The 144179-nt window shown below is 41.6% G+C and overlaps 3 protein-coding genes across 4 annotated transcripts; 1 reads left to right on the top strand and 2 right to left on the bottom strand.

Moving 5' to 3' along the window:
* Positions 1-28382: 28382 nt before the first annotated feature.
* Positions 28383-35114, top strand: STMP1 (short transmembrane mitochondrial protein 1). Its single transcript, XM_087764680.1, has 3 exons — positions 28383-28602; positions 32210-32263; positions 34635-35114. The coding sequence occupies exons 1-3, from the start codon at positions 28588-28590 to the stop codon at positions 34713-34715; spliced, it is 150 nt and encodes a 49-aa protein (XP_087620806.1). The 5' UTR covers positions 28383-28587; the 3' UTR covers positions 34716-35114.
* On the bottom strand, positions 34936-73334 carry SLC13A4 (solute carrier family 13 member 4). Of its 2 annotated transcripts, XM_009473626.2 has the most exons (16): positions 72562-73334; positions 66401-66529; positions 63666-63802; positions 62926-63107; positions 62121-62175; positions 60430-60469; positions 59705-59782; positions 58014-58204; positions 53864-53983; positions 50861-50962; positions 49612-49713; positions 48433-48530; positions 47136-47266; positions 46151-46312; positions 45274-45411; positions 34936-44622 (listed from the first exon to the last, which is right to left on the bottom strand). In XM_009473626.2, the coding sequence occupies exons 1-16, from the start codon at positions 72658-72660 to the stop codon at positions 44485-44487; spliced, it is 1902 nt and encodes a 633-aa protein (XP_009471901.1). In that variant the 5' UTR covers positions 72661-73334; the 3' UTR covers positions 34936-44484. The 2 variants fall into 2 exon arrangements, with proteins under 2 accessions (XP_009471901.1, XP_087620805.1); XM_087764679.1 differs by lacking the exon at positions 45274-45411.
* Positions 73335-74923: 1589 nt separating this feature from the next.
* Positions 74924-104694, bottom strand: FAM180A (family with sequence similarity 180 member A). Its single transcript, XM_009473627.2, has 3 exons — positions 104452-104694; positions 78717-78817; positions 74924-77692 (listed from the first exon to the last, which is right to left on the bottom strand). The coding sequence occupies exons 1-3, from the start codon at positions 104525-104527 to the stop codon at positions 77351-77353; spliced, it is 519 nt and encodes a 172-aa protein (XP_009471902.1). The 5' UTR covers positions 104528-104694; the 3' UTR covers positions 74924-77350.
* Between the last annotated feature and the right edge of the window lie 39485 nt (positions 104695-144179).

The following is a 144179-nucleotide window of genomic DNA, read 5'->3' as shown; positions in this document are numbered from 1 at the left end:
CATTGCTGAACCTTCCCCTTTTCAGTTTCTTTTACCTTTCTTATTCATACTCATCCACAAGTACCAAGACCAGAGATCAAAGCCAAGTGAGAAACAGATCCTGTATTCCACCTCCAGGTGCTTTGGATTTGTGCTGAAAACAGTGTTGATAATACAGGGATGCTTTCGTTACTGCTAAGCAGTGCTTACACAGAGTCAAGGCCTTTTCTGCTTCTCACACCACCCCACCAGCGAGTGGGCTGGGGGTGCACAAGAAGCTGGGAGGGAACATTCTCTCCCCCATCCCACCAGGGGGGAGTGAGCGAGCGGCTGTGTGGTGCTTAGTTGCTGGCTGGGGTTAAGCCATGACAGAACATAAAGTATTATTCTAATAGAACAGAATCAAATGTACATTGAAACAGGTTTATTTTGCAGAACATAAACTTTAGCATAAAATACTAACAATGATATTCCAAGAAAAAAATATATACACATAAGAGGAAAAAATAGGCTACAGAAGTACAAAGGAAGCCTAAGACATGCAGTAACAGGGACTGGCTTTTTGGTTTCATTCATCTTCCAGTATTTGGCAGCATTACACAAGAGCTCATGCATAGGGTAACTTCCCTGAAAAAGTTAAGGCATTTTTTTTTATTTTTATTACAGGTTTCCAGTGTATAACTTTGTTTTTCTCCCACTGAAGACCTGCACAAATACTCTGCCCTCTCAGTGAGAGCTGTAAGAGTGTGAGTCTCAATGGTGATTCAAATATCATGCTTGCTCCATATATTAATTTCATTTGAAAACCAGTCTTAGACCCTTTGTAGTGGGAACATTTTAAGAGATGGCCTGAATTTTGTAGACAACCTGAATTTGGAGTAAGTACAAATTTTGTACTTTTGAAAAGCAAAGATTTTCATGACAATCCTGCATTTATTCTTCAGTACTTTGAATATATTGGGCCATGCTTCATTTTATCTAGAAGACTTAATTCATCACTAAGTTCCTAAACTGCAAAGGAAAAAACATAAGTATAAATGTTCAGCTTCTTTATTAATCACATAAACATTAGCATAGTCTCTATCCAATGAAAATTTTTTAAAATAAATCTTCCCAGGAAGGGCAAGAAACTCTTGTATCAAGATACAGCTGCAGAGCTTTAAAACTTTGAGATGCAAGTACTGACAGGAGAAGAAACTGGTTAAAACTGCATTTATTACTTGCCTCCCATAACACGCCTTAAGTCAAATTTTCCAGAAAGCAAGAAGGAAAAACTGTCTTTGTTTAGAAAGAAAACTCTGTTTTTGCGAAATAAAATAAGGGTTCTTGGCTTTTTCTCAAAGTGTTGCTAACACTTGATGCTCTCATTTTTGCCACACACAAACATGCACATAACATTCCACAATCCATTTGTACCCCGGTGCTGGTCCTGGCAGCCAGCCCCCCAGGAACCCACTCATCTATAGTGTTCACCTTCTGCTCAGCCTTATGCTTCCCACCACTTCTGGCAGTGACCTCCACCACACCAGCTGAATCACCAAACGCAAATTTACATGGGGCTGGATGAGTCTGGAGTCCCTGGACCCATTAGTGACAGCTGCTCTGGCATGTGCTCTCTTGAGTCATATGGTAGAACTGCTCAGTGCCTCCTGTTAGAGTGAGGCTTCATCTATCCCTGGCTACCAAATGTTTAATTGCTCCTTCAATTTACCCCAAAAGGAGAGTATGTAGTTTATCCATTGGTTTACTTAGGTCAGTAATTAGCAGCAATGATGAATACATTCCAGTATAATACAATTTCAGTTGCATATAACAGAAAACTTTTAAAATATCTTTTTTCACAGCAAGTTAATTCAGATACACATCTGCTTTACATCCAAGACTCCTGATATCAACATCCTGGAACAAATTAAGGAATATCTCAGCAATACAGTCAAGAGGAAGAACAGATTCATCACTTCTAATTTGGATGATATGGCATTTGCTTATGGCACACTACATAGCTTGAAGAACCAAACAAGGGAGTTTGCAGGTTTTGTCTTTATCTATCTTTATCTTATCTTTATATTTATCTTATCTTTATCTTTATCTTTATCTTTATCTTTATCTTTATCTTTATCTTTATCTTTATCTTTATCTTTATCTTTATCTTTATCTTTATCTTTATCTATCTTTATCTTTATCATCTTTATCATCTTTTCTTATCTCCTTATCCTTATCTTTATCCTTATCTTCTTCTCTTTATATCTTTATCTATCTTATGTGCTCAGCAGTGTTTGACAGACTGAAATCTGGGGATTTAGGCACTTTGAAATAGCCTACAGAGTTAATTGCTTAAGTATCACCTAAGCATTAAACCCTCTAGTACTCCTAGGACACTAATTATGCCTTGAAATCCCTGTAGTGATTGGTCCTGTCTTGGCATCTTATAAACAACGAGGCTTAAAAAACCCTTGTGAGGTAGATTTCATTACATCTTGTAAATAGTTATATAAACTGGACTGCAAAGAGATCAAGTTCCTTGTTCAGTGCTGTACTGTGAATCAATGATAGACTCAGCAATGTACCCAAAATGACCGACAGCAGTTTCCTTTCCTTTAACTGACAAGCTGTATTTTCTCAGATAACTAATTATGAGATGCACAGGTCTTTTCTTTTCCCCTATAAAATACAAATTATCAGTACTTGGAGTTAGGCAGACGTTCTTTTTTTATGAAGCTGTATAATGTTTCACAATTAGGCAGTTTCCTGATGGGAAACTTCTGGTTCTTTTTGCAAAGTTTTAGAGCTCCATGGGACATTGGCCTATTCTGCTATTTTAGCTCTTATTTTTGTAAAAAAAAAAAAAAAAAAAAAAAAAAACCAGGACAATTTTTGAGCTTGTGCTCATTTGTTTTGCCTCCCTACTTTAAAGACCTGGCCTGGAAGCCAAAAATTGAAATCTTCAAACATGTTCTTTTTCAAAGGTAGCGATTATGAACAAATTGATTTGGGAGAGGAAGAGAGAATGGTGATTCATTATAAGAACTTCAGAAGGAGAAACTGTTGCCTCAGAAAAAAATGTAGGTAACTGTTTCTTTCTTTCAGTCATTGTTAATAAAATGGAAGTACTGTTTTACAGAACTGCTGGAGAAGTACTGTCAGAAATCTTTCTTTAGTTGAGACATCAATATAATGTATTAAGACAAATTCTTCATTCAGATCCCATTCTTTTCCTCCATTAGGATTAGCACTATTTTTAGATCCAGACTGTCTCAGTAAGCACTTATTGTCAGGGAAATAGCTGTTACAAAACGAGATGCAGAGTCTAGAGTTGTCTCAGCAAAGTATTGCACAGTCTAGTGCTATACTGGTGAAGAATCCCTTTCACCTCATACCGAACAAGCAAAATTGTGGAAAACAGCCTTGGCACTGAAGATACTCATCTTCTTAAGCATTGAATGTTTGTTTCATATCCCTTGATGGTATTTGCCAGCTGATTTCTGTTTTGCAATGTAACAAATGGTAGGAGCCTGGTTTTGCACAGCAGACTCAAGCTGTCTTGCAGGTCCAGTGACTGTGAGCTATAAATTCAGTGGCTCTTCATTTGCCTGCCGTCTGATATCTTCTGCGTGTTTCCTAGCTGATGGCTAGCTTTATCAGGCCACCAACACACTGGTGACTTCCAATCACTATAAGAAGCATGTTCAACACATCTGGAAACAGTATCAGGATGATTCCCAGGTATGTTCTCACTGTGTGATGCCCTTCTTAGACTACAAGTGCTGTCTATTGGTGCTTGCTAGCCCTCCACTGGGCAAGAGGTATGCTGGGTCAATTAATGCATGGTCAGCAGCCTCTCTTAGTATCTTGTTACTCCATCATTCACAGACAAATAGTGAACCTCAGTGAGCAAGTTCGGTCTTGCCCATGGGATGCAAGATACCCTGTTTAGCAACCAGATCAGCATGATGTTGCAACACAGACATCTACATACCTGCAACACTGGGTATTTCCTAAATACAGCGAATAAGGTCAATTCCCACTACCACAACTATTGCTTGAATTGTGTTTCAAAACCAGTGTGTCTTTAAAGTGGTAATCAGACACCTTGTTGGACTACAAAACAGTTTTGTTTGGGGATATATCACCTCCTCATGAAGTCCTTAGTTTAGGCTTTGAAAAGATGATTGATTCCTTAGGCACGTATCCTGCTTCCGTAACCCAACTTTTCCTTGTCTTCTGCTCCAGAAATGAGAATGGATGGAGGAAGGAGAGGGGATTAACTCCCTGCCTCACTCTCCTGGGTTATTTTGAAGGATTTATGTAAGTTCTCAATGGTGCTGGCAAACCTATAGAATAACTCCGTGTTGTAAAAAGGTTTGACTAAACCCCTAAAGACTTAGCTGCACAGCATTGCAGCACGGCACACAGTGCACAAGCTGCTTATATGCATAAGCTTATTTGAAGATAGACAGTCTTGTGCAGTAGTGGAGATATATGCAGAGAGGTTGGTTTTGCTGCATGTGACAGACCTTTTTTAACAGCAAATAACAATCCCATTGTCTTGTTTTTAAAGGTAATCAAACCTCCAATAAATTCAAAGTATTTTTGTATAACATAGAATCCTACATATTTCCCACATACGCTCACTGAGTAGTTTAAAAGACTGACTGGGTGAAGCTTGTATTGGTATTAAGGCAGTGTAATACATTAAAAAAACCCTGGATTTCAACTGAGAGTTTTAGAGGGAAAAATAAGCTCCTAAGAATTTAATTGTTTTTCAAAGGGCCTTAATGACTTAGGAGTCCAAGTCTCACTGACTTGCAATGAAAATTATGCTCTCACAGGCCCTGGAGGTTTTTAAAAATCAAGACAAATGTTCCTAAATTACTGGGACACTTTTGAAATGTTTCCCCTAAATCACTGTTGTGGAATACTGCACACAAATCAGATCAGGATTATGTTTTACGTGCTTGCTTCTCCTTGATAAGAAAAAGATTTTACCTTTCTCTTTTCGCTGCTATAAACATCATGTGTCAGTATAACTTAAAGGCAACTGGCTTTTATTCACACAATCAGCCTGTGGTTTAAGTGAATTATAAAGAAGAAAAATGTTGTCAACAATTCAGTTCACAGAACCCCTAGAGTTACCCTATGTGGCATATTAAACCTAGCATTAAAGCAAATAGTCTAGCCTTAATACAAGAAAGATTATGGATGTTGTAGTACATGAATTATTGAGGAAAAATATTCCAGCCAAGATAAATCAGAGTACTGAAAATCATCTTCTTATTCTACTTGTATCTGTTAAATCAGCTTAGATCAAATAAGGTGATTTTACGCTTTGATCAAAGATTTGTTTCTTTTAAGATATAATTTTGCTGAAATATTAACAAAAGCCTATCTAGCCTTTCAAGCTGGATAACATAGAGAGCATCACAAACAATGAGGATTTCACACATTACTCCTATGTAGCTACTTCTGGGGTAAACACAGCAGCCGTTCTGCTGATCAGCATCTAACACAGGAAAGGCTAGACTTCTCTTCTCAGTCATGCTGGTACCCCAGACTGAAATCTCAACTGACTGTAACAGGAAACATCAGGCTTGTCAGTGGTGTTAAAGCAGGAATGCAAAATCCAACAAAATCAGACCTTTTTGATCTAGAAATTAGGTTACTTATTTGGAGCCAAATCCTATCACTTTTGTGCATGTAGAACAGCATTTTGTTCACGTAATACACAATTTCATGGACTTCCTGGGAGACACACTGCTACCCAATAGAGGTAGGAAAGCCTGTACGTGGGCAGTAACTGCTTGTGCCTCAGTTTACCCATCTGGAAAATTAATATTAGTAACATCTACATTCCAGATCTGATTTTATTTAGAAATTCTGAGATGCAGAGATTCAAATAAACACTAGATATTACTACACTTTCCCATTTCTGCCATTTAGTTAGGTTTTCTGATTGCTGGTTCCCAATAAGGGCATGTAGGCAGAGCAAAACAGAATGGAAAAGATTAGCCACACAAAACAATGCAAAGAAGACAGGCTTGAAATCATAAATCTCTAATATACCTAAGGAAAAGGCTTAGGTGTGGGGATACTTCCTTTAAATCAGAATTTACCAAGCTCTTTTTCCCTGCACTGCAATCCCAAAAGTACACTCCTGCTTGTGCCTCCTGCGTTGTTAGCACAGTCGCAGCTCTGTGTCCCTGTAGCCGCACCACTCTCTGGCTTCCAGTGTCAGCACCTCCCCTACAACATTACGGCACGGGCAACGGAAGCACCTGCCTGAGTGGGTACCTTAGCTCTGCTACTAAAGTTCACGTGAGCTCTGGATTTCCTCCTCACTAGTAAGATGCTTGTGTGATCCCTTGCTGGAAACTGCATAACAAGGAAATGATTCTGCCAGACCGCAAAGGATGGCTTGGTTCTTGTTAGCAATTTTCCATTTATATTTATATATTTTTGCCTTTCATCTGAATGCCACTCTGACATATCTGGATAAACACAGCCAGCGTGTGCCCTGCCTGGTCCATATACCCAGCAAGGCGATGTTCTCGAGTGCAAGGCATAAAGTTCCTACCAGCTTAAGGACCAAGCTCTGTCTGACTGAAATGTCAGATACTATATTAAAAAGGCAGCAGATTGTGATGATAATGAAGTGCTGCAGCCTGTCGCTATGTTACCAACTGCTCTGAACTGACACGTCAGAAGGAACAGCAAGGAAAATGCCCAGAATCCCTGTTTGGATCCCCTTCCCACGCCTACCACCAACAGAAGTATTTAAAATATTTACAGATATAGCCAGCATGTTTCTTTATAAACAAAGCCTAAAATGATAAATAGATAAATATATTACCCCAGCGAGCCTGCTATCTAAAATCATCCTCCTGCCTCTCCAGTTTGTCTCAGATTGCATCCTGCACCCTCTGACAGAGAAAGATTGGTTCAAGAATGGGCACTTCTCTGTCCCTTCTCTGTCCCTTAAAGAGGTCAAACTCCCCCTGACTGATGCAGCGTGTTTAAAAGTAGATTGAAACAGGAGGGGAGATGTTTTCCTGCTGAGGATGAGGTGAGAGCCATGGATGCTCTTTAAAGGGAGGGGGGACATTTTCCATCCCTCAGCCTGCTGATTCTACCTATTATTGCCTTATTTATGCGGTGTTAGCGTCACCATCCTGGGCAATGAGCCTTGCTGGATAATAAACCTGGCTGCAGCTGGCCTGTAGGGGGTGGGGGCAGAAGTGAGGAGGGTGGTGCACAAGGGCACAGCCAAAACCGTTGCTTTCATCCCCAGGCTTAATCCCTTCCCCTCCCTCAGCAAACCTACCTACTGTGCAAAGCAGAAAGCACTCACAACCAGACCACTTCTGTCCTCATGGAAATTTTGCATAAACAAAGAGAACAAAACAGACTCCTTATCACGATGCTAGGGATGTACTGTGACTTGCCTGGTGATTTTGATATGAGATGGGTCTTCATCACGGGGCATGTTTGCTGAGAAGAGATTGCGTTTGGAAGGGCACAGGATCTGGATGTGATTCTGTGCTTATAGACGCCAAGTTCATTTTTAAAACCGTCTACTCAGTCAAGCAAACAAACTGGTTGGAGTTGCTTGTTTCCTGCTGCACACTACACAAAAATGGAATTCTTAATTATTTTACCAGTTGTGGCTGAATTTTTGGTTACATAAAATGGAAGGTTTTCCCAAGATTATGAAAAGAGATCGGTTCTCTGAAGAGCCTACAACATTTAAATTAGAAATAGGTTCATTTTCTACTCAAAATCTACCATATCATTATCCTAATTCAGCAGTAAAATATTTTAAACTGGTTTTAGGTGAAAGTAAATTTGTGCTAAAAATACACAGCAGATACATTTTCAAGAGCCAAGAACACAATTATGGAAGTAATGCCATTTTTTTGTGAAAATCACACTTGAATAGCAGAGGCTGCTAGACATTCAATTTCAATAAAGATTTTTTTCAAGATGATGTGAAGCTAAGCATCAAAAGGAGAGTGTCGGGATTTGTGCAGCACACAACTACAAAGCTCCAGGTACCAGAAGAAACGGAGGAAACAATGTGATATGAAGTACATGCTGCTACTTGACAGGGTACTCCATAGGTAATGAGAAACACAATTAAAAAAATAAAGACAAAAGCAAAACCACCTCAACCCCACAATTCCAGGTATTTCTGATTTTGTTTGAAAACTAATTGCTGAGAGCACAACTGAAGCTGTCCCTGTCCTCCTGGTGGTAAGGGCACATGGTGGCAACTTCTGTACTGAGAATGAGGGGAAAACAGGCATTTAACCAAATTTCTGATTAACAGTGCATGAAAGTTTCATGGCTTATCACACTTGATCAACTATATTTACCCTCATGCCACTTGCCATCACTTCTCATTAGTCCTGTCATGCAACTCAGAGGAAAATTGGCAGAACTTATGCAGCTAATACAAGACCACACTAATATGTTATGGGTGTTGTATTTTCTCCTGTCTCAGCTTCATTTTCTGTTCCCCCTTTTTGCACCCACACTTGTGAATGGGCAGAATGTAGACCTAGCTGAGACAAAAATCTGAGAAAATATCTTATTCTTTAGGCCCTGCTTAGCAACAGCTGTCAGCAGGCATATATGACTAGGCTAATATTACATATAAAGGAAAGAGAGAGACTGACAGGACTAACTCTAGTGGTCTACAGTAGCTTCCAGCTGCACTGTAAAAGGTTGGGTTTTGGTAGACCAGGACAGGGCTTCAGGTAAAAGTGTGTGCTTTCTCTCAAGGGACTAATACTAAGGACAGTGAATAGATAATCCAAAGAAGCTGTGGGATGTCCACTGCTCGAAGTTTTCCAGATGTCTGCCAGGTATATTTTAGGCATGAGGTGCCAACATGATCCTGATGATTAACTGAGGTCCCTCCCAGCCCTATTTTCTACGACTGTATAATTCTGACATATATTTTAATGTATTTTCTGCCTCCTATGGAAGAGGAAGTGTTGCTGTACAATTTCTTTAATAGTATTTGATGGTATATTTTTATTGACAGCGAGGCCCCTGGAGTGCAAGATGTCAGATGCATTGACTCAAATATAAATAATTAAATTGTTTTTTTCTTCTCCATTAATTCTACTCAGCCCTTTGCTCCCATCCTCCAGACAGATTCCTGATTAGCATAATTGGAGCAAAGAGTTTTGTTTTTCACTTTTCATTAGAAAGTTTTGTTGTTTTTTTTCCCCCATGGGAATTCTGTGCGTGAGCTTGACAACATCAGCCCAGTTGATTGAAATGTGCCTTTTAACTTTGTCTTAAGAGAAAACCTAGAGGAAAAACATGAAAGAAAAACAACTCTAAATGAAAAGTGCATGATACCTACTACTCCACAGCTCCTGTTCTGAGTGGATCAACAAAGGTTGATAGAATAAAGTTAAAGTCTGCCTGCATTGGTGAGACTTGTAATGAATGAAATTGTTGGGGGCTTCAGCCAGTTTGTTATAATGAGGAGAAGTCTTCTGCGGTCAAGGCTCTTGGCTCTAGTTGTTTTTATCCATTTACTGACAATGCGTATTTTATAGATGAACCATTATTGGCAGGAGGTAAGCAAGCACGTGTGCACTCAGCTGGACACCCAGGAGCCTCAGTAAATACTGAGATTATCCATAAGAACAAATGTAGCGTTGTCTAGATAAATTCTGGCCATAGCAAAATCTGGTAAAACATCAGTATGTCACATCCAAAGGCTTGATAAACATATATTGCTGTGCACATAGGAGGTGATACCTTTATGTTCTCTGTTTTTCTGAGCCTGAGATGTCCTTTGCATTATTACAGTTCCTGGGAGCATTCTGAGTTACCGGCAAATGAGAAGAAGCTTCATGGGTGTATCCCCATTTCCACATTTCTTCATGCTGAGAGAGTTACAGAACTAATTTTCTAGTTCATAATCAATAACTGCAACACTACAGTGAGAGAGAAAGTATTTAAATAATTTTATAAATATAATTTCATAAATGCCATAACTACCTCTTAGTTATCAACTTATACTGTGTGATTTGATTTCACAAAGCCAGTGTTGTAGGATATAGGCACCTGTGAACCTTTCCTACTATGCCCAGGTTTTGCACAGAGACTTCATTCTTCTCCAGTTCTCAGAAGTGCAGCTCTTACTCTATGCCTGAAAGAGAAGAACATTTGTGTTCCGTGGTGTTTTAGCTGCTCGAGTGCTCTCCTGACCAGCTTGCTGCTCTCCTAGTAAGAGAAGAATTTCACTTATATGGTTAACAAGTTTTCCATCTCTCCCCTCTGCTTTTGAAGCACCCAAAACACATGCCAGGGAGTAACATTACAGTGTGTTACAAAGAGATAAAATGGAGAGGCGATCAATCAAATCCAAAGATGGCATGGATGCGAAAGGAAATTCTGGTCCGTGTAAGTTGCTGGTAATACACTCATCTCTCTCTCTCTCTGGAGCTAGATCTTTTCTCTTGGGTTTTCTGAGTTAAAAATATGACACTTAGGTGCAAACTCTCTCATGTTGGCCACTAGATGGTAATAAGGCCATGGAAATGGATTGCAGCCAGCCAGCCAGCCAGTGAGTGTGCAAAAGTTACTGCTTCAGAACGGAAATGAAGAGGTTGGTTTTGTCTTAGGTACAGACAGGCAAACTGCAACAGAGTTGGGATTTAGCAGATCCTTAAGGAAAACAGGCCGCCAAGGAGGGCAAACTGAGTGGGCTCAGCCTCTTACTGCCAGGCCTGCATCCATATCCTATCCCAGACTCGCTTTGTCATCTGCTGCAGAAGGAAGAGTGCCACATGCAACATCTCCACCGCCAGGAGCCTACAGACTTTACTTGCCTGAAAGTCCTTGATCTGCCTCCGATAGCCCAATGGTGGCTTTAGAAATGAGAGTTTCTGATGATCTGACTTTGTAATAATCCCAGTAGATGTTAGGATCAAATTTATCCTCTGAGCATTTCATTTCGGTGCATTTTTTTGTAACATATCATCTAAAAAAGTCCCTTGAAGATTAACAGTGATCTCCTCAGGAAGAAAGAAATTCCTGATAAGTTACGCTGTGACTGACTCCTACAGTCATATGGAATCATTATACTGGCATTTCTAATGAAATCATAAACAACTATCCAAAGAAAGTGGATAAAAAAGTGATTTTAAGTGGAAGTACTGCTACCAAATTTCTAATGAGTTCTGCCTCTTAAAATAACAGAAGATTGGAACAGCATCACAACAAATTAAGTACCTGACAAGTGTAACAGGAAAAATAAAACAAATCTTATTTGTTACTCTCCAAATTAATAAGCAAGTTTACAGTGCTGGCACAAAACATTTGGTCCCATTGTATCATCCTCACTACCTTCCCACATACCATTTCATATTTAAATGTATTCTTGTATGACTGGAACAGATGTGATCATCTTGAAGGAAAAAAGTAACTCAGTGACTTGCATTCAATACTTACTAAGTTATTATTTCTTTATAATAGCCAATATGACTTTAATTTTCAGGGTCTGTGATAATGGAACTGTACCTTTTAAAGAATAAAAAAATAGATCACATTGTCCTCTTGGGACAATTTTAGGCAGGCTAACTTCAGTTTACTTAAATGTGTTCACTGAAAGGATAAGTTACAGCATTTACAAAAGTAGCCATTGTACCCATGGGCTGGTGTTGTCCTTTACTGTATTAAAGTATTTTGTAAAAACATGATGAGCAGTAATCAAATATTATTATAAAAACTATACAAGTTGCATGTTTGTTTATCAAAAAAGCTTATTTCAGATTCTACCAGAATCCTGTCAGAAACCCGGTTAGAGCCATTTAGGAGCATATAAATCAGCAATTTGGAAGACAAACTCAGATCAATAAATGTCAGATTGGTAGGGTCTCTTGAAAAAAAATTAGATGGAAGGCACAACAGAGATGTGCCTTTAGATGGATTACAAAGGTGAAAGTGATTAGAGATAAGATTATTCTGAACCCGCTTTGATAATGCCTCTCATAATGTTCAATGCCTTCCTGACAAGGTGATTACTAGTATGGCATAGTATGGAATTATACTTCCAAATATTTCTAGAATATCTGCTGGTATATGTGTTTGTGCATATATGTGTGTGCATCTATATGTACAAATACACACACACTTTAAATAAGATAATGTTGCAGAAAATGTTGGATTCAGTCTCCAGATTCTTGGATTGTATTCACCGTGGTACTGTCAGAGAGACGAGTGACCTTGAATCAGACTCTGTTACTTCTTTATGCCTCAGTTTCTCCATTTGCAAAATGATGCCAATCATACTGACTTCGTCATGAAGGGTATTGACATCTGCTGATGAAAAATATTTTACATTAATGGACTGAAAGTCTTTTACAGCTATTTCTTACTAGTATGAGTTAGTTAAAATAATAGCCATGAGCTTGATTTCAGAAGAAAAGCCTGTGTCAGTGGCAGTGTTTTTACCTCCTAGTCAGCCCACTGTTTTTCGCTGCACTTATCTTTTCTTTCCATTGGCATTGTGTTACAATTTAGAAGTCTTATCAGGTCACAGCACTCGCACAGAGAGCACAGATAGGTTTCATTGCTCCGAAGAACTCAGGGATCTATAACAGGAGTTTTCAATGCATTCATGTCAGCTGCATTTATACCCTTCAGCATTGCTTTCTCCACAACATTCCCAATATTGCTAACTTCCATGCTGTTAGTGTTTTTTCCTCTGAGGCTCAGAAATACAAGAGGAAAGAAAAAGAGAGAGGAGAAACTCTCCCTCTGGATCTAAGAGCCTATTCACTGATTCCTTTTCACACTGCCACTCTAGCAGGCCCTGAACAGCTACCTGCCTGTCTGGCCTAATGATTTTCATGCTCATCAAAAGCTTTATTGCAGGATGGTTATTTGGTATCTTTTTAAATGTTGCCATACATCTCTCTCAAAGCAAAAAGGAATCTGAATAATACCTGACAGCCAACAGATGTGCAGTCTGTAGACACAAAACCGTTTTGAAATTCTGCTACTAACAACCTAACAAAAGCACAACTTCTCTTTGTTGCAAGATATGAGAAGCAAACAGAGTGAGATGAGAACACATGCGTGAAATGGACCTTCTTTTCAATACTCAAATTTTCCAAGAAATGAAGAGCCTTTTATATCCAGTAATCAGTTACACCCTGTAATTGTGGGGCTGATTTGGTTTTGCCTGGATTAGTTTTTGAACCAGTTCACTGCAAGACCAAATGGATGGTGACGCTATTGCAAAGGAGAGGGTGCAAACACAAGCCCAAGATAAGGGGTAGCACCCCTTCAGCACCCTTGCTACCTAAACCATTCCTGACTATACAAGGTATTGAATGTCCTTCAGCACCCTGATCCATGACCCTTCCACAGCATGAGAGCCCCACTTCTAAAGCCAAACATTCAAAGCTGGTGGCTACTCTCTCTTTGTAAACTCATAGGCTACTGGGAAGTGGCCCCTAATTACAACAAGCTTTTGAGCTCATGTCTTAGGCTTAAACGTGTGTTGAAGAGCTTTGCTAGACTGCAGAGCTCATGACTGCAACTGTGTGGGTTCCTCAGAATGGGTTTTTCTGCTTCCACTTTAAGTGCAATGATGCATGAGTCTGCTTGAAGAAAGAAATGAAGGACCACAAAAAGAACAAAAAGCATCATAGCCATTACTGTCATCTGTGACAACAGCACCCTGTCTTGTGTGTCTAGTTTACTGTCTTCCTTTGAAGAAACATATTCAAATATTAGGGAAGAATGTGCTTGTTTTGCCTAGTCTGAAGCCTGGGGTTTGCAGCAAAGGCTCTTCTCAGGGTTTCTGAACTTTAGGCTTTAACCTGTGCCAAGAAGTAAAGGAGGTGAAAACACTGAGGTAGAAAAGTCAGGGCAAACTGTCCAGGATCCCTGGGAGAGGGAATAGAGATAATGATGGGAGAAAAAAGCCTAACTGGAATGAAAGTCAAAGATAATTTATGAACAACAGCAACAAAACAGTTTCTCCAAATAGGACTTATTTGCATAATTCACTTCTTTTTCTGCTGTTTCTGTGAGCCTTTTTATTTGAGGTGGAATGGGACTTTGGAAATCATTTAGCTTGTCCTGAGGCATTCACATCATAAATAATATACTGCATGCAAAATAATTATATATCACACTGAAAAATTAGAGAGTACTAGGATTAAAGAGGCCTTTTCAACTATGCTTCTTCCCTTTGTGCAATTCTGCTTCTGCATAGTCATGTAAGTTTTCATTTCATGCTTACATACTGTTTTGCTCAGCAGGCACCCTTCCCCTGTAAAGAAGTCTCAAGGCTCTCTGGAGACTGTGTTTAAGCATTCCTGCCTGGGGTCCAGGCCATCAACTCAATAGACTGTTCAAAATGAACTTGTTTTATATGTTGCTGCACATCAACAGCCTTAACAGGGCCATGTGGCACAACACAGCTGTGCTCTTCTGAGTGTTTTAGACATAAGGAATATGAAACTTTTGAAACACCAAAACAAGATTCTGAAAGGAAAAAAAAGATACGGATCTGGTAAAATCTAAATAAGAGGACGGTGTCTAGTGAGGCTTCACTGATTCTGGGATATACTAATGCAAACTGCTCTGATTGGTAATACAGCTCCAGCAGATGCACTTCATACAGTGCAACCTGTGACACATTTGTGCATCTTTCCTATCTGTAACTTCTTCTTACCAAGGTTTCTCTGCTAGCACTGGTCTGTTGCTCAGGTATCACACCTCCTCACACCCCTGACCAATGCCAGCACAAATTTGTAGTGTAGATTTTACTTCTGTGGAGCTGATCTGATACCAGGTCTTTTAGGGGCTAGTTCAAGAAGACATGAAGGGAGAGCAGTTTAATTCCCTTTCTCCCTTTATATCTTTAAGATATGACTCACTGTGTACTCTGACAAATTCCCTAAGTTCAGAAGCATCTTCAACTGCAGCTTAACACTTTGGTTCTTTCTTTGTTTCTTACTTTAAGCTTTGACTTAATCCTCTTCACGCTTCAGCAGATGTGAACCATAATAATTAGAGCTAGCTTTTGGAATGAGCTGCAAGGATAATTGCCTGGGCACCCTGTGTATGGAGAGAGGACAGAGGGACCATTAAGTTATCTTAGGCTGTCCCTGCACTGAGAGGCTGGTGTGCTCTATGGTGTCTACTGCAGCCTTGATCTCCTGGTCTCCCAGCCTCCCAGATCTGGCATGACCCCTTTTGGCCTGCCGGCTGGGATTTTCTTTCCTTGGAAATCCAGTTGAGGGGAGAATGAGAAGAGAGAGTGTTGCATAAACTGAAAAGTGCTCCTGGTTCCACAGTCACCATATGGAAATGTCAGAATGGAGAAAGAGATCCATGAGTTACTTTCTCACTCTAAAACTAAGACTGTCTTTGCCAGTTGTTACCTGAAGTTTTCTGTTCTTCTACAGATAGCTCGTGTTTGCGGAAGGTTACACTGAAGAAAGGTGCTAAAAAGTTGAAGAAGTATATATCTAGCCATCCTTCTTCATGATGATTAAGTGGATTATATGTGCAAGTAGCTATCTGGTGTAAATAAGGGACAGGAAGGGGAAAAGAATATCACCTTTCTTTTTTGCTAACCACTTTGCTAAACAGGCATCAGTAACCTTAGAACAATATTTGTTTACCTATGAGTTTCCACAGAAACTCATCCTCAGATATAAAGTGATTTTTAATGAGGCCTTTGATCCTTATGTGCAGGGTTCTTAAACAAAAAGGGTAGGGGAAAATGTCCCGTCCTTAGGGTATTTAACAGGTGAAGAGTGAACTGAGCCAAAGATCTGCTACAATGTTCCAAATTAGCCACCATTCCTTCCAGCAATTTTATTCAGGTTCTAGGAAATGTTTCCATTTACTGTAATAGGGAAATAGCTGAATACTAGAGGGTTAAATTTACATTGAATATTGGGTTAAGTTAAATCCTCAGTGGGGAATGAATGGTTACTAAGGCAACAGGAGCCTGCATTCGATACCTGTTATTCAAGCCTGTATCCTCATGCTCATTAACTATCACATTGTTTATTAATATTCACTCTAAAATGGATGTTGCCAGAACCTCTTTGCTTTGACCTAAGTAGCAAGACATGAATTAATGTGAAAAGAACTTGCAACTACTATCAATATATTAAGACGCCTCTCGACAAGCACAGATCTTTGTATCTGAAGAACAACTTTTGCTTCCATGTAATGAAACATCAAACAAGCATTTGTAAACAGAATTCTGAAGGGAGCGCTGCCCGGAAAACAGCAGGATCTATCATGATCTCCTGAAACAAGCAGTACGAAATTAGCAAAAAAAAAGCCAGGCCAAAATACCCACTTAGGTACTAAGCACCGATATGTAAGAATTGCCATGTGGGGTCAGACTAACGGTATCTGACTGTATGTGTTGTTCAAGACCATGACCGAAGTGTTTAGGTGAAGTCTGAGCACTTGTGTCTCCCTATTTTTTTCTCCTGTGATAGATGAGAATAATACGTTCAGAAAATATAAGCTAGTTTTTGTCTACGATAGTTTGCAGAGGTCAGGAGCACTATGATAAGGACTTGCACGAACTAGTACACATTGTACAACACAATAGCACTTCACAAAGCTCTTAAGACACCTTTGCGCAGCCTCCCACAAGAACACAGAATCAAATACACACAGCAATTCATCCCTGAGCTTACTCATTCCTTTCCCATTCAGAAATTAAATATCAACAGCAACAGATGATTCAACCTGAAACAAAAAAAATATATATTTAAAACGCTTCCTTGGGAGTGAAAATTCTTCCCATTCAGAATCATCAGAGCATGTTATTTAATTTAATTTAGATATTTACACCATGTTAAAATATATGCAATGTTATATAAAACTTACATGACACTTATACATGAACATTAATAGTGTACAAATATGACAGTGTGACTAACAATGGCTGTTTGTGAAAAGCATGAGCTTGCCTTGCTGTTTCTTGAAACACTACCAGAGAGAAGTTAGGGTCAGCTGGATCATCTCTGTTCATTACTTCAGTAACCTTTCAGAAGGCAAGGCATAACATTAGTCTCTTTGTGAATTTGGCCCTAAATGCCCAATGCTTTTCATAATTTGGAGTTAGGCCTTTAAGTCTATCACATTTCCTCATCCACAGAGTTTACAAACTATGCAGCCACAATGCTCCCAAGCATAACAGAGACATATCTATCAGTCCATCTTAAATAATTACTCTATTGAAGCGAAGGATCTCATTTTTCACATCTAAATGAGTCTATGAAAGCCGGAGCACTCAAGTTACTGAAACAGAGCTAAATCGCCTGTTCTAGATATACTGCAGACAAGTATAGAGCACAGAGTTGATCTTACATTAATCAATCTCACAAAAAAATATTTTTGCTTAAGCTAGAGTCTCATGTCCTACAATATCTTTGACTTTAGCTGTCTGAAACCACAGTGATTTGTATACTCCCTGGAACATCACATTGGCCTAAACAGAAGAATCATTCAAAGGATTAAAAAAATCATTGTAGGAAAAATTTTGTACATAGTATAAATTTCAGGCTTTTTGTTTCATTTTTATTAAATTCTTGTAAATTTTCCATTCTGTAAGGGCAGCTGTCACATAAGACCTGGCACACACTGGACAGCTATGGAAAATAGGTCAAGATGTCCTCATAGTTAAGATGCTTTTGAAGATCCCATGGGATAAAAATTATGTTTATCCATCAAAACTTAAAATCTATGAGGAAAAAAGCATTTCTTACAGAAATTTAAGAAGTGCCTGAGTTTTTCACTTGAAGTGGTTTTTACTTTCTTTCCTTTTGCTAGCCTCACATGCTGTCTTTCTCAGACACTGTAGTGATGAGAATGAGATTAGACATTATACTAAATACCCAAGCCTGTCTATAGTTAAGTCCAGCACCTCAGAAAGGCATCTGAAGTCTTTTGGATTTTACTAGCAATTGAAACTCTCAATCCTCCTTGGGCTCCTTCAAAATACTTAGCCCAAATCCCAAAGCCAGGAGAAGGCTTGAGCTGCTGTGGGGCTATAATTCCCCAGCAGCAGGACCCTGAGGCTCCCAGGTGTAGCAGGCAATGGCAGGGCTGCCAAAGAGCATTCACAGAAGTTGTGCTTCCCAGATTTAGATGAATGGGTTGTCTTGTTCAGTGATGGAAACTTGGGAAGGGCCAGCACAAAATTTCTTGCTAACTTGGTAACTGGAAGCATTTGAACTCTGATTGCTTGCCAGTGAGTACGATAGTCATCAAAGAAAGACAGGAAGAAAGTGAATATCAAATAACTGTAATCAAATAAGTGGGGTTTCTCAATTCTGTGTGATGTGTGCAGGTTTTTCATTTCCATTGAAGACTAAAAAGAAAGATAAACAGGGCTCAGAAGAAAGCATCACTGTTGATTTTCTTGCATCAGAGATTAATTGAATATTTAGAGCCACAGTCCTGCAAAGGTACGACTTCTGTGACTCGTCCCATGAAGTCACCTGAACTTCTCCCAGTGCAAACCTGGAAGTCTTTCCATGACAAGAGTTTTTGATTTATTTTGAGAGCACTTTTTAACAAAATCTCTTCTTTTTGACATTCCTGCTGTAAGGAGAACAGGTGGCAAAACATTCTGACCCTACAGTTGATCTCTACATTCATCCAGATTACTTTAATAAACTGAAGAAGTGATGTCTAAGAAAATAACACCAGACAGTATGAGGTTTTTTTGTTTGGGGGTTGTTTGTTTGTTGGTTTTTTTTTTTTCTTCATAAAGAGCAGAACAAACAACCTTATGATAGAAAGAGAAGAGCTAATTAAAATCTGGACAGATAATCTCATTATTCTTGAAGAGCTGTTTGGTAAAGTGCAACACCATAATTAGATTATTCCACCAAGTTTAATGAAGTGGGTCAGTTAAACCAGTGTCTGTTATGAAATATAGTGAAAATCTGGAGTGACTTGTGGAAGGAAAAAAGTGTTTGAAACTTAATTTTTAATAAATATTATCTAACTGTGGGATAAAAAGATTGAAAGAGGTTGATAGTATTTTTGGTAATTTGAAAATATTTGTTAAATTCTTACTTGGGAAAAGAGCACCATCTACTGATCATCACTCTGAAATTCCAGTACGATGTTTCATTTACATGGGTTTTACTCATATACAATATCATAAATTCCAGAAGCCCCGGATGACTCTTGAACACATGTGAATGAAGGCTTACGTATCTTCAGCTACCAGCTAATACTACTACAATGTTTTATTGTTATTAGTAGCCAGCAACACCTTAGCAGCATAAAGCATGCTTAAGAACTTCAGAACCTATGGTGATAGCAATAAACCCACATTATCACTAAAAGAATGGTAAATGCTTTCATAGTACAGTTGCTTGTTACAGATGCTTGCTTCTTGCTGGCACAAGTAACTTTTTAGTCACGTGGAGAGCTAACCTAAGCAAGGGACAGGCTGTTTTTTTTTTTAAGTAGGACCTGTTTTTGAGCTGCCCTGAGGAGCAGAGGACAAGAACTGCCCTTTCCAGTCCCAGCACAGATTCATGCTAAATTACAGTATCATTTAACGTTGCCTTAAAAACATGCAGCTCTTCTCCACTAAAGATAATAGTGAGTTCTTGAGTTCACCTCCAAAGCTTTTTTAGAGCTTGCTTTTCTGCCAGAGAACCAGCTGTGACAAAGAATGTCACACAGAGGAGTATTCACCGGAGAGAGCAACACTCATTCAGTGCCATAAACACTCTCCCCACTCACACCCAGAAGATGTAGCTATACTTAAATCTCAGGTCGTTACTCAGGTGTTCTGCCAGACACATTCTGATTATATTCTTTTAATTATATCACATATGTCTTCTTTTTATAGCTGCTCTGAAGGCGCTGACTTTTCTTCCACAAAGGTTGCTCAGGCAAGTTCTTTTCTTTATTTTCTTTTTCTCTTAGGAATTGGTGATTGCTCTCTAGCTAGTTAGAACAAAGTAGTGCTCCAGGAGCAGCAGGGTGGGCTGCCCAGAGGACGCCCGGCACTGAGGGTGGCGGTCCAGCAGGCCCTAGTGGGGCAGAGATCTGGCTCACCAGACAGCCGGGCTGTGACAGCAACCAGGACAGCTGCAGCCTTGTTCTGGACAGGACCAAAGAGCAGCGTGCCTGTGCAGCCCCTGAGCCAAGGCATGGAGGCCCCCAGTGAGGTTACTCCCTCCCAGCTTTCTCTCACAACCCAGGGGTTGCAGTAGAGACTGCAGAGCCTGCTGGTGCACCCAGGGCCCTAAGAGGAGAAAGCAAGCTTAGCTATAACAGTTTTTTCTTTGCTCATTTTCCTGCACATTTGGTGGGACTTGAATTCTTAAAAAGCTCTAGTGCTTTTCTGAAAAGTGATTTCAGAAAATTGGTGTGCTGGTGATTGCTGTCATCCTATGAGTGACAGGGCTATTTCCCCAGTGTCTCACAGCTGATGTGATTGTGACAGTTGTCTCTAAACCAGAACGCGAGGAGCTGAACCAGGAGCTCCCACGGCTGCATGCACAGCTACAGCTTGAAACTGCCAGCTAAATCTCCATGACTGGCACTCATGCCCTCTGCAGGTCTGGCACAGAGAGGAATTCATGGCACGCCTATTATCTGCTCAGGCAATTATGCCTCTCTGTGACCACAGAAGAATTAGGGTCCTTCTCATACTTCTGCCCTTCTCAGGCCATGGCCCAGCAGCTAGAGCTGAAAGGTATCATTGCTCAATAATTTCTTGCTTGACTCAGCCTTCAGTGTTCTTGAATTCCTTGTCCCAGGGGCATGTGATCATGTGAACATCTCTGTTGGCTGGGGAAGGAGTTGTTTAGAGAACAGTTCTAGAAGTTGTAGCTTCAGGGGAAAAACTTAAATCATGACTCATTTGTATTCAAGATACTGCACTACCCTGCGTAAATATAAAATTATCAGTCTTTTTGGTTTGAGGTTTTTCTTTCTTTATACACTGGAACTTTTACTGGACAGGTTTCTACTTTGCCTGGCAGGGTAAATGGTTATTTCATGATTTTTGCATGCAAGGTTTGGTAAAACTGAAAAATCTGGTTCCTTCGTTAAAAGGTAGAAGAAATGAATGACTGGATAGAAACAGAAAGCATAGTAAAATCATAGGTTAGAATAATTCAAGTGAGAAGTGACCTCGAAGGTCTCTAGTCCAACCTCCACTTCCAAGCAGCAGCTCTGAGCTTAGACAAAGTTGCTCAGGGCTTTATGCAGCTGAGTCTTGAAAATGTCTAAGGATGGAGATGGCATAGCCTCTCTGGGCAACCTGGGCCTACCTGACCTCATGGTGAAACACTTGAAAGCTAAGTGAGTCCAAGTTAAAATATAAGTTGCCTATACATATATACGTATTGAAGGAATGGAGAGGAAAGGATAAAGTAGAGCCATTTACATGGGTGGAACCAGAGCCACCAAGGTGTGTAGTCAGATATTAAGCAGGTAAGTTAGAACCATCTGTAGGCTATGTATATCACTGGGTAATGTAATCCCAAGGTATATGATAAATTCATAGATAGAGCTTGCAGATGTCCTTTTGTAGAAATGCAGAATTAAGTTGCAATGCAAAGGTGGAATGAATGGCTGAACTGGCCAGGAAATGCATTTTCATGCATCTGCAAGAAAAAAAAGGTGAGGTTGAATTATCTTTTTTTTTTTTTTAATTCAAAGTATTTCTTTGAAGTTCACGTTGTTGGTTTGTCTTAGGAGCATCTCATTATTATTACTTTGCAGATAAAGAAAATTCAGCTTGTATTTTGGGTTTTCTAGCTATTTCTCAAGTCCCTCTGAGTCCATCCCTTTGTGCCAAGCAACCTGTGGGATTACTCTAAAGAGGAGCAAGTCTTGGATTTTTAGGCTCATAGATTGCATTAGGACATCCAACATCAGACCATGACACGAGAATAAGGGCCAATTTCTCATTTTATTGGAACATGTAGAAACAATCTTCAATGAAGCCAGGCCAGGCTCCTGCATTGTTGTGTCACCCCAGGACTGTGACAGATCTCTCAACTCCAGCTTGTGAGCCATGCTGCCCTTCAGCCCTGCTGCTCAGAGACCTTCTGTAAGTTCTCTCTTCTGTTTCTCCTGGGGCTTACACTCCTCATGCTCTAAAGTTTCCCTTTTTCTGGAAAAGAGAACTTTTAGGACAAGGGAGAGCTCTGGAGTTCACTCTGGAGACTCCTGGGACGAGTGATATCTGACAGAGTCTCCCTGTTCCAGCTGTGGCTCTGGTGATGGCCCATTGCCACCAGGGCAGCAGAGAGGAGCAAGCACTTGCAGGTTGTCTGAGGGCTGATAGGAAGAGCTAAGCTGCTCTCTCTGCCCCTGACGAATCATTCACACAGAGCTGGGCAGACTCAGGTGTACAGCTAACATAAGGAAGACTTTAATACTTTCACATACATTATGAGGAAAATGTAATTTCTTTTTTCTAAAAAAAAAATTTTTTTCTAAATGGTTTGACACTGTTTTTTAACTTTTTTTTTTTTCTGTATTGAACTAGGCCAACTGTCTGTGTTTTGTGGTGTCAGGAATTATCTCTGAATCTCATAGTGCTCTGTGTAAAAATTAGACTTTAGAAGGGTCAATATGAACCACCACAAAACAACTATATCTCCTCTAGTCATTAACTACATTTGAAAACTTGGCCTTAAACAACTTCAGATGCACATGGTGAGTCAGTGATGCCTTCTGTTTTTCTGTGAAAAATATACTAGGCTATTGATCTGCGAACTCCAGAGATCTTTGGGATACAGCATCTAAGAGGACAGAGGGGGGAGTGGAAGTCTTTTTGAAAAATACGTTTTCAACAGCTTTAAATTAAGAATAAACTGCACCTCCACCGGAAAAGATTTGAGGAGATGCGCACTGAAAGGCTATTTAGTTTTTTTCAGGTAGGAAATTATACTTGGTGTATTTAAAGGCGGTAAGTTCTGATAAGTTTTTGGTAAGCTGATTGCCCTGCAATTCTGATTTCTTATTTCATATTGTTCTATCCATATTATGTGTATAATACATTCTGTACCTCTTGTGTACTAAACTGGTGCATGTCTCCATGGCAAGACAAAAAAGTCCTGGATAATTACAGCTCCTCAGAAGCTCTTCAACCACATCACAGATTATATAAAAGATATTTTACTATGTCAAAGAAAAGAAAATGGGCAGAACTGAAAACAAAATCCAAGGATTAAACATAATAAAATGTAAACAGAAATTTTAATATATGTTTTTTTGGCTCCATCTGGTGTTTATTTTACAGACTCTCTAGTTCAAGGAAATCTGATTTCCACTCCTGTTTTCAGCTGTACATTGGAAATGAGGAGCGGTATTAAAAGGACACTTAAATTTATGCATCCTGAAGGCTTACATTCAAAGTTGTGTATGAGCTACTGTGAAGGTACAAGAAGAATACTTCTTTTTTTTAATTCAGTGTTTATGTCCTGTGACTTAAATCATATTCAGATCTGAGAAAGGGCTTCTATTGCCAAAAACTTATCATTTTCCCTCATTATATCAGTTAGACTGCTAAAATACTATTCCTCCCTACTAACCTTGCCTTGCTTACATCCTTATCATGGCTAAAACATCAATACTAGTGCTTTATTCAAATTAACTCTCAAACACTTGCAACACAATTATCACAAGTATTCACATCAAATCTTTTATTGTTGCTGTTTTCGGGTCAGACGATAACATATTTACTGACTGTACAGAAAAAGCAAGTTGGAAGGAAGAGTGAGAAGATTACTCCTTGACCATTCACTGGGTCAAATGTTTGTGGACAAAGTATCTATACAGTCTGGGACATAAATCCCATTTAGTATCATAGAATCATAGAACACCCCAGGTTGGAAGGGACCTCAGAAGTTCATCTGGTCCAATATTTTGTGGGAAAGGGAGCCTAGATGAGATTATCTAGTACCCTGTCCAATCACATCTTGAAAACCTCTGGTGATGGGGACTCTACCATGTCTCTGGGAAGGTTGTTCCAGTGACTGATTTGTTCTCACTGTAAAAAATTTCTTTCTTATATTGTGATGAAACGTCTCCCAGTGCAACTTGTACCCATTGTCCCTTATTTTTTCCATGTGGCTCAATGTGAAAAGAGAATCTCCATCCTCTTTGTAGCTGCCCATTAAGTGCTGGAATACCGTGATGAGGTAGCCCTTGAGCCTTCTCCAGGGAGAAAAGACCTAACGCCTTCAGTCCTTCCTGCAAAAAACATTGATCACCACCCTCTAAGTGAGGCCTGTGAGCCAATCCCCTACCCACCTCAAGACCACCCATCCAGTCTGTATCTGGCCAGTTTGTCCAGGAGATGGCTGTGGGAAACAGTGTCAAATGCTTTGCTGAAGTCCAGGTAAACAACATCCACTGCTCTCTCCATGTTGACAGAAAATGTTATTTTATTGTAGAAGGTGATCAGGTTTGTCAGGCATGATTTGCCTTTGGTAAATCCATGCTGGCCCTCCTCAATCACCTGCTTCATTTGGTTTGTAATAGTTTCTAGGAGGACTTGTTCCATTACTTTCCCAGGGATTGCAGTAAGACTGATGCGGCTGTAGTTTCCTGGACCCTGTTTTGGGCCCTTCTTGTAGATGGGTATGACATTTGCCCTCTTCCAGTCATCAGGGATATGCCCTGATCTCCATAACTTTTCAAACATTATAAACAGTGGCCCTGCAACAATGTCAGCCACTTCCCTTAACACCCTGCGGTGGATTCTGTCCGGGCCCATAGATTTATGTGGGTATAAGAGTATAAGCTCTTCTTTGTTAGCATTTCTCATAATACAATGGCATAACACCCTTCTTTTTCTACTGGGCCTAACATACAAAACTGTCTTGTCCTGGTATGTTCATACACCAGCAAACTTATTGTAAAAAACAGGGTAAATTAAATATTATCCTTTAAGAAAGAGATTCTCACTTTCCATAGAGTGGAGTATATATATAGCTGCAGATGCATGTTAAAAACAACATTAAATCAACATGAATGCATTTTCAAATATGATTTAGCAATTGAAAAGAATGTAGAATAGCCAGTACTTCCTGATAAACAAGCTTTCTGCATACCTCACGGGCTTGACAATACTTGTAGAGCACCTGAGGGAAGTAGATAACACTCAGAAAGTCTTCACCAGCAGCAAATGTACTAAAAATTATACCTTTTTCGTCCCTATCTCAGTCAGATGAGTTTTCCAACCTTACTCATTGTAAGTAGCTTACTCTTCAAGATTCTTGGTTACAAGGGACAATCTGTTTTCAAAGACGTTGTTCATCATATGCATGGGTATTACTGTAGCCTTTACAACTTGTCTGCACATACTTATTGTTCAAAATTATCACACTATCCATATGTCTCATCTGCAGGTGACTGAAGAACTCACTGTACTGGATATCCAGCATTTCAGCTTTGGTTTTGACTGAATGCATGCAGTAGCTCCTGGGATCTCTCGGGGCTCCATGACTTTTACATTCTTCTTTACACTGCAGATATTCATACTTCTGGATTCATATCTGTTGTTTTCCCATGCAAAATACGCTGTTTCCTAAAACATGTGTGTGTGATGGCAAGGTGGAAGGAGCTAAAGCAAAGATGCTGTAAATCAGTTGTCAGTCTCCCTGAGCCCATGTTTTCCTGAGGTAGTCAGCCACGTGCAGCCAGCTCAGTCTCACAGAAGCTCAATGCACTCCCATTTGGGCTGCTGCTCCTCATTCCATCCTTATTCTCCACAAACTGTTACCAATCTGTATGGCAACAGCTGGTAGCTACAAGAGAAGAAGCAGCAAGAGCTACCTTAAAGAAGGCCCAGACAGCCTTGAACCCCTGGTCTGAGAAGGATTATGACTTGTATCATCCTCTGGCAGGATGAGCAGGGAATGAAAAAAGCAAAGCAAATGAAAAGTGGGTCATGTAACTGACCCATCCCCAAGCAGGCAAAACAAAACCGGTGCCATGTAGCACAATGGACTCCTTCCACCCCCTGAATGTTGCCCAGAATAGCATCAGTGGTGTTGGAGACAGGGAGTCTTGTGTGCCTCTTCCTGATTCCTTCTCTTCTTCAAGATCAAATAAATGTACTCCAACCAAGTTACACCCAATGCCCAGGCTGGAGTAAGTGCTGCCTGCTTATGAGCTCTCTGGTCTGAAGTGAAGGCATATTTGGGGGAGCTCAAAAAAAGAAGGGTTGTTTCTTTTTCTTTTTCTTTTTTTTTTCTCCAGCTATAAAATCATGATAGTTGCATTCATAGCTGTCAGACTGAGCTCTTTCTTCCAATAACATATGCCATCCACGATACCCACCCTCTACAGTCTCTAACTCAAAATGATTCAGCGTTGGCTGATGTAAATGGAATGGATTTACTTTAAAGGAAAAAATGATTTTTGGCTGCCCATTAAATGTCACGGAGGAAATTCATGGCATGTAGGAAAACAACTGTGTACAGCACTACTGAGCCAAGTCTGTCTACCAGATGATGTACTCACTATAGTCTAAGCATAAGAACAACATTTTTAATGAGCAGAAAACAGGAAAAGCCTTATGTCCCTGTAGTGATACCGTGAAGGCATTTTTATTACCAAAAGCCTTGTTTCCTCCTAATTTCTAACGTGCTCAGGCTGGAGTCTGTAATATTATCGCAGTGCTCTGAACCTGCACACATGTGGAAGGCCTCAGCATTACAAAAATAGTTATTACCAGGTGATTTGTTCCTGTTTCCAGAACTAAGCTCATTTCCAAGATTCCTAAGAGCTCCATTCCGGAAAGCAAGGAATCCCAATCCTGACTCTTGTGCCACATCCATCCAAACCTCTGTATGCCATTTCCAGATGTCAGCTCTGGCCCAGGGAGGGAAGCACAATACAGCAGCTTTGGGATAGCCTGAAATTCAGTAGGAAGTTGTCTCAAGTCCAGCTCCTCACTACAGTATCACCAGGACCAAAAAGAAGTTACTTAGTATCTTTCTATGCTTCCTCTCCTAAAATGGGTAGAAGATACTTCTTTACCTCACCAAGGTACCTGCCCCAGAAAGGCAGGAAGCTACATGTTTTCTCTTAGATGGAGCATTTGAACTTTCTGGCAAGAGAGGCTGAGTTTGAGTTAACTTGGTTTCAGGGAAGAGTTGCCTAATAATTCCACAATAGCCACGTGCTTTGTTTTGGGTTTTTTTTGTTTTTTTTTTTTGTTTGGTTAGTTGGGTTTTTTTGTTGTTGTTTTTTTTTTTTTTCCTAATCTGAAATGGTATGTGAAAAAGAGATTTGTAATACACTGCAAAGAAGTCTCCAATCTCTTACTGACTTTCAGCATGAGAAATCTCCCTAACTGATATTCACTACCCAAATCTCAATTAATTAAGTGTAGCCATTAAAAGAAACTAAGCCCAGAGTGTTTCACAAAGGACAACTACTCTTCATTTTCTAATTGTGCTAGTAAAAAAATAAAAGAAATAAAAAGGGAATACAGGTTTTTTGAAAACTCTTGTGGAATCATAGGATGATTCAGGTGGGAAGGGGCCACAGGAAGCTCCTAGTCCAACCTCCTACTCAGGGCAGCTCTGAGCTTAAGTGGGTTGCTCAGGGTTTAACCCAGCTGGGTCTTGCAAACCTCCATAGGTGGAGACAGCACAACCTCTCTGGGCTATCTGGGCCAACTGCCTGCCTGCCGCCCATCAAGTGACAAAACAGTCTGTCCTTAAATCCAGCCTGGTCCTCTCATTTCATCTTGTCCCTGCTGCCTCTGATCCTCCCATTGTGCACAGCTATGAAGACCATGGCTCCACCTTACCAATATCCCCCTTGTAGGCCCTGGGGGGTTGCTGTTACGTGCCCCCCACATGGCTGAACACGTCCTGCTCCTTCAGCCTCTCCTTGCAGAGAGGTCTCCAGCCCTGATGAGCTCCAGGGCCCTCTGCTGAGCTTGCTCCAGCTTGTCCAAGTCTTTCCTACACTGGGGCCCCAAGCCTGGCCATAGGCATCCTAGATGCGGTCTGGTGAGTGCTGAGTAGGGAAGGAAAAAAAAGAAAAAGAAAAGCTTTCTTTCAGCCTTCTCCAGCACGGGAGGCTGAGATTTCCCAAGCACTGAGGCAGGGGCCACCCAAATCATAGAGGATGTTGCCTGCACTAGGCACCTAATTCCCATGATATTTCCTTGAAGACGCCAGCTTTAAACTACCCCTCGTGTAAAAACTCGGACTCTTATTTAACTGCTCGACAGCGCCCGCGCAGCCCCTCAGGGAGTGGCAGGCTCGATGGCCGCCACCAGACGCTTCCCCTTGCAGCGGGAGAGAGGCCTTAAAAGACGGCCCGCCGCCATCTTTGCGCGGCTCCTTATCCCAAAAAGCGGCAGGGAGCGGCCGCCTCGGGCGTAGCCCTCTGGGGGGAACCAGGCCCGGGGCCTGGTGGGGCAGAGGCGGCGGAGCCGCCCAAAGGGCGCGGGCGGGCGGTGCTGGGCGCACCCCTCCCCGCGTCGGCGGCGGCGAGGGCGGGCCGGCACCCGGAAGAGGAGCCTCCGCCGCCCGCCTGACTTCCCTGGCAGGCAGGCAGGGAAGGAGGCAGGCGGGCGCCATGCTGCAGTTCTTGGTAAGGCTCTGCGGGGCGGCGGCGCCGCCATTTCGCAGCGGGGCGGGGCGGAGCGAGGCGGGCGGGGGAGGCGGCGGCGGGGCCGCTCCTTGGCGAGGGGAGGAAAGTCGCTGTGTGCGGTCACCGCCCGCACCCGCGCCCCTGCGGGCAGCTCCGCGGAGGCCCGGCGGGCGGGCGGCCTTCCCCTGCCCGAGGGGCTGGCGGCGGCCTCTCCCCTCAGCCCCGCGCTCGCCACTGCGCGCCTTGGGTGCGCCTGCTCCGTGGCGTCACTCGCCCCAGTGGCCGTGAAGCCGCTTACACGGGGCGACTGCGCCCAGTTTTGGCTCTTGAGCAGCTCAGCATCCCTGTGCGTGCGGCTTCAGGCGCTTCCCCTTCTCCGGCTCCTTCAAACCCGCCCTGAGCCTTTGGGCCGCCTGGCCCCGTTTTTCGGTACCCGCCGTGTGCCGCCGGATTTGTCGCGGCTCCCCGCAGAGCGGTGCCTTAATACCGCTCTGAAAATGAGAAGTTCCCGCCTTGTTTTTTTCTCCAAGTCGTGGCCTTAATTTGCCGTAGAGCTTCGGCAGATTTTGCTTGCTCACGGTGATGCCCTCCTGCTGCTCAGATTTCTTTGTAACAGCATATGTACCTCCCTCCTTTTATGAGAGCAGGGGTTTTCAGTCCTTGCCATTTTGCTTGCCTTTAAAAATTTATCGCTGGAGATGGGGATTTTTATATGTAGAAGTTAAGGCAAGGGATCACATTTCATCACTGCCTCTCATTAAATCCCCTTAAGAACAGCAGAATGAATAGACTAAACGTTTTTATACTTTTCTCATTTTAGTTTTCCTTTCTGTCTTTCTGTATGTTCCCCTAAACTCTTCTGGGTGTCTGAAGTTAGATGCCTGGCTGCTCTTCATTAAATACTTAACTAATGCTGGTACTTTTACTGCCAAGCGTGGAAATAAATTACCTGATCAAAAAGATGCTGTTTTCTGCTGTAGCAAAGCATGGAAACAGCCTCCCGTTTTTTGTTCTAGTGATGTGAGGGATACTCCAGGGTTTTAGTTGTGTGCAGGTATGTCCCATTAAGTATGAACAGTAAGTGATATTTTTTCATCTTTTGTTGGCAGAAGAGTAATTTAGCTGGCTAATAAGTTTCATACCAAGTGTTGATATAGAGCAAGAAGAGATGGCCTGTTGTAAGTTGGGGGAGTCTTGCGTGTTTTTATGAAATTAATAAATAAGGCCTATTTCTTATCTCAACTTCATAGTAACAAGTATGAAAGCCTCGGTCATTTCTGTAGCTGTTTCTAGTCTTGCCCCGCTCTGCTGAAAACACTCAGAAAGGGTAAATATGCATAGCCACTCTCGAAGTTTCTGTGTTTATCAACTCTACTGCTTGCTGCTAATGTGTTTTGTTGCTAGATAAAAACCTCTTATTAATTATGACTTATTCATTAGCACCTGAAAGTTAGAAAAGAGATACAGTAATTCTGAGTTTCTTCCCTCTTTGGGTGTAGATTGGGTGTTTGACTCTTGCTCTCCCTTGTTTGGGCTGTAGCAGGGAGATAAAGGGATAATCTCACAAACCTTATATTTTTGCTCTCCAGAGTTCAGCATTAAATAAACATTTCTTTAAAATGCAACTTGAAATGCTGGGTAGAAATTCAAAGACCCTGAACTCTCATCAGCCCTGTCATCCTTAGTTAACATGCACACTTTAATCGGCTATATGTTTTGCTTTCCACATAGTTGAACTCTAAATAGCGATTTTTTCCCCTCTGCTTGAATTGTCAACTATAAAAGTAAATGTAACTGGGTTGATTGCTCTTGAATGCAGTGCTAGACTTTTCAATAAAGTAGTACACTTAGAGGGAATACTGATCTGAGTACTATCTGTACCGAATAAGGTTTATCACACAGCAGAATATGATAGTTGTCCCATCTTTGGAAATGTTCTAAGGTGAGAAACTATAAAACTGCTAATAAACAAGGACCCGGTTTGTGTTTTCAAGTGAGTTCTCAGACAGTGCTAAAGATACAGGAAATTATCCTCTGCTAGAATGATGCTTTGCATTAAGAGGAATCACAAGTCTGGTTTACACCAGTGCAATATTTGTTAATATCTCCCAGAGTACTTCTTTAACTGGCAATTAAAGCCACAAGAGCAAATGATAACCAGTGCAGTACACACAAAAAGAACTCTACTTTTTCTTAAATTGTTAAAGCTAAGCTCCTTAAAAAGTGATGATAAACAAAGAATAAGACCAAAAATGTGTTTAAGAAAATGCTGAAGTTACTTGCAGTCATGGTTCATTTGGCACTTTTCAACCATTTTTAGTTTTCTATAGCTGGCTTTTCACCAGTGATGCTTATGGAGTCTGAGTCACTGAAAAGATGAGCTGCACTGCATCCTGCTTTGGGCATGGAAAAGATGTCTAGTCAGTATGTGATGGCAAAGTTGTTATTGTGGACAGTAGTTTTGTTTTTGTTAAAATATTCTTATTTGGACAGCAGTGACCATGAGCAATAACAGTTTTCTTAAATAGAACTGGCTTCAGCTGCCATATGGAGTGATTTCTCTGCTGACAATGAATGAAGGTGCAGTATTAGAAGTCTCCTCTTCTAAAATAGTCAAATGAGTTTCATAGTATAGGATGTACTTATTATCAAGCGTAACAATGAAATAAAATCTAGGACCTTGGGGAGCTGCTGAATGAAAATCTCATCGCCTTTCTTTGAAGAGAGGAATTTCTTTCCCTCTCAAAGTGTTGTTACACTTGAGGATCTTCCTCAGCTGGCAGGTAGGGACCAGGCCAGGAACTGTGCTTCTGTTTTGCTCATGTTCTCCTTCCATGGTGCAGTTTCACAGACACTCTTTAGGAACTATGAGTTTGCACAGCTGTCAAAAGAGGTTGTGTCCAGTTTCCAGCCAACAGTGCTTTCCTGCCTTAGAGGAGCCCCTAGATCAGAGTGGATTTGGTTGAAAACCAAATAGTCTTGGGGGGAGGGGGTCTGGAAGGTACATGATTGTTAGTCGTTGCAGAAGATACGTAGCATTTTTACGTCAGTTTAAGTTGATGAGGGAGCTCTATTCTTAAATCTTGTAAGGTGAGACTGGGATCTTTTTGCAGTCAGAGCCTCTGTTCTGACTTTCAAGCTTGTGACCACTTTTGTCACTGTGTATTACTGCGTTATGTCTTTGCCTGTGCATGTCCCCCCCCAGCACTGAGCATTGTTTTAGTGGTGTGTTGCTTTAGGCTCTCCAGGCATGGACCAAAAGCTCAGTGATATGTAGGTCCCTGCTGCAATCTCCCCCTTTTTTTTAGGAGTTACTGCCTTTGTGGGCATGCAAAGAATTTTGCAGACAAATATGATCATAGCCTGATCCAAATAGACTTGGACATGTATATTGAAAACACAACTTTGCTGTATTTTGGAAATGATAGTAAGGTTTTCCTGGTGAGGAAGTTGGGTAAAATTGCATCTCTCTCCGGAAGAAAGGTGAGAAATTAAGTAGGAGTGGAATTGAAACTCTTTAGTCTTCACATGACTTGCAATATTCCTTTTTATTTTAACCAACGTGCTTTTGATGGAGGGATGTTAACTATTCTTTCTTGCTTTTTAGCTTGGTTTTACTCTTGGCAATGTGGTTGGGATGTATCTGGCTCAGAACTATGATGTGAGTATCCTTGTATTCTCAGTTGAACCTATTCTGAACTGAAAATATAAGTCTCTTTTCCCGCCATCGGAATTGAATCATTCTTTATTTTGATGGTGTATTGTATTTGAACAGACTGCAGATTGTATTGACTTTAGTTATACATGAACTCAAATGTAAATGGAACCAAAACATCTACCTTGTTGACATATTGTCTGTGACAAAGTAATACTGAGAGCCTTAACTGATGTTGGGGCCCTAGAGCATAGATTTTGTAATCAGGTATCTGCATAGATAGGGAGAGGAGAAATAGAAAAGCTCTAGCCGCTGCTCATGGATTGTACCAGCATTAAAATATTGGTTTCCTGACTCTGATATCCTGTCACAGTGTTCTCCACTCAGTACAGCTGTTTGTTACTTAAGAATCCTTCACAGCATCTGAAATTACTGTCTTCTGTACCAGTAATGAAAATAGGTTTTGCCAGCTGTTTGGAAAAATTCAGCACCTGCTCCTACTTCAAACAGTATATCCAACCTGCAGTCTTTCTTTCCTGCTTATCTCACAGTAAAAAAAAGAGAGAAAGTGGACTTTCTTTCCTCAACTCTCACAGTGAACTGAGAATTTTCACTGTAAGAGTTAGAGTAGAAGAAGATTTAGAGCTGAGTCTTCAATACAAGCTTTTAATTTTTGCAAAGTCAGCAGTATCCCTTATAAGACCAATGCCACTTAGCTGTTTACAGGCTAGAGGAGTTGATAAAATTTAAGATACATTGTTTTTTTTTCTCCTTTCTTATGCAAGCTATGTTAGCCTAGTTTATAAAAAAAAGTTGTTGAGGCTCAAGTCTCTGATGACATTTATGTTTTGCTTTCCTCTCATCTTCAGTATTGAAATCATCTTGCTAGTAGAATTCTTATTTTTTTTGCTCCTTGCTCACAGGCAAACTTTTGTGATGCTTCCTGCCCAGTCACCTCCAATAAGAGTACTAATAAAAAGCTGGTGTTTCTTTCCAATATATGTCTTACAAAGTTATGAAAATGTAGTCGTAAGAACATATTTGAGTGTATCAGTATGTATTGTAAGCATGGTATAGTGCTTTTCTGGCAGCACTAGTAAAGTATTGCCACAAGAGGGGGACTTATGCTTTTGATTTGCAGGAAATGGTTCACTTGGAATGTAACACTGACTTGCAGGATGAACATGGTAATTTTATTGCTGGTATTGAAGATGATTTGTTTTAGGTGACATCTAAGATAAACTTGTCATAATAAGGTCCTAATTCTGCAGCTGTATGCACATGTGCTTAGTTGTAAGATCATGGAGGGTTCTGCTGACAGCAGTGGATTTCTCTTTGTTTAGTTTATAAGGCAGTCATGTTACAGGCTGGGCTCTTAACATCACTTTCTCAAACAGGGACTAACTTTGAAAGGGAAGGGAAGAGGGAAACTTATGATATTACCTGTACTATCAGCTTCAAACCATCCAATGAGAGAACTGCAGTCTGGTTTAACTTCTGCTCTGTAGTCAGGTTACACATGAGGTAAAAGCCTGTGATTTTTTTCACAACTACCAATGGGAGCTTTGCTTTACTTTCATTTTCATCAGTTAGCTTGTAAAATCCTATGGTGTCAATTCCCAGTTTTAGCTAGAGTCATGAGATAATCTATTCCTTGCCCTTAAAAGTTGCCTTTTTTAAAAAAAAAAAAAGTTGTCAAAATTTACTGTTGGATTACTTTATCAAAATGCTTTTATTTGCAATAGAAAGCTGAAGTTTTGAAGTTCACAAGCGGTAAATTGAATTTTCATTCAAGTATGAAACTGCAAAAGGTTGCTAATTTGCAATGCAGTAGAATTCCCCAGTGGGGAATGGACCAGAAGAAGCATTTCTTCATAAATTTCTTGAGAACATATTTGCTGCTCTTGAACATCTCTTTTTCTCTTGGTTTGTGACCAGTATAGTGCAATCTAATTTCCCCTCCAAAAGTCATTATTAAAGTCTGTGCATCAGTGTTTAAATCGGCTTATGCTTGGCAGTTTGTCCTCTTTCAGTGAGGAATACAGACTGATCTTACTAAATTTGCTGTAAAATTATCTTTTTTCCTCCCTTCTGTTCCCATCACTGCTGTCTGACTTTTAGTCTTAACAATCTAAAATATTTCCTGAAGGTTCATATATAAAGTGCTTTCATCTACTGTTTGCTTGATGTTGTTTTGTTTTTAATCTCTGTGCAACATAACAGATCCTGAAAGCAAGTACTTTTTAGAAACCAGTTTAAACTTCATAGAATTTCTTGCTGTGTTTATGGTATTGTCTTTCCTGCTGAGGCTCATGTAGCTCAGGATTTTTTGTTAATTTGTGTGGTTTTTATTTGGTTTTTGGTTTTGTCTTTAAAGATTCCTAACATTGCAAAGAAGCTTGAAGATTTTAAGAAGGATGTGGAAGCTAAGAAGAAACCTCCCAGCGACAAGTCCTAAGAGAGCAATGTTACCCAGGTCACCTCTGTGCATGCATCAAAGATGCTGTTTACCTTTCAGGCAACAAAGATCAAGCAGAGGGTTGGCACAGGAGGTTCCTCCACTTTTAGTCTCCTAGAACTGGAATGTCCTTTTGAAAGAGCAGCCGTGAACTTTTCCTGGGACTGATTTTCAAGGGTTTCAGAATTTGGATTTGCAGCTGATATGTGACTGGATAAGATTGTTTGTATTTTTCGTTATTGCTTTTCCTAATATTTTGTAACCCATTTTTACCTGATCCAACTGGAGTCCTGTTAGTCCTGTTACTATGCGTACCTCACATTTTGTAATACCCTAGTTCTTAGAACGTCGCAAAAGAAATTAAATGCATCAAGAAGTAACTTTCAGGGTTTCTTCTCATTTGTTGTGAGCAGTGGTACTTCCATGCCCTTAAGATCCGTATTGGATTATTGGAGATGGGAAAGTTCATTTGTTAAACTATGAACCTGGGGGGAATGGGGGAGCTCCTGCTTTTTCCATTATGTTAAATGATCACTTCCAGCAGTGCAGACTTTGCACAAACATGGCTGATTTCAAAAAGTGTAAAAGGCCATCAACTTTAACCTATGTTTCAAATGCATTGTTTCTTCTAGTATTGCCTCTTCCTCTTCTTTCCCTTCTGCTTGGTTGGTTGAGGATGTCTCTAGAGTGATGGGGAGGATGGAAGAGAGAAGCGTTATATTCCATAAGTGGTAACTGGGACACGTGGAGGTCAGCAGTTATGTTGTGAATCCAGACCATTCACTCTATGTACTTAATGGTCCAGTTTGTGTAATTGTTCTAAGTATGCTTTTTTTACTGCCTCTTGGTGTGGAACGACTAGAGCTCAGTATTTGTATCAAATATGTCTGGTATTCCCATTACTTCCTTATTCCCATGCCTTTGCATTTGGTTCAGTCGTCTACCATGTATTTTCTTAAGATTAGAACTATTTATCTGCTGTCCTCCTTATTGTTGGTCTGATATGCTCCTCTTCACCCAGTGCTGCCACTAAAAACCCTGGTATGTGAGAAGATATACATTGTATTGTAACACTGTCCCCTTCTGTTTGAATGGAAAGCAAAGTCTGCATTTGGAAACCACAGTTTTTCACAAATTCTATTGTAAATTCTGAAGAAATTATTGCAGTAATTTGAATAGATGCAAGTTCTGTTAATTCAACAACCTGTCAAAGAAAATTTATTTAATTTTTTTTCTGTAATATAGAAGAGTCCTATCAACTCTGTAAGGTGGCTTAAATCACTGAGTCCCTTTAACACCCTTTTGCAGGACATGAAGAACAAAGAAAAGTAGCAGAAAGATATTCTTGCTTTTGTTAACAATGCCTGGTTATGGACCGCTACAGACAAGTAGGAGGAACAAGGACAAAGAATGACCTCGTCCACTCCTTCAGGCTCTTAATTAAAGCATACCTAGAGTGCTTCTCCATCAGTGTTTTAGTTAGGATAAGGATTGTGCCTTCAAAGTGAATTGTCCTTTTACCATGTTTTCATTCTCATCATGGGAAAACTGTAGAGCACATGGACTGGATTCCTTTCATAAGAAACTAACCCAGAAGCTGTGCTTTGATCCCTAATGGGTGTTTAGTCCATGAGACAGACCTAGAGACAATCAGGGGAAAATATCCTAAGCTTTGGCCACTAACTATTTTGCTCTGTAGATCCAGTGGACTGCACTGTTTGAGGTAAACATTGAATGAAAACTTTTAAGTACAGGACTCCCCATGTAGCAGCTGTAATTTTCACCCTCTACCCCAGAGCCTTTAACTTTAACATATCTGGGTGGATTCCAAGCTCAGGAGTTTTCACTGAATCAGCGAAGACACATTTACAAATTACCTTACGCCAAACTTTTGCTTCCTTTTCCAAAGTTTGGTGATGGCAGAGTTCTTCCACAATGCAGTCCTGCGATTGAGGAAGTATTTATTATCTAAATATTCTCCTTCTTAAAGAATATATATATATATATATACACACACACGAGAAATATTTCACATGTATTTTTCCATCCTTCCTTTCTGCCCAGAAACACGTAGCTGACATAAAAGCTTTCAGTCTTTGCTAATAAATATTTGGTGAGTTTAAAAGCCACCTCAAGTCAGACAATCTTAGTAGCTATACTACCAGCTCTTTCTATAGTAAACACTCAAACACAAAGAGGGAGAAATAATTTTGACCACCTAACATTAGTTATCAGAAACCTTATGGTAGCAGTATGCGTTGAAGATGCCAAGAATGTGCTTGGTGAAGGGAGTTCACAAAGTACAGCCATGTTTAGGTATTACTGAAGTAGTAGTACACACTCTGGTCTTCGAAAGGGGTTTCCATTGGCTTTCACAGACTTCAGACCAGACTGAAGAAACTGTCGTCCACACACAAAAACTTTTCCATAGTGTGAGACAGCATGGCACAGCTGTTTTAATGCTTTCATGAATGTGATGAACTTAGTTTCTCTCAGCTTCCCTTTGGTTCCAGCCCCCCTGGCTCGCTCTTTCCTATTTTTGAGCAGAGTATTGAAAAATACTGGCTCTAACCCACTCATGTTTCTTTGCTTGTCATATAAAATTATGTTAGTATTTAAAATTGGGTTATTTCTTTCCTCAAACATGCTTTATGTTCTTCCCTTTCTTTACATGGAGAAATAATATTCAAAATCTCTGTATTTTTTGCCAAACAGGCCTGTGTTGCTCTAAAAGTGTAATTTGGAGCTGAAACTTTCAGCTGAGCATTCCAAGTAGATGTTAGGATATTTTTTTTTCCTATCAGATTATGAAGTGAACCAGCCACAGCTGTAGTGCTATAGAAACAATATATGCTCCTTAAGAAGAAAGACAGGACTTCTTAAGCGTTTCACACTGTTTGCAACACTTTCCATTTTAGCTCAAGCTGTCTTTTTTGTCCTACACAATAAGCTGGAGAGCTGGATAACGTTATAACACAGTTCTTGTCAACTTTGCAACTACCGCGTAACACATTTTGCCAAACTAAATCAGCCTGAGGCTATCCTAGGTGATACTAAAGGTTAACCTTATATTTCAGAGGGCAGAAAGTCCACAAGGATAATGATTGCTTGATGCAGATCTTGTATCTGATGGCTCAGAGGGACTTTGGATGCAGTGGTGCCGTAGCCGGTCACATAGGATGAATGCACCTTCAAATACCTGGGAGTAAGTTTCCCACTTAACATGGGTACTGTGAATTTCTGCACATTCAGAATGCCTATGTGGATAGCTGGAATTGCCAGCTAAAATATGCAGTCTTCCTTCCTTTGGTAAAAGCTCTTAGGATAAACGCAGTTGTATCCATTTTTATGTATTGATTCTTTTCAGACATGTCCTAAGAGCTGAAGGTTTGAGGCAAAGGGGGAGGAAAGGAATATATGAGCTACTAACAGACTTCTAAAATACTTACTGTGGATTGAGACTGTTATCTTGTGATGGAAAATGCTCCCCTAACGCTCTTGTAGACCATCTTCCATTGAATACAGTAAAGAGCTAATACTGAAAATATATGAAATGCCCAATAGCAAAGCTAATTATTAGCTTACTGGGCACCAGAGCTCAAATAAAGACGGTGGATTTAGTCACAGAACTTCACTGACATGAATGCTCAGTGGTGCCATTTTATGTCACAGAACCACAGCCCCTTGTCTCATGATGTGTGCTCCATCCCTTGATCTTTGTGGCCCTTGGGTAGGACTTGCTCCATTATACTTTTGTGCCTCTTGTACTGGGAAGCCCAGAACTGGACATAGCAGTTCAGATGTGTTTTACCAGGGCTAAGAAGAGGGGCAGGATCACCTCCTCCCTCAACCTGTGGAGGATGCTCTGCCTAATGCAGCTCAGGGTGCTATTGGCCTTCTTTGCCTCAAGGGCACATTGCTGACTCATGTTCAATTTGTCTACCAGGACCCCCAGGTCCTTTTCTACAAAGCTGCTTTCCAGCTGGTCAGCTCCAGCTTGTACTGGTGTGGGGGATAAATATGGGACTTTGCATCTCCCTACGTTGAACTTCATGAGATTCACGTTGGTCCATTTCTCTGGCCTGTGAAGGTCCTTCTGAATGACAGCACAGACATCTTGTGCATCAACCACTCCTCCCAATTTCGTATTGTCTACAAACTTGCCAATGGTGCACTCTGTTCTGTTGTCCAGGCCATTAATAAGTATGCCAGTGTTCAATAATTCAATATTGGCCCTGGTATTTTCTTCTGAGGTATACCACTAGAGACTGGCCTCCAGCTGTACTTTGTGGTGCTGACCACAACCCTTTAAGCCCAGCACTTAAGCGAGTTTTCGATCCACCTTACCGTTCACTTATCTGGTCCATGCTTCCTCAGTTTGTCTGACATTGTTGTGGAAAGCCATGTCAAAAGCCTTGCCAACACACATTGCGCTCTCCTCATCCACCGAGCTAGTCATTTTGTTGTGCAAGTGCCAGGCTGATCAGGCATCATTTCTCCTTCATTAATTTATGCTGATTACTCCCAATCACTTTCTTGTCCTTCATATGTTTGGAAACAGCTTCCAGGAGGATTTGCTCCATGACCTTCCCAAGGATTGATGTGTGAGTGACCAGCCTGTAGTTCCCCAAATCTTCCTTCTTGAAGACAGGAGTGACATTTGCTTTCTTCCAGTGCTCAGGGGCCTCCCTAGATCACCATAACCTTTCAGAGACAATAGACAATGGCCTCACAATGACATCAGCCAGCTCCCTCAGCATGTCTTTAGATTTCCTTTTGCAGTTGATGTGCCTATAAAGGACCTTGGCTCCTGTTTTTATAACAAGAAGGGCCTCTATAGGCCTGCCAGGTGAGGCTGGCCAGGGTCATTAAGGCACTCAGGGCCCTGGCATTGGCTTTCCTAACACCATCTGAGTTCATTAAATCACTAGTACCTCCAGCTGCCTTCTGTAAAAATGGGTTATACTGCAGAGGAATTACTCAAGGATAGGGAAAGTTTAATGAAGCCAACTCTTTTTCTTTATGTTTTTACATTAGGGAGCGTCATCTACATCAGAAACTTTTATTATGAATTCAGGTAAAAATATGTGACTGCTGGTACTGTAGAGTATCACTCTTCACAGTGATTTCTGATGAGTAAAGTAATGTAGTGGTGATCTGGTAGCACAGGACATTTCTTAGTGGTGATGCTGCGGGGAGCTGTGATACCACTCAAAAAAATTATTGCTTTTGTGAAGGCAGGATTTTTCCACTGTGGTTCTGGCAGCTGTGTGTGCCACCAGCTGTTACGACGCCTCTATGCATGCTTTCTTGGAGAGATTTGCTATGCATGCTTTCTTGGAGAGATTTGTTACACTGAGCATCTGGAAATGTACTTTGAAGGGCCCAGATTACTGTTGGCCCAGATTACAGATGGCCCTTAGATTACTGGTGAAATTGAAATGTTGAAATTGGAATTTTCAAAATTAATAAGCAGTTGGTTTCATAAGCCTAGATTACATCTGTGTTTGTAGAAACATGATTGTGAATTGGTATTCAAATGTAAAAATCAATATCCGCTGTATGTGATGCAGAATTATTTTGAATATTAGGAAGTGATGGTGGATGTTGGAGTGCATATGTTACTGGTAAACTCCATAGAAAAATTTCCTGTACAGATCTTTTTATTTTTGCCTCAGAGAGACAAGAAAGAGATACTTAGTTCTATTTCTTACACTTCTCAGTGGTATATGCTAACCTTTACTTTACAAAGTCCCAAGCCAAGGTCATTTTTGTTGAATTTGTACTGCGACAAAATAGCTGTGGAGGTTATTTGCTTTTTCATCTGAAACATACATTAATCACAGACAGTCAAATTTATTTTCTTCCTGCCAAAGTCGATTCTGGCTTTGGTCTTTAATACATCTGGAAAATACCTAAATACCCCATCCCTGTAAATCACCAACTCAAACCATAACTGCACTAGTAACTTTCCTACCCTGTGAGCCCAGATGCTGGAGTGGAACATACTGTTGGTTTTCTGTGTGAAGACAGGGATTCTGCAACCTTTCATCACACTAATTAAAGCCCTCCTCTGACAGCTGCATCTTTGGGCTCAAAGATGCAACCCAAATAGTAAGATACTAACCAATGTATGAAAAAAAATGTAAGGGCTTGTTTTGAATTCTATTATTCATATTTTCTGCAAACCAGAGAGAATTGAACAACCTGTGTACAAGTATTAAGTACAGCTGTCATGCTCTGCTTTTTTCCCTGAGAAATAAAACATTACTCTATCAGCTGCAGAATGAAGAATAGCTTACTATAAATGACCTCAGTTTACTTCAGTGAAATTGTTCAGGTTTTACATCACTGTGAAAAAAAAATATATATGTAGCCGTAATGGGATTCTAGTAAAAGGTAATGTAAAACTGTAAGATAAAATAGTATACTGCTACTAGTTAATGTGATTATACTTTTTGGATACGAATCTTAAATTCTGGGCTGAAAGCAGAACTTCCGTTTTTAGGACTTGATGTATGTATTGAATGTTGAAAGCATCTGGAAATCACTTCATTTGAAATCAGGTTTATCTCCCCTCTGAAGAAAAGACTTCAGCTTTGGTTATTGGTAGAGAAAAATCTGAAGCTGAGTGACAGTAGGCTATGAATTACCAGTGAAAGTTTCCCACGTCTTTGTCCACTTGCCATTTATTTTAACTTAAAAAAAAAAAAAAAAGGCAGCAATCAGCACCCATTGCTGTTACACTATGCACCGTGCAGCTTGCCCTACCCTAAGCTTGTTGTTCATCTGCTGCTATTTTCATTTGTGATATTCAGATTCTGCAACTAAATACTTTCTCATGTACTTTCTTATGTCTTCAGTGAAATGAAAGCAATCATACATGTATGTCTAAGGGCAGAATCTGGCTGTGGTGCATGCACTGACTGATCTGATATGGAAAAAGGACCAGTACAGCACACTGCCTTCCTGCAAATGCCTGGTGGGACATGGCAGTGACAAGTGCCAGCAGCTGTGGACATGGAAGTGTGCTGAGAGCACTGATACAGCAGGGAAGATTGCTGGGGAAACTCCTTGCCTGAGTCCACCCCAAATTTCTCTGCACCAGTCTCGTGAGACACAAACTGTACCAGACTCATAGAAATGTTTCTGAAAAAATATTGCTAGAGAAGTGCAACACAGCACCAAGCAATTTCCATTTACCTAGTGCTATTGGTGGCCACCCTATTTGATTTGTGAGTAATCTTAGCTCTCCCTAAAGCTGATTGGCATGCCAGCTGCTCGTTTCTCTTGCAAATGAGAATATCCTGTGTTCATATCTCCTGGGAAAGGTGTGGGATAACGAGGCCTGATGGGAGCTGAGCTGAGCCAAGAAATAAGTATTAGGAGGGTGGAGAGTGATTTGTTGCTGAGCAGCTAGGCAATTTGAAGATGGTGGTGGATGAAGTGTGAAGTGAAAAGGATTAGAAGATGAGTGCACAGTAAAGGGCACAGAGGGACTAAAGCCTTGGGAAGAGAGCAAGCCAGAAAGAGTTTCTTGGCAGGGGAAGAATGATTGAAAGTAACTTTGGGGACTGTGAACAAAGAGATGTCCTGCTTGTTGGGTACTGCAGGCACCCCCACCCACTGAAGTGCTTGTTGCTGGAGAAAGTCGCCCATGTTGGCGGACAGGCATTGCAGACTCTCTCTCCTGCTTCAGTGGTTTTGGTGCTGGGTGCAGATTGCTGGGGGACTGCAGCTTGTGCCGGGAGGGAGGCCAGGGCACCTCTGCTTTGAGCACCACGTCAGGGTCTGTGCCCAGCAGCAGCCGCTTGCTGGGGAGCAGGAAGACACCCAGGGAGGGGAGCCAGAGTGGTGTGGAAGATCTGGATTCCAGAGGCAGGCATGAGTTTTGTGTGCTAGGGTGCAGCAGAACAGCAAGCTCAGGATAGGGAGAACACAGGAAGATGAGAAGGGTTGAAAAAGTGAGGCTGAGATCTTTTTTCATGGATTAGGACGGCATGGGGATGCACTGAGCCATTGATTCACAGAAGCACTTTGTTTTTCAAAACCAAATTTACAGGCAGTACTATGAATAGAAATTGCTTTGCTAAAGGATGCTGCCTCCTGCTTTTGGTACAAGGGCTAAGACATGCTTTTGTGATTTGCCCATTTTGCTTCCCCTCTGCCAACCTATGACCTCTTACTGTATCCATTTATTTCCGAGACAAGTCTGTGGGATCCCTCTGTTTTGACAGAAGCAGTAAATCAACATCTCTTGCTGTCTCAGGACTACTTCCCTAAGGGCTTGGTGGGTTATGAGGTGAAATATATCCTATTTATATTCTCACAGAGCACCAGAATATGCAGTAGTGAATAATTTATTTTATTGACATTTTATTTATGCAGAATAGGCATTCACACTAACATCTAGAGACCCTAGGTTATAAGTGGAAAGCATAAAAATTCATTAAAGTATATGTATAAAGAGTGTGGTTACATGAGATCCAATCATCCTAATATACAGCTTAAATGCATTGACGTTAAAGAAATTATTAAAATCAGGACAAAATACAAGAGAAGGTTTACTGAGTATCACAGGGATCCAGTCAGAAAAGCAGGGCATTCACTTTGCAGATGATAAAGAGATTGGCCTTTTGGTTTGGTAGTTAGCTGCTCTAGGTCCAGTTTCCTACATTTGAAGTTCCTGTTCTCTGGGCTGCTAGAGAGCAGGTGAGTGTGATGTTCAAGTGAATGCGCACAATGAGATACACCAGCACCGCTCCACTTCAGCCCTCTCCCTTCTTTACTCATGGAGCGGTACTAAGTGCCATATTGGATGAGACTGTACTTTCTCTGTCAGGGGAATTGTAACTGCGTAACTATCTAAACAGCAGCCAAAGAGAGAGGACAGCAATGGGTCTGTTGGCCTGGTAAAGTTTTGCTGGTCACAGCTTCCCTGCTGAAAACGCTCCCGCTGCAGTACAATGATAATGAAAGAAGGTATTGACCAAAACTTTCTATCTGTTTCTGAAACTGTTCCTTCCAAAGCAGAGATTGTAAGTAAGTACTGCAGTATTGGAAACTTTATACTAGTGCTGTGGAAAAAAAAAAAAACATTGTCCTTCCCAGGAGACTTCTGCTTCCTGTCTGTTTGGTGGTTTCTGTTATCCCTTTGAAGTGCTGTAGCTGGTAGTTGGTCGCTGTATTTCTTTCCAGGCGATATTCATTAGCTGGGAAAGTATTTTTTTCCAACACAGTGATGACTCACCTCAAAAGAATAATAATGATTTGCCTTTAAAAGAAGTAGGCTTATAAAACTCTGGGTTTGGGAATAAGACTCACTCTTCATTCACAGTAGGAGTCAATGGTAGGATTGAATATCCTACTACTGAGTACACCAGTGTATGTATACTTGTCTTCTGTCACTGGAGTCCCATATCCCCTGTCTTATAAGTACTATATAATTGTTCTAGCGCATGAAAAAGACATAATCAAAGAATTTGGAGGAGAGGGTTTTTTTCAGAATTACAGTATCACAGGGAAAGCAACAATAGAGCAAAGCTAATCTCTTCTTTTAACTCACACTGATTTTCAGAACTGAAAAGCTTTTGCAGAAGACCTCCCTGTGGATTTTCTTCATGGTTTGCTATGGATCCTGGTTCTATGCATACACAGTTTTCTCCTTTCTTTCATATGTGCAGTGTAGGTTTAGTATTTTGTCCCAACTTGCTTTGGTCTTGCACTTTTTTTCTTTTTGTTTTTCTTTTTTTTTTTTTTTCATTGGAGATTAAGTTTGGCTAGTGACGTTGCTGACCGCTGCCCATTCTGGAAAAGCATTCAGCTGGAACAGTCTAATTCCCCAAGTGTTGATTGCCACCATGACAACAGCCAGGCCAATCAGATTTACACCCAGGCCAGCTTTCACCTACAAAAGCAAAATGCATCAGAGAATGATCAATGACAACTTGATCAAAAACAGTTAACATGGAAAAAAGAAGGCAGTAGGGTGTATGTATGTATGTATACTGACTTATATACAGTGTGATAAATTATGTATACTGATTTCTAGAGCCAAAAAAAGCACAGTGAGTACTATGTATCAGAGTGCACATTGTGGGACTATTTAGGAGTGGTAGAGGCTGATGCAGCTCATTGGAAAACTGCTCAGTTTATCACTTAAACTTCTCAATCAGATAATCATAATGGGGTCTTATACTACACATAGCAGGCTGATAACTACATGACTTACTGTGGAGCTATGCGATAAATCTAATTTCTCATGCCCTCCTGTGCTTGTTTTAACAGGTCAATGCCAAGGATTGTGTACTCCTGTTCTTTGATACCTCTTTAGATTGTTACATTCATGAAAAAATAAAGATGAGAATTGTCTGTATCCTACAGCAGATGTGTAGATGTTCTTAACCTGACCGCTCAGTCACGTAACAGCAGTGCAGATCAATATGACTTTATATTAGCACCGATATCATCATTGTTATTATTGGCTGACGGATGTGATCAGGACAAGGTGTTGAGGTTGCATGAAGTATGGGAGGATATACTCAACCTCAAGACTCACCATATCTTTAATCTGGCAGTGGCCATAACTGAAGACAATGGCATTTGGAGGATTACCCACTGGCAGCATCACCGCAAATGAGATACACATGGTGACAGGAATCAGGGTGTACAAAGGGTTGATAAGCAGGGTTTCTGACTGGAAGGAGAGAGAGAGAAATTTCACGTAACCAATAAAAGCCACTGCTCATAATTAAGATGAAAGGACCCTCTCTGCTTTGCATGAAGAAAAGATTCTGTGAATCTCACCTCCCTGGTACCTAAACCTAAGCATGGAAGTCTTTTTTGTTTGTTTTTTAGAGTAGGGTAGTGCTGTAATTTGGAGCTGGTCATGCTCCAGGGATTTCTCTTGAGCCATTTCACACTGGGTGAGAGTGGCGATTGCTACTACTAGGCCGCCTTTGCTCTTTCCTCCCACTTTTTCTGTGTCGTTCTGTGTTGTGTCTTCTGGACCTTAACACTGACTGCTACTTCAGTCTTCATCCAAGAGAAGTCACAACAGGTTGGCATGAAGAACTTACTTCCTTCAGTTGCTGAAGGTACTGAGACCATTATGTAAAGTCCTCCCGACTTCAAATGTGGACTTCACCTATGTTGTTGATTGCATCGTCACCTTTTCTTGTACTTAGACTATGCATCTCTCAACACAGGCGCTACGTTTTCACTTTGTCTGAGAGGTATTAAATACATTTCTTGGTGCTAAAATATGCTTTTGGCTGCCTGAGTTTATTATTTTTCCTAAGCCCAAGACTGCAGAACATTAGCTTGGGAACCGAGGCTGGCTTTCATGTGAAGAGTGCCAATACCCTGATGTCCTGAAATATTCTGACGAGCCTGTCAGGAAACAACTGACTAAAAATGTCATTGTTTTTACTCACCATGCTGCATAAAATAGGCAGAAAGATGGTTATGGTTGCTGGATTACTAACAAACTCTGTTACCAGGGACACCAAAATGCAGGCCAGGAGAGTTACAGCCCAGTAGGGAAGGCTGCTCAGGGAGAGCATTTGGCGTCCAATCCATGTAGAGAGGCCAGAGGTCTGGGGAAAGTACAGAAGCACAAGAATTACTAAGTGCTTAGTATGTTTGTAAAACAGATTCTTCTCTTTGGGGCAGTTTGCATCAGAGAATCCCACGAGCAATTAAACAAAGTTTAGGTTAATGCTTTCTGCGTTCTCTGTTTGTTCAGTAAACTGGATTTCACCGCAGTGCCTAATAAATAGTTGTCCATAGTAACAAAGTAATACATTTGGCAGTTAATAACATTAAAAAGGCACCAAGGCTGACCTTCCCTCTTTCTTCAGCGTATGAACCAGAGTATTGCAGATTGGTGAAGGATTGCACAGTCTGGGTAGAATTAATTTTGAGATTAAAATACACAAGTTTATTTGTCTACATGTAGCAGTCTATAGGAGAGCTAGATGTGTATTCATGAATTATACTGAATGTGGATAGAGTCAGTAGAGCCTAGAGTATGATTTGTCCAGTCAGCTCTAGGAGCTTGACTCAGTTGCCTAAAGAGGAGCACCCAGTGGCAGCTGAGATGTTCCCCCTCTGTCTGGTTAGCTGCTAGTTGAGAAAGTGTGAGGTCTCTCTCAGATCCTGTGTCATGTCTGCCAGATTTGCAGGAATATCTAGGTATTCTAAGGCATCTGAAATGGCAGATGCTTACACAATTGGCTTGAGCCCTAATCATCTTTTTGTTAGCTAGATAGCTGTCCATTGAGTGCAGGGAGTAGGGACTAGGTTATGTACAAACTTGAAAGTATTCACGTTGTAAATCCAAACTGGGGAGCATACAAAGGGATAAAAGTCCAGGTTTATAATTTTTTTAGGAAGGAGGATAAAAATCTAAATAAGTACCTTGCATCCAGCTGCTAAGGCATAACCTCCTCCAACCAACACTACAATCTCCCAGGGCATAGTCTTCTGGAAGTCCTTCCAGGTAATGATGGGATCCAGTGTGTTAATGTCTCTTGACTTTTCTCCATCTCCTATATCAAAATAAAGCAAGTGTGTGACCAGTATTACATTGGTCTTTTTGCAAAAATTTTCACATTTTTCACACTAGTAGGAATAATGTAATATCCATGGGAGTTATCTTGAGAACTATCTGTGAGAGAGGTGAAGAAGCAGCATGTAGCCTATTTCTTTGGTTAGCTCGTCCTCAGAAAATGCAACGTATAATTCCAAATATCCTGACTTCCCCTTGGCTGCTCTGTTGATGTGAATAGTTATAAACCCCTGTGTTTCATTCTATAGCTTTTTGAGGTACTGTGTGCTCTATTTTGTATACACGTGTGCAAATTATCTGTAGACTACAATGATGGAGTTACAATGGGATTATTTTCTCAAAGAAGGGCATTTTCTCTCTACAGCAGGCCATGAAGCTTGATAAAGTGTATTTATGCCCCTAGGTTTTATCTGAGGACATTATTTTTTTAGATGCCTGAGTATTTTCTTGACGTAGGAGTTAAAGAGTGTCATTTTTCCTAAATGCTGCATAATATACGTCAGTATAAAAAATAAACATATCATCTATATACATTTGTAATCTCTACATAAGATTGTATGCAGGCAATTCTATTTTCATACAGAACTGCTGAAAGCCTGGCACAGCAACCCAATCAATATGACTGAGTGCTACCCAAATGTGAACGTGAAATAACAATCATTATTGTTATCAAGACGACTGTGAGAGAAGCATTGCTCAAAATTGGAGCTTTGTCTGACATCTACTGATCTCTTTTATGTTTATTTTATGACATTATCAATGATTTCTGCTATATAAGTGATGACCAAATTATTTACTAGAGCTTATCTTCAGCCGATTTTGCAAACATCTGCATTAAAGTTCTATATATGGAACTCCATCCAAACCTTTCCTAAAACTCAGTCCTAAATTTTGATAACTCTGTTAACACAGCAGAGATTGTGGCCCCAGATACAAGATCTGTTTATAGTCTCCTGGATGAGACAATATGAATTAAAGCAACAATAAAAAAAGGGGACTGATGTAGGAAGGGATGGTATCAGAGGAGAAACTGAACCCTGACCTTCCACAATAAAAATATCTTCTTGGAACATTTTACAGAGAACAGAAAAATGTCATTAAAGGCACTGACAAATGTGCCAGATCTCCTTGCTGCATCCTCCTCACCTTTTTCCCTTTTTCCAAAACATGGCTTTTTTGCTGGAATCAGGAAAAGGAGAAAACCAAGAAATACAGAGACAGTGGCATCAGTCCGGTACCCTTTCCTAGGAAACAAGCAGTGGGGTAATCATAAAAACACACTAACAGAAACATTTCCAAACAAGGTACATGGCTCCAAGCAAATTGTTGAAGTTGTATTTCCACATATGAAGTCTTACTAACAGTCCACTAGAAAAATATGTCTGCATATCAAGGATACAAATTGGATTTTTTTCCTGTTTATTAAACTGACTCCTGTAGCCAACTTCAATCACTGCTCAACAGTTTTTAACATTCCAGTGAAAAAAAGTAATCCCTTTTGGTTTACAAATTTATTAACTCAGAGGTACAGAAAAATACTGTGTTTACTAGAAGCATGAAACAATAAACATATTCTGAAGAAAAGCCAAACCCAAGTGATCCTTTAGAATGGACTGTAGATAGATTTTAAATTAAATGTTTAAAACTCATTCTGAAAAATTATTATGAGGAGTGCCAAATGCCAGAGATCCTCAGGCACTAATATTAGAAATTGGTTTTCTGTTAAAATTAAGATGAAAAATTAAAATAAATTTATGCAGTAAGAACGCAAAGAAGATTAAGTTCAAAACACTTATTCTTTGATATGCATTGTGTGTTATAGTTACTTTTAATATAATTTGTTTCAACATTATTTAAAATAAAAGAAAAATTAGTTTATTCAGTCACCATTCTGTGTAATATTTAATTGAAATAGACATTTTCTTGATAAAATTTATGTTCAGAAAAATACACTTTGTCAATTATTATTTCAAAATGAAAAAAAAAATGGAATTATAGTTGCAATCTATTCCAGTGACAGCTTCTCTATGAACGCACTAAAATGTTTTAACTTCAGAATCTGCCCTTCCTATTTTTTTTACATTTGAAATATGTTCATTTTACTTTCTTTACTTAATTCACTCTGCTTACTGAGAAAGAATACAATTTGCTGCCATGTGAACAGATGTAGTTTAAAAAGCAAATATCCTAAGTTTTGCATAAAGACTTCATTTTTCACCACCTTGTTAAAAGTGGCTGATGATATTTTAAGACCAAAAATTATTGCAGAAAGTCAGAAGATGCAAGGCCATATTCCTTTGCAGTTATTTAGGGAATTTCACTTACTTCTCAAAAAAAGATGACCATCCTGGTACAAAGCCAGGCTCACGAGTAAACCAAAGCAAGGTCATCAGAATGAAGAAAAATCCAGTCACCATCTCAGGATAGCTAGAAATAAAAGAAAAAAAAAAAACAAAACAAACAGCTAGGAATTAAACCCAAGGTCTGGCTGAAAACCCAAGAGCAAATTCCAGAAGAAGTAAGAACGTAGAAATTGGTTCCAAAAAAAGCATAAAAAATATATGGAAAATAGAAAGGAAGATTAGTTTGAATTAAAGAATTCTACATTTGGCTCCCAGCTGAGAACCATCTAAACCCAGTAAAAAATAGGCTGAAAATATACAGCTGTATTTGCAATTCAGTCATTCATGGGTAGAGGCCTGAAGGAAAATATTTATAAATGCTTGTTTTGCATTTGCGTTATTATCTGATTAAATGTGTTAATAAGGTAAAGCTCATGTTACTATTCCACTGTAAACACTTTATATTACATTTTTTAAAAATGTAGAAAGCGTAAGAGCAAATGACAATGTAAATTAGCACAGATATTTTAAAGACATGGAATAAATATAAGATGACTTGAAGATACTGAGTTTTAATTTAGGATAGATTTAAATTAAAATTATGGTTTCATATTTAGGCATAGTCTGAACAACAGTCTAGATTCAGAGTTGATCGTATTCAGCAAATTGATCTGTCAACATTTCAGTTGAACAACACAAAAATATTTGGGGAGGAATGGATTTTATGAGGTATCATCCCTTTCAAAAAATGAAAATCGTGCAATATAATCTTTTCAAGAGACATTTCTTGCCACCATGAATAAGGATTATGGGCAAGTGGGATGGCTGGACATCTCATGACGTGAGAGATTGCTGCAAAGCCTTTGCTAACAATTAACTTCTATCCCCCAAAATAAGCATGTGCCTGAGTCGGGAAGAGGGATCCTTCAATGATTTAGTTCAAAGGTAGAGACAAACCTTGACTCAGATGACCTTTGGACCTTGGTATAAACCTGACTCTTTCCTTTTATTTCCTTTTTCTTTAGAAATAAATAAATGAGTAAATAAATGCACACCTGCAGTGAAGTCTTTGATTTTAGTTCATTTTTGCATTTAGTTCTACTCCTATCCTGGAAAGGAGGAGAAGGAGCTGACAGTTTAATCCACACGAGCCAAAGGCAACATGGAGGGCAATATGAAAGGATGGTCTTGCCTAGAGAGGCAAATTCCTGAGGAAGGCAGGTCTGTTTTACCTAACATTTCCCAGTTTCTTATATTCTTCTTGAATTCTTCTCTCTGACATTTCTTCCCGTTTGGTCTTCTTCTTCTTGCTTACAGAACAGGTCTCTTTAAAACTGAGGTAGATAGCACAGTAAAATTAGACAACAGCATCAACAGAAAAAAAAAAAGTCATAAAAAATAACAGCAATGAGGTAAACTGAAAATTCCAGTTTCCAGAGGCTGTTGGGAGATGTGACTGGGGCCAGGCCTGATGGCAACTGGAAAGGAAATCATTGCCTGTGATCTTTGCGTAGTCTAGTTTCCAGATCTTCTGAAAATCAATCCTAGACATAGCAGGAAGGTACCCAGGGTGCTCAGACTAATACTGACTGGTATCACTGAGCTGCCCTGAGCTGTGACTGGGCTCCCTTCATGTAGGCTTCCTCAAACAGCTGGCAGTGGTCAGATTTGCTGGTGCCAGAAACCTCCAAAGGCTATGGCTAATTTCTGTCATCACATGGAAAGACTGTGACAGAGGCCAGCTATCAACAGATTTTTTTTAATGGGGGAACTGTATGCTTTCTAGTTGGATCAGGGGTATCCAACACATATATGGGGCCTGGTCTGGCTTTTGAGCCCAGGTTTGACTTGAATATTCAGGATTCACTGTAAGTAAAGGGGAAGAGCTGTGCTGAGGATCCCAATACCTTTCATGACCTGTCTGCTTCTACTAATACTGGCTGATTCTAAACCAGACACAATCAGTGTAGCACCAAATTGCCTCTGCCACAGAGGCCAAGGCAATCAGCCTAGTGTTTTGTCCTGGTGAAAAATGCCTGTACTTCTGCCAAGAACATACAAGCACAAGCACATTTCATAGCTGAATACATTTAAACCTGCTATACGTTTGTATGAAAATTAGGAGAAGTGCTTAGTTTATTCAGATTGCCTTCATACTATAACAAAACCTGGACATTCCTAATTGAAATTGAGATACTTGCAAACTCACTTTAACCTTTTCCTTTTCTTCTTTCCAGTAGCATTACTTTGCTGTGCTTTGAGCCACAGATCTCTGCTATTCTGCTCCAGCTGTACCCTCTGTCACACAGAGGTGTGTGGGGCGGGTTGGGAAACCTCTGCAGCTAAGCCAGTCTAAAATAGGTGCAGCAGGAGGGACTTCAGTGACTGAAGTACCATGGGAACACAATGGTCTGCTTTTGTAGTTCCCGCTATTTTAATATCTCATTTGGTACCCTACTAGAGATCCATGCCATAGTACTGGCCAAACCATGGACTACAATCTCCCTCCGTGTATCTGGTTATGGCCAGATTCTCAAAGGATGCTTAAGATGCAGGCAGGCCTTTCATTTCACTTGTAAATAGGCACCTATGTGACACTTGTTTTTAGCGCACTTAGCACTGCCCTGCACCTATAAGTATTTAGATTTCCTGGCAAACCTTGTTTTTAGACTCCAGTAAAATCCACTAGCAGTAATGCAGCTGCTGAAGAGAAGAGCTATATGGTTTATAATGGCCAGTTATAATGGCCAGTATAACGGTTTATAATGGCCAGTTCTATAGTAACAATTCTATAGTTCTATAGTAACAATTCTACCCGTATCTCTGCTTTGCTGGCAAAAATCATTTGGTGAGTCCATTATCCTTCCCCTTTGACCAAGTCTAGAGCCTGAAAAGCAAGTCTGACATTTTGTTCCAACTTTTTGGCCAACAGATCGATGACTCTGGGCTTCCTAAGAAAAGAACATGAACATTACGGGAATTCAGTAAACATTTATGCACTGGCATTAGGCAGCTATTTGAACATGTTGTAAGTGTTTCTAGGCTTAGGAGGATGTGAAGGCAGAGTATTACAGCCAAGCTCCTAACATAATATATTCTTTAATGAACTGCAATGAACAGGAGTCAGAGATTAAGGAGGCTTGGAATCAACCAGCACTTCTCAAAAAGTCAATAATGCTTCAGTCTCTGGTATTGTTTAGAACAACATTAATCAGCACGAGGTCTTGGATGCAATGTGGAATTTCAATTATATTTATTTAAAAAAAAAAGAAAGTAATTGAGGGTCATGTTAGGGCCTGTTTCCTCTCAAGATTGAAAAAGAAAAAAAAAAAAAGGACTTACTTTAGCCTTTTAATTTGGAACTACAAGGCTCAGGAGACTGACTGAGAGAAGGACATGGAGCTATTCACCTCTAAATTACCTCTTCAAATCTAGTCAAGATCAGCAGCAAGCAGAAGTCATTATCATTTTATTCATCATCTTAGGTGAAATAAATTAGTGATTTCAGTTTAGCTTACTTTTAAGAGTAAACTAAATCAAATTAAGGCCACTTTAATTCTGAGTAAATGTGTCTGCACCACAATTTAATGCAGATTAACTAATCCACTCTAAATGCACATATTTAGTCAATTTTCATTAACTTTGCTAAGTGCCTCTGCAAAGAGAGTACGTGGTACAAATGTACTAGGAGACTGAGCCTTGTTCTTATTTTGGGACTAAGGGATCTACTGGTATCAAAAGATATTCATCTCTTAGGCTGTGAGTCCTTTCCATTTTAAAGAGAAATATATAGAGAGTCTCTTTACCTTTAATTTTAACTTGTCTTACATTAATTTCATTGAGCCGGGGGCAGATCTGAAAAGTGACTTGTTCACTTTCAGTTATTTTTCTATTCATCTTTTAAGCTGTGCTTTCTGAAAGGGACTTTTAACAAGATTTTTGGTCCACAATGGGATCCTCATGGTCATGAGACTCAAAAAATCAGTTGAATGCATCGTAAGGATTTCCATCAGCAATACCTAGGCACTTCACTCTCAAGCAGCAATACTGTACACTTCTGTCTATGCAGTGCAACTAAGCAATAAGATTTCTTCTGGTAATGGCTCTAGCAAGAAGAAGGAAGTTGTGCCTTAGTTTTTGTCATTTGCAATGGGACACATCTTTATAAGACATTCTAGAGGAGCCACAGATGCCCTGCTTTCATAATCCATGCATCTTGAACAACCTGCACTCACTTGCAACCCAAGAACAGCCAATGCATCCAGAACCAAGTCAGGACCAACATGATGAGGGAGATGGGGAAACTGAACAAAAACCAGGTTCCAAAATTCACCACTTCAGCATTTGGGTAGTGGCTGTAAAGGAAAAAAAGAAGGATGCACAAGAAGTTAGAACAGTAAAAGGACAGGCACCTCCAATATAGATGCACACATATAAATATGTATATATATTTTTCATGGCATGATAGAAAAATTGCATCAATATGTATTTGCAACAGCGGCATTACATGTGCATAGTGAAACCACTGGCTAAAGAACGTCAATCATTGACAATGCCTGACCAACAGAGGAGCCATATAGCACTTCAGACCTTTAAGACCAGATGGTCTGGGTAGTCTAACCAGCTTCAAAAACTCTTAGAGTTACCAGGAGTGAAATTCTGGCCCTGCCTGTGTTTTTTGTTAAAGGTCTTTTTAGTGTCAGGAGACTTAAGAATGATTTCACCCATAATTTCTTTGTATGTCTTATTGTAGACCACACAAAAAATGACTATAGTCTGCTGGGCTCTGACAAAGATGTCTGATATGTGCATTTGATAGAACTGTCACACCAGCAAGATCTTTGGAAGTTCTGTAAAATCCAAATCCTTGGGTTAAAGATGGCTTCTGAAATTAGTTTTCTTTGCTACCACCATTTCAGAGAGAAAAATGAAGGATACCATGGCAGCAGTGGCCGCAGTAGATGATCAGAATCAGGTTTGAGCTTGGACACATATCTGTGCATGAGAAGTATCACCAGTCTTCTGACAGAGGTAACATTCATGTCTTTGAGAGCCCTGGGCATGTATGATAAATGAAATACTTAGCTGATCAGAGAGCTGCTTCCCATCTTCTCTGAAGCAAAGGTGTAAGGCCACATTTCTAAGTTTATTTATTTTAAATAAATGCCAGGGCATGGCACTGAAGTTTGCATGGGAGACCATGAAGGGAAGGCACCTCTTTGAAGGAAGGGCATTCCACTGGCCGAGTAGAAGACTTAAAGTACACATAACCCAGCAACCGAGCACCATTCTGTGACCATCTGCACAGGTCAAGAGCACTCATCCTACCTGACCCTCAAGGCAGAATGGTGGGCACTCATCTGAGAGCAAAGGCTGCAGCTCCAGCTGGGGGGGTCTGCAACATTTACCCCAGCAGTGGCTGATGCCTCCACCCAGACAGAGCTGCTGAAGGGAGAGACTGCAGTGCAGACCTCAGTCTGCAGGAAGTGCCTAGACCTTTCTCCAGGTGGCAGACCTGCCTGCAAAAGGTGTGCCCAGGTGGAGGACCTCCTGCAGCAGGTGGCTGAGCTGCAGGAAGTGGTGAGAAGGCTGCATAACATCAGGGAGGCTGAGAAGGAGTTAGACAGCTGTTTCCAAGCATGGTCTGCAGTGGACCCACAGGCCAGGGCCAAACAGCCAAAAACTCCCCCACCAGCACACACAGAATGGAGGGGGGGGGCAACAATGCAGAAGAATGTATGGTTGTAATGGCAAGGACCAACAGGAGGAAGACACTTCCCCCGAAGCCTGAGGTGCCTTTGCAGAGTGGCCTCACCACCCTGCAGACTGAAGAGGAAAGACTCATCACACTAGGAGAAATTCTGGAGCTGAGTAAGGCAGCCCAATCTGCTCCCTGTATAACAACCAGCACAACTAAGAAAAAGCAATGGGTGATAGTAGTAGGCAACTCTCTCCTGAGAGGTACAGAGGCACCCATTTGCCGACCTGATGCACTCTGGAGAGAGGTGTGCTGCTTACTGGGGGCTGGTATCAGGGATGTCACCGAGAGACTGCCAAGCCTCGTACGGTCCACTGACCATTATCCACTGCTGTTGTTTCACGTGGGCACCAGTGATACAGCCAGGAGCAGTCTGAGGAGTATCAAGAAGGATTACAGAGCCCTGGGAGTGGTGGTAAGGGACTCTGGAGTGCAGGTAGTTTTTTCATCAGTCCCCCTAGTCAAAGGGAAGGGGCTTGAAAGGACCAGTTGAATCTGGCGAATCAACAAATGGTTACAGGACTGGTTGGTCACAGCCAGGGGTTCAGCTACTTAGACCATGGGACTCACTTTGAGAAACCTGGTCTGCTAGGGGCTGAAAGGGTCCATCTCTCAGAGAACGGGAAGAGCATCTTTGGTCATAGGCTTGCCAAGCTGATGAAGAGGGCTTTAAACTAAAGTTGCCAGAGAAGGGAACTTCAATCCATCCCATTCCTACCAGTTTGATGCCAGTGCCAGCAATAGATGCCCAGAGCTTGGAGAAGGATCACAGGTCAGGAGTAGAGCACCTGAAGATCACCACAAAGGAATTCCAACCACTCCAGCCAGTAAGTCATCTTCATGAGGGGCTCAGCTGAAATGCCTCTATGGAAATGCACATAGCATGGGGAATAAACAAGAGGAGTTACAGATGTGCACACACCTGCAGGGCTATGATCGCAGAGACGATGGCATCACGGAGACATGGTGGGGTGGCTCCTATGACTGGAGTGTTGGAATGGAAGGTTACAGGCTCTTTAGGAAGGACAGGCAGGGGAGATGAGGAGGGGGTGTCACCCTCTATGTCAATGACAAGCTGGAGTGTACGGAGCTCTGCCTGGGGATGGATGAGTAGCTGTCTGAGAGCTTATGGGTCAGGATTAAAGGGAGGGCAGGGACAGGTGACATTATACTGAGGGTCTGCTATAGGCCACCAGACCAGGAAGACCGAGCCAATGAGGTCCTCTACAGACAGGTAGGAGCAGCTTCACATTCACAAGCCCTGGTCCTCATGGGGGACTTCAACCACCCCAATATCCGTTGGAGGGACAACACAGCAGGACATAAGCAATCCGTGAGGTTCCTGGAATGCGTTGATGATAACTTCCTTCTCCAAGTGATAGAGGAGCCAATGAAAAGAGGTGATATGCTGGACCTTGTTCTCACCAACAAGGAGGGGCTGGTGGGGAATGGGAAGCTCAAGGGCAGCCTTGGCTGTAGTGACCATGAAATGGTGGAGTTCAAGATCCTTAGGGCACTGAGGAGGACGCACAGCAAGCTCACTACCCTGGACTTCAGGAGAGTGGACTTTGGCCTCTTCAGGGATCTGCTTGGTAGAGTACCAGGGATAAAACCTGGAGGGAAGAGGTGCCCAAGAAAGCTGGTTAATATTCAGTGATCACCTCCTCTAAGCTCAGGAGTGAGGCATCCCAACAAAGTAGTCAGGGAAAAACACCAAGAGGCCTGCATGGATGAATGAGGAGCTCCTGGACAAAATCAAACACAAAAAGGAAGCCTACAGAGGGTGGAAGCAAGGACAGGTAGAATGGGAGGTACACAGAGAAATTGTCTGAGCAGCCAGGGAAAAGGTTAGGAAAGCTAAAGCCCTGATAGAATTAAATCTGGCCAGGGAAATCAAGGGCAACAAGAAAAGATTTAGATTAAAGGAATTAAATTCTTCACTGCGAGGGTGGTGAGAGTGGAACAGGTTGCCCAGCGAAGTTGAGGATGCCCTGTCCCTGGAAGTGTTCAAGGCCAGGTTGGATGGGGCTTTGAGCAACCTGATCTTGTGGAAGGTGTCTCTGCCCATGGCAGGGGGGTGGAACTAGATGATCTTTAAGGTCCCTTCCAACCCAAACCATTCTGTCATTCTATGACTCTATTTTTTCACTACATGTTGAGCATCCCATGTACCACTAGTGATGCCTCTAGGTTCACCATAAGAACTCACTTTCTAAGAACCCATAGAATAACTTGAAGCTGATTTTATGACATTTCTTCTTTTGTGAGTATTTCTCTTTGTCTTCTTTGCTATACCTTCATGGCTTTAGTTTTTACTTTTCCAGGGTACCTGCTGCCTTCATGGTAACCAGTTTGTGAAATCAAAAGAAGATGCTGAAGAAACTTAAATGTTACCACATACTAAGGAATTTTTATTTTGCATGGGAGAAAGACATGGATATGTATTTAACTTAGTGTCCCCCTTTCAACAATTAACCATTAGTAATAGCATTAGAGTAGAGGAAGAAACAAAATTGCCTTCAGAGAGACTTACAAGGGTTCCTTCAGGTAGTAAATAACCCATGGGGAAAGCCACAGAGATGATAATGACCCAACCACTGTTCTCACACAACCACAATATCACTTACTTGTTGAAGTGCTCTAAGAATATGAGGCTAGTGGAGGTACCTATGATGGTTGTCAGTCCTCCAATGGTTGCCGCGTAGGAGATACTCAGTGAGAGGCATTTACAGACCATGTGGTCATGTCTGGTCTGATACCGGTACTTAGTGCTCAGGCCCAGTTCTGAGGGCTTAGGAGGCAGGACCAGTATCTGAGCCTGTGAGGGGATACATTCACCAAACAAAGCAGTTGATCAGAACAGCAGCCCAAGTTGCTCCAATGCCATGGTGATACCGGTCCAGGAAAAACAACAGGTTTGCCTAAGAGGGGGCAGTTTTTTCTCCACAGGGATTAACTGGGATCAGAACTAGAAACCTGTCCAGGGACCTGAAATTGCCTGGTTTGTGGCAGAAATGTAGGACAAACCATAATCGGACTTCTGGCTATGGTTTGGGCCAGCTCCAGTTCTGACTGGAATCTCAGTGGGATACCAAAAGCCTTTGCAGGCTGCAGGGGCGGGATGCCAGCACTGCAGCAGTAGGAATCTGTAATCCTTGAGGCTTATGAGCAGCAACCAGACAAATGCTTGGTGGACTTTTTGCGCTTATACTAGCTCAGGGCCTCTAATTAGGAATGGAGTGCTAGGGTCTCAGAAATGGCATGAAAAAGGCTGGGCAATGGGAATATGGAAGAAAAAACTGTGGGAAAATATTGCTCCAAAAGAAGCTTTCTTAGCAGTGACAGGAAAGTCTCCATGTTGGTAAATCGAGTGCTTATACTGGAAAAAAAGGTACAGTACTTCAAGGCACTTCACATGCAACACAAAGCTGTAATTCAGGATCAGGAAAAAGGCAGCAAGTGGTTCAGATAGATTCGTTAAATTTATTAATTTGAATTTGGGTAAAATCAGTCATGCTATAGGTTCATCATCACCGTGAGGGCACCCTAGCTAAAATCCCTGTAGGTTAAAAGTGAAGTGAGTATATTTGTTACAAAATAACCACTGAATGTGTATGGGAAATGGGTATAAGAGGAAATTAAGTATCAGGAGCACATTAGCCCTTTCTGGAAACATACACTCAGATTCTTTTGAACTGTGAATGCAAATTCATGTGTTCATTTTAGTCTAATCTTTCCTGGACATCAACTTATACCATTAAGATATTACGTAATTGTCATCCAAACAGCAAACACTTCTGGGTTCCACTTAAGAGAAGTAGAAATCCTGGAATGGACTGATGTAATAGAGGATTTTGAGGGTGGATATTTGGCAAGACAAAAAGGAAGTGGATACTAAGACCACCTAATGACCTGGCTGAACAGTTAAATGGTCCATGCCTGCTGCTGTTTTAGTTCTGAGTAGGATATCGTGTGTCAGGGATTGTTATTTTTGAGTTGAGCTATTTTCCAAGGAGGCTTTGCAAAAATAAAGTAGGTAGAACAGCTAAATAAGGAGGGAAACTTGCAATCACATTACTGAATGTAAAGCTAAAAGAATTGTACTGGACATTGGGGGATGGTCTTCTGAAAATACCTGTGCTGGGGGCACCTAAATGGGAGCAAGAATTAGCAAAGGGACAAGCCATGACTGCTGTAAGGTGATGGAGAGTGATTCCATGTAACACTGCTTACAAGGAACAAATATGAAACAATGGGGAGTAGGCGATGTTCACATCTGTCTTTTCCCTCACCCCCCCCCAATCTAACATCTCCTTACCTGAGGTAGGTGCTGCCCATTGCTCTTAGACTTCATCGTTCCAATAGGGTTGGCTATCATGTGCACACCATTCATACTCTGTAGGGAGGCAAATGCCTTTGGATTAGCCTTTCTTCTGTTCCTAGGGGCACTTAGATTAGAATTGATGATGCTTTGTAAAGGTCATGGGTAGTGGGCTTTTGGAAAAAAAACCAAACAAAACACCACTAAAATTTCAGCTATAAATTTTACACTGGAAAAAACCCAGCCACCCAATTTGATTTTAAAGTGATCTTAAAAATCAGATTATAATAATTTTAGGTTTTCTCCCTCTGCCATGTAGGGGACTCTAACAGATCCCTTGCTAGACACTATGACTTTGTAATATGTGTAGGTTGTTCTAGTAACTGAGGTGTCTCAGCTGCAGAAGCTGGCAATACCTAGACAATAAAAGATCATATCTGAACTTGCTAGAAACCGTATGGAATTGTTAGTTTGCTGAGTGGATATCAGGATCTCCAGCAATAGGTACAACAAACATAACAGAGCTAATGTTCCCCAACTTGACTTGGGCTGACAGGTTAAATACAAAGCAGGACATTCTGCAATACGCACTCTCTGCCAACAACCACTACTTGTTTGAAATAAAGGAAATAGCAGTTTGTTGCAGAGCTGTGTGGACTCTGCTCTGACGGTTACTGCATTAGCAGACAGTGTAGCTCAGAAGATACTACCTATGACAATACCTTTGAGTGCATCAACGAGCTGAAGTCAGTAGTGGTAGCACTAAAAACAAAGAAAGGAAAATATACTTTAAAAATGCCTGTTCACCCAGCTCCCTCAAAAGGCACACATCATGGGTAGGAGAGGCAACATCTGCAGGAGAACTAGTGCCTACTGAAATTGTGAAGTATAGCATTTACTAGTACCTCTTAATGTGGTATCTTGGCCAGATACGTAAGAGTTGTCATTATGTGTCACAGGTCTATCTCTAGCTGTGTAGCAATGGGGTTCCACCTCCATGAAAGAAAAAATATGTATTCTAGGTAGTATATACCCCATTCTAGGAATCGACTCCATTCACAGTGGAGTGAATCACTGGGCACTCCAATGCTACCACTGTCTTGTTCTACTCAAGTTCTTCCTCCACCACCTCTCCAATGGTGTTTCTGAGCACCTACCTGTACCACATTAAAGCCTTCACTAAAATCTGTCCTGTGTGGCATGTGGACCATACAAAAAATCCACTGAACTTTTAGTTTGACACTGAAAACAGATTTAATTCCAGAAGATGTGCTACTTTTCCCATCAAATTTCAAGCTCTTTTTCAAGTAATGCTATTTTAATAAGAGTTCTATTATGAAATATCCCACACATACTCTTCAATAGGGCTTAAAGGGATTAATGGCACAATGCCAGACTGAAAATTTGATTCTATACTGCACAGAAAATATGGCTGGGATAAAAAGAGATAACAACAGAGGGAATATTGGAGAACTCAATAGTCTCCAGACTAATGAGAAATCTATTTAGATCTTGCAAGTTAACTTAGTCATCAACATGTGCTGTTTGAATGATAATGCTTGTTTTAAAGTAATTTTTAAAGGTATAACAAGAACTTGTTTCTATTTTATTTTGAACAATTGTGAACAAAATAGAAGGAGCTCAAGAAGGGATTGTGCAATTTATTCTCACACCTTGTAAGAAGATGCTCCTCAAGATTTAGCCTATAACACAGTTTTAGGACAACGACTTTGTATATTCTCCTGAGTATCTTGAAATGCTGCTTAATTTGATAATTTAATAAAGAAATTAGTCCTTTCCTTGATTTGCCCTTTTCACCTTACTAGATTTTACCCCAAATAGAGACCTGGTTGAAACTGTTAGTGTTTCAAATTTCTGAAGAACTTTGTCTACATTAAAGGAAATATTTTACAGGTTTTGGTGGGAGGAGGGCTGGTTTTTTTGGTGTTGTCCCCCCCACCCCACTCTCATGTGTCTCTTGAATGCTCTTGACAATTCAGGGTTTGCTTAGGAATCCTCTGTAAGTGTTCTCCTCCGGATATGGCCTGTGGACACTCCACACTGTGCTTGGATCCTCTCCATCAGGGGAACAGAAATAAAAATCTGTGGACAGCACTCTCTTATACAGCACAAACACAGACTTCAAAAGAAGATCTTTGAAACCCAAAGAAACATTTTCCTTCTCTCTGAAATGGCCATAATGCTAAAAAATAAATGTTTCCTGGGAAGCTTTCGTGAAATCCAGACCATTACATTAATCCCATTTCTCATATAAGCCTTCCTTGTCAGTCACATCTAAAACATTCACTTGTAAGCTTCCGCTTGCCCTTCCTGGCTCTATTCCTGGATTCATCTTATTGCAACCTGTGTAGGGCTCAAATCTCCAGTCGTGATGTACAGGGTTCATTCTTACTCCTCATTGATGAAGATAAGCTCCAGTGAAGGCTGGCCATGCTTTTCGCTGAGACCTGCAATGAAGGAAGAGAAAGCAGCCCTTGGGGTAAGAACTGAGTGGAGCCCCTAGGCTACACCACTGAACGTGGAGAAGCTACTGCAAACGAAAGCTTGTCCTCACCCTCTCAGGTACTCTGTGACCCTTATGCAGCATTTTATTGTGTCATATTGTCCTGATCACATGCCTCTGGCAATTAAGACTATCATACCTACATATAATAGGCAAGGTTAGATGACATGATTTTCAGCCTAGAATCTGTGAATTGAAAGAAAAGAGAGATTCTTTTCTTCCCAAATCCTTTCTTTCTGGAAAAGAATGAACAAAAAAAAACTTAGAGCTCTTATAATTTTTTTTTTGTGGCACCTGCTCTGACCTGGGCAGCCTAGAAGAGCAGGGGTAGAATGGGCAAGCATGGCATTGTCACAGAGCACAATTTGGGCCTCTTCTACATTTCTTTTACTTTCTTCTCGGAGATTTCCTTCCAACCCTGTAAAATCCTATGACCTAAGAATTTATGACACACAAACTCCAATACATGTCCTAATTCAACATAAATAGTTTCTCAACTCCAGTTCTGCCATCACATCTTGAAATTTTCTTTCATTTGTTGAAAGAAATAACAGAGCACAACAAGAAAGAGTTCAGACCAGCATCTTTGGCGGTACAAGTCAGACAGCTCTGACCACGATAGAACCTGAATAATGTGTATCAACAAGTCCGGTCACTAATAAACGAGAAAAGAATAGCCAATGTTGGCAAATACCTATTGGCTCGTTTTCTTCAGTAATGGTGCTGCCTGCAGTACTGATGACCTCGTGCTCCTCCTCAGCATTCACTAGCTCCTGGAGCACTGCCTCCACGATGGGCATCACCATGGCTGTGGTGGATGTGTTGGAAAGCCACATGGAAAGCACCGTGGTGCAACACATAAAGCAAAGAAGCAACCTGTAGTACAACACAGGGAAACTTTCTTGAGGCACTTTCAGAAATATTAAAGGCCTCCTTGCCTAACAATTTCATTAGTCAACTGATAACTACATTGGGTCTTTTTCTTTTTGCGGGTGCCAAAATACCATGATATATACCACAGATAAAATGCTGCCTTGTGCTGAGAACCGTCGTAAGACAATATATCATTGGAAGCTGTTTGCTGCCCCACATGGAAATCAGCATGTGATGTGAGAAACAGTGCTTTTCAGCATATCTAGGATTTAAGCATCCTTTTGCGTTTGATAAACAACAGGCAAAGAAGAAATGGAGAGACTAAAATCAGCATCAGTAAAAAATAGAAAGCAAAGGGACAAGAAGCCAAGGAGTAAGAGGTGGCAGAGAGAGGATGAGAAAATTTGAAAGCTCTCAAACTCTGAAAGAAAAGGTAGGTAGGAAAAAGAGCCCCAAACCAAGCAAGCTTTTGCCCATGGATGGGCAAGTCAGAGTTGTTATTTGCTCTTTCAAGCTGCTGCTGTCAGCCTCAGACTACCCCAAAGTCAAAGTTTCACTCACATGCCTGGCTTTGCTCCAGCCATCATGACCATACGCAGGGCAATTCGCTTGTGGAGATTCCACTTTTCTACAGAAGCTGCCACACAAATCACACCCATGAGGAGTAAAGTCGTGTTCTTGAAATATTCAGCAGCCACCTGCATTAAGGGCAAGGGGGAAATAGTCAGTTAAAAAAGCAGTGACTACCCTACACAGAGAGCATGCTGAATGACAAGTATGGTATTGTGGATTTTTTCCCCCTAGAGAAATGACAGGGAGCTGGAGAAAATGAAGAATTCTTAAGTCAAAATGTTCTCTTTAATCTCTTTCATGTTGTGTTTAGAAGTAACAAGTCTCTATATCCACTTGTTAGTAGGTTTCTCAGCTTTGAGGAGATCAAGAGAAATTTTACTTCTTTGAGCAGGATGTTCACTGCCTCCAGTTAATCATACTCAGCTAGGCCCAGACTTAAACAGCCACAGATAACCCTCTGCACTGAAAGCAGTTAATTCACATGCTTCATCTGCTTTTTCATTCTGGAGCTGTCGTTGTCTATCTTGTTTGTATTTCTTATGTCTTGTTCAACTGTTGGGCAAAATGTGGCATCCCTAGAACCTACACCTTCAGGAAAAGTCCTTTGGGATATGCTCCATGCATGCAATAAAGAAAGGCTGGGATATTGCTGTGATGATCCACAAACCCTGTGCCAGAACTTTTCGCAATGGAAATCCATCTCCATTGTATCAGGAAAATAGGGCAAAGTTTCAAAAAAGAGAACTTTAATTTAAAGGGGATGAGCAAAAATCATTGACTGGCTTAGGAAAAAATTCAGAGACCACATATGGGCCTCCAAAGCAGCATTCTTGAATGTGTGGCTTGCTAAGATATGAGAAGATGTTCTGTGAAGTGACTGCAAAAATAACAAATGAAGCAAACAAAAACATTCTTTCTCTCTCTCGTGTGAAAGCAAACAAAATGGGAGAAAAGAAAAGTTATAAACAGATGCTTGGAGTCTAGTTAATTTTTTCATTTCATTCTGATGCAACCATTCCCAAGCTGTTGCTGGAATATTCTTCCAAAACGATAGTTTCTTCACTTTAAAAGTACTCGTCTAACCAAATGTAGGTACCAGCATTTTAAAACAATTAAAATCAGTAGAAGCACTATTTTTTCCATTGTCTTCAGTTATACTGACACTCCTCCATAAAAGTGCAAGAATGACACTAATGTTATCTTGTGAAAGCTGCAGCAAGTTAAGTATTTAATTATATTCATTTAACAAATCCCCATGGTGACCTAAATAGACTTGGCCATCATAGTTGTTTGCCAGAACTTTTAAATATCACTTTTTTGGCTTTCTTCCACTGGTTTCTTTCTCATTAACTTCCTTTATTTTCCTGCTACCTTGTTAAAAAAAGGTCCTGAACTGAACGAAAAGAATCCATCAAGGCAGCAGTACAAAGCATCTGTTGTTTTCCTTTATTCCTTTCACAGTCATTTTGGAGAAACAAGTGAATACTAATATTCTTGTTAGTACACACATACACACATACGACACACTGGCTCATGTTCCTAAGCCCTTGTGAGTTATTTGTAGCTTAAACTGCTAGGCAAGAGCCCTGGGTTTCTATGGCATTCCAGACCAGCAGACTGGAAATACTGCAGCATCATCAGAGTTGTTTATTTTAAAATACAAGGTTTCATTTCTGTTCCTAAAGCAAATAATACATTCTCTGTAGTTGTCCCACTGTCATTTAATTTGATATTACATTGAATTTCTGTCAGGCTGCCCTTAAATTTTCCTTCTCCAATATGCTGCAGAATTTTGTAATGAAAATGCTTAACTACCTTACCTTTATGTTAGGAAAAAAAAATCGTGAAAATATTTAACTGTGTTGATATAGAAATGATCCTGATTATATTACACAGTTGTTATACCATTGGGAGGAATAAGGCAGGTCATAAAACTCTTGGTTCATGCTTGACTCCATCCATTTATGGGCATGCCCAGTGCCAGATTGTGTTAGAAATTCAACAATTTTATGGTTGCTATATATTCTTTTCTGTTCTTATCTGTATTTCTAGTCCTTATAAATCAAGTGTGATGCCCTCTCAGCCCAAAAAAAAGAGAGAGAAAAAAACCAACAAGAAAAAGAAGCTGTAGATGAAATAAAATAAATTCTTGGCATATCATGAGAGAAAATAACATTCACCAAAAACTCAAATAAGCAAATTCAGAACAAATCAAAGAGTCTTTTTTGTACAGCTGCTCCTTTGCCTTAGAACTCATGGCTACAAGGCAGCACTAAGATTACAGTGGGGAAAAGAACTAGACATTCACCTGGATAACAAAATTATCTAGTCTTATACAGGAAATGGTAACTGTTTTTAGAATATGTAGCCTCATGCCTTATACATTATCTATAATAAATATAATTGGAAGGAAATGTTACAGTTTATCCTATAACCGCTGTTTACATGGTTTTGGAGGAGGGGAAAGATGGGATTCTTTGATGCAATAGGTTTTGGGAATTGGTGGTGATGCAGTAGCTGACAGGATGGACACCCCTCTTGGCTAATATAGCCGTTCCTATATGTAGTAGGAGAAAGAATGGTCGGCCCAAGTTACACATTACAGGTTGTACACTTCTTCCTCCCACACCTCTTAGTCTTGCTAGTCCACTAAGATTAGTTTTATTCAAATAAGTAACTGAGAGTAGGAGATTAAATGATAAAAAAGTGCACACTGGTCTGACCTCACTGGACTTCATGACTCCAAAAAGTGGGTATAGGAAAGCAGGAACTAAGGCTGCTGCACCAAGAGGTACTGCTTCAGAGACCCAGTATACAGCTGTCACGATCAGCACGTAGGCACATGAGGCTTCCTGTAAGGAGAAAGCATGGAGGTTACATGTTACTGCCACACCACCTGCTGTGGAAGCCTTTGTGAATGCGTTCATAGGACTCATCAGACTGAGGGTGCTTGAACTTAAAAAACTCAACAAGGACCACATAAGGACCTCCTAAGGCACAGCTGTTTGGGTCTGAATCTAGGCTACCATAGAAAAGGTCAGTTCCAGAAGATGATGCTGATGAATGCTTTTGCACATAAGCTAGGGCAAAACATCGGAATGAACGTATTTATCAGCAAGATAAGGGTTCCAAGTGCGTTTACAGATTTATTTGAATTTCATAATCCAATATTTACCAAATGCTCAACCATAACTCCTCAGATTGGGCCTGTGGAGCTGGTATTTCTACATGGCTGTCTCTCCAATATTGTACAAGAACAGGAACCCGTAGTTTTCAGGATCAGATGAGAACGTTCACATTTGCCATAGCATGGCTAAAGCCACATTGTGGCTCTTTTGGGAAATGCTCTGAATGACTGTTTTTTTTTAAACAGTGTGCAAACCTACATTTTTTGTCAGTTGTTTTTATTTTCTCAGGTGATTTCTACATACCCTTGGGAGAAGCCCACAGACCCGAAGGGCTTAGAAGCAATGGGTTAACAGAGTTAATCAAACAAATTTGCTGCTATCCAAGGTTCTGGTAGAGAAAGCCACAACAACATCAAGCTGAGCATTCATGGAGAGCTGGTATATGACGGAGAAAGGTGTTATCTCCTGAATATTTTTACAGGAAAACACAGCTAGTCCAGAAAGTATTCTGGTCTATTTTTAATATGCATATGTCTTTCTTTATGGCATTCAGTGGAGTTACAGAAATTACCCTCAGGAAAATGTTTTTCTTTTCCTTTTCTCAAATTTGAAGCCAGATCCTGTACTGGGTCTAACTGGCAGTTCTATGGAAGCTAGCAAGTCTGCACTGATTTACACTACCTATAAATCTACCTGTTCTTTATTATTCACTGGATGTTCTGTATAAACTTATCAAGCCATATGGATTCACAGCTTACAATGGCTATTGTTTAGAAAATTCACTGTTCACAAATGTTATTTGAGTGCATTAAAATATAATTTCATTACTTTTGTTTCCTGACTGGATGATTCCCAAATTAAGCAGCTTTCAAGAAGTCACACAAGCAATCCTCACAGATTCTCGTCCAAATAAATGATCATGGATGACACTTCATTTTTTGGAAGCAGTTTTGTGATGGTTCAGTCTAAAGTAAGACTATACAGGGATGTGGATTCACTAGAATGAATCAATATGTTGCATTTAAATTCATGTTTATACATGTGCTTTTTACATTACCCCTAACAAAGAGCCACATTCAGCTGTTCCTCTTTTTTAGTACAGCTTATAGTAACAACAGGCAGAACACAGCCCAGAGAAAAAGTTGAAATAGATTGCTATGTGTCATTTCCCTTACTTGCTTAAAAACTGCAGCCAAGCTTACTCAGAAGCTTGAGTTTAAATTAGCTGCCAGACCTTGCTCTGACTCCTGTTTCAGAAAAGTGTAACATTAAACAGTTCTGATTCACGTAAGCAGGGCCACCAAAATAACTGAAACAAGATTATCAGGAAAAATAACTTCCTTGAATCAGATAAACTCCAATGACTTTAGAGACTATAAAGAGTATCTGAAAGGCTATTGGAGAAATTTCGCTCTGGATAATTCCTTTATGGATGGACAAATACATTTGAACTTCTGACCCATACAGAAATATGCATATTTGTTTCTCTTCCCTAACTATTATAGAAGAGTGTTTTAGGTTTTAAGCTCTCCAATACAGGTTTCACTGGTCCTCTATGATCAGGTCCTTCAGGAAAATATTACAATAAAAGATTGTATGGCAGTTGTAGCTTCATTGCTACCAAGAAAAAATGATAAGAGAGGATAGAGAAGGTTGGCTTAGAATGGATGAGATCAGAGGGGTTTTTTTAATATTAATGGATTATAGAGCATGCATTTTATAAAATGGAATTGCTATGCTGTTTGAAACTCCAAAGACTGGTGTTCAGTTTGTAACAACTTCAAGTGATCACTCAGTAAAAAAAACAAACAAATAATTTTGACTTAAAAATGGAAATAATTTAAAAGTGAGACGACAGGCATTAGAAATTTTTAGTAATCTCTACTAGGAAAACAAGGCTATTTTAGATGAAAGTCACAGAGCTGATAGATTGGCTCGTAAACATTAGCCAACTTGCTGCTCAGTCACCTTTAACTACATTTTACTTCATGGCTAATATTCCATAGAGAGCAGAGCTAGGTCATTTTTGTGACCTAGTGACTATTTGACACATTTTAAAATATTTTAACTCATTAGTTTCTGCTAACAAACTACTATGGTTGCATGGGCTCTGTATGACATCCAGCAGTCGTCTGAGGAGAAAAATGCCTTTTAATGAAGAAGCATTGATTTTTATTTTAAAGCAGTACAGATGTAAGATCCAAGAGATATGTTTTGCCAAAATTCATAAAATTACTTTCATCCTAACTTGATTCCAAACTATTTTCTCACTCCAAAAATATACTTCTCTTTAATTTCTTTGAGCATAAATTGTTATTTTCTATTGCTCCTCTGTGTGTAGCAATAAAGTAGGCTGATAGTGGAAATGGAACAGGACAAAGGGAAGTTGCATCTCTATCAAAACCTAGCTGGGATGGACACTGAGTCTTTCTGTTTCCTATACACTAGGCTGTAATCGACAAACAAAACTAAAATAAAGCACATTTTTAAGTGGTATAAAACTAGGTAGCAAGTACTACGAAAGCCAAGTTTGATAATCTCCACTAAAAACTTAATCTGCTTGTCTAGCAGCTTTCTCTATTTATTTTCTCAGTGCTTTAAACCAGCTCATTTCCAAGAGAAACTATATTAATCTTTTCTATTTAATTGAACTCAGTTTATATATTTAATTAATGGTTACCAGAGCTACTAAGTACTGGACTAAAGTAATGGCTGTATAATTTTAACTGTTTCACCTTTCTCACTTCTTGTTGTACAGCTGAAAATTACTGTAAAGCCCACCTCAGGGCTTGAAGCAGGGAATAGGAAAACATGATGGTTGGAGGGACTACCATCTATCTCCAGTCCGTCCCTTAGAGGAAAATAAAAGAGGAGCCAAAAGGAAGCCATGGCTAAAAATTCCACAATAAGAGTCATGCATAAAACTTTTGTAACTAAAACATCTGAGGATCTCAGAGTGATTAAAAAGAAGAATAAACTCTGTGTTGGAGATTCGTCCACTTAAGGATGTGCATTGCATATCTTGCATGCAGGCGTGTGGTTAAGCTGTGTAAACAAGAGGTAGTCTAGCCTCTGGACTACCATCTTTGATCTGATGGGATCACACTATAATTCCCTCCCTTCAGCTTGTGTAAATAAAAACAAAGATGAATGTACACCGTCCATGGCTCTTCAGAGCATGTTCTGTGCTGTAGGGTCCATTCTGCTGATTTGGCATGTCAAGGTGTCAACATCATGTGATGCTGCAGGTCTAACAGCTTACAGCAACTCTTGCTGACTTTTGAGGAGTCACCCACATGTCCTTGATCGGGTTCAGCATGGCCACAGGATCAGTGGTCATAGGAGACCCTGCCCACAACTGACTGAATTCATGTGGCATGCTTTATGGTATCACCAGTGATTTTATGAAAAAAGGTGGATAAAGATGAAGAAAAAAAAAAAAGGCAAAAATGCTCCTATGCCACTGTTAACAATGAAGGAAATAAGGACAGAATGAAAAAGACCCACAGTTTGTAAAGCACAGTGTTTTTTTCTGTATATGTCATGATCTGAAAGGCACTTACGCATGTTTCAAACCTGCTGTACAAGTCATAGCTCAGGTATAAACTCTGGAAAGGGAAGAATTCAAGCAAATTTTCTCAGGTTTATTTTTTACCCAACCCTTTCTTGTCACAAAATAATAGAAAAGAAGCTGTGGACTTGATTCCCATAAGCCATATCTACAAACAGTTCTGAGTCCTCGTGCTCCCTTTGATTGCTCTTGCCACTACACATGTAATGCTCCTTTGACATTTCCAGAGTTGTGCCGATATCATCAAAGAAGTTGCAAGCTGCAGAAATGCAAATATAAACCACCTGGTAATTCTCCATAAGACAGACAGAAAACTAATATAATTGTTTGATAAATGAAAATATAAGTCAGTCAGCAGGTGACAAATTTATCTTCAGGTTTAAGAAATAATCATAGTCAATGGGTTGTAACAAAGTAAATACTACACTAAACCACTTGAATAATGTATTGTCAACTGAGTTTATTTGGTGTAGATATTTTCTTAATAGCATTATAAACGTTTTTCCAGCTCTGTGTCAGATTCACTGCTATACTTTACCATCTGTGATCATTCATGTATATACAAAGTGGATGTAAAACATCATCTGATGGCTTTTCATATCACTTTGCAGCAAAGCAACACCATGAGGTGCAGAGTAATAGCACAGAGGAGCTTGTACTGGGTAATAGCAATTCTTGCAGAAGTTCACTGACAGTATTGCTGTTTCAGCACCCATACGATACTATTACAATTCCCTTGGTTATTAAAGGGTTTCCTTATTGCATCCTGTGCCTCCGAATCTGGTAGGGAGCAAATATGAGTGACAAATTTCAGAGCAGTGAATCTCACGTTTCCTAGGAGAGGTTCTTAAGGGACATAGAGCATGCTGCAGTTACAGTGACATATGGGCATATCAGGGAGTATCTGTTCTTATGTCACCCTTCCAGTGGCATTGGGGGAGATGAAACCCTTTTTTAAAACAAGCCTCTGTGCAATGGTGAGCCCTGCTGTTCTCTGAAGGAGCATGGTTGTCTGCCATTCATTCCAGAGAGAGAGAGAGAAGAGATGGAAAACTACTGTAAGAGGACTGCTGAGATATACATTGAAGCTCAGAGCAGGAAAACTCATTCAAAGTGCAACATACAGTTCAGTGGTGTAGGAATATTTCCTTTCTATGAATCCTGTTTTTCTTTCCAAACAAAATACTACAGTTCTGTTTTCCAAGACTGTTATACAATTTCTAATCTTTTGCATTTCTATTTGATAAAGTAGCAGTATTCATAAATCCTCTGGTACTAGAAGGAAGAATTAATCTTTAGCAGGGTAGAGGAAGGAATGGAAATTGCTGCATCATTTGGCCAGATTTATGTCTAGCACTATGGAAGCACCAACTGCAGAATTTTTAATACATTGCAAATTTTGGTGAGTTAAATATCGCCATCTATATGAAGTAGCAAAACATTGTTATTTTGTGGTTTACAACTGCAAAGACATGCACAGAGAAGAGTTAAGTACATGGCCAAGGGTGCTCAGTAGCTCCAAAAGAGTGTCAGGAATGCAGCTGCATTCACTCCTATTCCCTGGTGTGTGTGTTAAGCACAGACTATTGCCTCCTTTGTATTATTGTGTACGTCTCTGAGCCATCATTTATTAGCCATTGCCAGAGCTGCAATGTTTCAGTAGAGGTGCCTACACCTGCTTTAGAATAATGAATGCCATGTATGGTTCTACATGTCTGTCACTGAGTCTTAGCTCCTGCCTCACTTGAATTGCTGTCCTATAAACCCTCTCTAAATTGAAAATCCCTCCATGCGCTTATTATTAAAAACTAAAAACACTGAAAGTATTCCTTTTAAAGACCTCTCCTTAATGCAAATGTTATTGGGTATGTTTGTTCTGTTGCCCCTTCCACACACGCATTATTGTAGAAAAAGAAGAGATACAATATTTCTGCTTTAAAGTAGTGCTTTACTAGCTTCACCTGGTTCTTCAGCTCTGCTTGTGTCATGACTCAAGGTAGATCTCATTCTTACTGTGATGACTTCTAAGTGACCTTCCCAGTCCTTCAAATTTGAGTCCTGGATTTTTCTAAGAGCAATGCTTATTTAGGTCTTTGCCTTTCTTTTTGCACACTACGGACTTATCCATCATGACAACCTCCTGCACTCGGAGGCTTTGTTAAAAAGAAAATGAAAAGGTACTTACACTGCTGGGATATAAGAGTGGCAGAGGAAGCAGCAGAAGTGGAATGAGAACAACGAGCAAGAGATTTCTTGATCGGAGAATCTCCTTCATCATTGCCATACTCTTTTACTTTCTGGTGGCTTTCTTCTCTGGTTCCTCAGATACTCCAACTTCCACCCCACGTTTTCCTTCACCTGTGCCTGATTTCCCTGAAAGGCTTCTCACTGCCTCATTTCCTATCCCCACCCAGTCACCTAAAATAGCTTCCTTAATTTGTTTAGTCTTCAATCAGTTGTTTTGGAAAGAAACCTTAATGATTTTTCAATTAAAAAGACATTCAGTTTAAGTAGGGCTCACCAGGACATCCAAATTATTACCACACGATAACATGCAGAGATTTGCAAGTTGGAGCATAGTGGTCTTTTGACAATTTTTCTTTTTAATTCAGAATCACAGGTGTAGATGTGTTGCATTCTTATCCCCATGTTTTGGAAGGTTTTTTTCTTCCATCATCCAGCAATGTAATTCCTGTTTTCGTTAACTGGACAAGATATGTTTCAAGCTGCTTCTTTTCCTCCTGTTTGATATTCTGAATGTCTAAAATACAAGTTTCTTTTCTGCTGGAAAATTATTAAAACCAAAAATCTATTGTTCAGTGCACAGAAACAAACTTGCAGGTATTCCTTCTTAAAAAAAAAATTAAACCATCTGCAGCTCCTCCAGATTTTGTCTCTTTGCTATAGTCGGCTTCAACTTTGTATCTACCTTTACCCTACTTTTGCCTTGAGCTTGGAATTCACAGGGCAGCAATTCCAACACAGATTATACTTGGTCTCAAGATAAAAACTTGTTAAAAAGCTTCATGCAACTCTAATTCACCAATGAGGACTGTGGAAAGTGTAGTTGCTCCACCCATTATCCAAAACCTAGTCAGAACATTTGAGAAAATCAGCAGCCTTCTCTTTCTGACATGCACACAAACAGACAAAAAGACCTTTTTCAGTTGCTGAACAGTCTGTTATTGTTTCAAGGTCCCAGTACTGAGGATAAATAAATAATCATTGTTTTCTAGACAGTATCTTTTGTCTTTCATGTTTCTTCCATCCTGATCCATGAACATCACTTATTCATGAGGCATGGGCTGATTTTTGTACTGATTCACGTGCCCTCAGTAACAGTAGGATTCAGAGGCAAATTGAGCATTTTTAGGCTTTCTACTCTAGTCTTCTAGTGGAGAAATATTCCTACAACTCTGCCGTTATTAATGCTTTTTGTGGGGCAGAAAGTACTGGAGATTTAGGGCTGAATCCATTGGCTGGTTGCATGCACAACCTGTAGATGGACATCCATTTGCCCTGTATCATAGGAAGCCACACACCTAGGACTTTCTTTGCTCCCAATCCTTGCTTGCCTATCGTCTCCCTACACTCTGCTAGTCAGACACAAACCGAGCTCCCCAGACTGAACTGAGATGCCTCTGTGGCACTGAATCTTGGAGAACTGGCAAAGGCAGACCTGCAGAGGAGTTTGATGTGCAGGATGAATTCTTCCTGATATTAGTAATTGTATCTAAGACTGTGTAACATTTCTATACCTTGAAACTTCCCTCAAGCAACAGAACCTTGAGACGCTTCAGGCAAATTTAGCAATTATTTCTGGAAGCAAAAATATAGTTAATGTGAAGATTTTGGGTTGTCCAATACAGCCAGGGAATTTGTATGTGTTTTGTCAGTTGTTTCAGAGGAACTAGAAGAATGTCTAAAGCACTCAAATTAAAAAAATTAAAAATGTTTTATTTTAAATGAAAAAAATCTATGTTTTATTTCACTTTTTTATGATCTGTAAGGTCAAAGGGTGGATAAAAGGTGCCATTTAGAGGCAATGGCTCTTCACCCTGTGAGAGAAGGACTGTCTATAAACATGACTCAGTCTGAAGTGATGAGATGCAAACTGAGCTAGGGAGCGGGCAACCAACGCCTGCATCTTAAGCAATACTGAGGGAGGGAAACTGCCCTAAGCCCAAAGAGCTGAGTGCTCCTTCCCATCTGAACTCTGGAAAAAGCAGGCACTCTTGTTCCTAGTCATTACCTCCTCCTGCCAGTCAGAGGGAAGGGCTGTTCCCTTTTCTCTCTTATACCATTGCTCCCATGAAGAGTTTCACAGTCCAAGATAACCAACTACTCAAGTTGCAAGTTGCTAAATAGTAAATCTGCTGCTGAAATCAAAGACAACGCAAAATCATAGTTTTATGTAGAATATTTTTATTACTACCTTAACAGTCTCTGTTAAATTAACCTGGGCAGTCCAAGCATATTCCCAAGGAATAAATCTTTTTTCTTACACTACACACAGTAATGGGAGGAGGGAAAGAAACTCAGAAAAACTTTATTTTCTGTTGCAGAGATAAAGGTTTCAATTACCTATTTGTAAGGTACAATAAGATATGTATGCCATAGGGAATGACTGGGTATTCAAAATTATCTGTAATTCTTTTCTATGGGATACTTACTGATTAGTAGAACCTGACTGCTGGACAGTCCTGCTGTGGAGTGAAGAGAGTGGCTGGGAGGTATTTCTCTGGATGGTGACTGCTAGCAATTAATACTTGCTGTGGTGCTCTTGCTTGTTATCTTTGCAGACTTGGAGTCACTGGCTGTAAGGAATTTATGAATTGCCCTGGTTCCAGGCTCTTCCAGCAAGTGGTGCTTTAGGGAGCCAAGAAGCAGAGCTGGAAAGGCAGGAGTGCGCTCCATGGCATTTCCCCTCCATGTGTTTATAAAGCATAGTGTGGGAAGAAAACACAAACAGATCATCAGTGTTTATGCTGAAGGCTTAAAGGGCATGTGGGCTGCAGCGCAAAGCTACTTTGTGGGTGCTGAACTGTGTGTGCAAGTAGAGGAGACAGACACATGTGGCTCATACCTTTGTGGTCAAGGTTTTCAGTTTACTTTGCCATATGCCAGCTAGGCTTTGAAGACGGCCAACAAAGATCTTCAGGTATAAAAGCGCACCTACACATATGTGTGTCTAAATGCAAACATGCACACTCATGCATACACACACAGAAACTGCTGGGAGAAACAGGACTGACTGTGTCTTTTATAAGCCCTTTGTCCAGCTGCTTATGCCATTGCCAGCCTGCCCCTAAGGCTGCTGTGGTTTCACATTCCCATGGATGATTGCCGAACCCGGTGTGCTCTGACTGCTTGCACTATTTGCTGTTTGCTGCAACAAGGTGGTGCTGGATGGATTTTTTCCAGTCCTTGGAATATCCCTGTTAAGGGACACAGAAGAGTTCATTCCTGTGCTCAAGTAATGCAAAAGCAGTTAAACGTGATTCAGAACTGGGGTTGGAATCCTCAATTCTCTTTTACAGCCTCAGGGATTTGTGATTTGAGCCTGTCTCCTTAAGATATTACGCAAATAGAGAGATAGAGTGCTGGTATGAAAGGATGAAATAAATGCTCAGCTGTTTTCCCATGCTCTGGAAGTAGAAGCATCTCTAACATCAACAGAGAAACAGAGTTTGTATAACTTGTTCACAAAAATTAGTGGATTTGCTTTAGAAGAGTTTGGATTTTTCATTGCTAGTCATCTGTCTGACAAGATATATCTCCTTTTTCTGTCCATTTTCTGTCCATGATTTTTTTTGTGGTTTATAATCATCAGTTGCACTATCCCTACAAAAAAATCTTGCTGTAAACAAGTACTGCTTTTCCACTGCTCCCAAATTCATAATTCCCACCACTGGATCAGTGAATGGCCTTTTCTGCTAAGAGGTCAGATGCAATTGTTCCCTGACTGAATAATTTAGGATTCTTCCATGTACTCAGCACTTACGTGCACATACATGCATGAACATACACACACATATACACAAGTGAATATATAATTTACCACCAAAAATGAGCCACAATGCTAAATTCAGCACCAGGTATATTTTAATGCACCTTCCTCCCGTGCCTCAGGGGGATTCTGAAGCACGGGTTTAGATGATCTATGTTCAAGTGATAGAACCAGGAAAAATGTGTCATCATTAAACTAAACAGGGCCTTTGTCTTGCCTTTTACTCCACTGAGGACAAATCCATGTTCCCTTCAAAAAACAAGGAGCAGAGGCAAAGTCATGTGCAAATAATGAAGGAAGACTGCTTGGAAGGGTGGTTCTAGGAAGCAGGGAATATGTTCACAAGCATTGTTTGCTGCTGGTGTCCACAATGCCCTTTGTCTTCTGCAAATGTCATTGCAATTAAAAACTGGCTCAGCCAAATGAAGTGAATCAGACAGTGCTTATTTACAAGAATATTTGAAATGAATAATATTTGGCATAATTTCTGAAGGCTGACAGTTATGAAACCTCTTCCTTTTACAGAGGTCCGTTGCATATCTTTAAAATATTCTTTTACTGGCCAGCCAAAATATGAATTTGTTTCTCCGACTAGGAAAACAGCATTCTCCAGATACACATAGGTATGTGAGCATAAGCATAGTATACTTATGTATTGCTTATAGGAAACCCACAGGATGAAACGAGGGCATGTCTGTCTGGAGTATACACCAGACTCTTCTTTGCCTGTCACAGAATGTGCCTCCAAGCCAGCACAGAAATTTCATTCCCAGGACTGAAGACAACATTTTTCCCTATTTAACATGGAACTATAAAGTGGATTCCACAAGAGGGAGCTAGAAAACAAATAATCTTTCATGAAGCAGGCTATTAAACTCTTTATAGAATAAAGTGGAGGACGTGCTAGATGTGTCCCTTATCAACCAGAAGAGGTGGCTGAGTTGCCATTGCATCAAGTCTCTCACTATGATGGTTCTTTGTTGTATGGGAACATCAAGTCGTGTTTCAGGGCTTTGTAAAGATCGACAAAGGATTCAGCCCAAGCGTCTTTCTGGTGCCCCTGGGACTGAGCAGCCCTGTAGGCCGTGTAGACCATGGTCAGCACTGTCCTTTCAAAGTCTTCTTTCTTGAGGACCCTTGGGTAGGAAGACAGCCTGCTACTCAGCCTGCGGATCTCTGTGATGCTCTTGGGGATAATCTCATTACAGATGATGTCAAATTCAGCAGCCTTTCTCAGTGAAGCGAGCTCCTCATCTTTGATGGAGATCCTCTGACCTTTGTCAATCTCAAGCTCAGCTAAAAGAAACTGGTACAAAATCAGAACACAGAAAGCTATTTATCTTCTCCAAGAGACTCTACGCAGAGTAAATGTGAATTAACAACATGTCCTTAGGTCTTTACTTTAGATCAAATGGAGAAAAAACTCTCATTACACTGGCTGGAGGTGGGGCAGAACAGAAAGTCTCTGTGTGAACATTGGACTCCTGTGTTACCTACCTGGGAAAATTAGAGACAGGCTATGGGGAAAGGAGAGAGGAAAAGGAAAAAGCAGGTAGTCTTCTGTTGTCCAAAACAGGCATGGGTTGCTGCTGGTGCCACACAGGGATTAGAGAGGTGGAGACAACAGCACAGCTGGGAAAGGCCGTTTACCCTGCCAGGGGTAGCAGTGGTGGCCTAGCTCTGTGTAAGAGAGCACAGCAATGGCTTCCCAGCCCATCTCCCCTGTTTGGACATACAATCTCAGTTTCTCAAGACGTGGGATAGTTAGATTTGACCCATGCACCTTCTTCAGGTGGGCCACTTTCCCTTAGCTAACCATATGACACCGGTCCAGACTGTACAATACATCTGCAGTCTCCACTGCTATGAAAGGGGGGAACTGAAATAATTTTTAAGTGAAACAGTCATGCCCTTGGGATTACTTTGCAATGACTGATACTCGTTGCTTTAACGATTTGAACAAATAATTTGGGACTGAGACTTACACCAAAGAATTTAAATGCATTGTGTTGTTAATACATAACTGTTCTGGAAGAAAGTTACTTTCAGTGGAAAGCCATTTGCTCTGGTTTTCACTTTGCCTGTCAATGAGCTAGAACCCACATTTGAGGTACCGCAGGCAACCGATGCCTGCTTAAGTGCTGAAAGAGCCAAGTTTGTCATATATATGTCTGTTCCCTCCCTTCTGCTGAGCTATTACATAGTCAGCAGTGGATTTACTGCTGGGATGAGTAAACATGACTTAAAACAGATAATGGATAACCCCAGTGCGGATAGTAACTGCAGTCTTGATTAGTGCTTAAGGTACCATCTGCTCCCATATACTGAACCTCATAAAGCAGGACCACGTCTTCCAGCGAGTTTTGTAGCACTGGGTTAAGGAAGGCAGCTGAGGACCTCTTGAATCGTTGAGCAGCTGGGAAAAGCATAGCTGGAAAATAATAATGGGAAAGAGAGGTTCCATAGGGTGGCAAACACTGAAAAGAGGAAGCACTTTTCAATAGTAAATTCAACCAAAGAACTGCCTGTTGCAAAGACTTACTGTACAGTATGACTTCTCACTGTAAATAAAATGGGCAGCATGGACTGCTTTGACTATAGTCTACTAGGGATGGAGGTTAGCTGTTTGTACTGTATCTGTACAGTGTCTAACACAGAGTGGTTGATAATCCAGGCCTGGGACTCTGAGGTGCAGCCATGCTATAAGGAATAATAATGATAACTGCAACATCAATCAACATTTGTATCAGGAATAGTGTGGCCAGCAGGACCAGGGAGGTGATAGTGCCCCTGTCCTCGGCACTGGTGAGGCCGCACCTCGAGTACTGTGTTCAGTGTTGGGCCCCTCACTACAAGAAGGACATCGAGGTGCTGGAGCGTGTCCAAAGAAGGGCAACGAAGTTGGTGAAGGGTGCAGAGCACAAGTCTTATGAGGAGCAGCAGAGGGAGCTGGGGTTTTTTAGTCTGGAGAAGAGGAGGCTGAGGGGTGACCTTATTGCTCTCTACAACTACCTGAAAGGAGGTTGTGGTGAGGTGGGGGTCGGTCTCTTCTCCCTAGTGACAAGTGATAGGACAAGAGGAAACGGCCTCAAGCTGCTCCAGGGGAAGTTTAGGTTGGATATTAGGAAAAACTTCTTCACCAAAAGGGTAGTCAGGCACTGGAACAGGCTGCCCAGGGAAGTCGTTGGGTCTCCATCCCTGGAGGTATTTAAAAGACAGGTAGATGTGGTGTTTGAGGACATTGTTCAGTGGTGGACTTGACAGTGATAGGTTAACGGTTGGACTCCATGATCCTAAGGGTCTTTTCCAACCTTAACGATTCTATGATTCTATGATCAACATTGCCTGAAATACATGTTCTTCTCCTGGCTCTGCAAGGGGAAATCAACACTGACCCTCAACACAGCCTACTTTCTTCAGGCTATTCTCCTACGGACACACTTTCAAGGCCCTATATTTCTCCTGGTTTCAGCTGTCTAAAAGTTGATCTCTTCTTAGTTGATAGAGACAGCTCCTCCAAAGAGTAGATCACCCTCATCTGTCCTGGGCATATATGTCTGGAAGGAGTGACTTACCCTTTGGAGATGCCTATGTCTATTCATTGAGCCTGTTACGAGCTTAGACAAGACAGCTACACTCAATAAGGTGAATCCCAATTTATTATGACTTTAATGCTTCACAGTGTTATAGCCAGCAACAACAAAGTCTGCTAGGATCAGGTATTTATTCACCACTGTGGAGTGTACTATAGCTATTGTCTCAGGGAAATGAGACAGAAAACATATGTATAGCCCCTGAACTCAGCACCCCAGTGAGGTAGAGCATTTGTGGAATCAATAACCTGAAGAGCCTGGAGTATAGAAAATATCTGATACTTCATTACAGACCACCTAAATGCTTTGAGTTACTAACTAGCTTACTAAGCAGGTAACTAGCTACTATTAAAAGGTGTCAGCTCCTTTCAGAGCAGGGGGGAAAAACTCTGTTTTGTTTAATGTTATGTGTATATGATTTAGATGTTGATGTTTAGGTAACCACAATTTGGATTTGTTATTTTTTTTCTAATACTCAGGAACAGGAAGCTTTTTTTTTAAAGTTATGCTTATGTGACTATCAGTGCATTTCCTCATAAACTTAACTTCTGAACTTTAACTATTGTTTACGAATAGATAAATTTAGAAACTAGTTAAAAAAAGGAAAAAAACACCTTTTGAAATGCATAGACTCTGTAGCCTAAATGCAGTCCTGTTTCCTGGGCTGTTGCGAACTGTTGACTTTTTGTTGAAGTTTGACTTGTTAATGATATTTAAGTACAAGTAATGCAAGGAGAAAGAAACCAAGCCCTCAGAGATTGTGTTAATTAGGACCTTTACTATCTAGCATGAGGAAAATTAATTGGGATAATACTAGGTATGAAGTAATTCATGCTTGACCTAGCAAAGGGTATTTTGGCCTTAAATTAGCTAGGCAATATAGTATAGGTAAAGCACTTTGCTGAACTGCAATAAACATACTGCAGCTGGATACTACTAACTGTAAATGCATCTTGCAGGGATGGGTTTCAGGCATTTTGGTAAGACACCTACAGAGCTAGGTGCTTCCTATTGGATCCATGCAAGTTTAGATTAAAACTTGTTTAAATAACCAAATAGTACTTGCAGGGTATGTGACTAAAAGCCTGAAGGAATGAATGCACCAAGTAAAAGAACAAAGGTATTGACAAGGACTTGGTCTCTGCAGTAACCTTTCCCGAGCATGATGCCTTTACCACCCAAGCATCTTCTCTGGCCCAGCTGAAGAGGTGGTGAGTTTGGGAAAGGTCACAAGCTGCCTGCAGGTTCTGCTCTGCGAGAGTATTTGCCTGGCTGACCGCTGACAACTGGGGCTATACCCATTTTCTGCTGCTGCTCCATCACTGATGTTCACTCCTCTTGCTCAGAGCTTTCCTGAGACACACTGGAGCTATTCCATCTTTTGCTCTTGGCAGTTTGAGAATGCAGTTGAGTGCATGTGAAGCACTTGAAACTTCAAGCACTAATTGCTGAGTAATTAAAACTTATTACAGGGCAATTAAAACTCTAATTACTAAGCAGCTGGCAGAAATCCAGTCCATAATGATGACGATTCATTTTTATGTCTTTTAGATGCCCTTTCAGTGGGAACAGCCTCAGAGTGTAGAGTACCTCTACATATGCAGATGGTTTACATCTCGAATATTTCCTGAGCCATGGAAAAGGTGTTTATGGCATCTTGCTGCAGTGCTGTCATGCTTATTGTGATCACACTGATCGCTTTTAGCCTTCAGGCCAAGTGTAGATTCCTACCATGGAGCTGAGCTAGGAGTCATCAGATTCAGCCCATCACCACTCACCCGGAAAAGCCTCAGTGAAGGACTTGCACGAAAATGAATGCCATGTTATCAGTTTGGTACTGACCCACTTGCTGAATCAGAGGTAACACCTCAGAAAGCAGCCTGGTTTTCCTACCCAGCTGTTCCCAGAATGACAGGGATTAGGTTAGGAGATTCAAAGGGACAAGAGCCTGAGCTGCTATATTGTGAGAAAGAACTTTGTATGCATATCAGAAGCATGCCATCCTCTGTAGGGACCAGGCTACCACTGACTCCCTGATCTCATTATCTTATTCCCAAAACATATCAAACTTTGTTACAGTTATTAGAGATTCTACTCAGAAACTCTTTCAGAGCTCGTTTGTATTTGTCATGGTGATCTGATTTTCTTGATCCACATTTTATTGCAGTCCTTCCCTTTCTCTCTCTTCCTGCACAGTGGTCAAATCCTTCTACCATCACTCCTTCCACAGTCCTCTCCATGAATTCACGAGTTCCTCTGAGACTGTGTGAGCATTTAGAGCAAGCACTCTCTGATCTTCATTACGCTGACAACACACATGTAAGTTAAGCACAAAAGCAGAGATAGAGAAAGATTTGCAGCCAGTTTCTGCATTTAGTGATTGCAAATTCCACTTGAAACTTTTCTGCTGACTTTACTTCTTCCTGCATTTACTTCCACCTCTGACATGAGTTGGCTGGACAGTATCAAAGAACAGCAGAGGAGTATTACTGTGACTTACCATCTCTTTACTATTTTCTTCCCCAAGTGAGTTCCTTGTAAAGCTATCAAGCAATTATTTCATAGGAAGATGCAGAGCAATGTGCGTCATTTTATGGTGATGTTGTTTCAATGGCAGTAGCCATGAATGTCTGAGGAGTAGAGATCCCTAATAAGTATTGACAGAGAAATCCCAATCCAGTGATCTCTGAAGTCAGCAGAGAGACTCCTATTGATTTATTGTTTTTACTTCTCTTACAAATGTGTCAAGTCAACTCCAATGGAGACATGGGTGCTTCTGTCCTAAGGGCTGAACAGTCACATAATAAAAAGCTTATGATCCCCAGAGATGAGGTAGGAAAAATAAGGTTTTGATTATCCTTACTGAAAACATTCTCTATTACTTATCTGTGTACTACCAGGCTCATCCTCTTCCAAATCCCTTGTGCAGAGGGGCCTTAGGAGTGCTCCCTGATCTGACCTCCCTTGCTGCCCACTGAGGCCTCAGGGCTGGAGGTGGATGGGAGAAGTGTGCCTGAGCACCGCCACCCACTGCCAGCCCAGCTGCCTGACTCTGAACAGCCGTATCCTGTGCCCTGGAGCGCACCACTGCTTGTGCCTGAAGGTGGTGGGCAGCCAACAAGTCTAGTCCTAAGGGTGGCTAAAAGTGCCTGTCAGAATGTGGTGCAGGAGTCCCTGTTTTCTGCACCGCTCACTGCAGGAGCCTGTCCAGTCTCCTGTGGCTCTGTTGACTCAACTCCACTTCTCCTTAAGGACTATCTGGGTTTTTAAACAAAAGCTGCATATGTATTTGCTGACTCGTTGGCCTGCCTCTAACTATTTAGCTCATGACAGCTTAGAAATTTCTTTACGGTTTAAATGTAACATCACATCTGAGGCTGACAATAGTTTTATTTTAAAAATGCTTTCATCTTTTTTAAGAACAGTGCCAGAATTTTCTGGACCTCATTAGCCATGTGATAAACATTTGTGATCCTCTCCCAGGTTTTCCATGCAGTTTCACTGGTGAGAGTATATATGTTTGGTTTTGCTTTCCAGTCCACACTCCTCATGATTTCCCAATTGCTGCCTGTGATGTGTTTGCTCAATAAGTACAGAGCATAGCTGCAGGAGTGCTCAATTATTTGTGCATTATCAGTGCCCTTTTCTTCTCCTACGAAAAGGAGTGAAGCCAAGAGCATGAATCAGGCCCTGTGCAGGCCATCACTCCAAAGCACGTACAGCTCCCTGAGTCTCCAGGACATGAACACAGTTTAACTGGGGTCATGACTCAGTAGGAATTATTTTGATGGACTTCAGGGGCATGGAAAAGGGCTATCTCATTGCTTCAGTGGGACCCCTTTCATGAAGCACAGGAGGAGCAGAGGAACAAGAAGGACTTGTGGGCCAAAACTCCTGACTCCCTGCAAGCAAAGCAAAGGAGAGTCGCCTGTTGGCATAGGAAAAGCGGTGGCCCAGCTGGAGTTGTCCTATAAGCCAAATTCATTCAGCAGGCTTCCCATTGTGTCCTCCTGTCTTAGATTACTAGGGCCTGACTCTAAAGAAACTCATGAAAATAATTTCTTTGGGCATCATTGGCTTCCTGGGACCAGCCCCCTATTTCTGGGAATGCAAGGCAGCGAGTGGTTGCAGAGGCAGCAGCAGTTCCTGTTCAGTGATGGACCTAAAAATGAAAAGTGATCTCTGAAACTCCTTTATGTGTTTGCCAGCAGTTGTAACAGGGATTAATAGGGCTCTGCAAAACCATATCCTCTCAGACCACCACAACCATCTTTTTGCTGCAAGCTCACAACCACCCCTTAGTAGTGAGAAACTACTACGAGCTCAGCAGTACATCCAGCTTGATCCCTCACAGCAAAAGTTTCCCTTTCCTGCTCAAAGCTTGTGAAGTCAGGACTCCTAGACCTCAATAGAAAGAAGTTAATGCATCCCAAATTATAATGACAGCAATTTCTCCCTATTTGGCTTTATCTTATTGGTAAAGCAGGGAATAAAAGTGTTTACTACAAAATAGTTGTTCAGTGCTGTGAGTGCCTTTGTGCATGGAAACAAATATGCATACTGCCTCCTAAATGAAAGGAAAAGAAAATGTAAAACTTTATAGGTTATTGTTCATGAAGACACGGTAAAGTATGTAAAACATTTTTTTATAAATTAATTGGCTATTGTTGTTTTGTTCTGTCCTGTAACAAGCCCAGAGACACAGAGCATTTGAATTATACTCCAGTGGTGTGAGTTTTTCCCTAGCCTAGATATCACATGGCTAGAAAAGCAAATAAAAAAATCCATGACCATGCTCAGCCTTTTTTTTATGCCAGTTCCTGCAAGAGTCAAAAAAGCCATCTCCTGGGGCAGATGCATAACCTTTTTAAGCTTGCTGTTAGCCAGTCTGAACCATATGCTGGTTCCACTAGTGAGCTGGAAATTTTCCCTGTGTCATGACATTTTTCTCTGACCTGCCTGGAATTTGCACTAAATGGATCTCAGGACACCCAGAGGCTCCTGTCAAGAGAAGACATTTGTTGCTAACATGATAACAGATTTTCTCACTAGCACTGACTTCTTTGATAAAGATGATTCTTCAAGATTAATTCAAGCATTTGCCAAAGCAAATGAACTCAGCACTGTTCCCAAGGTGATTGTATAGGCAGATGCACCAGCCATTTTAATGCCATGCAAAAATTATGAGTGATATAGCCTGGCTGAACCTATTTTGTTGCAGAGACTGCTGGGCAGTTCCTAGAGGTCATTGTTGCTTTGGATCTTAGGGCAAAAACCTGAAATGCTCACAAGAGGATTTTATTTAACAGTGTATGGGAAGCATTGTTTTGAACTCAGTCTCTACATTTCTCCTTGACCATGCATTGCAGAATAGAAGAGGACATGAGTGTCAAAGTTTGCATACGCTTGATAAAGGCTTTTTGTTTCATGTTCCTCTTTGATCACCTTGCTTATGAGGGTTTACAATCAGACCAGAACTATATTTTCTATGTAAAGGGTTTTGTTTCTGTCAGATGACTCTTTGGTTGTTATGCTGAGTTGCTACATTGCTAGAGTAACAATTCACTGTCCCCAGTTTGCTACCTCAGGCTAACTGTGGAATACCTGTCCTTACCATCCTGCTGCCCTGAGCAAGTACCTGCTTTGTGCCTGCAGCAGATCTTGGCACCACAAGCATTGCTTCCTCCAGGGTGAAGTGGTGTTGACCTGTGAGAGGTGTGTGGTGGGCAGTGAAAGTAGTAATGTAAATCACAAAAAGTGCAGTGTTAATAAGTGATGAACAGGTTTTAGGCATAGTAATCCCATCCTTCTTTACTTCTTGTCCTGCACTTGCCTCATCCCCACAAGGATGTGTGTTCACCATCTGCAAGGTGTTTATACTCCCTTGGGCCTGCAATTGCTGCCAGGGCAGAACCTGAGCTTTGGCTGGCCAGCCCTGCAATGGAGCGTGCTCAGGCATAGCTCCTCTATGCTTCCTGACTTTTTGCCTTTCTGTACCAAACCTGCTGTATTAGAAGTGATTGAACACTTTGCCCTAGCACAGGAGAAATGGAAAGGGTGGGAAGCTGGAGGAAGAATAAGAGGAATAAAATAAGAGAAACACACACAAAAACCTAGAAAGACAAGGAAAAAACACTGCAGTGCTATAGGTTAGCTTCTGAAACTTGCATCTAGAATTGCAGTTACTCACGTAAGTAGATCCCGTGACAACAAGTGTAATGCAAAGGCTTCTGCATTCCAACTTTAATACCTTTAAATCTCCATTATTGGGAGATTAAATCCCAATGCCCCTGAAGAGAACACTGCAGCAAGATGGAGAAGACATTTTAATTACAAACCACCATGAACTAGCACATTTTTAAAGCAGCTACCAAGAAAATTTGCCTCTTTTTACTTTCAGCTCCATATCCTTGCCATCTTAGCTCCTAAGACTAAAATTAATAGCAGCAATGGTCTCTCTTTATTCCTGCGTGTTGGCTAAAAGTGAGAATAGACATTTGTTTCTTCTTTAGTTATAAAAAGAATGGTTAAAAGAAAAAAGCTCCACCTTGAAATTCCAAGTTTTGTCAATAAAGATGTAGGAAGAAGATCTCCCTACAAAAGTTGGCCAGAGGCAGCACTGTTCTTAGAAAAAAAAATCCATTTTAAACCCTTAGAATTAATAACAGATTGTATTCAATTCCTTAGTTCATCACATAATAAGTTTTTTCAAAAAGTTACCTTTTACTAATTTATCTCCTTTTTAAGAAACACATATATTCTGAAAGGGTGTCTCAGTTCCATAAAACAGAACCCACTCCAACCTACACTTCTGTCCTTCATAAATGTCCTGAGATGTGTTAGATTAGATTAACGTGCAACAGAGTTTCTATATAAAAACTAGAGTGGTAATAGCCTTTCTAGCTACTTGGTATGAGGAAGAAATGTAAAGGTGTATTAGAAAAACCAAAAAAACCTTATGTTTACAGAAATGGATATTGCTAGAGAAGGAAATGGTGCATCTGAGACTGTGTTTGTGAGAGGCAGAGGGTATTCTTTTATGATTTAAGTAAAATGATTTCAAAGATATGACTAGCATCAACCAACTAAAATGGTCTGAGAATTTATTCCTTCAGATGGAATTTCCATTATGCAGCATTTTCACCTGTTCCCAGCCTGCAGCAATGTATGCTGTGTTATTTATTCTTCCCTTGGTCATAAGGAGGGGGTTCCCACCTGGAATTATTTATGCTCACAAAAAAAGATGCAGTCAGCCAAGAGAGGCCTTTAATGTGCTGGAGTAAAGCTGCCGCAGAAGGCGTGGAGAGAAAAAAATGCACCCAAAGAAACTGAAGGAAAGAAGTAGTAAGTGAAATATATTGTTATCCTTCTGTTTGTTGCCATATTACCAGGAACTGGGGATTGGCTATGGTAAAAACTATATGAGTGAAGGGCAGCAATAAAGAAAGGAAATATCAACCCTGTTCCAGAGGTTTAATTTCAGGCAGAGTTGAGAAATGAACGAGTGCTTTATATCCCTGTCTTCATTGCAGGGTCACCTCTCCTTCCCTGTCTGTGTTGCTCACAACAGCCCTTATGCAAGGGGAAGACACAAAGCAATCTTAGATAAACACATCTGAAAATGTTTCTTACGAATGAACAAGTGAAGGGATATCATAATGATCCAATCTACTTCCATTTCCCCCAGGAAGGAGCAGAGAAGAGAGGGAGTGAGGGAGGGAAGAACTACAGTCAGGCCTTGGTGTTTCAGTGCTGAGCCATGGGGAAGGACCCTAGGAGCAGAGCAAAGTGGATGACTCTTCTGTTGAACAATGGAGCAACGGAAATCAGAGCTCTCCATGGGAAAAGACAGAACTGCAGCAGCTCCAAGAGCTCTATGCATCATGCTATTCCTGTTCTGAAAGGAAAGCCCTTCAAAACCAAATATCTCTCTCCATAGAATCACAGAATCGTCAAGGTTGGAAAAGACCCTTAGGATCATCGAGTCCAACTGTTAACCTAGCACTGCCAAGTCCATCTATACCATGTCCTCGAGCACCACATCTATCCATTCTTTAAATACCTCTAGGGATGGAGACTCAACCACTTCCCTGGGCAGCCTGTTCCAATGCTTGACCACCCTTTCGGTGAAGAAGTCTAACCTAAACCTCCCCTGGTGCAGCTTGAGGCCGCTTCCTCTCATCCTATCACTCGTTACTAGGGAGAAGAGACCGACCCCCACCTCACCACAACCTCCTTTCAGGTAGTTGTAGAGAGCAAGAAGGTCTCCCCTCAGCCTCCTCTTCTCCAGACTAAACAACCCCAGCTCCCTCAGCGGCTCCTCGTAAGACTTGTGCTCTAGACCCTTCACCAGCTTTGTTGCCCTCCTCTGGACACGCTCCAGCACCTCATTGTCCTTCTTGTAGTGAGGGGCCCAAAACTGAACACAGTACTTGAGGTGCAGCCTCACCAGTGCCGAGTACAGGGGCACTATCACCTCCCTGGGCCTGCTGGCCACACTATTCTTGATACAAGCCAGGATGCCATTGGCCCTCTTGGCCACCTGAGCACACTGCTGGCTCATGTTCAGGCAGCTGTCAACCAACACCTCCAGGTCCTTTTCTGCCAGGCAGCTCTCCAGCCACTCCTCCCCCAGCCTGTAGCGGTGCATGGGGTTGTTGTGACCGAAGTGCAGGACTCGGCAGTGAGCCTTGTTGAATCTCATGCAGTTGGCCCCGGCCCAGCGATCCAGCCTGTCCAGGTCCCTCTGCAGGGCCTTCCTGCCCTCCAGCAGATCGACACTTCCACCCAATTTGGTGTCATCTGCAAACTTACTGAGGGTGCACTCAATCCCCTCATCCAGATCATCAACGAAGATATTGAACAGGACCGGCCCCAACACTGAGCCCTGGGGAACACCACTCGTGACTGGCCACCAACTGGATTTGATTACATTTGCCACCACTCTGGGCTCAGCCATCCAGCCAGTTTTTAACCCAGCGTAGAGTGCACCCATCCAAGCCATGTGCAGCCAGCTTCTCCAGGAGAATGCTGTGGGAGACAGTGTCAAAGGCCTTACTAAAGCCCAAGTAGACAACATCCACAGCCTTCCCCTCATCCACTAAGCGGGTCACCTTGTCATAGAAGGAGACCAGGTTAGTGAAACAGGATCTCCCTTTCATAAACCCATGCTGGCTGGGCCCGATCCCTTGGTTGTCCCGCACTTGCTTCATAATGGCACTCAAGATGATCCGCTCCATGACCTTCCCTGGCACCGAGGTCAGGCTGACAGGCCTATAGTTCCCCGGATCCTCCTTCCAACCCTTCTTGTAGAGGGGCATCACGTTTGCTAGCTTCCGGTCATCTGGGACCTCCTCGGTTGACCAGGACTGCTGATAAATGATGGAGAGTGGCTTGGCCAGGTCCTCTGCCAGCTCCCTCAGTATCTTCGGGCAGATCCCATCTGGCCCCATGGACTTGTGCGCATCCAGGTGGAGGAGCAGGTCAGTGACTGCCACCTCTTCAACAACTGGGACTTCACTCTGCATCCTATCTCCGTCTCCCAGCTCAGGGGCCTGAAAACTCGGAGGATGACCAGTCTGACTATTAAAGACTGAGGTAAAGAAGGGATTAAGTACCTCTGCCTTCTCCTCATCCTTCGTGGCAAGGTTACCATCTGCATCCAACAAAAGAGGGAGATTCTCCATTTCTATGCCTTTTTTATACTAGCATCACAGAGCCCAAAGGGGTGGGCTTGAACCCTGCACCACCTCCCAGGTATGTATTTACACAGAGCTGAGACACTTAGCACAGAGGGGAGGTGTCCAGTAGTTAAGAATGGCCTTTTTACTTTTTATTGTAATTTCTTTTTCAGTTGGGCTTCCTTGGTTTCCTGGCAGGCAAAGGCAACTGAGTAGCTGGGGTTTTGCTGAGGCTGACCTAATCACAGCTGCAGCTGCAAGGGGCAGTCTGGCACGCCTGCCCCCCCGTCAGGCTCTCTCTCCTTTCCTTTGTGCTGACGCTGCTTTGTGTGGCCACACAGTGAGCCAAGCCAGGGGTCTGTCTGGTCATGAATGAAGGAAAAAAGCAAACCAAAAAAAGAGTGGTAGATTTTAGCTGTCCACTCCCCATCACAGCTGCTACTCCAGCAGTGCTCCTACACGTGAGAAACTTCCAGTGCAAGTGTGGTCCAACTGCTCTTAGGACATTTGGTGATGATTCGAGTTCTCAGATGACATAAGGACGGACATCAGCCCTGGTTAGGAAAAGCAGAAGCCCTTCCTCCCACCTACGCACCCTTGATCTAACTACCAAGCTCATGGGCTCCTTTCTGTGGATGGCCACCTCAACTAGTGTAGTCATTGCATCTGCTAGAGGCGAGGACTGGCTGCAGGACCACTAGCTGCCAAACACTTCTTTCCCTTCTATGCTTACATCCCCTGAACTTTTAACAGAGTAAATTCAACTTGCACAAAGACTATCTAAAATTTATTCCAAGACTGGATGGTGAGAAAGGAATCAAAGGTCCAGTTTGAACCACAGACCTAGCAGGGAGCAGTAAGAATTTTATTTCATTACCACGAATGACAGCTCACATTTTTCAGTCCAAGTATTAACTGTTGTCATTGACTAGTTCCATAAAATGTCTATTCAGAGAGTAGGAACAATATGATGTGCTTTATCTAAACAATCGATACTATGTAGATTTAGGAGCTCTCTTTGAAATTACCTTGCTTTTGATCTGGAAGAATGGCAATGCCCTACTACATACTAACAAGAGAATTAGCAGGTTTCCATCTCATGATGTCTTCCAGTTCGAACTGTCTGCCTTTTCAGAAAATATGCATTAATGAAACACAATGCATTGGATCTGTTGAAAGGGACACTACATGAAATTCTGTGTATGTGGCCAAACTGAAAAAATACATGGGCATTTTGACTTTAAATGTATGGCCATATGAGCTGCAGATTAAGAAAAATAATGAAGGTTTCTTGTTACTGCTGATTGAATTGTCCTGTGCTGAATTATCCTATGGGAACTGTCCCACTGAGATCAATGGAGCTGTTAGTGAAGGTGAAGAAAACCAAGAAATTATGGGGACCCTGGAGTTATTCACTTCAGCCATCTGTGAATAGTTTCAACTAGGAAGTAAATTCAAGTGTTTGATGGTGGATCTAGGAACTGTTAACAAACTATTATTTTATTTGTGTTTTAACCCACATATAGTAGCACATGTGAAACAACAAGCTATTCCTCAGACTCACTAAATATCAATATCACAGCTCAAAACTGAGGAGGAATAAACATTATATTGATCATTTCTTCTCCCTCAGATTAGAAAGAACAAGAATTGTCTTCCCGTTTCCTTCAAATCCCCATCTGAGTTGAAATAAATTGTTAGGAGGAGAATACATAAACCCCAGTTTTCTGCTTCCTCTGCTTTGGGATTTCACTTGTTCTTCAAAAACAGGGAAACCCCAGCTGCCTTTCCAGATGTTCACTGAGATCCAAATGTCAGTGCACCTGCTGCTGGTTTTCTTAATGACATGAATATGTGCTGGATAGAGAAAATGTATAAATCAGCCTTGCCCAATAAACAAAAAGCAGGGGGATACTGTGTCCTTTTTGTGAGGAAATGAGTTGTTTCTGTTAATTTCTGCATCTGCATGAAAATAATATGAAAAAATCAACAGAACTCAAATATAATCATCCACAAAATCTGATCGTTGGATTTCAATATGTGCTGATACAATGGTGGACCAAGACAATCTCTGTGACATTGCCAGAAACATAGCAAAGAAATCTGAAGGATGAATGCAAAATGGGTTATTTTTACAGCTGCCTTCCCCATGCCACAAACACATATATGGTATTTCCAGTTTACAAAGCTGCCATTTTTCCACTGTTCCTTCTTATTTCATGCTCTCCTAAAATCTGACTATTCCTAGATCTTTCAGGTTTCACAATCTACTGAAATAAAGCTGAGACTGACATACAACTGGATTCACCATTAAATACAGAAAGCCCTGCCAGAACCTTGAGTATTGCAAATTGCTAAAGGCAGCTGGACATTGTTGATGAGGTCCTCAGATGACCTGAGCTGGGACCACCAGCCCCGTAATGCCGCTCTGCGGGCAGCCAGGTCACAGAGAGCCCTATGCTGTGAAAAGCACACTTGGGATTGGAGGGAAGAGAAGGTTAGATTAGGCTTACAGAAATCTTACAGTCGACAAAATAACCCAAATATCTTGTTTTCTGGAGTGGGACCTGAAAGGCACAAAATGCTGACAGTTGCTCCTGAAATTGATGGAAATCCAAAATTCAACATCTTTTGCTGCTGCATTTCCTGCCCCTCTGGATGCCATCTCTCAATGGCTCCCAGCCCAAGATGACCCTGCCAATTTGTCTCATGTATTTGATTCAGTGCTATTCTTCCTTACTATCCTTTCTCTTCTCCTGGAGTCTTTTGAGCTGAACTTGTAAAGTAAATTTTGGCTTACAGTAAAATAGTCTAAGTAAGTGTTTAAGGAAGAAATGTTAATGACCTCATGCTCTAAACGTAGGAAGAATAAATTTGGAGAAAGGGAGGAAGACTTGATTTCCAGTGAAAACCTCTAGCATGCTGCTGACTGAAACCAGCTGGGAGTTTATTCTTTGATTTAACTCCTCTGTGCACGAGGACTAGTAAAGAAGACATTATTACGGTGGAGAAGCACTTTAGATAAGCTGCTGTGATACTCACATTGTAAATTTCAACCTGTCTTTTCCTGGATTTGGGCTTTCTTCTTACTAATTATACCACTGAAGCTTGCATAATGAAATGTGCTTGCTTAGAAAAGTTTTTGCCAGCAGGCATACACTCCGTGGATTGTCATTATAGGCTGCTAATGCAAAATCTTTTGGTCAATCTGATATCTGTTATCTTGTGCCTAGAGAAGCACTCCTTGCAAAAGCTAGACTTAATCATGTGATAATTCTGCATGACAGTTCTTCCGCAGCTTGGTAGAGATGATGGTCTCCTAGGTAAGCTTATAGAGATCATCTGGTTATGAACATGTGATTGGTATTCATTTTACGTCATCTTCATGTGACTTTCTTTTGTCGTATTAGGGGACTTTTATTACTGGTCTATGGTCTATAGATAAGAGGGAATCAGTCTGAGATACTGGAACACACTAATACAACAAACTAATCATTTATAGGGGTAGATGATTGACATGTAGCATGGCTACAAAATAAGGCAGGGACTACTTGTCCCCCTATTTATACTTCTAAATGTTATCCCCAGTAATCTTTAATTTCTGTTTTTGACCTCTGAGCAGTGCGCAGATATTAAGGATGAAGCAGAATGCAAACTAGCTTGTCATGGCTGAGCTCCTCAAACACACTGGATTAGTAGCTGTTACCCATTGCACTGGGTCACAGAGAGAGGCTGGCGTGAGCGCTCCGGTTTGTTGTTAAAGGGAGACTCAGAAGGTGATTTATAACTTTGTTTAAATAATGCATGTGCTACTTTGTCAACAAAAGCACCCATAAGGAAATGCACTGAGTCTTGAAAACAGATAAGTAAACCACAATATGTTCAAGTAGCTGCTCCCAGCTGAACTGCAGTGAGAGGGACTAGCACCTCAGTGGGCAGACATTCAGAGGGTGCTGAGGTCCAGCCTTGGGTTCAGCAGCATTCATATACTGAGGTGTCAGGGGAGATACGTTTGCTTCTTTGACGGGGAACATCACAGATGGGTCTGAAAAGCCAGCTGGATATGATACACATTTCCATCTTTGATCATCTAAATAGAAAGGAAGGAGAGGTATAGAGTATTTAAGACGTGATGAGTTGGTTACATTTACCTCACTGACAAATTTGTGCAAGTAGAAACTGAGCTCTTTGCCTTGAGGGTGATATTTTGCTTAAGAGTCCCCATATGTTCCTTTGGAGGACACATATGCACATGTTGTTCAGCTTTGGAGTTCACCTCAGTTGGACCACGCTAGCTGTGAGCAGCATGCACAGAGATTAGGGCTGACATAACCAGACGTGTGCTGGATTGATGGTCTGTGGCACATGCAGTTAGTTATTCAGGGTTTGAAGGGCATCCAGAAATTCCCAGCAAATATCCAACAGCCTGCTCTCTAAATACAATTTCTGGCTAGAAAAGGAGTGTCTTTCTAGGGAAATACAAGTTCTTATGGTATCCCTAACACTTAGCTATTTACCAGGCAGACTCTTTAAAGACAGACTTCTTCATCAGCTGGAGCCCACAGCATTTCCCCGCTGTGAGCATGAGATATGCAGCACCATGGCAAGACGAGCCCCCAATCTGTGTGACTGCCATCTTGTGACTGCCTCATATTTCTCAGTCCCGTTGCTAAACATCTAAATCCCACTCTCAGCTCTCTGTGTTCCTGGAGGATTCCCTCCATCCACAGCATGTAGCATCACCCAGACCTCAGCCAAGTGGCTGCTGTCTTCCCTCTGTGCAGCAGGGCTGGTTTTAGGGAGAGATGGGGCACATTGACAGACAGGGGCCTGGTACGGGAAGGCAGGAAGATTAGATAAGGCAGCTAAAAACCCCAAGCCTGGGCCAGAAAGCAGGTTTTGGCTGTTCTTGATGGTTGACAGAGGACACCTCGTATCTGTAGTCCATTCATCAAAACTGGGATCCTCTGAGCTGAGCTCAGACACCATGCTGCCTGTCCATTTCACCCTGGCTTCTTCCAGGCATCCTGTGTGGAAGCAGGGGTACGTCATCATCCTCCTTCTGCTGGAGACCCCAACATGGCAGTCAAATGCTGCCCTTTGCCACTTGAACCTAACTGGGCCTGATTGTATCTGATTTGTGTTGATCGTATCTGATTCCTGTTATGGGACACCCCAGTGTGGAAAAATCTTTGGATACTTTTCCATCCTTACATCTTTGTGAGGACCCAACTGAGCTTTAGATTTGCTAAGTACAAGTCAAGGTAGGTCAGTCCCTTTGAGCTCTGTTTATTAAAAACCCTGGTGGTAGAAAGCAATAAAACAAGCAGTATATATGTTTTTATCATTAGACTTATTACCTTCCAAAACATTCTGCCAAATCGGCAAGGCAATCGAGAAAATGAGAAGTTGCTGAGACTATGACAAATGAATGGTTTCACTTAACACATGCTGTACTATATTAGGATGTCTACAAGTAGTGTTTAACTGGAAATGGAGTTTGTTTAATGCCAAGCCATGAACAATTGCAGTAAATAAAAATGAGGCATGCCTTAAATGTCTTTTATTTTAGGAGAGGGTTTAAGACACTAACACTTCCCTCAGACATAAAATCTGCATGTAATAAATAAATTCAATAAACAATTATTTTGTGTTTCTTCAGAGCCAGGCATAAACAAAAACATAACGTCATGGCTGTGAGCATTATGAAAACCAGGGAGGAAACCGAGAGCTTGCAGAACTTCATCCATTCCTCCAGGGACTGATAGGGGGAAACAGGGACTTGTGCAGCTGTGGCACTGTTGCTATGACTGGTGTTAATGGGAAAGCTTGTGTAGTATTAATGGGAAATGCTGTAGCCCCATAGCCCTGTAAAAGAGCAAGTTTCTTGCAGCTTCCATGGAATAAAACAGCCTAGTTCTTGGGCAGTGGGAAGAGTCTTTTTTCATACCTACATGGTTTAGAAAGCTCAAAGGGAGGCAAAAAAAAGAAGAGGTGTGCAGAGACCTCGAGATATTGCTGGTTCAGTGGCAGTAACTTTAACTTTTGTACTGTGACCAGTGGTGAATTGCCCAGACTAGTCTATCTCAATATCCTGGTGTGCTGAGAGGCTGGTGGGAACCAGAAGCAAACATGAGTCCTGCTTACATGAGAAAAAGGCAGTTCCAGCTCCAGAGAAATGCAACCATCCTATGAGTCTGAGAAGCAGACAGATAAGATGAAGACCAGCTGTGACAGCTGGGCATCTTCTGAAGGGCGGGTTCAAATGGGGATGTGTACCATGTTGACAAGGGGGTGAATGCTACCTTAATCTTAAACATATGTGTGCTTTAATCTTTTCCATGCATATTTATCACATTTTCTCTCTCTCCACACTTTCCCCTTCTCTTCTTTTCCTCTCATTCCTTCCATTCGCCATTTTTACCTCCAGCTTTTTCTCTATTCTTTCTCAGCATCTCTGCCTTTTGCCTTTGCCTCTCTTGTCTCCCTTTCTGTGGCTCAAATAAGTACTGCCAGATTGGAAAGTCTGTACTCATTCCATGACAGAGAAGAGATTAGAAGCATCGGCTCCATTTGGGGCATGCCACCACCTACCAAATAGATGGAGACAATGAAATCCTGATGTTCTCGCTCACAGCAGATATCCACATCCAGTCCAGTGCAGTTTACTCTCTTCACAATTAGGTAAAACCCAACCAAAGTGCTCTGTTCCCCCAGTGCCGTGCCAGGGGGTGGGGGGGTCATGCAGACATTGCAGAAGACCTTGTGCACTTGGGCATCCAACACAAGACTGCAGCACAGCATTGCCCTTGCACTGTCCCATTTCCTCCCAAATAACCTCCGAGCTTTGAACAACTTATTTTTCCCTTTCTCAGCAACTTTTTTTCAGCTACCCACCTGGCTCCTCCTGAGTGGAGAGAGACTCAGCGAGTTTGGAGCCTGGCTTCTGGCTGGTGACCTGTTTCCCTGTGGCTGGGGAGGAATTTCCAGAGGACGAGTGGTATGCGTGCCGATCTCAGGGGAACTGGGGAGCTGCCAAACCTAATCAGCAAACTGGGCCAGGAAGGGCCCCACATACGCTTTCACCAGAGGAAAGGAATGTTTGCGGAAACTGGCAATAGTGGAGCTTATTTAACTCTGAACCTCTCCTTCTCACATTCCTCTTACTTTCAAGCCCAGCACTGAGCTCGTCCTGCCACAAGCACTGTGATAGCGAGACAAGAGGAGCCAGGTTATTGCTGCAGCCTGGAACACCTCAGGGGAGAAAAAAGAGTTACCGGCTAAGGGTTAGCTACTGAGCAGGCAAGGGAGCCCTGCGACTTGTGGTACGGACTCAGGCTAGTTTAATGTCTGTATTAGCAAGTATTCTGTGGGGGATATGCCATAAAGCTGCCATAGCAATAGCCAAATAAAACAGGATTTCAGGGGAATGAGAGACAGGGGGACAATAGAGGCATACAGGATCCCTCCCTCTGCTTTCGTTCCTTCCAGTGGGAGAGAAAACCCCATAGATGACTGTCCCCTTGGGGACTTTTGTCTGTGTGTCTCCCCACAAGTGTTACTTGCAGCTCATCTTCAAGTTGCCTTTTTTTTTCTTTTTGTGATGTTTTGATACATCTCTTCCTCTGCTTCCCACCATCAGCTATCCATGTAGCTGACCTGCATGAGCTTCACCCATGCCAGTGCCATTTTGCTGAAAAACACTCTAACCCACAAATAACACAGTTGGGCTGGAAGCTTTTAACAATCAGGGTTACTACAGGAAATCAAACTCCAGATAATGACCGAGATTGTGGCCTCACTCCCAAGAGTGCCAAAACTCACAGTGCTGGTTTGCATATTTCAGTGCTTTTAAAGCAAGGAGCAGACTGGTTTGCCCACTTCAAACCAGGATGCTCACACAGCTCCCTGTTTTGGTGCAGCCAGGTCCATGCACCCAGCTAGCTTCTCTGCGTCTTGGATGGACTCAGCTTCCTTCAGCAGAGCCACTGGAGTGCAGAGGGAGAGTGCATGGTTTTGCAGAACCCCAGCTCAAAGTGGGTGCAAGCTGTGCACACAGGCAAGCACAGGTGTTTGTCTCCAGCACCCTAGGCCGGTCCTCTGGGTCCTGACCTGCCTTGAACCTGAGCACAGACACTGCATGCAGAGTTAATTGCTCCACCACTCAGTGCTTTACCTCAGCAATTTACATCTTGCCTGTCACTATTTGAGTAATCAGAGCCTCTGCAGCCTGATGATGTTCGTTAAGACCTGCTGAATTTCCTTTCAATGGCATTGTACTATTCAGTGCTTCTGACAGGATTTCTTTCTGCCTGAGAAGTCATTACGCTCCTGCTGAATCTGGCATGATCTACCCCAAAAAAACAAGAAAAGCACTTTATGCTTCAGAAACAGAATAAAAAAAGTCACCGCTATTAGCAACATACAGGACTACATGCACACTAGTCATCCTGAAGAGATCTGGGGCAAGTGACTTAATTACTCCATGCCTCACAATGAAAAAGGATGTTAACATTTCCTCTCCTTAATTGCACTGAAAGTTCTTTGGAGAAGGAAAGATTTTTTTTTTTTCTCTGTGTGTTTGCATAATGCCAGGTACCAGTGGGGTCTCTAGGCCCAGCAGTTGAGTATAAGATAATCAAGAGGGAACTCACAGAGTGCTCTACAGTCTTTGCATGTGTACATGAGTTATTTCATTATTTTCATGTTATTTCATAACAGAGCTGCTTCACCTATGGAAGGGACCATTGGCTTAACAGCATGCATTAAGAGCAGTGAGGGGGTTGTTAAAAGTAACGTTAAGGGAGCTATTTCCATGTGAAAGTGTAAGGAGGGATTTGAATGGCAGAAGGTGCTTCTGAGCTGGACTTTGGTTGGGACGGGAGGACCCTTGTGCAAACTGATCTGGATCCCATGACTAAGACAAATAGATGGGACACTATAGCATGCAGGAATCCTAAAAAAATTACCAAAGTGGCAGGAAATGTCTTACTGACTTGCCAGTCCTCAGTAGTGGGATGGAACTGGGATCACTGAGAAGATTCTGCTGGTGCCACTTTCAGCTCATAGTTCTCATTTAGTCTAGCACGTATCAAAGAGAAAATGGCTTTACCTCATGTGTCTTCCTCTTGTTGCTTACCTAGATTTCCTCAAAATTATCTAGCTCCTTTCTCTTTTTAACTTTTGATTCTGTCAACCAGTTTATGACTGTATGAGCTGTAAGCTTTAGCCATTTTTTGGCTGCTTCCTATGGTGAAAAGAGCCTCTAGAATCACTTAGATCCTTCCTTGCTAACAGCATGACTGCTTTTATAGACTACAATATCCATCTGTGATCTAAACTAAAATGTGGAAGCTTCTATAATCTATCCTCCCTCTGATCTCACCACAGTTTAGCAACATTGCCCTAGAAGAGATTTTAAACTTTAATTTTTTTAAGCATCCTTTCTATGTCTCCCAGTTTCAGGTATCCACTGTGAATTCTGATTCATGGATCATCCTCCGTGCAGATTAAATTAATTAAGTCTGCCCCTAAAGGAGCATTTGGGGAATCAGGACATGCTAGAAAGGATTTTGATTACAGTAGCAGCCCTACCCTACTGGGTATTTATCCTGCACAGATTAAATCCATTCAGAGAATGTTACATTCTAGCTACCTTTCACAACACCAAGCAGCTTTCCCAGGTACTGATAACTAATCCCTTTTCAGCCCCTTCTTCAGTCCTCTGCCCAATCTTCCTGCAATAGCACTTTGTTTAATAGTTTCACGCTGCCACCACAGCTGATGGCCAAGGGATCTGCCACAAGGAACAGGAGGGCCACATCTGTGCTGCAGAGCAAAGCATAGCGCAGAGATGTCAGAGCCAGAAGCAGTATGACCATACCAGTGTGGCACTGGGTCTACAGGTGATCCCTCTTGAAAGGCAGAGCTCAGTCCCTTGGGCACATGCCATGCACGTGACTATCACCCTGCTGGGACACCAGCTAGAGTCCCTGCACTGTCCTGTGACGTGCAAAGCAGGCAGCTTGCCTCGGCCTTGGGTCTGTGATCTCGGCTCCACACACCATTGTGCCATGCAGATATCCTAGTTGCCTCTTTAGTTCATTAATTCTCAAATATTTTCCAGACCTGCTTGAAAACATGTTTTTGTCTTTGCTTTATTCTAATTTCTTAAAGGGCAGAAAATATTCTTCTAATGCCTCCTTCCTACTACTTACAGTGTAGGACAATTTGGTTTTTAAGGATCTATTTTTAGGTCTACGACATACATTTATATTCGTCTCTTATACAGCTCTTTGCAAAGGAATTCAGGAAGCAAAAGCGTAGGTATATAAATTGCCTTCTTCAGGTCATCCAGCTGCAAAGCTAATGCCCAATCCCAGACTGCCCGTCAGGTAGTGCCTCCCTCTCTTTACAGGTACAGTTGCAATACTTGGTGCAGTAATAATTTGCATCAGGCAAATAAACCCCCAGACCAGGAGACTCCAGCCTACACACATGCATTCCCAGGAACTGGTACAGACTTATGGAACAGACTTGGGGTAGGTGGGAAAAACCTCTGCAGCAGATTGATCAAGTCTTTTGCAGCTCCAGTGAGGTCACTGGAATGGGTCCAACAAGCAGGGAAGTTGGGGCAGTTGAGGCAATTTTCCAAGTGATCACATGGGAGCCAGGGAAAAGGGAAACACTGCATTTTCTCCATAAGAAGAAACATTCTTTACACAGCCATGTTTAGACAGGGCTGGCTCTGTTTCATAACATTTCATATCTTTCTTTGCTTTATGGGCACTACATATTTTAAGAATTGGATAAAAATGGCTTTATGGAAATTAAAGGAAGTTAAATGGATGTTCCATTTTAAAAAGTTCTTCTAGCCGGTCCAGCTGGTGTAATTTCTTTTTACCTTTGGACGAGACCTTTGGAAACCTCAGCATGTCCTAAATAAGCCAAGACCATATCCTGGTATACTCAAGGCCCACTGGGCATACATGTGTATATGTGTTTGACCATTTGTGTTGTAATTACATGCTGTGTTCAGGCCACATTCCCTCTGCTCATGCTGTCCAAGCCAAAAATGTGAAATAAGGGCTACTGTCAGCTGTGGAATCCCAGAAGTTGCTTGAGAAGGGAGTGCCTGGCTGTAAGGATGCAATATGAGATGTGGGGGAAGAGAGGCAAGTAAGGTCGAAAGGTGTGGGGATGCAGTGCATGCCCTAATCTCCAAGGCACTCATCCTTTGCCTACATGTCAAGATCACCAGCAACCTGGTATGTAGCAAATGATGCCAAAGTATAGAATATGTTAAACACTGCTTCCTTATAGAAGGACCGGCTGGCTTTCTAGCACCAGCCAGTCTCTCTTTCTCTTCTACATAGTCCTTCCTCTCCTGGCACTGAAGAGCTGCCAGCCTGCTGTGGCTAAGCCCACAAGCAGAAGCAGCCTGCAAAAGTTGCTCCTGTAGCAGCTGCTCCATCAAACTCACAAGCTCAGTTGCCACAACACTAGAGCAAATGCTAAAAGTTTGCACTGTCATGGGGAAATCAAGGAGGATGGTCCTTGTGTTCTTCCAAGTAAGTCCTTCTGCAGAAAGTCTCTAAGGACAATAAACTGTTCCCCTGGTGTTATGGAACAACCATTTGACTTTCACCGAGTACTAGAGACGGGGTACAAAATGTCCAAGAAGCCACAACCACAAGAAATTGTACTGCATCTTCACTCCCTGAGCAACTACATAGCAAGTATGCTACTGTTTGTGTGCCATTTATTTGAATCAGGAAGCCCTTATAGCAAATAAACTACAGCCAGCTGAGATGAAACATGCTAATAAGGATTGCCTTAGACTTTCTCCTCACGGAACAGGCAATTTTTATAATACAGATCTGAAGCTAACTTCTGGTGTCCAATGTGTTAGTACTTGTTAGAGCAGCTTAATGAAAGCAACTGTGTGGCAAGCAGTGATGCTGTCTCCAGTTACCACAGCTGCATGGGGTTTTTTTTTTGTTTTTGTTGTCAAAGAACAGGATTTGTTCTTTGATTTCTCCATCAAAAATATCTCTTAAGATCTGGAATTCTTATTTGGGACCTTCAGGAATTAATATGACCTCACCTCTACTGTCTCATACAGAATATCACTCAGTAGAAACCTAACATTGCCTTTTCTCTCTAGACAGGTGCTTCACAAAATCTGAGAGGGTAATACCATACAGCTAAGCCTGCAAGAGGATCAAGGAAACCTGAGATGATGACAAGCAAATTGTTTCATCACCACTCAAGATCTTTTCTTTATTATTCTGTACATGTCCATCCTAGGGACCAAGCTTTACCTGTGACTTCTGGACCAATGTCCACAGCTGGATCTAGGCAGGCTGAGGAGTGTGTGACATTTGTAATGCAAATTGCTGAGGAAGTAAAAAACAAATGCTCTGTTTCCCTGTCAGAAATGCTTTTTTTCCATTCATCGATGCTCGTAAAAGCAAAGGGAAAAGGGAGGTGGCAGTCTGGAGTTCCCATTCACCAGTTAGCACAAGTATGTTCATCTTTCCTCACATCTGACTTTCTTGTGCCAAAGCTTAAATACTTGATTACAAGGGGTGGGCATCCAAAGGTCACCCAGTGCCCCCTAGTGAAAACACGGTAAAAGCTAGACCTTGTTTTACCCAATATTGACTGTTCGTTTCTATTGCAAACAACAAGTGTTGGTAATTAAAGCAGGACCTTTTGTCCTACTGTTTTGCAAAAATCTGGACTACTAGTCAACTTGGAGATGATATGCAGATCTGTCTTTCATTTCCATCAGGGCAGATGCTGATCTGTCTTTGCTTTTCCATTGCAAAACTCAGATCAGGAGCTGGATAAGGCTTAAATGACTGAGGTTTAACCCAGACAAGAGTCAGTTGTCATTTGTGGAGGGAGGGAAGAGCTCTGAGTGTGCAGAAGGGTGTGTCGTGCCTCAGATTTCCTCTTAGGTTTCTAAGCAATTCAAAAATTAGGACAGTGCTTTGGCCCTCTAGATACTGCAGATTAGGATGGGATTGGTTGGACTGACACATAGACAGTTTAGGGGAGTGGAGGTTCTCTGAAGTAGCTGTTGTTGAAGGAGTCATGCCTCTAAAACATATTTGGAGCTGAATAGTCCCAGCAGCTCTGGAGAAGAAATCTGGCTTCCTCCTCAGCAGATATCTCTATATGATATTTGTGAGAACTGAACTACTTATCACAACAGGGAATGAATCTTCTCTTCCCTCTGAAGTCTCCAGAAACAAGCTCTAGAGCTTCCAGCTTGAAAACAATCTGCCTTCCCAAAAGGCACAATACATTTCTGATGTTTTCCTTTAAATATTCATGGAGATTAAAATTGGACTTTAATAGTTGCATGGATTCCTTTTAGGTTTGTGGTGTTGTTGTTTAATTAAAATAAGTGTGTTAGCAAAAGTGAAGAATATCCTTAAATTGCATAGTGATTAGTTCATGGGAATGAATCCCTTTCTTTTTCCTTTTTTTCCATTTCATATATAAGGTGGCCTCATTAATCCAGAAGGTAGGGCTGGTTTATTTTTCATATATGCAGATCTAGTTCTGATTTCCTCACCTTTTTATGTGTCATCCCTGAAAAGACAAACTCTTATCTACAGAATTAAGGTATTTTATGATGACAATTGGTGTCATTACCTCTATTATACAGTAACAGAAAAGTAAGGTACATGCAGGTATAATGACTCATCCAGTATCATCCCAGAGGCTGATGGAAAAGCTGGGGAAAGAACCTGCCATTCTGAGTTCCAGGTCAATGCCCTGTCAGTGAGCCTCCACTAACTGTAAGGAACAACTAAGCATTCATACAGCCTTAGCAGAATTGTGTAGCTCTTCATTGCTTCATTCAGTCATTGCCTCCTCTACAAAATCAAAACCAAACCCAAAGAGCAGACTAGAAAGGAACCAGCTATAACGAGGAAGGCAAGGGAGATTGGGGTGGACAGGGGGGCATCTGAATGCTTGATTTTTTAAGAGACTCCGGTTCCTTTAAATATCTGTGAATTTCAATATCAGAACCAAAGAAATCTTTTGGGAGGTGTTTCCTTTCTCCACTTCCAGCAGCTACCGAACCTGTGCCAAATACCGGAGGAGAGAATAAAACAAAAAAAGGGAAAGGACATCATCACTAGCTTTTAGGCAAGCATCTCCTATGCAATCCAACAGTTGCAAACCATTTAATATGTTATTGTCACACACTTGAATACAAAAATGTCACAACTATATACTGTCTTATTGGCAGCTGAAGCCTGATAACACTGCATGTAGCTTTCTCTGTGTTGTATGTCAGGGTATAGTCGTGGGCATTCCTAGGCACTTTGCACAATCCAGGCATTGTTGTGCTTAATATTACCAGGTATCTGCCTGGTGGAGCAGAAGATTATGCCACCTGTGACTGCAAAGGCTTTTGCTTTAAGGTTTCATGACCTATAATTTTTGTTAATACAGGAGAAAAAGGAGAAGGAGAGAGAAAGGAAAAAGTGAGAAAAGGATGTAGTTTTGGTTCTTGGGATATTTTTTATATATATTTGTATTATAATAGAATACATATATCATTTTACCTTTATGCACTTATGCATGTGTATTTTTCTATTTGTCTATACAATTATTTAGCTTAACTGTTTAATGGAGAAAAAGAATTCCAAAGTTGGGAGGGACAAATTGTATATATATGTATATATATGTATAATGGAATATAATTTCAGACCAAACCTACAAACTCAAAGTTTTCTCTTAAATAGTTTTTCATGTTTAAATCTTACCTCTGCTCCATTTGTGGGTCACAGTGGCATGAGCACTGTAATAGAACAGCAGCAGCAACAAAGTCTTCCAAAGCATCCTTCTCTTTAAAATACGTATGTCTACAGTATAGTAGCTTTTAAATTTCCTACCTCCTTTCTTTTCAGGAATAAATAAATGGCTTTTCCTCTCCCCCTCCCCCTTTGAAGGAGAACCTGTCTGCTCTTCTGAGTACAGCTGAAGTCAGTGTGCAGCTCCTCTCCCAAACCAAGTCTCCTCGGGATCAGGAAACTTACTTTCACAGACAGACTTTGTTTTTATCCACATCTGGAATGACTCATGGTGCATGTGAGTTTGCTGGCAGCTGTGTGAATAAATATCATTACATTTTTGTAGTTGAGTTTCATTTGTTATATGGGCCAGTTGGAATTTATTTTTGTCCAATGAACAGCCAGAAGTAACTTCATTAAAGGACACTCTTGAATCCTAGCTCTGTAGCCACTCCTCTGTAAAGCAGGGGGCTATACACTAACCCACGTCTAAGGTGAAAGCCTCCTCTGGAATGATGTACAGCTGCCCTTGGATGCTTAAGTCAGGGAGTGGGGCATGAGCTCTGCAAGAACATTTTGCTACTGTGATTCATATAATCACTCCTTTATTAAGAACATATAATGCTGCGCTTAGACTTCAGTTCTGCAAGACGAGCCCTGGCCTTTTCCTCCATTTGGCCAGGGCAGAGAACAGGAAGGTCCAAATCCTTAACTGGCTCTCTTCAACGGTACTGTGGGGAACACTAAGCAATCCTAAGGACAATCTACAATAGCCAGGCTGAATGTGGAGAGGTGATGCTGAACAAAAAGGCTACTGATAGACATCTCTTTGCTGACACTGGCCCCAGTGGTGGTGTCACGCCAGAAGCGTTTATCCCAGAGCGACCCAGCATGGAGGAAGCTGCAGGTATGTACTGTCCCTGGCACAGCTTCAGCAGCAGCATCAGGAGGCGCTTTGTGGGAATACAGAACTGGCATAACAGCAGGTTGCTGTGTGTTGGAGCAGACCAATGAAAAATAGGAACACAAGGAGTATTTAGCAGAATCAAGGGATAGGCAATACTCCATTTGGTGCCTAGAAGTGATGAGTCTAATTCTCTTCTTTTATAGGTGAGTGTAAGCCAGGAACAAATCCACAGACATCCATGAATTTACACTGGTGTAAAATTGGCACGTAAGAAAGGAGACTCCAGCTCAGAATGTATAAATAGAAGAATTAAGGGGAAGGACCAAGAGCTGGAATGACAGAGGGCACTGTGGTTCAGGATTAATGGGCACTGGCAGGAAGGCATGGAGAAAACCTGTTCAGCTCCTGTCTGCCTCATGCCAAAGTCTGGCCTTAGCCTCAGTTCCCTCATTCTTCTCTGTCCCAGCTTCAAGTAACACCAGCTGTAAAGGAAGGAGGAGGGTCAAATAAGGTTGTCTTGCTTAAGGCGACTCCACTTCTTTTCCTATGTACAGATTTTCCTACACTCAGACTGCCTCAGGTTACACCCACATGAACAGCACATGAACGTAAGACAGTATTTTACATGCCAAGCAGATGACAAAAGGTATAATTCATGCAGAGGGTGGCTAACTAACTCTCTCGCTATATAGTCTTCTTGTTACCATAACATATTAGGGATGGGTCTGAATGCAAGGTTAAAGCTAGGAGTGGCCTCACTCATATGTATCTGTCTGGAAATTATGGAGCTAGAGTAAACTAGTTTTACATTCCCTAGAGAGGGGGAGAGAGAAAGAGAGATGCCACAAGAGGATGATTATTCCTACTTAGCTCAGATAAGTCAGTTAGGACAGGATGAGTTGCTCTCTGGAGGAGGTGGATCCAGTCATCAGCATGGCCAATTCTGAGATGATGTGCATCAAGATGATTTGCATCAAGAAGGTGCAAGCTGCACCATAGTAAGGGGATAATGATCTGTCAACTGCTGAGGAAAAAACATTGTGGTATAACTCCTACTGGAAAGACTTCAACCAGTGGGGAGGGCTTGAGGACGTACACTTTAATTTAGTAAACCACCTTAGTGAAAGCCCTCTAGCAAGCAAACACAGTGGGTATAGATGGCTTCATTAACTTAACTGCATCAGCCTAGCTACTCTGGCATGGTGATCTTAATGTCAGCAGGGTCTGTGAAAACAATGTTTCAAAGTCAGGTAGACAAGGCAGAAGCAGCCCTTAGGATGCACTTTGCAGGCTTCAGAAATGAAAGAACATTATGAGAAAACTTAAAATCCTGTGGGGTAACAAAGGAACACATTTGCAGTAGTATTTGGGGAGGGGGGTGGAAACTCTTCTGAGATGCTGTATCATTTCATTGTTCGCATCTAAGGAAATAGCAGCTGATAAGAGAGGATGAAAGAGGACAGACAGGCTCCATCCGCCTCTAAACCAGAATAGGAACTATGTTGCAGAAAGCAGCTGAGAGGGACAGAAGAGATGTGTGAGAAGACTGGCATACAGGTGAAAGGCATATGAGAGTATGAAATGATTACTGATCTCTCCTTTTTCAGACCCTGGAGATGTTGCTCTGAAGCTACATTATATGTGATTTTTATTATTATTATTATTTATTTCTCCTTAATCTGAGTCTGGCTACAGAATCCTCTCTAGCAGCCTTTTCTTTGTCTGAGCTCAAATACAAACTCTCCCCATCTGTGGTTCAAGGCCCCACTCCTCATTGCAGTCTTCAGGCATTCCAGCTTTGACTGCCTCTCCGTATGTACCACAACTGCAGGGCAAATTTGACTTCAAGACTGTGAATGATGCACTCACATCTGTTTTCTTACAGAAAATATAGCTGTAAATATGAGGTCCATGTAAAATAAAGAATGCTTTCCTTGTGGCATCTTGTGAAGAAGTGTAAATGCTCCTTTCGCCCCTTAGAACTGTAGAACTTTTTCTCTCCCACATGGATGTATATACACAGAGAGTCATATCTTCCCTATTAAAAAGCCCTGCAGATGAAGCCAGGAAATAAATCTTTCAAGCACGCTCAGGGCACTTCAACTATACAGCTTCTATTCATCTCATGACTATATTTTATTAGATAGTTGCTTGGTTTCAGCTCAAGGCAGTTTCTGCCTATGCTGGAGGTTTGAATCACTGCAACTATAATGAATGCTGAAGCAGGGTAGAAATCCTCACTATTTATAAATACTAAACACTCCTAGATTGCTTTGGCAGTATCAAGCAGAGGAGCTTTACGGCGAAGAATTCATCCTGAAGATGTGTCTGGTAGAAGAGTGTACCATGTACCATTCTGCTGAAGCCAGAAGGCTGAGAGCTGGTCTGCCGGCTGGTCAATATCCAGGTCTTAAATCAGTGTAGTGCTAGACGCTGTCACAGTCATGTTCAGGTGAATATTTATGTTTTACCAATTCTCATAAATTCAGGTGTTGGAGCTGTGAGTCCTCCAGTGCTCCTAGCATCTGCAAGACCATTCAGGCACAGGAAAGGTGTGACTGACTGCTGCCTCTGGAAGGCTGTTTGAGGTGCAAATGGACATTTATGAAACTCTCAGTGATATGACTAGATACCAAAGGAACAGCTTTTCCATTTGATTTTTCCATCCTGATGCTGTCAGTGAGTGTCTGTACACACTGCTGCTCCCACACAGTCTTTTTAAGAAACCTGGAAATAAGGCAGGGAGGAAAGAAGTGGGTGAAGACGAAACAGGGAAGCTGCCAGCTGCCTTTTTGCAGCCCATGCACAGTGAGAACAGAGAGCTGGTAGTAGCACTCCAAAGCTGTCCTTCTTTCCCATCACAGATGCTGTCATGGTGAAAGGACAACTTCAGCAGGCTGAGTGTAGAAATCCTGTATTTCCCAGGGGATGCTCTGGAGTGACCAGTGCTTCAGGTGAGGTGCCCTTATGTGTCTTTTTAGTAGCTCATTGTGTGAAATAACTTATAATCTAAAAAGATAACAGAAGGGTAAACAAGGCAACGGGTAATCCAAGATCAGCAGCCTGTGGGTCTTTCAAGAAAAATAAACTCTTTTTCACTGGAGAATACCAGCTCATGATGTCAGTTGAGCTTTGGCTTTGATGAGCTTCTGCCAAACCCAAGGCAGGGTTGCAGTCTGCCCTGACGCCTCAGTCGCTGTGAGAGTCCCTTGCAAATCTATCAAACACAGATATTTTTTAGATTTGCATTGTTTCAATTAGAAAACAGAGTCTGAGCAGGGAGGAAGTTCCTCTGAACCAGAAACTCTGCTCTGCAGCCAGAACCCTGCCCTGCACCATAGGCAGCGCAGCATCTGCCTGCTAGTATGCCAGCACAGTGGAACAGTATTAATGCATGACACAGACATTGGTTGCCTTCCTACCATAGAGATGGATAAATGGAGACAGGCACACAAAGTGACTCACTCACTGAATGAATTGATGGTAGAGCTGGGGATAGAAAACAAGGGCTGATCCATGCCTCTGCCCAAAATAGAAGGCCCCGATCTGGCACTGCAGCAACTCGTACAGCACTAGTGCCATCTACCAAAAAGAGTAAGTAGTTTCCATGAGAGGCCAAGAAATACCCTGATAACTAGGAGCACAAAGAGAGAAAAAAAACATAGCTGTACCCAAGCTCCCAGGAGAAGAAAAGAAGTTCTTTCAAAACTGGACTACTGGCATTTGAACCTCATTATCCATAGTAACTCTTGCTGGCCCCTCAGCTGAGATTGCAGCTTCCTGCAGCAATGATTCGTATGGCAGAATCTGACCGAGCCTCAAAGCAACAGCAGCCAGGATGAACCTTACATAGTCATATAGTGTAATGGAGTTGTAAGTTGGAAGGGACTTCGAGGCATCTTTTAGTTGTCCTTCTGCCCCAGAGCTCCCTTGCTACCTTGATTGAGCTCTCTGAGATCACATTCACAAGAGCACTTAGATGCTGCGCTGATACTTTACAGATCTACATTTAAATAACCAAAATTTAAATTCTGCCCATGCAGCTTTGCAGATATCTGAATTCCTTGTGTGCCTAAGCTTCCCTTGTGAGGTTCCTTAAATGCTTGTATCACTGTATCTACCTTGAAAACATTGAAAACACATAATTTCATATTTTAAACAAAATATTGAGACTTGCCTTAATATTTACAAAAATATGTGAATGAAAATGCCCCTTCTCAAGTCCCATGTTACCTATTTCAGGTTTTTTTCCATATAATCGGGAAGCAGATGAGGCACATATTTTACTCTGTGACTTGATTGTTTGAGAAGTCTCCTGTTTTATAAGGTGTCCTGGCTCAGATCCTTTCTCTGCCTAAGCAGATGTGAATACATACCGTAAGAGATGACTCTAAGACCTGAATTACAAGATCTTCTGGGATGGAGCTTTTGAACTCTGTTGTTGAATCTGTTACTATCTGCGGGAGGTAATTACATATTCATTGTGGCAGAGAGAAGGAATGTGAGGATGACTCTTTCACCATGATCACAGCACTCACACATGAGATGCAGGTCTTACTACCTACCTATCTTTTTTATTTGGGAGCAGAATACATTCCATTGATAATTCATTATTCACCAGGTTCATATGAAAGATGAAACTTCAAGTTGCCTCAGGAAGAAGAGGCATTTGAACCCAGGTTCTTGGATCCTAGTTGAGTACACTAACTAATTAACTAAGAAGAGATCTCTCTCCTGTTTTAGGTATAAGAAGTCAGGAGAGGATTCATGTTTGCAATGAAAACCTGAGCAGAGACAAATAACTCCCACTAGCTTTAAGCTCCAAAGAGACACGAAATTTAATATGCCCCTTTCTCCTTGGTATTTCCTCTTGACTAGCTTAGATAGTCTCTGTGTTTCAGCCTGGATTATGTGAATCATTCTCAGACATCAGGCTTTCTCCCCAGGCACTGTACAGATACTGGGGCTGTGAATACAGCTGAGAGCAAAGCTAAGCATGCACATAGTTAAGTCCAGCGATGCTGAGCCAGGGTGTCTCCTACATCAACACTTCATAAAACTGATGTGCTAGTAAGGCTGCTTTGGTCCAGTGTGTGTTGCATTACATAAAAATTAAGGATGCCACCTTTTCCCTCAAAATTTTCAAGACAACATGCAAAGGTTTTTTTGTTCAGTTCCTCAAGCATCAGTCAAGGTGGTGCTACTCACACCAGCCCACAGAAGAAGGATCATGGAGATACAGTAGTCAGTAGAAGCTAGCATGGAAACTCACTGATGGGAGTCTGACTTCCTTCTCTCGCTTCACCTTATAAAATACAGACTCTTAATTTTCCTTGTGGCTGCTAGGGAAGTTGCTGATGTAAATCACTAGAGCTACACCTACCTTAGAGAATCTGTGCTGATTTATACCAGCTTATAAGCATGTAGTCCTTGCTGGGTAATGCAGCATAACCCTTTTGGAAAATTAAACTTTTCAAAGGCTTCATCAGTTCTGCTTTTTTGCAACCTGTTGGACGCCAGTGTAAGCTCCAGTGGCACAAAGCCAATGCAAACACCAAGGCCATGACTTGCAGTTAAGCAACAGAAAATGCTGTTAGCAGTGCTACTGTAGGATGAGGTCTGAAATGAAGCAGACAAGAAGTTTCTGTCACAAATCACTGCTAATATCATAAAGGAAGGTCAGCTATGCAGAGAATTTCCTTCCTTTCAGCCTAGAAAGTCAATAATGACAGCAGTGAATATTCACAGGGGGAGTTTTATGATTGAATCCTCAGAACAGCAGAAAAAAAAAAATCTCTTCAGTAAATATAACCATGAAATGTTAAATCCAAAACAAAACCAGAGCTTGACTATATAAAATCAAGAATAACTGATGCCATCTCTGGAGCAGAGAAAAACACCAAATGATAAACATAAGCTCATTACCACAAGTCATTACTGGGAACAACCAGACCAGAGCTTTCTACAGATTTTATGTTTTAGTCAACCCTAGATTCATCAGTTTGTTGAAATTGTGGATGGAAATTGTCCTGGGGTAAAGACAGAGGCAAAAGCTCTGACTAATAATTATGAAACTAAGAGATTAGAGACACGGTAAAGATGGATTATGTGGTGATAGTATTAGAGGTGAGGTGTAATGCAGTGGCATTACATAAAGAATCAAACGGGAGTGGGATGAGTCTGGATCATACACAGAGGTTGACAGAAGAGGAGTGGGATTAAGAATGAGCACCAAATGCAGATGAAGTTATGGCATCAGCATACAGGCACAGGAACTGAACAGAGTTGGGCTCTTTTTCAAAGGACCTGAGATAAAACTTCAGTCAAAGGGAGACATGAAAGTTAGATCCCAGTTGTTCCTGCTCTGAAAACTTCTTCTGCCTACTGCTCCTGCCGGTTAACACGCTGACATTCCCACTTGTTTACTCCAGTGTAGCACTGGTGGGACTCTTCAGGGGAGTGCGGGTGATTTAAAACAGGAGTGAGATGAGAGGACAACTCAACCCATTCCCTCCAGATGGAAGCAGAAGAGTGGTACAACTCTTCCTTTCTCCTTCAGCAGCCATGTGGGTAAAGTAATGAAAGATGCAACAGGTGACCTGCAAAGCAAAATCTGAACCTTAAGATATCCTAGTCTGCAGACTGAACATTCCCCTCTGCAAAATGAGCATTCCCTACCCCATCAAGCTTTTTTACATTGAGAAATCACAAAGCAATTGTATTTCTGCTGCAAAATGAAATCTTCTAGTGTCTACTTGCCTAAATAAGCCCCTTAAACCAGTTTGCATGTAGGGAGGATGCAGGGAGTCAAAACATCCTAAAAAAATGTGAGGCCTGATGTGTGCCTGACACCTCAGATCCACTGAGAATGTACAGATCTTCACAGATGCAAGAGATACTTCTCCATGCTACCAGTATGCTTGGCTGTAACACCTCCAGAGAACCAATTGATCATTTTCTGAAACAGCAAAGTTTTCAAATATGAGTACAACTTTGTGGCAAAGGTCTTCAAGAGGAATTCAGGGATCCTTCTATTTCTTTCTCTGTGCGATGCAAGCTTCAGGCAAAATGCAAACTTTGAGTAAACCATTGACTTCTCTGCCTTGGTTTCCTATGTGCAGAAAAGGGAAGACAATGCTGCCTTTGTTCCTCATCTGTTTATCTTTTTAGACTGCAAAATCTTTTGGCCAGAGACTCTGTGCCATACCAAGCACACATGAGCCTTCACCTCTGCTGAGGCTCTGAGGTGCTTTAGATGTCCAATCAATCCACCATACTGTGCCTCTGATTGTCGTCAGCCACAAAGACGAAGGAAGAGAAAAAAGAATTTTCACTTTACTTTATTCAAACAGGTCACATCCTGATTCATTTCCGAATGACCTAACCAACAGAGATACTTAGCACACAGATTTGTTTAGCAGCCTTAGAGGACAAAAAAATGACCAGCTCCTCCAAGGTAAAAATCAAGACACCTGTTTCAGTGGTGGGAGGATGTGAGGACACACAAGAGCGGCAGCAGATACTAGCTCCTCACTTCTCCGGTCCTTTCCTCGGCTCCCTTTTGTGAAACAGCAACTTGATCGTAATGATAAGAGCTGAGACACACAGTTTTACTGACAGCACAGAAAATAACACACAGGCTGGAGAGGAAAAGGAGGTCAGAACCAATTAAATCTCCTAGGCTACACAGGCTAAAGTAGCAATCAATATCCTGAACACATGAAGTGTTGAATGATTGTTCAAGACACACTTTTCCCACTTGTGAACCAGGATTTTTCTTGATAAACAGCTGTAAAGTGAATAGCATCTTAAAGTCCTAGACTGTATCTTAGGCTTCAGGAGGAGAGACAGATCATTGATTTAACAAGTCATGCTTATAGCTAAAATCTGTCCAGGATGGCAGATTCATTCAAGGGTAAAGGAGCAAAGGTGAGTGTAAACCACAGGTAATGCCCTGGGTTCAAAAGAGCTCTCCCAGCTGCTTTAAACCATTGCAGCTTTCAAGAGACTTTGTCCCAGCTGTGATCCCTCTCTCTGCTCAGGCTCGTAGGGCATCCTCTTGCCTTGCGTGTACATACGTGGTGGGACAGAGGTAGAGGCAAACTTCCCAGCCATCCTGCTGGGTTTGAGGAGCCGCCTGTTGCTGGGGTGTGTCCTCATCCCCAGCAGGCTGCAGCCGCCCAGTGCCACATTGCTTGACAACCTAAAGCGCTACAGTGTGGTGATGAAACTGGCCCAGGGCCTTTATAAAACTGTTTTCAATAGTGCCAGTTTCCTAAAAAAAAACAAAAAGAAAACCAAAAAAACACATTGTGTGAGTGAATAATATGCACACAACAGAGTTCCCTCTCCTCCAAAAAAATAATGGATGCACACAGCAGGTTATTCCCTCGCTGGAGAGGTCCACAGCCTCTCAAGTTAATGTATATTCCAGCTAATGGGAATTGTAATCATTGGCATCAGGCCCACATTTAGCTCAGTACCAGCCCTAGCACAAGGAAGGCATTCAAAAGCAGCTCACGTCCAAGGGCAGGAGAAATGAGCTGCCAATTGTGTCAGACATGTTGCTGCGGGGGAAAATCTAGCTTGTGGTGCTGCTGCCTGCTACATTTCTCTCATCCCTTCCAGAACAGTCTGCCTCTCTTGTGCCTAGCACCTGCAAACCACTAAAATTAATAGTGTAGTGTTCTTATTATCTGCCAAGATTTCTTGATTGTGTGCGGCGCAGTGCATGGTTGACAACACAACCAAATTACCTTTCTCATTGGTGAGAAGGGTGTGGGCTAGTTTCTCTCTGAAGTGTTCTCACTTCCTTCCTCAGCTTGGCACAAAAGCTTGAAAGCAAATGTAGTGGAAAAACCAGCAAATTCTCACCTCCTTTTTTTTCCTTGAAGAACTATACATATAAGCATATATGCATGTGTATGTGTATGCATATGGAGGGAGAGAGTGTACTGCTTAGAGCAGCTCCCTCAGAAAGAGGGAAAGCTGTCTTTCATACCTGCAAAACACGGTGGTACGGAATCACTTGCACTGCAGCGACCTTACCTCTCAGATGTTTGAACCTGTCATTCGTCAGAAGCTGTATCAGCTGCTCCTTGCATCCTGGGCTGTGCTATCATGTGCCAAGAGACCAAGAGAACAGCCTAATCAGCTCCAGACTTGCACCAAACCTCCAGTGAACTAATGGTATTGGCCATGCTGAGAGAGACCTAGCTTGTATCTGTAGGCTAAACAATTCCCTATTGCTAAGTTGCTTTAGTTCAATGGAGCTTGAACCATTACCGTTGTTCCCAGCTGTTTCTGTAGTACACAATAGCAAAAACTGTAACAGAGGCCACACCAACCTCATTTCGTGTACATCACCTGTGGCTAAACAAGAGAAGTGTTTACACATAATGATAGCCATTCTGCAGAATAGAGGGAGAAAGTACTGTCTCCCTTTTCTAAACAGTAAAATCAATGAGATTCAGGTAATCTAGAGATGGTAGGGAACTGTATGATGAGCATGTTTCTTCTTGGAAAACATCAGTTAAATGAAATTGAAATTTTCCAAGGTATAGGAAAATGCATGGACCAGTTCTGTGAGGAAACATTTCTAAACACCAGAGGGAACATTTCTGGGAGGAAACGTTTCTAAGCACTAGAGGGAACTGTTGGTCAAACTTGAGAGAGCACTCGGTCCTCAGTGGATGAATGAAATCTTACAGTGTACTGCTACAAGGAATGGAAAACTCGGATTCAAGTCCTTGTAACTCCCACATCTGATACAAGAGCCTTATCTGTCTATTGACTACATGAGAAGAGAGTCCTTCAGGCTCCTCTATTGCAAGCACTCCATTTCCTTCAAGCAAACCAATATTAACTGAGGCAGAGATCCCAACTTGCCTTCTCCACATCCCATGAGAACGTTATAACCCTAGTTAACACCTTACTCACTCTTCTTCTCAACAAGTAATTACTTACACAAAGTGAAACCACTTTAATAAAAGAAGAGTGAAGTCGAACCTCGCTCTCTGAAAGGTGTTGGATTTGTCTTAACACAGACATAACATTTTTGACAATGGGAAAACTTTCGCAGGGCAGGAAGCCTAGTTTCCACTCAGCATTAATTGTGCCCCTGTAACAGGAGATATAATAAGCAGAACTAGGCTTAATAAACCTCATTAAGTGAGGTTTGGGTACTAAAATCCAAACCAAGAATGGCTTGGATTTAGTACTTCTTTTAGTTGAGCTCACAAAGCTCAAAAGGATTATGCAAACCATTGAAGAAATGTTTCCAGTTTGGCTTCTCTTGGAGCCAAATCATTATGTCAGGCTCCACAGAAAGCAGTGGTAGGTTTTTATCTACAGATACAGATTTTATGAATATCCTCTTTGGAGAAACATGCAAATGCCTAATGCAAAACAAGATGCCTATCTGTCTGTCTGTCTTCCATACATCTGTGTTCACACGATTGTGATATCCTGTCTTTAAACCAGGCTTCAGATATTAGGTTTCATCAAGCAGAATTTATATCTCTAATAATGTGGATCTGCCTGGAAGAGCTCAGCATCAAGAGAGTGCATTGGTATCACTACCCAGAGTACAGGAAAGACAAATGCATCTGGTCTATAGGCTGCAGAGGCTAGGTGCCATCAACACTCTGTTGAGGGAGGTATGATGGGAGCTGGGCAAAACCACACTAGACCCACCCCACTGTTCGTACTAGGTCCCCACTTGTAGGAGCCCACAGTAGGACAGCTATGCAACACTACTGGCATGGTGGGATTAACTGATACAACAGAGACTGGCAAGCTTTTACAGTGCTCTCATGCAGAAATAAGGTGGTCAGGAGAGCATGCAGAGGTGTAATGGGAGATAAGGAATAACCCCACTGGTGCAGTGCTGCAGGGCAGACAGTAAAATAGAGAAGAGAGCAGAGGAGAAGAAATGTGGAAGAGGTAACATTCTGACAAATGCATGTGCAGTAGTAGTATGGAAGCAAAGGTTTGAACCAAGCTGCAGAGCATGGCTGGAGATGAGAAAAAAATACGGAAAATCCATCTTAGAACAATTTTCTGAGGATTTAGTCACAACATGATTCAGGAGCTTTATAGCCTCAGGATGCTGGGCATTCCTAGCCTGATGTTTCCACTGATTATTACAGGAGCTGATTTACCAAGGGGCTTATTGGTCCATGAACAGCCTCATCCCTCCTAGACACCAGGGGAAGCCTGTGCTCCATGTTGGGGTACAAGGACAGGCTCCTCTGCTCTGGCCAGCATGGCTTCATTCACTCCTGTAGCCTCATTACAAGTCTGAGCCCCTAACTGGTCTGTCTTCCTTGCCATTTAACAGGTCAGGCTGGTGCAGCTGGGAACTACTTGGCCTCACTGGCCTGGAGCTGGTTCCCCTCCAGGACTGATCTCATGCCTTGTGCTAACAAAGGGGTGCAGGGCTGGTTGGATACGGAAAGCATGTGTGGCGAATTTTATCTGAAAACAAGTAGGCACAACTACAGTGATAACAGTGTTGTGCATAGTGTGTGCTAGCAGGTTATTTAGGAACCAAAGAGCACTTGAAAAAAAGACTAGGAAAAAGTGTCCAGACACAGTCCTCTTGGGACCACTTCTATGCCCCAGTAATCTCTGAATGTAGAGTCTATATCACTATTAAGGTCATTATTAGGTAACCTCCTTTTGTGACCTGTATAACTTCTTGATCATTGAACTAAAACAATGGGACCAGATGAGTGGAGTGTTCCAAAATTATGTACATTTCCCTTCTAAAAGGTCCCTCTGTCTCCCCACATAATGCTGGCCGTTTCCAGCATAACTGAGGGAAAAGCAAAATGTGACCCTGTACCTTTAAGAGCTCGATCTAATGGTTATGCCATGTTTTAGTCAAAATGGGAGAATAAGGGAAGGAGACAGATTATGCTGAAGCAGATGCTGGTAAGTATCAAAGTGAGATTAAATGTAAATGTTAGCAAACTGGGGAAACAGAAATAAAAGGAATTTAACATAATCCTTTTTGAAATTATAAAATAACGATGGTTGATCCCTTCTCTTCTCCTTCTCTTTCAGCCACTATCTTCCTCTTTTATTTTTATTTTGACAGTAAGCCTAATGGAAAACACCAACAGCTGAGCTAAGTTTCTGAAACATTGGACAACAAAGGAAAAAGATGAAGGCAGCTTTGCAGATTTTGCAGGTTACTGCCTCTGTGACAATAACCTCTTTTATTCCCTCCACCCCCTCTCTCTGGGGATGTGCATGTCCTGCTGTCTTTAGTTGGAAAGCAGAAAGAAACTTAACAGATAAATGGGTTCAAGCATGTGTCCCAGGGAGATAATAGCTCTGACGTTATTCTAATTTTCTCCTAGTAAACTAGGGCTTGGTCCTGAAAGACCCTCTCAGGCAAGGGCTCGTACATATTGCAGGAGTCCCATTTTAATCACGGAATAATATTTGCAACAGAGCTGTTAGGTCTTTATGGATAGCTGAATGGGGAGGAACTTCCTGTTTGGTGTTTGACTGCCAGAAAGGTGACAGGACATTCAGATGGTCAAGCAGAGACTGCTTCCCCCAGTGTGTTGACCCACTAGCAGCCACAAAGCGGGGAGGATTTACACTCTCTCCAGCAGCTACGGTTGCTCTGTCTGTCGCTCTTACCTCTCTCTACCTCGTTGTGCCACAGTCTCCTCTTATAGTGACCCTGTGTCTTGCTTCCTCCTGGTATCAGCCCTGGGGTAGGGGGAATGGCAGGAGCAGAGGACAGCTGGGAGCCAAGCGCTGTATGCCAAGTTTGTGGCTTTGAAGCAGTTTACCCATGGTTGTTTACTCTGCCTCCCTCTTTGTCCAAATGCTCTCATTAGCTACTCCTAATTATAATATCCACAAGTGCCTACTCTCTGTGGTTCCCTGTGGCTTGCTAAATAGTCGCTGAGGCATTACTGAATTCCAGGAGAGGCAGAGAAGACGTACGTGCCAATGCCTTCCCAACGCTGTCTCTCTCTCCCACGTGCAGACACATCACCACAGAGGAAGCATCTGACCCCATTGGCAGAAAAAGGTAACCAAAATGTCCAAGACCCCACCCAAGGCTATTGAAGTAATTAGGAAGATGCCCAACAGGCTCTTTGTCAAGCTCATAATGAGCACATACTTTTAAAATTAGTTTTCACCACTGTGACAGGGAAAGGAAAAATGTGTTTTATTTAGCTTGTGGCTGTGTCTTAGCCTGAATCTTCTCTGCACAGTTAAAGCAGGTTCCTATATGGAGCAGTCTCTGACCTGGATTAGTGGATTTCTATGCCTGGCGGTCATACCCTGGGATCTGCTGGGGCTTGGGCTGGCATCCCCTCTCCTTCCTCTGAGGGGACAGACCAACCTATATGAGTGCAGAAGGACATCTGCAGTCCCTCAAGCCTTTTCCCAACAGTTCACTTTCCACTCCAGTCCCCACAAAGGGCAGAAAAGTTTTCCTGCAATCGGTTGGGAAAGCACTCTAGACCATCTCCCTATGAGAGACATGGAGTTAGGACCACAGGTACTGCTGAGGGGGCTGACACCCATAGGGGACTAATACAGAACTGCACACCCAGGAGTCAAAAAAACCCAACAAGCATTTGCCGTGTGCTGGTACACCATGGCCCGTCTCAGCTGGTGCAACTGGGGTATACGATGGTGGAAGCAGAAGTGTAACCCTTCAGTGGCAGAAACAGTCTGTACTGGAGAAACAGAAGCTCTCTGAAGAAGCTAGCTGTGCACAGGTGCTCTGCAGCCACAGTAACACCTGGAAAGGAAACACACAGCACGTGTTCCTGCTGTCACCATGGTAGGTCATCTGGGACACCACAGGAAGAAGTTCCACTGTGGTTCGGAGGCCCTTTTTTTTATAACGAGGAAAGTTGTATTTAGGCAAGGAAAAAAGCACACTTCTTCCTCCCACACAGAAATTAAATTTTCAGGTTCTCAAACTTGGCATGAAAGCTATGTATCCTATTTAAATGAACTGTTTGTTCTTAACAAGGGAGCATTACATAGATTTTTATTTTTTTTTTAATTAGCAGTTTGTGGTGAGAAAATGACACCATTGATATTCGGCGTCTGTGATAACTAGGAAGGTATGTTTCTGTTTGATATGAATAGCATTCGGTTCAAATTGTCTTGACAAAATTAATGTTGTATTCTTTAGAGCCTTATAACCATTAGCCTGGGCCTGGAGCTATTTTTGTATTTAAAATGCCTTGTCCCACAATTGCAGGAAAAGAACTCTTGTTTTCTGAAATAAAAATTTCAATGTATGACTGATTGCAAGACTAAAATTCTGCCTACAGGGTAAAAGCCCTTCTAACAGTATCTGTAAGTATGTGAGGGCTACATATAATCAGAAGAAAGAAAATATTTGCTGAGTACAGATCAATATTTGGAGAGGCACTGGAAAAGGTTAAGAAATAAGAAATTAATGTACACTGTGAAAAATTTGTAAAAGCAAATCTCAAATTGTGTGGCAGAAAGAAAGTAGTGTAACTCAAGTGAGCAGGCACTGCACTAGGAATATATTTCCCAAATGCCTCACTGGGATAGATGGCTTCTACCAAAAAAGGGTGAAATGCTGGTGCTGCTACCTGAGTACCACTTTCAGTAGCTGCTTCTAAGATTTTAGTTCCAACCTTGGTCAGTAGAGACCTGAATCTCATGACACTAGAGGAGGAGGAAACCTCACACAGGAACCCACAGCCTTTGCAACCTCTTCCCCTCCCTCCTAGGGCTTGTGCTGCCTGTATCGAAGGAATGATATGGGGCATGGGACTGGACCTTGCCCACAGGTGGGCAGACCTCACAGCTGGCCCTGGAGGCTGCCCAGTGGCCGTGGGGCTGTGGCTGCTCCTGTCTCCACCAACCCAGGGCAGGGTTCAGGGCCATGAAGCACAGCACATCTGGGTCTGGTCAACAAAGTCTCTGCTCTGCCAGAAAGAGATCTGATCTCCAATTACCCAAAAATAGAGAAAAAAGTCATGAACATTTTGTCCTTTTTTTCTGAAATTTTCAAAGCCTGATGAAATTGAAGAAAGAGGTTGGACTTCAAATTTAAGCACAGATAGATCTGAGGTTCACATTCCATTTGAATGCTGCATTTCCCACCTTCTGATAGTGCCAGACTTTAGGACTTCCTTAAAGTTTGTTTCAGTTTTTGTACCAAGATTTTTTCTAGCTTTTTCTTGAAATAGGAGGAACAAGTTGTGTTTCTCCTATTTCAAAGTGCAAGTAAGCTTTAAGGCATCAGTTTGAAGCCATGGGGAAAAAAAAAAAAAAGAAGAAAAGCTATTTGAATTATTATTTTGGATACCACCATAAACATGCTTTCTGAAAACATGAAAAAACTTTTTAAAAAGTATTTCTAAAAAATACCATAATTAAAATGTGAAATGACTTAATCTGAAATTCTTTTGCTGTCATGAAACATGATCTATATTCTGGGCATTTGGACCACAAAAAGTCTGTTCTGCTAAATGCGCAGATTTCTTGTATAAACACTTAAAGGAGACAAGAAATTACCCTACATTCCTTGTGGCTGGATGAAAACAGAAAAAAAAGTGTGGATTTGGCTACAGATGAGAGTTGTTAAGCCTTTTGAAGCTTTAATGTGTTCTGAAATAAAAAGAAATAGTAAACATCATCTAAAAAATAGCTAAAAAGCAACTAATTACAAAGAATACGGAACTTTAAATAATACTCAAATGTTTCCATTCTTAATTGACTAGTATTGCATTTCCAGCTGACTCATGGCACTTTGCAGTTGGAACAAACATACCCATTGCTGCAACGCTACATATTCTAGGATGCCCTCCACACTGCTGTGCAACCAAGTATTGGATGTTCTAGGTACAGCCTGCTGTATGAAAAGCCAGTGTGCCAGCACTGCTGACACAGCCACACAACATTACTGCTGTATTCCCCACTGCTCCCTGTACGTCTCCACAGACGCTGACAAACCACTGAGTGGCAGGAGAAGACATCTTTGGATGGGGACCAGAAGTAAAAGTGTTACAAGGGCCATTTTCATGCTTGGGATTTAATCATTCTATCAAAACATCAAAAGGAACTGTGCAAGTCATAAAAACTGAGCTGTAGCAAAGCACCAGTCACAAATTTGGATCCAATCATTTCCGTGTTTGCTTCATTGAGCAAAGATGTGGTTGACTTACACCTTTGGGAAGCTGTCCTGTCTTGGTAAAATTATGCAAATTTATGGTGAATTTGCCAAGTCTCTTCTAAATTTGTTCCAAAATTAATTGTCCTCATTGTTGCTGCTACCCTGTACATCCTCCAGGTAACCAGAAGTTCTTGCCAAAATGAAGCAGCGCTAAAGATTACAGGAACATATCATCTACCAGAATATCTCTGGCCATATCTAATCTCATACATGCCAAACAGGTGTCACCATGACAAAGCTTTCAACCTTTCTGAAATGAGGAAAATCACTGCTTAAATGGAACTTACACAGCCCTATGGGTGTCAATTTGAAATGAAAGGCTAAAGAGGACACCAAGATGCAGAGCACAGTCATATGAGCAAATGGGCACAGGTAAGGTACCCTTCATAGTAGTACAGTGAAAGGATGACCTCAATACCACAAAACCTGCTGAGTTCACAGGAATTCATACTCTGTGCTTTTGGCTCTGCCACTGCATGCGAATAATATCTTACACCAGCTTTGTACTGTTGTTATTGCTATGCAAAGCAAGCCAGGCCTTAACCACTACTTAACCACCTTAACCACTACTGTACTTTCAGATGGTGCAGCTGAGATTAATTCACCTCTTAAAACTGTGTCTTATTATCAAGACTGCAGTGCTTTAATCTGAAGCCATGCAGGAAAGAATAAAATTATAAACAATCACATACTTTTTTAAAAGAGCATTCTCAGTTTTGTCCATTATCTTTAACCCAAGGTTGCTAAGGTTTCCTAGAAAACAGACATCTAAATGAAGACTCCCAGGGCTGATCCAGGAAGCAACTGTTATGGGGTTTGTCTTAATCACAGACTCCTGTAGGTGAGGAAAAGGCTGAGTTCATGTTGGTTTATTGGATAATTTAACTGTCAAGCATTTTAATGTTTGCTTTGATTGCTGACCCAAATACAGGCAAGTTAAGCTTAGAAATGGTTCAGTACAGAAATGGCAGCAAGCATTGCACTTGGTGCTTTTCTCCCTTCTACATACACTGTTTAATTTGTAAACGCCTTATGTTTAATCTCTCAAGTTGATTAACTGCCCTTATAATTGGGTAGCATACACACAAAAAGCCTGCATTTTCTTTTTACTTATTGCATTGTAATTACTAAGAACATTTAAGCAGAGAGATAATTTAGCATGCATTTCTGGTATACTAAGACTTCTGTGCTAATTTAGTGTTTTGCAATAAGTAAAAAGTTTAACTGAAAGCCAAAGAGTTTGCTAAGGAAATTTAGTAGAAATCTGTCCTCAGTGAAGGTCTACATTTAACACAGATAACCTGTACTGAAATTACCTATCAAGTTGGAGGAATAGTTATTTTGTGGTGATCAAGGTTCTGGACTGGGACCATAGACATGACTTGGTGACTGCAACAGTCGATAAGGGAAGACCAGTCAATGTCATCTACCTAGAATTCTGTAAAGCCTTTGACACAGTCCCACACGACATCCTTATTTCTAAATTAGAGAGATATAGATTTGAAGGGTGGACTATTTGATGGATAAAAAATTGGCTGGATGGACTTCTCCAGAGAGTTGCGGTCAATGGCTCTATGTGCAGGTGGAGACTGGTGATGAGTGGTGTCCCTCAGGGCTCTGTCTTGGGACCGGTGCTTTTCAATATCTTTATCAATGACATAGACAGTGAGATAGGGTGCACTCTCAGCAAGTTCGCGGATGACACGAAGCTGAGTGGTGCAGTTGACACACCTGAAGGACAGGATGCCATCCAGGGGGACCTGGACAAGCTTGAGAAGTGGGCCTATATGAACCAAATGAGGTTCAACAAGTGCAAGTGTAAGGTCCTGCACCTACGTCGAGGCAATCCCAGACATGAGTACAGACTGGGAGAAGAACTCATTGAGAGCAGCCACACAGAGAAGGACTTGGGGGTCCTGCTGGACGAAAAGCTGGATATGAGCCAGCAATGTGCACTAGCATCCCAGAAAGCCAACCATATCCTGGGCTGCATCAGAAGAGGCGTGGCCAGCAGGTCGAGGAAGGTGATTCTGCCCCTCTACTCTGCCCTTGTCAGACCCTACCTAGAGTACTGCATCCAGCTCTGGAACCCTCTGGACCTTTTAGAATGGATCCAGAGGAGGGCCACTAAGATGATCAGAGGGCTGGAACACGTCTGCTATGAAGACAGGCTGAGAGAGTTGGGGTTGTTCAGCCTGGAGAAGAGAATGCTCTGGGGAGACCTTATAGTGGCCTTCCAATATTTAAAGGAGACATATAAAAGAGGGGGAGAGACTCTTTACAAGGGCAGATAGCGATAGGACAAGGAGGAACAGTTTCAAACTGGAAGAGGGGAGATTTACATTAGATATTAGGAAAAAGTTCTTTACTCAGAGGGTGGTGAGACACTGGAACAGATTGCCCAGAAAGGTTGAGGACGCCCTGTCCCTGGCAGTGTTCAAGGCCAGGTTGGACAGGGCCCTGAGCTACCTGGTCTAGTGGGTGGTGTCCCTGCCCATGGCAGGGGGGTTGGAGTTAGATGATCTTTAAGGTCCCTTCCAGCCCAAGCCATTCTATGATTCTATGATTCTATGACTTCAGACATGTGGCCCTGCCTTTAATACATCATTACCCTCTGACTCTTCAGCAAGACAGGATGAATACAGCCACAGGGTAGAGCTATGACCGCTGTGGAAGAGCATGCTAGAGCATGGAAAAGGTGGCATACTGGTAGGTAAGAGGAGGACAAGGATTAATCCTTTTGTGCCTCAGCTGAACAGATGCTCCAGGATTGATCTACATCATAAGACTCATTGTGAAACTACATTATTACTGCCTTTGAGGCTCCAAAAAACTTTGTAAGAAGTGGTAAAACTGCCTGTGCAAAAAATGAGATGGTTTACTTCTGAGCTAGGAAAAAGGGACATTGTATTGATGAGAAGAGCTTTTGTTATTCGGGGCTGAAGACCAAGCCTCACGTTACACTTTCCATTTGTTAGTTCATTCTTCCTGGTGAGTACTGGCATTTGGATGCAGTTCCCAGTAAAGGAAACATCACTTATGGGCCAAAGAATGGGTGAAGAGACATTTTAACAGTTCATGTTCACTCCTGCATGGAACAGCTTGAGTGGCTAGCACGGTAGGGGAGAATATTGTTTTGGATCAAATGGCATCCGCAGTTGCTGAATGACACCTTTCAAACCACATATATAACTTCATTTTTCTTCTGAGGTGCTTTTTGCCTTTCCCTTTTACAAGGTCTACAGCAGCAGATGTTTCTTGGTGTCAGTTCCAATAGTTATATCTGAGATATTTAATGCCTTCCCCTAATCCACAAGGTGCCAGGATCTAATGTTCTGAGAATCCAGCTTCCCTTAATGTGAAAATAAAACAAAACCCATTCACACCATTTCTGCTGTCTTCATGGCAGTATAAAGAAGTCTGAAATACCAGCCTTCAACACAAATAGGAAATCTCCAATTTAAATTGTTTGAAAGAAAAACATGAGATACACACTGAAATATTTATTGGTCTGCATTAGCAGAAGATAGAAAGCAGAGGGAAGTGGTTATGTCCTTCTCAGGACCAGTGGGGCCACATCTAATCTGTTTCCAGTTTCAGGGCATGCCAGTACAAGAGAAAGCAGTAAACTGGAGAGAATCCAAAGGAGGGTCAAGAGGCTGAAGGACATGAGATATGAGGAAAGGCTGAGAAAACTGGACTTGTTCAGCCTGCAGAAGAGAAACCTAAATGGGGATCTAGAGAAACCTAAATCAGTCTTCCTCCATCTGTGGGGAAGATGGAGCCAACCTCTTAGAGATGCTCAGTGGGAGGCCACAAAGCAGCCATGGACACAAATTGCAGCAAGGGAAATTCTGGTAGAAAAGAAGGAAAAAGATTTCAAGGATTGCACAGTACTGGAAGAGATGCCTAGAAAAGCTGGGGAATCTCCATCTGTGGTGATATTTAAAATTTAACTAGGCAAGGCTTTGGAGTTAACTTTGAAGGTATCCCTGTTTTGAGCAAGAGATTGGACTAGATGACATCCCATGTCCCTTCCAGCCTGAATTTTTCTATGATTCTACGACCTCATTTTTTTAAGCAAGGGGTGTGAAGAGACCCAACTTAGAGCATCTAAACTGTCAGGTTACACACCTATTTTTTCTGACTTTTAGCTGCTGATTTAGTGGGTAAATCTTTTGATTGTACACACTTTTGTATTATAGAGGAATTGCATGCACACAAAGAAGAACAAATGACTACATTCCCTAGATAAATACTTCCTGCGTGGGAAATGCCCCTTTTATCAAGATACACCTTGAATAGCTAATGATTCACATTATGTTTCTGAGAAGGATCCTTCTGAAAAATGGGAAATAGCCACAAACAGAGGAAATCTCATGAGCTATTTAAAGGCACTCTCCTCATGACAGCACCTGGCAGCATTCATAAGGCCGATGGTAAGCACAAAAGTTTTTAATAATTTTTCCATAGGGTAAATCAGTTGCTTTTAATTACAATCATTCCTAGGCTAACTGCACTGTGTAGAACTATTCCATGACAGTAAACCTTTACTAACCCTTCCAACCACTCAGCAGATGCTTTTTTTTATGGCACAAAATGCCCTTAGTGTTTCATGTCAGGGATGGCTGCCTTTTCATGATAGCAGTAATTGCTGAACACACAGGGGTGAAGAGCATTTTCAGAGCACTCAAACTGTAATAGGACTAGGTTATCATAAAGCATTAAGTGTGGACCCTCTTAAGGGGTGTCTCAGATGCCGCAGAATTGGACAGAAATCCAGGATGTAATAGCCAGTTTCATGTGAGGCCATTTTTTCCCTGTAGTCCTACTGTGTTCCAAGATTATTTTTGTTGCTTGCCACATAGTGTCATGTTGATAGCCTAACATTTCTTTTATAGTGATGTAAAAGAAACATCATAAATGCAGAAACAAAGAGAGAATGTTCCCATCACTGCCACAGTTCATAGCCTGGGATTAAAGTGATTTATTTCTTTTTAAATCGGAGGCCTTGCTTGTTTTCATATGAACCTTGGATCACAGCAGGGTTAAGTATTTCCTGCATCATAACCCCGAGCATAAGTTACACAGTATGAATAGCTGTGTCAGTCCAACCGTTCACTCCAGGCTGAAATGGGGGGAGGACCAACTCCCATTACCATTGCTTCCAAGTGAGTGACCTTGCTCCCCTTCTTCTGCCACTTCTGGTGCCTACTGGACCCTTTGCTGAGCCAAATGAGATCTCTGGCCCTCTGCATCGCCAGCAGGCATGAAGCCCCCCCTGGTGTGGCATGGGGTTGTGAGCATGCAGCTGAGACTGGGGACTGCAGCTCAGGAGGCAGGGGAAGGGAAAGGAGAGCTTCCCATCTCACTGGTAGAAAGTCATTAGATCAGCTTAAACCTTAAGTGTAATTTTTTCCTCAGAACCACTCTTATTTTAGACTGTAAACCATTTGTTGAAAAACATCTTACTGCTTTTTGAAGTGATTCAAGTCCCTAGACAATGCTGTCTTAAAGAAGTATCTTAGTGGGAAAATTCTGCTGACACAAACTCCACAACAAATTTAGAACAAAAGAGAGATGCAGTATGGCAAATAATCTGAAAATGACGTTCCTGTGACAGGGAGGTGGCTATTTTTCTTTCACTAGTTTACTGTCTTCTCTAGTTCTCCCTCCTTTCTGTCATTTAATGGAAAGCAGCTGAAAACTGCCCCAGGCCTGCTGTTTTCATATTTGATGTGGTAGAATGAAAAAACATCTTTTTTTGCTTGGTTGGTTTGTTTTGTAAAATACTTCCTTTTTTTTCCCCTCTTTTAAGACTCATCTGCATTCCGGGTCTCTTTCTGCTCCCAGATGGTACATTTCACAGGCATGGTTTACTGATCATTTTAAACAGCCTTTTTTTAAGTCAAAATATAATGGGAAAAAAACATCGGTATATAAAGAGCATAAATAAAAGATTTATTTTTCCTTATACATAGGTGCCACTGAAGGAACAGTGATGATGAATGTTGTAGTAAATGTTTTCAGGAGGAAAGGTCAATGACGACAATAATGAGAATTTAATTCTCATAAAACTCTTGTTTCAGTAAATGAAGCAATGAAATGAAAGAAGATATAATATCTGCTACATGCTGTCAAGCACCTGTAAGCCCCATTACAACAACAATTTCGGGCACCCTTTCTTGTGATGTTGAAGTGGCTATCAAAATGTTTACATGTTGTGCCTGTCCTCTTCAAACAGCACTGAAAATGAGACAACCGTGTTCTTTATGGGTCCTTGATTTCAAGTAATTATGCAAACACACACAGTGCTACTCTGCAATTACCTTTTGACTTTTACACTGGGAAGTCCAACATGAGCCTTGTACATGAAACTAGATATAGTACGTCCATTCTGTGCATGGAAGAACTGAAGCCTAATCTCTGTTGTTACCTTTTGGTACTTAGTAATTTATTTTATACATATAGAAGTAATTCATTGTATTAATTGTTACATAAATTGCTATATTGCTATATATGCATGCATGGCTATATACAAATGTACTCGGTCATTTAGTAATCATTTATTAGGTCATAATCAGTGCCTTGTTGTATGACACAGAAAAATACACTGAAATTAATGGGCTGGGCAAGCTTCATTGCACTGGTATCTTACAGAGAGCTTGTCTTTGCTGCAATACTAATTTGCACTGAACCTCAGGTGGGGACCTGAGCTCAGAGGGGCTTTTTCCTAGGACTTGCTGTGGTGGTGCATTTTCCCCCGCCTCTCCTGGACCGCTTTACGATCTCAGAAATTCCCATCAAGACTTGGCCTTTGTGCAATGAGTCTGGCAGTTAAGTGTCGCTTGACCATACCAGGAACTCTTGCATGGGTAAGGTAGGGAGCAGCAATGACTGTACCAGAAACTCCAGTTGCCTAGCCAAGGTGGGGAACAAGAGTGCCTTGACTGCACCTGGAATAATCAGTCATCACCGGACAGCCTTGGAACATACCATTGTTAGATCGTAACTCAGGTGGATCGGTACAGAAGGATTGTAACAGCATTGCTGGAATTTTTGAGAACTCCAGCAATTACCAACGCGGATTGTGGCCAGAATGGAAATCTACTGATGCCTAAAGTCAATCTTCTCACAACCCTACAAACAGCAGTACCAAGTGAGATGCTTTGAGCTCTCCTGGACCACAGCAGGCTGCAGCAGTATCTCCCTCTGAGCGGGATGCCTCTCAGAGTTGCGAACTCTTAAGTTTGCAAAGTTTAGAGGCCTGGTGACAGGACCTGGTCTAAACTCCATGGGCCCCCCCTCACTCCTTAAGGCTCAACCCTCACGCATTGAGACAATCAATCGTTTGAAGTGCGTATTTCAATTAGCTGAAGGGGAATTTTTAACAGGTACCTTTATATGCATATTTTGTGTGTGTGAATTTGATTCAAATATTGTAGTAAATCCTATTTAATCACTTTGTAAATACTGAATTAACCAATGATTAATTGCTGCTAAATTCCTGTGATTCTCTCTTTAACTGTGAATAAACCTTAAGCTGGTAGACATATATAGTCCTTAGACATAAACCGTTGACAAAGTCTAAGGCGAAGGCTGATCCAGCTGCACCTAGGCTCCTCTCTGAGAAGGAGTTTAGAAAGCAAGGGGGTCCATTCTGAACCTCATGATTCAACGGGAGGGCCTCCTTTAACCCCTTGTATTTTGAATCTATGTATAAATCATTTTCTAATTCACTTCTACCTTGATTTTGTTTCCTTTATATCTATTCCATCCTTTCAATAAGTAATAGAGTGAACCTTGCCATTGAACCTTGTTAAATCACACTTTTATAAATTTCTATTAAAAATCACTTTTTGCAAATATCTTTGACGGTAATTCTTTAAGTAACCTAACCACTCATCTGTGACAATTGCTCACCTGCTTGAGGATGTGGACTGACATTCAAGTGCTGCTGATACACATGCTGGTAAATAAGTTGCAAAAGCTCATAAAACAGCGAACCTAGTCACTCTTTTAATTGAAGCACTGTTAATAAAAATTGCTGTATTTTCCTGGGTGGTCGCTCCAACTCAAACTAACTAATTTCATGGGGATCTAACTACAGAGCACTGACTCCACCTGTCACAGAGCAAACAAACTCCGAAAGCCCAGTATCTGGAAAAAAATCCTGGAAAGACATTTGAACAAGAACTTAACAAGATTATTTATTTTGGCTGAGGCAATCAATCCAGAAAACATAACCCATAACTGCTTCATATAAAAAGATACAAAATAATAGTATGTACATGTACATTGAGGGAGGAGATGGAGAACAGAGTGACTCTTGCAAGATTAGATTTTTTCCATAGAGTTGTAAATGAAACTGAACACATAAATACTCTCATTTTCACATCCTGAAAGGAATACGTCTACGCTTCATATACAAACAGTACTTGATGATTCACATAAGAATAGCTTCTTGGATAGTATGAGTGACTGAAGCTCTTACCTAAGCAGAGCCACCCCCTAAACAGGATAATACTTGTAGTCAATACTGATGTGATGTATTTATAAAAGCAAATATGTCTACTCTTACCATAATAGACATGGAATCACTATGGAGTAACCCAAGTGTGACAATTTTTAATACTGTGCATCAGTTTTGGTTATAAAGTTATAAAAGACTGAGAGGCTTTTGTGTGAATATGCCATTCTGGCTTAATGGAGGATGAGAAAGGCATGAGTCGGAAAAATGCTACGCTATAGAAAAGTTCTCTCTCAGCAACTTGGTGGAGGGAGTGTATGTGGGTAATTGCAGGATAATAGTCTATTTTCAGGTACCAAACCACAGTGAGGTATCTGCTCTGCCAGTACTGAGATCAGTTATTAAAAAGGCCGGGAAGCGGAGGAGTCTCATTGACAGCAGGGCGAGGAGGGCACAGGATTTGCAGTGGTCTGTTGTGATCCAGAGGTAGCCTAAAGGAGCTGAGTTCTCTGAACAGCGGGAAATTGCAAGTCCTCGACTATCAGCTAAGCATGTAGACTGACTAGTTTTAAGGAATTCATTCTAAACATTTTGATTTGGGGAAGCTGTTTGTCTACTCAAAATCTCAGTGCTGTTGGAGGGAAGAGAAATGCATTGCTTAGCCTGTGCTGGCCCTGCAGAGATAACTGCGGCTGATAATACGAGGACTGTAATGGACAGACCTGTCAGAGAGCAAGAGAAAATTGTGATGCCTCCCCTCCGCACACAGTCATTTAACTGAGGTGATGGCTAGCAAGGGTGAGCTGGGAAGGCTAGAGTTAGCCAGCCCAGTGTCCATGTTACATTGCACTAATCTATTTAAATCCTGAAGCAATGTGCTTGTATTTAAACTGCAAGCTCCTTAGCAGAGGATTATTCTTTGTCACATTTTCCCTTCTTACTATTGGGTTTTCACATGATTACAAAAGCATCCCTCCCACCTGCAGCACACGATTACTGGTCTAAACTGCAGCAGGACAGGAGAGTTTAGCTCGCTCTGCTCCTGAAGAAGTAGCATTAACAGGCTTTAATGGGCCAAGGACCCCTGTCCCAAGAGTTCCTCGTTCTGAAGCTGCCACACTCGGTGCCAGTTACTGTGCTGTTGGCCATGCCTGCCAGAGGAGCATGTATGGTGGCTCTCCCTGCTTCTCCTGGGAACAGGAGCAACAGCAGGGCTTCATCAAGCAGGGCAATAAGCCAGGCCAGGAGCCTGAAACCTCTCTGCCAGGAAGAGATTAGGCTGGAAATTAATATTTGAACTTTACATCTGCTTCCTCTTAGAAACAAACAAAAAATTCCCAACCCACACACATTTCTCAGCAACCTGCCTTGCAAATGCTTACTGATAATAAGCTCTTGCTCCTTTCTTTATAGCATCTCACCAACAATTATTAAAAAAAACCCAGCTTCCCCTCACTGCTACAACTGGTTATTACCAAGTCTGTGTAAGTCTATAAATAACGTGAAGGACCTGAGTTCTCCAAGGCAGGTGTTTCTCATTCTCTCTGCCTACTGAAGTGAGGACAGTAGAGACTGATTATTAAATGTGGATTGCTAACCTAGCTGTAGCTTAAAAAGCAACAATAAAAAGCAGCCCTTAACATTAAGTAGGTATTGGTTTATTAACTGCTACAGTTTGTATTGTTATAAACAAAGGCAGAAAGATATGAAAAGACTTTTAATAAGATTTGCAACAACAGCATTTTCTCAGTGACTCTAAGCTGTGAGAAAATAAACAACTTCACCCCCTCAGGAAAAAAATAGAAAAACAATAAATAATTAACTATAAACCCAATAAAAATATGCTTGTCAACATTGTCATAAATGAACCCTCAAAGTGAGGACAACTGATTTATTGCATGAATGCCAAAGAGCAATGCTTCTGAGAAGACTTGGGTCTATTGCATATGAGCTGAGCACTTATTCCAGGCCTGGGTGCAAAGGGCCATCCTGCCCCAGGCACAACAGCAGTCCAGTGATACAGGAAGATCGATGGTGTGTGCCCTTTCTCTCACACAGGCAGAAGAGCCTTGCCCTGGCTCACCTAGCCAAAAGCTGAGCAGTGGGTATCATGATTTTAACATGTTAAAAGAAGCAGAAATAATCCTGGAATTAGGAACTGGAGCCTCGTCTCTTCTAGCTGAGTGCTTGTACTTGCACACTGGTCCCAAGACAAATTTGATGAGATAGTTATTCCTTTCTAAAGTAACCAAAAGAGTTCAGCATTCACTCTTTTAGGCAGGAAATCTGTTTGTTCCTCAGTGGATTCACTTTGCACCCTTTAATTCAGTGGGGGAATCACATATGCTGTCTTTCCCTAGTCCTGGGATAGTTCAGTTACTCCAAGAAAAAGCATTTCTTCAACAAAAAGAACTGACTAAATCTACTGTGCAGTATATACCTTAACACCTACTTGTCAGGAAACTCTGTTGGAGCTTCTTCAAACAGGTAGCGGATGATCAGGACATATGTTTTGGACTTAGGTACCTAAATTTCACTTTACATGTCAACATCCTTTTGCAGACTTGGACCTTTAAAAACTTGGCTTCTAGTTCCCAACCAGTAGAGAGGCTTTCGAAAATTATCTTTGGTCTTCCTCTGCATGTTTAGATAACTAAATAACTTAGTAGGTTCAGCCTGAAGTCATATAAAAAGTTTTGACACTCTTTCTCACTTGTCACACAACTCATGACTGCCTCAAGTCTTTGATCCCACAGAGCAAACATCCAGCACATTGGCTTTGCAACTGAAATTGGGGAATTACACATGCGTAAACATTAAGGAACATTTATAAGATCGGGACACTTGCTTAGGAGTGTCTTAGACTGAGAAGATATAATGTCATCTCTGCATGACCAAAATAATTTTTATCACTACTTGTCTCATTTTTGGTGAAAGGGAGAGTGAGTCAAGTCAATAAGCAACAGGGAAATTATTATTATTATTATCATCTGTTTCTTACTACTAAAAAAGTACATAGAAGAGCTGAAGCCAGGCAAGCCTCAGAAAGGCCTTTAAATGTGCCCATATTCTTTAAACCACAGGCTTTATATGTGGCTATGCTAGCTAAATTAAAAATGGTTAGGTGAAGCTGGTATTTACTATGCTATACTCTTGACCTATTCTTTCCTCCCACTGAAGTTTGAGCAGGTTCTGCATGTACCCTGCATCGTCTTACTCAGTAATTCACCAGAAATTCCTGAAGTCGTATAAGTACTGAAGCCTGGAACAGGCTCTGAAATGCTGTAGTCATCACCTTTTAAATTCATGAATAACATTTAAAGAATGACTAATAGTGTGCTAGAGCCTTCTTGTAACACTAGATTCATAGAATTACAGAAAAATTAAGGTTCCTTGGAGAGCACCTAGTTCAACCCGCTCAAAGCAGAGCCAGCTACAAGAGCAGGTGGCTCAGGGTCTTGTCTAAACAAGTTGCAAATATATCCAAGGATGGACACTGCTTCTAGTGACTGTTAGAGATTTGCTAATCGGAATCACAATCACTGATCATTTTGATGAGAGGACATCCCCAAAGTGTTTTTTCACTATGCCATTTCCCAATACTAGGCTTCTCAGTACAGAAAGGCTTTTTGATGAAGTTGGGTTAAATCTAAAGAGACTGTCTAGCTAAAAGTTGAGAAACTGACCAAGCAGTCTTGCATTATTTAAATTGCTTGGGCCAAATCTATAAGCTCTTCCTTAGGCCAGACTCCCACTGAGCTCAATTCAGTTTAAATATGTAGCTTATTTGCAGCTCTTTGTCAGATTCATCCCTTACCCCAGCTCCTGATCTGGACTGGCTGTTGAGGTTCTGACTCTTGCCATGAGTTACCAAGAGGATTTTTACAACATTTCTTCTCTCTTTCCTGAGTATGTGGTACCAAAGGCACAGTTGAATGCATTCATTTTTATAAGTCAGGCTAATGCATTCATTTTTATAAGTCAGGCTGACTTGAACACTCAGGAAGCATGGGAAGAGTGACTAATGAGGAACTATAATGGGATTGGCCTGGTTTTAAAGGACAGTTGTCCAGCAGTGACCTTGCTAATTGTCTGGCCACAGAGTTTCCCGGTTTGTGTCCCTGTTTCTTACAGCTTCACATCATGTGTTTCAGAGCAATGCCTCTAGTAGCTGCGTCTTAGTTGCTCTTCCAGCATTTTTCTTTGCTGGGTCCCTCAAAAAGGCTCAGGGCTCACCCATACCTTAGATGCCAGCTCCTGGCCAAACCTCAGCCTCTAACAAAGGCTATGGAAATGGAAAGGGGGAACTTGAGAGCATCCACATTCACTGGAGTGATGCGGCAAAGGGAAAGAGCGCTCTCCCATTAGCTTTAATCATCGTAGGCCCTTCTAGGGGAACAGTTGCAGCACTGCTGTGCAGTCTTTTTTCTTTCCTCTGCTCATCTATAGGTGGATATGGCTCAAAGAACCAGCATGTGAAAGAAACATGGATTCAGAGGAAAAAGGCCTAATCAGCAAGCAAGAAATTTGGCAGGGAGTGTATCTCTTGATAGGAGAACACAAAGGAAATACTATAATCTATGGTGTCTGAGGAGGTCTGGGGAATGGCATAGAACAGCACTAAATAGCACAAAGATTTAAATGTGGGTATGTGGCATCATAAAAGTGTCCATATGACATATAAATCGAGCATAGATTTTTCAGCACAAATCCTACATAACATTCAGTCTTTAGAAATGCACGGGCCCTGAACTTGTTTTTTTTTTTACAGAGGGAAATAAGTGCAGTGAAAAATTTCACTGAGCATGACAGCAATATCTGGCAAGACTAAAATCTCAAGACAGTCTGGCAAACTCCAGCCAAAAAAAATACTGTGGGCTACTTCTTAAAAACGATGTGGTTTAAAGGACAGACAGAAAACTGCCTGTGCAATTCATCCATAACACAGTCTAGCACCAACTAGATCCAGGTTCAGAAAACAGATGCCGTCACCAGTGCAGAGCAGGGAAAAGCTTTCTTATACAATGTGCTGTGGCTTGCAAAAACTTTTAGGAGCTGAAATAAGGTCACCTACTTTTTCTTTCTGGAAAATAATAAAAATTATGAAAAATTGCCAGCCAGGGTTTTGGAGTTCTGATCTAAAACCTCCAGGGACTGGTTTTAAACCATACAATAACTTCTTTCCTTCATACTGGCCCAAGGCAATTAGTAACACACCTTTACCCACTCTCTGAGACCTTAATTGGCTCCCCTGCACTGTGAGCAAGGCCTCCTATGCTCCCTCCTCCACCTCATTGCACGGGTGTGCAAGGAGGACAGTACAGTATATCCCATGTAAAACAGCTGCAGTTGTTTTGTTTTTTTTTTTTTAAGCAACCTGGTATGCAGGCAGAACTTTTCACTAGAAAGAGTAGAGGGGATATTTCCTAGAGAGATGGGGCAGGGAGGAGAAATGATCTGCCTTAAAAGTGAGTGTGTTAAAAGTCATATGGCCGGGAGTTTCCAAGGCTTCTGAGGAAATTAAGCAATAAATGCAGCTGAAAGTCAGAGGAGGCAAGTATCAGTGGAGTTGGGAAATTAAAATTGGATCCAATTTTGTGGTTTGGAGCTGTGTCAAGTTGAATAGCTTGAACTGGAAAAGGGGCCAGTAGAATGTCTATTGCCACAGGAAACAAAGAAGAACAAGAGATATGTGGTGTAGCCTGTGCACATCACCTACTGGCCCATGACAGCTTATGCTAATGGAAGGAAGGATGGGTTCCCATCCTGTAAATATCCTTTTTCCTCCAAAGAGCTTTCTGTCTGCTCCCCAGCACTGCCGGAACTTGTCACGGTCTCCCTAAGTTCAGGGAATGATCATCATGTCCTGTTCTAGTCAGGGACTACAGGAATTAAAAACATTCTGTAGTCAAAACTCACATGCAAGTTATATTTTTAGTAAGGTCAAAACTAACTGGGAGAAATTTAGAGTAAATATGCAAGAATGTTATTGCAATTTTTGTTACTACACTGTTCGGCTGTGCCTAAAAAAGAAACCAAGAAACCAGGATACAATCAAACATCTGTGCTGAATTGACAAAGAGGCCATTCAGCAGTGGGAATATGAAGTTGCTACTGGCCTGATTAGACCTTTATTCAAATACAGTCCCCTTTCCTTCACTGGACTTGATGCTGTCGTCATAGGAAGCCCCAATTAATAAAACTAAAAGCCTGAGCCTTCCCAAGTAAAGCTCACCAATGGATGATGTGATCAGCATATGTTTACATAATCCATCTTTATATGCAAAAAGCCTCCAGGAACATAGTGCTGATGTTGACTCCTTGCTACTTCTCTCTCTCTCTTCTCAATATCAAGGCCACATTCCACCTTTGTGGCTCATTTTCCCTTCCATCTGCTTTACCAAAGCCCTGCTACACTCTGCTGCAATGGACTTGTTGCCGCTAGAGGCTGACATTCTCCTGCACCAGTAAAAGCAACAGCATTCATGGTTGCCTTGAGTATTAAGGCTGCAGCTGAGGGTTGCCTTGTTGCCAACACTGGCCCTGCTTTTCCTGCATGTCAGTCAGTGGATAAGCCTGCATGCCACAAGGCAGGGTGTTGGACAACTGCTTTGGCAAGGTTTAGGGGACAGTGTGACTGATGTTTGGCATTCCCTGCTCTTCCTAGCAATCCCAGGCAAAGGAGATGCTCTGCAAAAAAATATCTTCTGAGCTATCTCTGCATGAGTTAGCCTAGGGACAGTATAACTGTGTCTACTCAGCACTCTGTCCAGGCTGACTTCGTTGAGTGCTGCATCAGCAAAAACACACTAATGTTTATACGAGCAACAGTTTTGCACAATCAGGGCAGATCAACAGGTTGAAGAATATGTTGCTGGAGCCACTCTAACTATACTACATGCAGTTTTACTTTGGTATAGATATAGTCTGGTGTCCTGAACCAAACATCCCTAATGTGAACACGGCCACAGCAGAGTCCTGATTCAACCTGCCAAACTTCAGATGTTGAACAGAAGTCCTTACTTCTCTCTCTGAAGCCCCTCTCTATTGACTTCCAGGGAACAGAATGCAACCAAACTCCATACTTCGGCATCTGAGCTTAAAGTTCAGTGGTGTGAATCTTGCCCTACTCAACGGACCCACTCACACTCAAAATAGGTTCTGCCAACACTCTGGACATATCACATGAACTTGCTGTTTGTTTTGATACTTGACTTTATCCTTATTTTGTAACTAACATTTTTAATGTAAAGTAACAAACCGGTCTAAAAATTATCTCCCTGTGTCGTGGTTTAACCCCAGCTGGCAACTAAGCACCACACAGCCGCTCGCTCGCTCCCCCCCACCAGTGAGATGGGGGAGAGAATCAGAAAGGTAAAAGAGAGAAAACTCATGGGTTGAGATAAGAACAGTTTAATAATTGAAGTAAAATAAAATAGAACAGTTAAATAGGTAAAGCAAAAGCCGTGGATGCAAGCAAAGCAAGGCAAAGCAAGGAATTAATTCACTGCTTCCCATCGGCAGGCAGGGGTTCAGCCATCTCAAGGAAAGCAGGGCTCCATCACGCCTAACGGTTACTTAGGAAGACAAACCCCACCACACCAAACATCCCCCCCCCCCCCCTTCCTTCTTCTTCCCCCAGCTTATATACTGAGCATGATGTCATATGGTATGGAATAACCCTTTGGCCAGTCTGGGTCAGCTGTCCCAGCTGTGCCACCTCCCATCTTCTTGTGCACCTGGCAGAGCATGGGAAGCTGAAAAGTCCTTGACCAGGTAAGCACTACTTCGCAACTACTTAGCAACAACTTAGCACTACTTAGCAAGAACTAAAACATCAGTGTGTTATTGACATTGTTGTCATCCTAAACCCAAAACACAGCTACTAAGAAGAAAATTAACTCTATCCCAGCTGAAACCAGGACACCCTGCTACATTGGGCACTGTTATATCTGAAGGGACTGTTAATAACAAAGGAAGCTTTCCATCAGCAAAAAAGAAAAGTTTTCAGATTTCCTTTTTGTTGCTTATTAAGACTTCCAACAGTCTTTTTTTTTTTTTTAATATCCTTTTTCCTTCCACTGTCTAGCATCTCTTAGTCATTTTTAAATTTAAAGCATGTGTGTCCCCAGTATGATCTTATGGCAATGCATCTTGTCCTAACCTGTGTTTTTGTTTATTTTTTTTTTCTTTTGTATACAAGTCAGTGGAATTTTATTCCATATTTTGCATTATTTAAATGACTATGGGAAAGCAGAGCAGCTAATGAGACACATCTGACACTTCTTCCTGTCAAAGGGTAAGCCCAGCTGTGAATCTTGAGCAGCTTGGGCTGTACAGAGCTCGTTAACCTCATACTTTAGAAGCTGTGTGCCACAATTATTGAACCAACTGTAAGCAGAGGGGTTAAGAGGTGGCTTTGAGCTCCCTCCACAACAGCAGGGCCATAGGCAGACTCCACCAGAGGAGAAAGCACTCACTCCAGCCACTGGGGAGGGAAAGGGTGCAGCACAGCCCTTTTCTCTCACAGATTTCTACTCCCTATTCTTTTTTTGGTAGAGGACAATTTCCTCCGCCTTTCTTCTCTGCCTCTGTGCCCTGACCCCACACATGCATGTTGTTCTTTCATCTTCCCTGCCTCATGATGCCTCTTGCAGCAGGACTTCTGAGCAACAGTAGCCTGGTAATACTCAGATCCAAATGTCTGTTTGAAAAGCATCACTTTTCTAAACCGTATAAATAATCCAAGGATTAGCTGTATAGCATTTGATCTCTGACCAAGACATTTGTTGCTATTGTCTAGTTTTTATCTGGTACTGCTAATATAACTGCATTCTCTTGGATATTAAGTCTTGCAGGCTTGCTCTTTGCCAAGAATCACAGAGACTGAGGCCCTGGTGGTACAAGTTTTGTTCTGTAAGTAGTTCTGAATTTCTTCTTTTCCCTTCATTTTAATTTCTGTCTCTTTTGATCTACCTGCACATTCTTTTCTTAAAAAGCTCACAGATTAGGATGGTATGAGTCAGCTGGGCTATGCTGATTTATTTGGGCTAGAGTTAGCCTGCTGTGGAAGTCCATAGTTGACTGGGAGAAGTTTGCCAGTCTGGCATTTTTCAGTAATAATCTCCTGGTTGAGTTTATCTTCTCAATCTAAGAACTACGAAGCCCACACAAGTTTTTAGATCAGAAAGCTGAACTTGTCTATTGAAAGTTTTGGTCCTTCACTGTTCAGGCTAGGGACTTCTCTTTGGATAGTGACCTCCTGAATATTCCCCCAAACATTTGTTCATGGAGGCACCTGCCTTGATTTTGCATAATGTATGCAAAATGTGTGTGAAGGCATGGTTTGATATTTTCCGCATTTTCCCACAAGATGGCACACTTTTCTTATGGTAACTGTGCAGTGCACGCTAAAACACGTAAGAGGAATACTTTCTGCATGTGACAGTAATATAGCAAATTAACTTACTCTGTAGAAGTCCATTGCTCTATTTTGCTCATAATTAGTTGATTTACCCTGGCTAGTTGTCTTAGAGAATCTTGCCTTCTCTCTTAACTTCCTGTTCTCCTCCCATCGCTTCCTTTCCCAGCCCTCAGAAGACCTGTGTCCATGCCATCATAAGGTAGGCTTCCCACAGGCTTGAACTTTACTGTGTGATGCTTGAAGAACACATTTCGGGAACTGTGTCCTTTAGTTTGATGACCACTTCATCTTGTAGGTAAAGGACAAACCATTTCTGGTGTTCAATGTGTCAAATATTTTGAGCTCCATGCTGAGCATAGGGAGAAGTACAGAGACAAGGGTGTTTCTCATCAAAATATGTTTAGAAAATTTGGGGTTAAGTTTCTGGGTTTTTTTGTTTTGGTTTGGTTTTTTTTTGGTGCAAAACATGCCACCAGTTATCCCTTATTTCCCATCTGTGGCAATATACTTGACATACTCCAGGCTTACTGACAAACTACAATCTGCACAGGAAGCGGCTGTCATCCAATACTTTTACCAATGACCTCTGCACAGTTTGGTTGACAGGATTGGAATTTTTTTTGAGGTGTGTGCTACTTTAAACAAAAATAGATTTGCAATGCCTTTTAGTTTCTGTTATGAAGCAGACATCAGAGTTGTTTCTTTCTGGCTTAATACACTTTGAGCCACCCCATGAACAAAACTTGTGGTATATGGTCATAGATAAACCATGGACTGGATGCTAGACAACTTAGGTGTCCTAGAGACTGTGGCCAAGGAAGGACCTTCACCGTGTGAAATGCCTGGCTTGGCTTAGTTTTAAAAATTTCAAAAATAAGCATTGTGCTAGTGACATGAAAATGCCTATGGGAACTTTCAGAAACTATTTTTCCCTTTGGAATAGGAGAAAAATAGTCTACATGTTTCATAGGGATAGTGAGTCTTTGACGTTGTTTGGGACAAATTGTTAACCTAAGACAAGCACATTGAGTAGCCCTGTTACAGCAAATACAGAACCCTGCAATAGTGTCAGTATTCAAGAGAGAGCTGTTAAATGCCCTAACCCCTCTACTTAAATAAACAGTTTATACCATTTTTCCCCTCCTGTAGTCTCAAGAAAGACTTAACGTTCCCTGACAAAAAACGTCAATTACATCAAGTGAGAAAGAACTATCTTAGGTCTTAAAGTCTATCTTAAGTCTTAAAAAGAAGTCTTAAGATGTCTAGGTGGAAGGTTGGTTTGGTTGCTTTTTTAGTTCTTTTATGTAATGAAGGTGGCCAACCAGCATGCCTCAACCTTTTTTTCCTGCATAGCTCTGTCTCTATGTTATGTAATTAAACATAATCCAAGGTATGCTTCTACTGTACACACTCCTCATATGCTGGGCATATATCTCTGTTTTTAATATGTGCCAAATGGCACTACAGTTTCATTCTGTGGTACAGAGAAAATAAAGACAGACCTCACTGATAGCAATTTAATAGAAATAATCATAAAGTAAGCTACTAGCCTACCTTATTAACTTAGCTGAAATATTTTCTATCATGTGCTTACAGCATCACAAACATAATAATAAGTCTATGCAATTGCTACAGAGGATTATAGTAACCAAATAAGATGGAAGGAGAGAGAGAGAAAGAGGGAATTAATGTTTCAGCACCCTACCCAGTGCATAAGTACATTGAATCAATATGTTCAGTAGGTGGAGCAGAAGGACCTGGGGGAAGCAGCCAGCAGTTACAGCAGTAACTCTCCTACTGTCTGCAAGTCTCTTTTCCCCTCAGAACTGATGACAGATACTGAAAAGTAGGCTCACCCTCAGTGCTATTTGTAGCATTGTATTTCTTTTCTTTTTTCTTGCACACCATGAACTTCTCTCTTCTTCCTTAAAGTTTGCTATGAATGCCTTTTGGAACAAAATACACGCTGACCTGCTGCAACAAGTTTCACTGTTAAAGACTCTAGCGCTACTCTTCTCTGGGTGGGAACGTCGCATTCCTTTGCCTCTGTGATGCCAGTGGATCCTGTCTCCTGAACAGAATGACTATAGGGCATAATCACCTGTTCAGAAATATGGTCTACTTGAACACTTCAAATCCTATTATGTCAGAATTCACATGACTTTTTTCTCATGCTCCATTACAGGCCAAGTTCCTTTATCCCACCCTGTATTTCCCCTAGGTCACTGCAGCTTCACCTCAAAGCAAGTGGCAAGCCAGGGACCTGGAGCACCATTGGCAGAGGTATGTTTATTTTGAATTGACTTCAAATAAAGTTTCAGCTGAGTTCAGCAAACCAAACATTCTAATTTGGGAACATCAACTCTATTCATTTAACTCAAAAATGTTAAAACAAAAACATGTCAACTTTCCAAGATATTATTTCCAAAAAAAAGATAAAATATCAGCAATTCCTCTGGAATGGAAATTGTGATTCACAGTCTAGTCTATCTGTAGGCAAAGGGAATCAGTGTGTGAATGAGATAGAAAAAGACCTTCTGAGCAAAATCAAGGGAAGGAATATTAGAGTCCTGCTGTTAAAGCCCTCCACTACTGAGGGTCAAATATGGAAGATAGTATTAAAGCCACCAACGGATTGTGCACAATGCCACATAAGATAATGTCAGTAGTCCAGGTTTTAATAGTCTCTGGCACTTATATAGGCATAAGCCACCACCATACAACCTTCTGAATAATTTTTTAAGGTGAATGATAATTGTTGAGCAGCCTAAGACAGATGCAACATCCCTCCCTCACCCGCACAAGTCTGCCAGCCAGGCAGAAGTCAATGGGACAGGGAAGTGTTGGCCTCTATTGATTGCTCCATAGAACAATCTAATCCTTGGTCTTGCTAAATTGTCATCTTCTGATTCACTGTTTCTGTTTTCTTGGGGTTTTCTAGATTTTCCTGTTGGTGTTTTTGTCCTAAGTCTTCGGGTGACTATAACTGACCAAATAATTCCATGTCTGTCTTTGTTCTAGCCTTTCTTCTGTTGCAAGGTTTTGGCTTACGCATTCACTCGCCGACCAACCATGACTTTTTTCTTTGGGAGAGCTGACCCAGCTTCACAGACAAGGGAGTCTCATCAAACTGGGCCCTGCCTCCCCCACTCCATTGGCAAGGACAACCACAGCCGCTAAAGCAACACTGGACTGGCTTATGCCCAAGCTGTTGAAGACTAGCAGCTCACAGCCTCTAGAACTCACTGGCTATGTGCATGCTGTCTAAGCCTTGGTCTACATTGTCCCTCTGTTTGGTGCCCCTGTTGGCCTTGTATGCATGTCAGCTTTCAGTCCTGTGTCCAAAGTGATAAAAGGATGGTGATAGAGCCAGCAACGGGTTCTCTTCACAGCATGCTAAAGGTGTGTTGTGTATCCTGATGTACGGCCAAAGGCATATGTGAGACCACACATATCTACAGGGAGAGTGCTGGAGGAAGAAACCAAACTTGTTCTGGATCACGTCTAATCTTAATAACAGGAAAGGACCTGAAGCAAATGATCCTACCAGTTGCACCCTACCTTTCTTCTGAAGGAAACAAATTGACTCAGTCTAACTGTCAACCAGGGAGTGAACAAGCTTGAATGCAATATGGAAAAGCAGAGGACAAGGATCCTCTGATGAAACAATGTGGACATATCCCAAGAGACTCTTATTCAGAGCTAGGTATTCAAAACAGGTCTTCTGTTTTGGTCTTCTTCATAGACCTCAGGCTACTTTTTTCCAGTCTTCATTGGCAAGATGGAGAGAGGTGGGGATGAGAGAAAAACTTCTTTTGGCTATTAGTTTTTAAAAAAGGACATTCAGAAGATGCTTTTGACTCTTACACTTGTAATTTCAGGAATACTTTTGTCCTTCACCTACTGTTTCTATCCCACCCTCTTTCTAGACCCAGGACAGAGAAGCATATCAATAAAGAGTGACATGGTATGGAAACCAGAGAAAAAAGTATGTGAAGCTAAGCCACCCATTTTTTCTCTGAGTAATGAAATGAAAATAAATAGTGGGATAAAACTTTTAATACAGGCATCATTGAAATAGTTTACGACCTCCTGCTTTGCATCTGTGGCAAGGTCATGTGGATCATGTTTTTTTCCCAGCAAGCTCTGGAGAACGGTGGCTGGGGAGAGGATAAGATGTAATTTTTAACTTTCCTTCAAAGTATCTGAATTTGAGAGGTTGTTGGGGTTTTTTTTAAGTTGCCTTAAATAACCTTTCCTTCCTGTTCTTCTCCATTCTAATCACTTGGGATTTAAATGTATTCAAGTCAAGGAGAGATAAAAGAATGAATGTGATTGTAATATCATGTCTCCTGTCTCTCAAGCATGAGCAGCGAGCTTCTTCCTGAGCAAGGTTATTGTTTTCAGGGTGGGGAAAGATAGGGAGAGATTTCATTTTCTTGCATGGGGGACCTGTCAGGCACACTGAAAGCTCCTGTGCTCCTGTCACCCCTGGACTCCAGCTCTGCACACACTACTAGTCCTTGTTGTTTCCCCATGCTGCTGCACTGTGGTCTCCTTTTTGATTTCCTTCTGTACCTGCCCAAGCCCAAGGAAAGAAAGACTGTGTGGGACACAGATGATACTACAGGAGGGCCAGCAGCAAAACTGGCCTTTGCAGTAGGCAGCAGTCACTGCTGTGAAGAAACATTTTTCC

Source organism: Nipponia nippon, unplaced genomic scaffold (genome assembly GCF_047370975.1).
Source record: "Nipponia nippon isolate SJK-2023a ecotype South Korea unplaced genomic scaffold, ASM4737097v1 scaffold_3, whole genome shotgun sequence".
NCBI classification, from domain to species: domain Eukaryota; kingdom Metazoa; phylum Chordata; class Aves; order Pelecaniformes; family Threskiornithidae; genus Nipponia; species Nipponia nippon.
This window is presented reverse-complemented; position numbering and strand designations above follow the sequence as displayed.

What these genes read in the sequence shown, in the direction of transcription:
- STMP1 (XM_087764680.1), top strand. An exon ending in ATCTGGCTCAGAACTATGAT is followed by an intron (nt 32,264 to 34,634) that starts GTGAGTATCCTT and finishes TTGTCTTTAAAG; the next exon opens with ATTCCTAACATTGCAAAGAA.
- FAM180A (XM_009473627.2), bottom strand. Translation starts at nt 104,527, where the DNA reads ATGCTTTGGAAGACTTTGTTGCTGCTGCTGTTCTATTACAGTGCTCAT. An exon ending in GACCCACAAATGGAGCAGAG is followed by an intron (nt 78,818 to 104,451) that starts GTAAGATTTAAA and finishes ATTATTTTCCAG; the next exon opens with CTATGCTTTTCCCAGCTGCT. An exon ending in ACGTGGTCCTGCTTTATGAG is followed by an intron (nt 77,693 to 78,716) that starts GTTCAGTATATG and finishes ATTTTGTACCAG; the next exon opens with TTTCTTTTAGCTGAGCTTGA.
- SLC13A4 (XM_009473626.2), bottom strand. Translation starts at nt 72,660, where the DNA reads ATGGCAATGATGAAGGAGATTCTCCGATCAAGAAATCTCTTGCTCGTT. An exon ending in GCTCGTTGATGCACTCAAAG is followed by an intron (nt 59,783 to 60,429) that starts GTATTGTCATAG and finishes GCCTCCCTACAG; the next exon opens with AGTATGAATGGTGTGCACAT. An exon ending in CCTTAGCAGCTGGATGCAAG is followed by an intron (nt 46,313 to 47,135) that starts GTACTTATTTAG and finishes TACTTTCCCCAG; the next exon opens with ACCTCTGGCCTCTCTACATG.